The sequence below is a fragment of the Schistocerca nitens genome, chromosome 5 (assembly GCF_023898315.1).
Source record: "Schistocerca nitens isolate TAMUIC-IGC-003100 chromosome 5, iqSchNite1.1, whole genome shotgun sequence".
Classification (NCBI taxonomy): domain Eukaryota; kingdom Metazoa; phylum Arthropoda; class Insecta; order Orthoptera; family Acrididae; genus Schistocerca; species Schistocerca nitens.
Genome location: NC_064618.1, coordinates 222480189 through 222624367, shown reverse-complemented (window position 1 = coordinate 222624367; position 144179 = coordinate 222480189).

Here is a 144179-nt window from a genome sequence, read left to right as displayed (position 1 = left end):
ACTGCCATCTGGTTTCTGTACAAATTGTAAATAGCCTTTCGCTCCCTCTATTTTACCCCTGCCACCTTCAGAATTTGAAAGAGAGTATTCCAGTCAACATTGTCAAAAGCTTTTGAGCCGTGTCACGGTTCGGCTCATATGATTTACCAGCGAGATTATTCACTTGTTTTCGCCGCAGCGGTAGGGGGCGTGATCGCTGAGCGCTGTTGGCGCTGCTGCGCGAAGCAACAGTTTTGGAGGACAGGTCGGTCGGGAGATGGCGAGGGGACAAGTCAGTCAGTCTCGGCGAGTCTGGTCAATCGGTTAGTCGCTCAGTCTGGGAGTCGGTGCAGTGAGGCGATAGAGTCAGTCAGAAGGCAGACACTCGCATGCTAGTCGGTCGGCTCTTTAAGTCTCAGTCGCTGTTGGGTTGTGCACTGAGTCGGGTTCGTCGTTACTCCGCGGTTGGACGAGTTGGCAGTCAGCAGCAGGCAGGTCCGCACGTGCAAGTACGCGCCGGGGCCGTGCTCGACGCAGACGGAAGGCCGTTGGGCGATCGGTCGGCTGGTCGTCGGAGGGCGACAGGACGGAAGCGGCGAGGAGTCAACTGGTGCCTGCCGATTAAGGACCGCAAGGAGTGTGGCCGTTGGCGAGTATGTGGGGAGGACTGAATGCTCGCTTGCTTAGCGTGGTTCTCCATGACCAGCTGTTGTTTGTTGCGCCTAGCACTCGAGTGTATCAGGAAACTGCATTGGTGTGGTTCTCGTCACCTGGCTAAGGCTGAAATTTTCATATACTTTTATTATATTTCATGATCATTACTTGTTATGGGGTTGGTACTTGTAGCCAACATTTTGTGATTTGGAATAATTCAGTGAATATCATCACGTGCCAGGTGCCTACTGTGAATAATTCTTAATTTGTTTCATAGTGTATGGCGCGGTATCCACCATCATCGATGATTTTATGAAAGTTCTGTCCAAATTATTATTACATTAGATCTTGTTAAACTTGGTGCGTTTAAATTGCAAATTCCCTAATTCTACTAATATTGCTTGGGATATAGATTTTGAGCTGTGTTGTGTATGCACTTAAAAGGACTGTTGTGAGTGAGAAGCACACTTGAGTGTGTAATGTTTTTCAGTTCCATTGTTACGAAGTGACCATTATTTATATTGCGTGATTAATTGGATTTTGTAGTGAGTGGAACTTTAATTTGTGTGATTCTGTTTTGTAGAATGTTTTTGTTGGCAGCATTTGAGACTCAGTTGTTACAAGAAGTTGCTAGCTCTGAATTGTCACCTCGTTAATCAATCATTTATTGACAGATGTGTTTGTCTGTCTGTAGCAAGTAAGAGGCAGCAACTGTAGCTTGTTAGTACAAAAACTGTTATGCAGAAATTGGAATGGGAAAAAAGGCAGTCATCTTTTATTATAAAGTTATTTTATAGTATGTTGGAAGATCATTCTTTTGAGCTTTGTTAATTCTGTATCAATCAAATTTAGGTATCACACAGCTGGCAGAAATGAGTGTTGTGCTCGTAATAGACTGTATGTGTGAAATAATTCGTGTAGTTTTGTGATTAATGTGTTAAATTGTTTATTTGTAAATTGTTACGAAGATCTGCATTTTTGGTGTTTTCACCTTATGGTGAACCAAAACAGTATTCTTCAGGTCTTGATGACTGCACATGATTTATAACAGTGCCTTTATGTAATGTTTCAGAGTAGGGCTGCATATTCTTCTGGAGAAATTTTTTTTTAAAATTTCTATTGCTAAAATTTCCTTTTAACCGTTAATTGTATTAACTTGGATGCATTGTAGCAGAGCCAGCATGGGGAAGGTGTAGGCACATTTATTTGGTCCAAACCTTGTTGACACAAATTTATTATTTAACAATAATTGGTTATTCATCCAAGTTCATGAAAGAGGGTTATATACATAGAAGCACCCTGGAGATACTGTAAGGTTTCAGATAGATTATGTAATTGTAAGACAGAGATTTAGGAACCAGATTTTAAATTGTAAGACATTTCCAGGGGCAGATGTGGACTCTGACCATAATCTATTGGTTATGACCTGTAGATTAAAACTGAAGAAACTGCAAAAAGGTGGGAATTTAAGGAGATGTGACCTGGATAAACTGAAAGAACCAGAGGTTGTACAGAGTTGCAGGGAGAGCATAAGGGAACAATTGACACGAATGAGGGAAATAAATACAGTAGAAGAAGAATGGGTAGCTGTGAGGAATGAAATAGTGAAGGCAGCAGAGGATCAAGTAGGTAAAAAGACGAGGGCTAGTAGAAATTCTTGGGTAACAGAAGGGATACTGAATTTAATTGATGAAAGGAGAAAATACAAAAATGCAGCAAGTGAAGCAGGCAAAAAGGAATACAAACGCCTCAAAAATGAAATCGACAGGAAGTGCAAAATGGCTAAGCAGGGATGGCTAGAGGACAAATATAAGGATGTAAAGGTTTATCTTACGAGGGGTAGGATAGATACTGCCTACAGGAAAATTAAAGAGACCTTTGGAGATAAGAGAACCACTTGAAAGAATATCAAGAGCTCAGATTGATACCCAGTTCTAATCAAAAAAGGAAAAGCAGAAAGGTGGAAGGAGTATATAGAGGGTCTATACAAGGGCGATGTACTTGAGGGCAATATTATGGAAATTGAAGAGGATGTAGATGAAGATGAAATGGGAGATATGATACTGCGTGAAGAGTTTGACAGAGCACTGAAAGACTTAAATCGAAACAAGGCCCCGGGAGTAGACAACATTCCATTAGAACTACTGACAGCCTTGGGAGAGCCAGTCCTGACAAAACTCTACCATCTGGTGAGCAAGATGTATGAGACAGGCGAAATTCCCTCAGACTTCAAGAAGAATATAATAATTCCAATCCCAAAGAAAGCAGGTGTTGACAGATGTGAAAATTACCAAACTATCCGTTTAATAAGTCACAGCTGCAAAATACTAACGCGAATTCTTTACAGACGAATGGAAAAACTGGTAGAAGCCGACCTCGGGGAAGATCAGTTTGGATTCCGTAGAAATGTTGGAACTCGTGAGGCAATACTGACCCTACGACTTATCTTAGAATAAAGATTAAGGAAAGACAAACCTACGTTTCTAGCATTTGTAGAATTAGAGAAAGCTTTTGACAATGTTGACTGGAATACTCTCTTCCAAATTCTAAAGGTGGCAGGGGTAAAATACAGGGATCGAAAGGCTATTTACAATTTGTACAGAAACCAGATGGCAGTTATAAGAGTCGAGGGGCATGAAAGGGAAGCAGTGGTTGGGAAGGGAGTAAGACAGGGTTGTAGCCTATCCCCGATGTTATTCAATCTGTATATTGAGCAAGCAGTAAAGGAAACAAAAGAAAAGTTTGGAGTAGGTATTAAAATCCATGGAGAAGAAATAAAAACTTTGAGGTTCGTCGATGACATTGTAATTCTGTCAGAGACAGCAAAGGACTTGGAAGAGCAGTTGAAAGGAATGGACAGTGTCTTGAAAGGAGGGTATAAGATGGACATCAACAAAAGCGAAACGAGTATAATGGAATGTAGTCGAATTAAGTCGGGTGATGCTGAGAGAATTAGATTAGGAAATGAGACACTTAAAGTAGTAAAGGAGTTTTGCTATTTGGGGAGCAAAATAACTGATGATGGTCGAAGTAGAGAGGATATAACATGTAGACTGGCAATGGCAAGGAAAGCGTTTCTGAAGAAGAGAAATTTGTTAACATCGAGTGTAGATTTAAGTGTCAGGAAGTCGTTTCTGAAAGTATTTGTATGGAGAGTAGCCATGTACGGAAGCGAAACATGGACGATAAATAGTTTAGACAAGAACAGAATAGAAGTTTCCGAAGTGTGGTGCTACAGAAGAATGTTGAAGATTAGGTGGGTAGATCACATAAATAATGAGGAGATACTGAATAGAAATGGGGAGAAGAGGAATTTGTGGCACAACTTGACTAGAAGAAGGGATCGGTTGGTAGGACATGTTCTGAGGCATCAAGGGATCACCAATGTAGTACTGGAGGGCAGCGTGGAGGGTAAAAATCATTGAGGGAGACCAAGAGATGAATACAATAAGCAGATTCAGAAGGATGTAGGTTGCAGAAGGGTAATGGGAGATGAAGAAGCTTGCACAGGATAGAGTAACATGGAGAGCTGCATCAGACCTGTCTCTGAACTGAAGACCACAACCGCAACAACAACATCCAAGTTAATACAATTAACAGTTTAAAGGAAATTTTAGCAATAGAAAAATGTTTTTAAAAACATTCTCCAGAAGAACATGCAGCCCCACTATGAAACATTACGTAAGTCTACAAATGCTAGAATCGTAGGATTGACTTTCCTTAATCTACTTTCTAAGATAAGTCTTAGGGATAGTATTGCTTCACGTGTTGCAACATTTCTACGGAATCCAAACTGATCTTCCCAGAGGTCGGCTTCTACCAGTTTTTCCATTCGTCTGTAAAGAATTCGTGTTAGTATTTTGTAGCCGTGGTTTATTAAACTGATAGTTCGGTAATTTTCACATCTGTCAACCCCTGCTTTCTTTGGGATTGGAATTTTTATATTCTTTTTGAAGTTTGAGGGCATTTCGCCTGTCTCATACATCTTGCTCACCAGATGGTAGAGTTTTGTCAGGGCTGGCTCTCCCAAGGCTATCAGTAGTTCTAATGGAATGCTGTCTACTCCCGGGCCTTGTTGCGACTCAGGTCTTTCAGTGCTCTGTCAAACTCTTCACGCAGTATCATATCTCCCATTTCATCTTCATCTACATTCTCTTCCATTTCTATGTGAGTGAATGAGGGTGTGTACGTGGGACATTCGTCAAATTTTAATGTTACATTGTATACCATCTTAAGTAACCTTGAAGAGTTACGCAAGCCTGTTGTGGGAAAATGTTCATTGGGACTTTACCCACTTTGCTGATGACGTATGTCTAGGTGTGATTGCTATTGTAACAGAGCAGTCAGAAAGTCAGCTGGAGTATTATCTGTATCCAAAGGATATTTCCAGATTTATTGCCTTTTTGTTTTCGTTTATTAAACATTATTTTAATATTTGTATATCAGAATGACGTCGATGCGTCTGTATGTAAGGATTGGTGCAGGCCAGTTTTGGCGCGAGTATGATCATGAACGAGCATCCTGATTGGCGGCGAGTATGGTTAGCCAATCAGAACTGAGACGGTTCCCGCTCGTTACGTGATAGTTGTACTGGGAGTGAGGCCACAAGAAGGGAGTCGCTCACTAACTTTGAACGCGGACGGTCATGTTACTAGTGCCAGTAAAAATAATGTGTAAAATGAAGGAATATGGAGTTCCTCGCGTTTGATACGTGTCGTGACTAACGCTGATGTAGTTACAGACGGTTTTGTGAGGCTTGGAAGTTTAGGAGATATTTTATTGGAATGATATTCGCGGGTGAAAATTTGACCTTAGAAGTATCCGCGTGGCATGTTTCAGTATTCAGCCACTGAACATTTTTGGCGAAATCCACCAGAAGAACCGAATGTAATAACTCATGTTAGTGGTGGAGTTGATGACTGTGGAAACGTTGCTTAACACGGGTCAGATTTGGACGGATTTCTGGCTGCTGTGTGCGAAATGAGTGTATGAATTGTGAACTTGACGAAAATAACCAATAGTTTAATTGTGGACTGTGTAGTACCGTTTCTTTGGTTATAAGAACAAATAAAAATTGTTGTGTGGAAATTTCGGACATTATTTTTTATTGACTGTTTTTCTGCAGAACTTTATTTTATCACTAGAGTTGCGCGGCCTCAGTAACTGTAGATATTAGATGGTGTTTCTTATCAACGCTGCTTGTAAGTATCTACGCTACCGAGTGAAGAGACGTCGAGCAGACTCCTTTCTGAGGTAGGTGAATTTCTAATTTGCAGCTTGCACAGCACATGGAATTTTAAACCCCGCCACGCCGAAAGATGTTATGAAAAAATCGTAGTGTTTGTTGACCGGAGGGTGGTAATCGAACTTGAAATACGAGACCCCATTCTAACCACGATCCATCCCGATTGAACGGTGAGCTACAAGATGGTGCTCTAAGATAATTTTTTATCACTTATTTTCATTTCTTCTCAAGAGACTGGCATGTCGATACTGTGACATCATTTGATGAAGTGTTGCAGGCTAGTTACTTGTTTGGATTATCCATTTATCCGAGACTGTTGGAAAGAATCAAGGAACTTACAGCGTGAAAACATGAAACTATAGCATGGGTAAGTAAATGAGTGCGATTTCCCGTACCTAGTGTCTAAATTGCGGGATCTTTCAAAATGGTTCAAATGCCTCTAAGCACTATGGGACTTAACATCTGATGTCAACAGTCCCCTAGACTTAGAACTACTTAAACATAACTAACCTAAGGACATCACACACATCCATTCCCGAGGCAGGATTCGAACCTGCGACCGTAGCAGCAGCGCCGTTCCGGACTGAAGCGCCTAGAACAGCTCGGCCACAGCGGCCGGCGCGGGATCTTTACCCATGCATCTCTACACTAATAAATGATGAGCAAAATGGCCTGCCATTTGATTACCTAAAAGACGATTTCCCACGAGCATGTTAGCAGCAGCTTTGCTAACCGAGTTATTGAGCTAATAGACAAAATGTATAAATGGTGGAATTTTAACACATTCTGTAACAATACTGGACACATCTAAGTCCTTGTTTTCCTCTGTTTCCCAGTTGCTCGCCAAAGACATCACGTAGGCTGGTAGTAAGTGAAGTGTCTATAGATCATGCAGTGCTCTTTCAAATGAGATAATATTAATTTAGGTGGTGATGAATTAATATTAGTCTTCTTCTAATAAATACGTACACGGGCAAAAGAGCAACTCACTTAAAATTAAAGACATAAATAAAGTTTCGCACAAATATTGTTAGTCTTGCAGCTTGTTCCTATGTTTATTCGATGTCCTCCGTCAGGCCTGCCTGGTAGTTGATACAAAAACAATTTTTTTTAGTCATCTTTCTTCTAACTGGTTTGTGCGGTCCGCCAGTAATTGCTGTCCTGTGTAAGCCTCATCATCTCAGTGCAGCATTTGTAACCTACGCCTTCAGTGACTTGTTATATGTATTTCAATCTCTGTCTTCCCCTACAGTATTTCCCTAACTCTTCTTCATTTTCACTGAGGATGACGATGTGTCCAGCGAATCTTATCGTTGACCTCATTTCACCTTCAGTTTTAACTACACTCTTGAATCTTTCTTTTATTCTCGTCATTGCTTCTTTATAGAGAGACTCAACAGTGGCGGCGAAAGATTGCAGCCCTACTTTATGTACTTTTTAATCCGAACACTTCGTTCTTGGTCTTCCAATGTTATTGTTCCCTCTTGGTTCTTGTACATATTTTATATTACCCGTCTTTCCCTATAGCTTACCCTTATTTTGTTCAGAATATCTAACATCCTGCACCATTTTACATTGTCGAACGCTTCTTCCAGGTCGACATATCGTATGAACGTGTCCTGATTTTTCTTCAGGCTTAATTCCATTATGAACCTCAACGTTAGAAGTGCGTCTACGGCGCCTTTACCGTTCCAAAAGCCGAACTGAATGTCATCTAAAAGACCCTGAATTTTCTTTTCGATTCTTCTGTTCATTATTCTCGTCAGCAACTTGGATGCATGAGTTGTTAAGCTGATTGTGCTATAATTCTCGCACTTGTCGGCTCTTGCAATCTTCGGAATTGTGTGGATGATGTCTTTCCGAAAGTCTGAGGGTATGTCACCAGTCTTACACATTCTACACACCAACGTGAATAGTCGTTTTCTGCCAAGTCCCCCAATGATTTTGGAAATTACATGGAATGTTATCTATTCCTTCTGCGTTATTTGCTGTTAAGTCGCCCAAAGCTACTATAAATTCTAATTCTAATACTGGATCCCCTATCTCTTCTCTCTCGACACCCGTTCCTTCTTTTATCGCGTCATCAGACATGTCCTTCCACTCACAGAGGCCTTCTATGTTCTCTTTCCACATATTCGCTCCATCCTCTGCATTTAACAGAGAAATAACCATTGCACTCTTTAAAGATAACGCTCTTGCTCGTAATTTCACCAAAGGTTGCTTTGACTTTAGTATATGCAGTCAGTCCTTCCGACAATCATTTCTTTTTCGATTTCTTCACTTTTTCATGCGCCCATTTCACCTTTACTAACCCGCATTTTCTATTAATTTCAGTCTTAAGTGACTTGTATTTATGTGTTTCAGAATTTCCATGAACGTTTCTGTACTTCCTTCTTTCGTCCATCAGTTGAAGTATTTCCTGTTACCCATCGTTTCTTCGCAGTTAGCTTATATGTACCTATGTTTTTATTTCCATCTTCTGTGATGCCCTTTTTAAAAACGTTCATTCCTCTTCAACTGAACTGGGTACTGAACTATTGATTATCACATTGTCTATAGTCTCTGAGGACTTCGAGCGTATCTCTTCATTCCCTAGTAATTTCTTATCCCACTTCTTTGTGCATTGATTCTTCTTGACTAGTCTCTTAAACTTCAGCCTACTTTTCATCATTACAGAATGGTGATCTGATTTATATCTGCTCATGGGCACGCCTTTCAATCCAGTGCCTGACTTCGGAATATCTGTCCGACCATGATGTAATCTAACTGGAATGTTCCAGTGTCTCCCAGCCTTTTTCAAGTGTACCCGTCCTCTTGTGATTCTTGAAGAGAATATTCGTTATTACTAGCTGAAATTTATTGCGGAACTCAGTTAGTCTTCCTCCTCTCTCTTTCGTACTACCAAGCACACATTATCCTGTAACCCTTTCTTCTGCTCCTTCCCCTGTAACATTCCAGTCTGCCATGATTACTACATTTTCATCTCCAATTACGCACTTAAATAGCCGTTCAGTATCCTTACACACTTTCTCAATTTCTTCATTTTGTGCTTGCGACGTCGGCTTGTGTACTTGAAATATTGTTGTCGGTGCTGGTTTGCTGTCGATTCCGAAGAAATAACCCTATCACTTAACTGTTTACATTTACTTACTCTCTGCTCCACCTACCTATTTGTAACGAATCCTACTCCCGCACCATTTTCCGCTGCTGTTAATATTACTCCATACCCATCTCACTACAAGTCCAAATCTTCTTTCCATTTCACTTCAGTTACACCCACTATATCAAGATTTAGCTTAGCACTCCCTTCTCAGATTTTCCAGCTTCCCTACAACGTTCAAACTTCGCATGTTCCACGCCCCGACACGTAAACCGTTGCCCTTTCGTTGGTTGCTTAATCTATTTCTCATCGGCACCTACCCCTTGGCAGATCCGAGTGGCTGACTTGTCCCGAATCATTTTGCTACTGGAGTGATAGTTGTGACACCTTTTCAATTACAGGCCACATGTTCTGTGGATACACACTGTTTGTCTTCGGTGAAGTGGTTTCCATTGCCTTCTGGATCTTCATGCTGTTCATCATTCCTGTAAACCAGTACCTTAGAGGGACTGAATCTTTGTTTGCATCAATCGTCTGCCAGAGGGCACTGAGGGAACTGGTTACAGGTTCAAATGGCTCTAAGCACTATGGGACTTAACATCTGAGGTCATCAGTCCCCTCGAACTTAGAACTACTTAAACCTAACTAACCTAACGACATCACACACATCCATGACCGAGGCAGGATGCAAACCTGCAGCCGGCGGTACAGCCTTCTACAAATATTCTCTCCAAATGAAGTTATAAATGGAAGGCAAAGCGCTGTAGTCTGACCTGTCGGAACAGCCTGTTTAAAAAGCCTCCTCTGTCTTCATTCAGTCGGTCAGCGTGCTGCTTGGATGTGGTGAAATATTTCACAGCTCGAGTGTATTTGTGGAAAGTCAAGCATGCCGAAAGTAGCCAGCTCCAAATCATTTCTGATTCGTCAGTGGTTACAAGAATTTCCCGATTTCTCTACAGACGGAAGAGTTATTCACTGAAATGTGTGCAACAAAGCGTAAGCAAAATGTTAACCTTTTATCTGCTTCGCCCACACAGGGAACAGTGACGCCACTGTTTTTCCCGAGTTAACTTCGACCAGACACATGTGAATGCAAAAATATTCTTTCTAAGCCATTCATGTAGGTTAATTTTGCTAAGTAGATTTCGTACGTAAATTCTTTCACAAAGTATTTCTCATTTCTTTTTATTTTTAGGTACGTTCTGAACAGAGGTCGCATTTAAGTCAGCATGTTGCAGGGATTAAACACCAGGTAAATGTAAAAAATAAATCAAACTTGAAACAAACATTTGTAACTAAACCAAATGCAACAAACAAAAACGAATTTAATCTTGACCTGTGTCGAGCCATTGCTGCAACAAACATACCATTTAGTGTAGCTGAAAATAGCCAGTTCAAAAGTTTCCTAGAGGCATACTGTCCCTGCAGCATTCCATCACAATCCACACTGAGAAAGAACTATAGATACTTTACATGAAAATACATTGTGCAGGATAAGGGAAGATATAGGTGATTCATACATGTGGAACTCTGTCGAAGAGACGACTGACAGACAAGGTCGATATGTGGCTAATTTGATTGTTGGAAAGTTAGATCCTGACACTCGCTCTGTACCTTATCTGATCTGCAGCAAGCACCTAAGAAAGACTAACCAGGTAACAATTGGTCACTTTGTCTAGATGAAAATAAAGTACTTGTAATCTACTCTGATGCAGCCGCATACATGATTGCTCCTGTTAAATTGTTGAAAGTATTTTATCCACCCTTGCTCCATATCACATGTCTTGCCCATGCCACGAATCGTGCAGCTGAGACGAAAGGTCTCGAATTTCCACATGTAAATAAGCTAGTTCCAACCATCAAACAGGTTCTTATTAAATCACCTGCAAGAATTCAGTTATTTCGAGAGGAACTTCCCAACGTAGCACTTCCACCAGAACCTATACTTACTCGCTGGGGAACGTGGCTAGAGGCCGTGGAATATTACAGCGAGCAATTGGAAGACATTAAGAACATTGTTCTTAAATTGCGGGAGGAGACAGTGAGCATTACTTCAGTTACATATCTTCTAAAGGACCCAACAATTTCCAACGACACTGCATACATAAAATCTCATTATGCATTTTTAGTCCCTATTATTATACACTCCTGGAAATGGAAAAAAGAACACATTGACACCGGTGTGTCAGACCCACCATACTTGCTCCGGACACTGCGAGAGGGCTGTACAAGCAATGATCACACGCACGGCACAGCGGACACACCAGGAACCGCGGTGTTGGCCGTCGAATGGCGCTAGCTACGCAGCATTTGTGCACCGCCGCCGTCAGTGTCAGCCAGTTTGCCGTGGCATACGGAGCTCCATCGCAGTCTTTAACACTGGTAGCATGCCGCGACAGCGTGGACGTGAACCGTATGTGCAGTTGACGGACTTTGAGCGAGGGCGTATAGTGGGCATGCGGGAGGCCGGGTGGACGTACCGCCGAATTGCTCAACACGTGGGGCGTGAGGTCTCCACAGTACATCGATGTTGTCGCCAGTGGTCGGCGGAAGGTGCACGTGCCCGTCGACATGGGACCGGACCTCAGCGACGTACGGATGCACGCCAAGACCGTAGGATCCTACGCAGTGCCGTAGGGGACCGCACCGCCACTTCCCAGCAAATTAGGGACACTGTTGCTCCTGGGGTATCGGCGAGGACCATTCGCAACCGTCTCCATGAAGCTGGGCTACGGTCCCGCACACCGTTAGGCCGTCTTCCGCTCACGCCCCAACATCGTGCAGCCCGCCTCCGGTGGTGTCGCGACAGGCGTGAATGGAGGGACGAATGGAGACGTGTCGTCTTCAGCGATGCGAGTCGCTTCTGCCTTGGTGCCATTGATGGTCGTATGCGTGTTTGGCGCCGTGCAGGTGAGCGCCACAATCAGGACTGCATACGACCGAGGCACACAGGGCCAACACCCGGCATCATGGTGTGGGGAGCGATCTCCTACACTGGCCGTACACCACTGGTGATCGTCGAGGGGACACTGAATAGTGCACGGTACATCCAAACCGTCATCGAACCCATCGTTCTACCATTCCTAGACCGGCAAGGGAACTTGCTGTTCCAACAGGACAATGCACGTCCGCATGTATCCCGTGCCACCCAACGTGCTCTAGAAGGTGTAAGTCAACTACCCTGGCCAGCAAGATCTCCGGATCTGTCCCCCATTGAGCATGTTTGGGACTGGATGAAGCGTCGTCTCACGCGGTCTGCACGTCCAGCACGAACGCTGGTCCAACTGAGGCGCCAGGTGGAAATGGCATGGCAAGCCGTTCCACAGGACTACATCCAGCATCTCTACGATCGTCTCCATGGGAGAATAGCAGCCTGCATTGCTGCGAAAGGTGGATATACACTGTACTAGTGCCAACATTGTGCATGCTGTGTTGCCTGTGTCTATGTGCCTGTGGTTCTGTCAGTGTGATCATGTGATGTATCTGACCCCAGGAATGTGTCAATAAAGTTTCCCCTTCCTGGGACAATGAATTCACGGTGTTCTTATTTCAATTTCCAGGAGTGTAGCTCTAGTGTGTTCAGGGAAACCAGTCTAGACGCAACTGCGATTGATAGAAGAGGTGACAGAAAAATCAACTTGGTCCCAGATTCTATTGGTATAAAAGCTAGTGAGGAACTACAGACAGTGCTACAAAAAAACCTAAGACTGGCCACCCTCTGCACAGTGGCTGACATCTTATCAGATAAGTCAACAGAACATGAGTGAGCGGTTCCCCCTCTGCATAGTGGCTGACATCTTATCAGATAAGTCAACAGAACATGAGTGTGCGGTCCCATTGCAGCTAATGCCGTCATTTAAATATGCTGTGGTGACATCTGTTAACGTGGATACCTCATTCTCGGCATGTAAGATGCTATTAACAGAGAAGAGCTGAAACTTTTCAACGGAAAATCTGGAGAAAGTGTTAGTTATTTACTGTGACTGTAACTATGGACGTGGACAATAATATAATGTGGATTTTTGTCAATCTATTTATTTTTCTAGACAGTAAAATGTCAGATTTTGCTCATCTATTTTCAGATTTTTATAACCTATTTTTGTAAGTGATAGAACCTATTTTAAGTACCTAATTTAAGATTTTTAGAACCTAAAATTCCGAGGTGTACTCATGACACATGCTAATTATACAGAATTGTAATTTCTATTTTTCCGCAGCAAAAAACGAGTGACTTCACAAGATTTCTAAATTTCTCTCCAGTAGCTATTCAAGCGGTTACTCTCCTCTTCTGTTGGTGCCGCCGCGTCCCCACACCAGGTTGTGGGCGTTGGTATCACAGCCAACCAGCAGATGTCGTTCAGATGCAAGCACTGTCTACCAATCTTCTCACTTCCTTGGAAGGAGGAACACTGTCCTCGTAAGGAAGGTAAGCCGAAGCCAGTATAAATTGCCTTTTGCACCCTAACTCACGCTGTTTCATTTTTATGGTCACTAAGTTCCTGGAACTGTAGGTCGCCATCGGCATGAAGAACGAAATTCCATTTTTAAAATAAATGCATGTTCTCCTGATTTTTATATTACTGGCGAAAATCAGCTTTCTCCAATTCGCGGACGTCTGATAAATGGGGTTCTTGGATCACCCCCTGTCTTCCCAGAAGGTGACTCAAAGCGACATTTCCCACTTACCGTGTTGCAGCTACCTCCTGTCTTTGCTGAAGGTGGCTCAAGGCGGCATTTCACCCTTGCTCTACTGCACTTTTATCTGCAACACTTCGAGCCGCCAGACTGTCGCCATCGTAGCTTCTGATATCCTTAATCACTCCGACAGTAACCTGTGTGAATCCTAAGTAAAGCTTTAGATTTTGTTCTGGCAGTATGCTGAGCCTGCGTTACATGCTTTCTCATACTCTGCTGAAATTTTGTAGAGTGCGTCGTGTTTGGCCAAATCTATTTTCGGTACGCTCCCTAAAAAAATGGACTTTACCTACAGGAGTTGAATAGTCAAAGATTTAAATGGCTTCAGACGTGAAACTCCATTGAATTCAAATCTGATGATCGGGCAGGCGATGCAATGGATCCCTCTGGACCAATCCACAGAAACTCGTTATCGAAATATTGGCGAAACTTTAAAGTGAGACGGAGTAGTATCGTGTATAATCTACGTTCACTGGATGACATCTAGAGGAACAGTGTCAAGTAAATGCAGCACTTTTTCCTAGGAAACCTGTTCCTTCATGCCGGACTAGTGAAGTAATCCGTTATCTAAGTTTTTGGACAGCCATATCAATGATTTCAAAGTACTCCTTCCTGTACAGTTTTTCAGGCGATATAATTTCATGTGGATTCATGCTCCGGTCGACCATTTAGGAACTGCGGTGTTCCTTGGAAGTTACGTCTGTTCTGAGCCACGCTCTGATACCATAACATTACGTTCTTCGTATCAGGAAGAAAACGTTTAATTCGTCCTGAGCCTGTTATGGGCTTCAATTATAAATTCAGTTGATGAGTAAAGTCCTGGGACTGTTATTTTATCTCCTTGGAAACTATTGCTGAAGATTTCTAAAAGCTCAGTTTCTTGTTTCCCCATTATGAAATCAAGGTATGTTTTACCAGCCCCAAGAAACACTCACCAGGCCACCGGATGCTTCGTATCCCTGTTCTGTTAGTTCACTCAGTGTCTGGAGAAGATGAGGGTATATTTTCAAAATTTCATTCATCTTTGACCGCCTGTATTGTAATATAGTACGACATAAAGGCTTGATCTTGGCAAAATTACTGACATTTCTTCAACTGCATCTTCAGTTACACCCATAAGTTTGATTTTTGCTTTTGTTTTTGGAAACAGTATTCCTAATTGATGAACTGATTCCAGGGAGTTTTTGCAAGTTCTAGAAATTTCGTTGCTTGTTTACATAAGCAAATTACAGCAATGAGTGTCACAATGTATAAAAGCTGCCAAAGGTTGTTTGTTAATTATAAATGACTGAGTACCCCTATGAATCCCGTTCATGGTTCCTGACAAACCGAGGGTACGTTTGTCCACCGAGTCACTGTGGGTAGCAATAGGGATGAATAAAATGATCATGAATGACTCCACCGCACAAGTTAATGCTGAATTAAACAGAACAGGACAAACTAAAAACAAATGCTAAGGCTACGTGTAAAGAAGATTGTAAGTAAAAATGCACCTCTCACGTCCGTTGCATAATCAAGGATCACTACAGGGAATTCCTTTTGCAACTCGCTATATTTCAGTCCCATCACTTCATGAGTAGGAGGAGCTCTGTTCTCATAAGAAAGGTAATCTAAGGCCAATACAAGTTCGTCTTGCACTTTCCACACACTGTTTCACTCTGATGATCACTAAGTCCATGCTGTGGAAGATCGCCATCGCCTTGAATGAATTTCCACTTTTAAAATAAATACATGTTCTGCGGCTTTTTAAATTAATTGTGTAAATCAGATTACCTCCAGTTTCTGGAGGCCTGATAAATGGAGTCTCGGATAAGGGTGACGTGCCTCTCCTGTCTTCCCAGAAGGTGACTCAAGGCTGTTGTCGCCCCTTGCTCGGTTACAGGTTTATCTCCTATACTTCCAGCCTCCAGGCTGATTGTATTGTCGTCTGTGATATCCTTAGTCGCTCTGACAGTAACCTGTATGAATCCTAAGTAAAGTTTTATATCCTGCTCTGGCATTATCCTGAGCCTGAGTTACATGCTTTCCCATACAGTGTTAAAATTTTCTGGAGTGAGTCGTATTTGGCCAAGTCTGTTTTGGATACGTTCCCTCAGAATTTGGACATTATGTACAGGAGTTGAATAGATCAAGGATTTAAATGTCTTCAGAGGTGAAACTACATTGGATTCAAACCTAGTGATCGGGTAGGCAATGCAGTGGATCCGCCTAGACCAATCCATAGATTTGGAAACTGGTTTTCGAGATACCGACGAGAGTAAAGTGAAATGGAGCACTATCTTGCGCAATCCACACCCACTGAATGACATCTAGAGCTAGTGTCAAGAAAATGAACTACCTCATTTTTCACAAACCGAGGTTATGCTTGTCCAGCAAGTCTCTGAGGGTAACAGTAGGGATCGATAAGATGATCATGAATGATTTCATCGTACACGTTAATGCTGAAATAAAGTGAATCAGACCAGTTGCAAACAAATGCGAAAATCATCTGTAAAGAAGAATGCAGGTAAGAATCCACCTGTCACGCGCGCTGCATAATAAGGGATCGCTACAGGGTATTCTTTTCGTAATATGCTAAACAAGGATATTGAATTTTTTTAATGTTTTGGTGTTAGACACGTATCTCACCGTTCATGACACCAAATATAACGATCTTTTCTTCTTCTGCAAAAAGTTTGGAGATAATTCTGGTCTATCATTTAGACTGTCCTGAACACATAACTGCAATCTGTAAGAAGGTGTCAGCGTCACTTGACTCACTACAGAGATATAGAGAAGTATTTCCCTTCCAGCTCAAAAAAGAAGCTCATAGAGAAACTAACATTCTCCATATTTGACTATGGTGATGCCTTTCTCCAAGGACCTCCGTACGAAAGCTCACGCAGAGTGGAGCTGACGATGAATGTTGTTATGATACTTTTGCGGCGTACGCTTTTTCGACCATATCACACCAGCCTACGAATACATATGTTGGCTGCGTACCGATAAGCGTAGAGACCATGATACCCTGTGTCTGCTCTGTTGTCTCCTCAGTCATTGCACTCCCTCTTATTTGTCTTCAACAATTACACACTGTACAGCACAGCAGAAAAACTCGTTCTCAATAAAGTAAAATTCTCTCTGTGCCATCACATAGCGCTGCCATGTTTTCCAAATTATGTTCTGTATCAGAAACTCGACTTTGGATCAATATAACTGAAAACATGGGAGAAATTAAGGTCCTTCCAGACTTCAAAAGACAGCCAATGGTCCACGTTCTGTTTCAGTAGCCATCTCTCCTGTATTCTACGCAGCTCATTCTCGTCAGTCCCCCACCCACAGAATTTGTCCCTAAATGTCGTCGGCATAATTTTCTGTTTATACTCTGTTTTTTCCTAAAAACCACTGTCACTGTCAATTCAATGTTCTCTTCTTATGTTATCCCTTCCGCTTCTGATGGCTTCAGTGCTAAGCTAATCTACACTTATGCTCATAAATTAAGGAAAATGCTAATACATGGTGAAACAACGCTCTGGTGGGTGGTTTGCGGGTTTAAATCACCTCAGGGTATGACCATGCGGTGCATTTAACCTGCGGTCGTCGCACGGTGGCGCTGGCAGCAGTCCACATACGCAGAGGTGTGTTGGTGCATGTCAGAGTACGGTGCAGCGAGTAAGTCTGCAGACGTTTCCAGACTTGCTAATGGTGACTGTGTGTTGAAAATGGCTCAAAGAACACATGTTGATGACGTTATGACGGGTAGAATACTAGGGCTGGTCAAACACAGCATGTCGAAACACGGGCCCTCCGAGTGCCACAAAGTATGATCTCAAGATTGTGACAACGATTCCAGCAGACAGGAAATGTGACCAGGCGCTACAGTACTGGACGTCCACAGTGTACAACACCACAAGAAGACCGATATCTCCCCATCAGTGCCCGCAGATGGCCACGGAGTACTGCAGGTAGCCTTGCTCGGGACCTTACCGCAGCCACTGGAACAGTTGTCTCCAGACTCACAATCCACAGGCGACTGAACAGACATGGTTTATATGCCCGGAGACGTGCAAGGAGCATTCCACTGACCCCTGGTCACAGGAGACCCCGTAAAGCCTGGTGTCAAGAACACAGTACATCGTCATTGGAACAGTGGTCCTAGGTTACGTTCACGGATGAGTCCCGGTATAGTCTGAACAGTGATTCTCGCCGGGTTTTCTCTGCATGTCTTTGACAGAGGAACTGTAAAACGTCAGGTGTACCGGGACATCATTTTGCACCAGTATGTCCATTTTTTCGGGGGTGCAGTGGGTCCCACCTTCCTCCTGATGGATGATAACGCACGGCAGCACCGAGCTGCCATCGCGGGGGAGTACCTTGAAACAGAAGATATCACGTGAATGGAATGGCCTGCCTGTTCTCCAAATCTAAACCCCATAGAGCACGTCTGGGATGCTCTCGGTCAAAGTATCGCTGCCCGTCTTCAAACCCCTTTGACACTTCAGGAGCTCCGACAGGCACTGGTGCAAGAATGGGAGGCTATACCCCAGCAGCTGCTCGACCACCTGATCCAGAGTACGCCAACCAGTTGTGCGGCCTGTGTACGTGTGCATGGTGATCATATCCATATTGATGTCGGGGTACATGCGCAGGTAACAGTGGCGTTTTGTAGCACATGTGTTTCGGGACGGTTTTCTCAGCTTATCACCAATACCGTGGACTTACAGATCTGTGTCGTGTGTGTTCCCTATGTGCCTATGCTATTAGCGCTAGTTTTGGGTAGTGCCATGTTGTGTGACACCACATTCTGCAATTATCCTTAATTTATGAGCATGTGTGTATATCATTCTAAATGCTTTTACTATTACTGTACCTATTACTATTATTATTATCATCATTGGCAGGGTTCTGTAATATTTTTGGTATGTGTGTTTACTGATCAGATGAAAGCCCTGTGTACATTTAAACTTTCTTTCGCTGTTGGAGTCGCGGGAACGCAGTAGTTTGATAGGTATAAATATTTATCGATTATATTACACTAAAAGCATTCATTTAATTGCAGTCTGAGGCAAATTTATTCTTAATATCAACTTACCGAAGTCTACGTTCCTGTGGTTCCGTCAACGACGGAAAGTTTTACTACATGAAATATATTGTGAACCAGGACAGAAAGGAGGTCGGAATCGGTCACAATGTCATCCGTCTTTTTTATTGCATTAAAGATCTAGATTTCAACTGACGATGCAGCTATCAACAGTGTGTTATAAGCAATCATGATGAACATAATTATAACGCACATATTCCAATCTAACTCATGCATATATACGCACCAGTCCAACTGCTCGTGGGGCACAATCATTACTATGGAATCGAACATGATACTCGTATTGTGGATAGTAATATGGTGCTATGACACTCTCTGGGTACGCCTGCTGTTAGTGCTAGGTCGGTAGATATCTCTTGGCTAAAAATGATGTTTATTAAATATTTAATTTCGAGACCAGCATCTTCAGAATACTCTGCACAGACAGGTGCGGTTTCCTATTTATTTTATTATTCCATACAGTCGTCATTAAGCAAACGCCAGCAAGATCACCAAGCATTGTGGCATGGGCTGCGGTTATCGGCGATGTTGTCTGCTGTTGATCTCAGGGAACGGTCACGACAATGCATTGTCGTCCGAATTTGCGTGTGCCGTTGCTTAGCATCACTGTCGAGTTCTTTTCGATACGTTCGTGTGCTGATTAATTTTGTGCTGTGAATTAGTGAGGAAAAAGTCTGTCAGTTGTATTTGTACTGGTTACCTGTACAGTTTTGATACACCAGAAGAGCAGGTGTTAAAGACACTTACTTAGCTTGGCAGCTTTGTAAAAAGCTAAGCCTCATCTTTGTGCGAGGGGGGACTGCCGCATAGCCGCACGAGGTAAGAGCTGCTTGCTGTCAATTCCTTGTTTGTCTCGTAGCGTGAGATAATTATGTAATTACAATCAAAATTACATTACATTAATACTTGTGTCATAGATAATGAATACGACATTTCGTAATGATGGGAACGAGCCAGTTTAATAAAGGTTTTCTTTACGCAATATATCTGATTATTATTATTATCATTTCAGTTACTACTTCATATCTAAAAATTCATCTAGTGAGTAGAAGGAGTTGTCATTCAGAAATTCCTTTAATTTGTTTTTAAATGGTAGTTGGCTATCTCTCAGGCTTTTAATGCTTTTTGGCGAATGACCAAAGATTTTTATGGCAATATAATTCACCCCTTTCTGTGCCAAAGTCAGATTTAACCCAAAGTAGTGAATAGCATCCTTTCTTCTAGTGTTGTAGCTATGCACTTCGCTATTATTTTTGAATTGGGATAGGTTATTGATAACACATTTCATAAGTGAACATAAGTGTTGCAAAGGTACTGTGAATATCCTGAGTTCCTTAAATGTTTGCAAGGTGATCTTGGCAGGGCTCCAGCTATTATTCTGATTACAACGATTTTTGTGTGTGCTATGAATGCTTTTTCTCTTAATGATGAATAACCCCACAATATGATGCCATATGAAAGCAGTGAATGAAAATAGGAATAGTAGGCTAATTTACTGATATGTTTATCAGCAAAATTTGCAATAAACCTGACAGCATTAGTTGAACCTAACCATTTCCGCAGTTCATTAATGTGTTTCTTCCAGTTCAGTTTCTCGTCACTGCACACTCCCAGAAATTGTGAATGTTTTGACTCAGCAACAGACTGCTGTTCAAAGTCTATATTTATCAATGATGTTACGCCAGTTGTATATACCGTGTCTTCTCAAAATTTAGCGAGAGTCCATTTGCAGAGAACCACTTAATAATTTTCTGAAAGATATTATTTAAAATTTCTTCAGCTGTTTTTTGTTTTTTCGGTGTGATTACTACACTTGTATCATCAGTAAAAAGAACCAGCTTTGCTTCTTCATAAATATAGAGCGGCAATCTATTAATATGTATTAAGAACAATAAGCGATCCAAGACTGAACCATGTGGAACACCATTCTTGACACCTCCCCAGTTACAGAACTCTACTGTTAATTTCAACCTTCTGCATTCTTCCAGTTAAACATGAATTAAACCATTTGTGCACTGTGCCACTCATACCACAACACTTAAGCTTATCTAGATGAATTTCATGATTCATACAGTCAAAAGCATTTGAGAGATCACAGAATATCCCAATGGGTGATGTTCGGTCATTGAAAGCATTTAATATTTTATCAGTGTAAAGTCTTTCCCAAAACCAAACTGGCATTTTGTTAGTACTCCATTTTTACTAATACGTGACGCTATTTTTGAATGCATTACTTTTTCAGGAATTTTCGATAAAGCTGTCAGAAGTGAGATTGGGCGGTAGTTGTTAGCATCAGATCTATCTCCTTTTTTATGCAAGAATTTAACAATAGTGTACTCCAGTCTGTCTGGGAAAATGCCCTGTTTCAGTGAGCTATACATATTTGGCTGCTGGAAATGCCATCAATTCCATGTGAGCTTTTACTTTTGAGTGAATTTATTATTTTCCTAATTTCAATAGGAGAGGTGGGTTGAATTTCAATTTTACCAAATTGCATAGGTATTGACTCTTCCATATACTGCCTTGCATTTTCTAATGAATAGGTGGATCCTTTTTTCTCTACAGCACCTAAAAAATGATTATTAAAAATTTTTTCTACTTCTGAACTTTGTTAACAAACTTTCCATTGAGTTTGATAGAGGTACAATCTTCCTGTGCTCTCAGTTGCCCTGTTTCCATTTTAATAATATTCCAAATTGTTTTAATTTTATTATAAACGTGCTAATCTCAGTCACAGTGCACATACTTCTGGAATTTTTAATAATTTTTCTTAATAAAGTGCATTAGTTTTTATAATTTTTTACTGTTTTTGTATCATTACTCTTTCTAGCTATAAAATAAGTTTCCCTTTTCTGTTTACAAGATATTGTTATCCCTTTAGTAAGCCATGGATTTTTAGATGGAGTCTTATGATTACATTTCACTGTTATCTTAGGGAAACCATTCTGATTATACTCTCAAAGGTATCATGAAATAGGTTAAATTTTAAATTAGCTTCAGTTATCCTGCACACCACATCTCACGCGAATTGTTGCAAGCTTTGCCTAAAATTTTCAGTTAGTAAATCATTAATGGAACACATTATTTTGGAGGACAGTTTTGCATTACTGTATGGAGCTATGTTGTACACTATAACTAGCTGTGCGTCATGATCAGACAGACCATTTTCAACAGCAAAGGTTTTTATTTGATTAAATTTATTTTGGTCTATAAAACAGTATCTATCAGTGTGCTGCTTTCCTGTACCACCCGAGTAGGAAAATCAATAACTGACTTCAAATTGAAAGAACTAAGTCATACTTCAAGGTCAAGCTTTCTGTCAGACTCTTTCACAAAATCTACATTGAAATCCCTACAAACTATAATTTGCATCCCTCTGTCTGATAGATAATACAACAAAGAATCCAAGTTTTTCAAAAATAGCTGAAAATTTCCCAATAGGGACCTGTACACGTCTATGATTATAAAAGTACCAATATTTAGTTTAAGTTCACATGCACATGCTTCTAAATGTTGCGCTAAACTAAATCTTTTAGTTTCTTAATTTTTCACACTAAGACAGATTTTAACATATGTAGATCCTCTCTCCATAGTGTCTCTACTTACATGTGCTGAAAGCTTATATCCACCTTTATTTACCTTTCCCATATCTGTGACTATATGATGTTCAGACAGCCCTAGTACATCTACTCCACCAGTTTCTAAATCTTCTAAAAAAAAAAAAAGAAATTTATCTACTTTGTTTTTTAATCCCCTGATATTCTGATGCAATATACTAACATTATTTGTCACTGCACTTTTATGAGAATCTTGGGATATTTTAACATCTCTAGTACCTGCCTATCTGAGCTTCTCATTAAGCTTAATTTCAGTCAATGTTGAATCGCTGGGTACTGATCTTAGCCTAAAAAAGAGGAACTTCTATGAGTTTCAGTGCCCTACTCAAAGATTTTTCTGTCATCCCAGTCAATTTACCCTTCTGTTTCCTATTGATTTACAGGCCATGTCGTGTGAAGCCCCACCTAGTGATACCATCAGCAGGAACCAAACCCAGGCTTGACAAAGTAGCTGATCTAGCTCTGATGCAATATACTAACGTTATTTTTCACTGTGCTTTTATGAGAATCTCTTGACATTTTATCTTGTGATATTTTAACATAGCACCAATGTTGTTGACTATTGGAAACCATTTACTCATATGATATATCAGTCGTGCAGTTGAGAACTTCATTGCAATGCATACTAATGAAATGTTTAGTCTTATGTACATAAATTTAAAGAGCACGAAAATGCCGCGGTGTGTGGTAAAAGTAAACTTTCTCAACAAGGCCAAAGCCTTATTTGTTCATCAAAATAAACGCTCATCGCAGAAAAAAAACCTGGGACTATTTTGGTGTGGGGGCGAATGCGTGGACTTTAAAAGACAACGAAAGGAAGCACTAAAACGATAGGCAACAAACATGGCTCTCTGTAATACACATAACTGCTAGCGAATGCTAGACCATAAAAGAAGAAAACTGGAAGAGAAGTAGAAGGACGGAAATATGTGAAGCAAATAGAGTAATTAGAATTAGAAAACTAATGGAGTCACTGGATTCGCCACCTTAACGACAAATATAGAGATGCTTGATAAAATGATGCTACCTTGTGCCATCCAGTGAGGGAAGAAACAGAAGAAGAAGATGCGTTTTTGAAGACATTTGTAAGCAGCTGCTTTAAAAGAACGCCGGTCGGAGTGGCCGTGCCGTTCTAGGCGCTACAGTCTGGAACCGAGCGACCGCTACCGTCGCAGGTTCGAACCCTGCCTCGGGCATGGATGTGTGTGATGTCCTTAGTTAGGTTTAATTAGTTCCAAGTTCTAGGCGACTGATGACCTCAGAAGTTAAGTCGCATAGTGCTCAGAGCCATTTTTCTTTAAAAGAACGATGTCTTTAGATGTGAGCCCCGCCTATGGCACACATAATACTTATTACTGAATGTTAAGCCACTATTCAGAGTGGAAAAAAACACATCACGATGGAATTATACATATTTGTCACAAACTGATATTTATACAGGTGCCGACGGACAATGCAAAATTGGTCGGCCTGCGGATGAATAGGTGGCGCTGCAACGCAATTTAACAACGCACACGGAAAGGATAGTAAACAGGGGACAAGTAGATACAAGGGCATAATGTCTTCGCGAATTTGATATCGTGTGATCAGTTTGACAGTAACTACGTCTCGCAGGCAGGCGAGTGAAAGACATGTGCAGATGTGGGCATTGGAGAGAGGACGTGTGGTTGGGCTCAGAGAGGCTGGTTGGAGTAATCGGCGGATCGGTAGAAATTTGACTAGGTGCGATGTCACTAGTCGACGGTGTTGTCAGGAATGGATGAACCAAGGCGAAACACATCGTCAAGAGGAAAGCTGTCGACCTAGAGAGGCAATAAAAAGAGAGGATCGCGCAGTCGTCAGAGAAGCACTCGGAGGCTGGGATTCATCATTACCATCGATCCGACGTGCAAGTGGTGCCTCGGTGACCAGAAATGGGGTTGAATTCGGGGCGCACCGTACACCGGCTACCATTGACCTCTCTACATCAACAAGCCCATTTGCAGTGGTGTCGGGCACAGTCGGTCTGGAATCTCATTGACTGAAGTACAATTGCCTTCAGGAATGAGTCCCACTTCGAATTAATCCCCGATGACAAGTACAGACATGTCTGGAGACGCTCCAGACAACTGGGAAGTACCAATTTTACTGTCGCCCGCCATACGGACCGACAACCAGGAGTGACGAATAACAGTACTGTACCAACAGCAGTTATTTGATAATGTTTTATTAGGAACCAGTTTCAACGTTCCAATCAGGTCAAGTCTGAGTTGGCGTCACATGTGCGAAGAGCGCACATGCCCGTGAAGTTCGGATATCTACAGGAACCAGATGCGATTATTGGTGCCTCGTCTTATAAATAGACGAGTGATACTTGTCATTTACGTGACAGACATGAAGATGACGTGACTGAGATGTTGAAAATAGTTGCGTAACAAACATTTATCAAAGTATTATTATATTTCAACGACCAAGTGCTGACCCACACTCCTGAACGTAAGATGGAGTTACATTTACCAAGAGTGACTGGGTCTGGAATCCTACTTCATTTCATAGTAGGGCCCCTTTGGTTGTCATCTGCAGCACTCTTACAGCATAGCTGCAGGTCGGTGATATTCTACATCCCGTTTTGCTGTTCTTCACGGCAAGCCATCCTGGACTGAATATTTCAGCGAAATAATGCACGCCTGCACACAGCGATAATTTCTGCGCCTTATCTTCGTGTTTGCCAAACGCCACCTTGGCCAGGAAGGTAGCCGGATGTCTCACCATCTAAAAAAGTTTGGAGCAGTATCGGCAGGGCCCTCCAACCAGTTGTGGATTCTGACGATCTAACTCGCCAATTCGTCAGAATTTAGCGCGAAAACCCACTAGAGGTCATCCAACAACTCTGTCAATCAGTACCAAGACATAGGGGCCAGAGGTGACTTGTTCTTTTTCTGAAGCACTTTCTTTTGAATAACTCACCCAATTTTTCTGAAATTGTAATAATTTGTTTGGCTGTGCATGTAAATCACGTTAAACAGATTTCCGTCCTGTTCGGATAATTCCCTCGTGGTGCATCGTTTTCTTTTGTCTTAGAGTAAACGGCGGTGAAACCAGATTCTCGCTCTTGTCGCTATAGGCCTGTGCCAATGGAAAGAACGGTAAAACAGAAAACTGGCTCGAAAATAATTCTAAGCTTCCAAGGATTTCGTTCGAGTTATGTAGAAGTACAGTCACAGTGAATACACAGCTTAACTGCAAATGTATTTCAATGATTTATTAACGATTTATTCAGCCTCTGTGTGAATGTGGTTACTGTCCTGCATATGACAGTATTAACTTCAGAAATTATGTCGCAACACGGGTTATAAATTAATCGCCGGCCGATGTGGCGAGCGGTTCTAGGCGCGTCAGTCTGGACCCGCGCAACCGCTATGGTCGCAGGTTCGAATCCTGCCTCGAGCTTGGATGTGTGTGATGTCCTTAGATTAGTTAGGTTTAAGTAGTTCTACGTTCTAGGGGACTGATGACATCAGATGTTAAGTCCCATAGTGCTCAGAGCTATTTGAACCAATCTTTATAAATTAATCAGTGCAAAATAGTGGTAGGACGACTGGCTAGAAAACATCATTGTTAACAATATCATGAATTAAACCAAATATACAAACATAAAAAAAGGTTTGCGTCACCTCGGTTCAGAGATTTCCGGAACCTGTACAGAAAATTGGAATAAAGATCGACATAAACATCGTTTCCGCCCTTTTTATTGCTCATGAAAACCACCTATTGCATGTTGTACCACCATACAACGAGATCTTCAGAGGTGGCGGTCCAGATTGCTGTACACACCAGTACCTCTAATACCCAGTACCACGTCCTCTTGCATTGATGCATGCCTGTATTCGTCGTTTCATACTATCCACAAGTTCATTAAGGCACTGTTGGTCCAGATTGTTCCCTCTCCTCAACGGCGATTCGGCGTAGATCTCTCAGAGGGGTTGGTGGGTCAAGTCCTCCATAAACAGCCCTTTTCGATCTATCCCAGGCATGTTCTATAAGGCTCATGTCTGAACATTCTGGCCACTCTAGTCGAGCGATGTCATTATCCTAAAGGAAGTCATTCACATAATGTACACAATGGGGGCGCGAATTGTCGTCCATAAAGACGAATTCCTCGCCAATATGCTGCCGACATGGTTGCACTATCGGTTGGAGGATGGCATTCACGTGTCATACAGCCGTTACAGCGCCTTCCGTGACCACCAGCGGCGTACGTCGGTCCCACATGATGCCACCCCAAAACAGAAGAGAACCTCCACCTTACTGCAGTCGCTGGACAGTGTGTCTAAGGTGTTCAGCCTGACCGGGTTGCCTTCAAACATGTCTCCGACGATTGTCTAGTTGAAGGCATATGCGATACTCATCGGTTAATCTAACGTGATGCCAATCCTCAGCGGTCCATTTGGCATGTTGCTGGACCCATCTGTATCGAGCTTCATGATGTCATGGTCGCAAAGATGGACCTCGTCATAGACGTCGTGAGTGAAGTTGCGCATCACGCAGCCTATTGAGCACAGTTTGAGTCGTGACACGACGTCCTGTGGCTGCACGAAAAGCATTATTCAACATGGTGGCGTTGCTGTCAGAGGTCCTCCGAGCCATAATCAATAGGTAGCGGTCTTCCACTGCAGTAGCAGCCCTTGGGGGGCCTGAGCGAGGCATGTCATCGACGGTTCCTGTCTCTCTGTATCTCCTCCATGTCCGAACTACATCTCTTTGGTTCATTTCCCTTGTTGAAAGCCCTTCCTGGCACAAAGTAACAATGCGGACACGATCGAACCACGGTATTGAGCGTCTAGGCACGGTTGAACTACAGACAACACGAGCCGTGTACCTCCTTCCTGGTGGAATGACTGGAACTGGTCGGCTGTCGGATCCCCTCCGTCTAATAGGCGCTGCTCATGCATGGTTGTTTACATCTTTGGGCGGGTTTAGTGACATCACTGAACAATCAACAGGACCGTGTCTGTCATAGAATATCCACAGTCAACGTCTATCTTCAGTCGTTCTGGGAACCGGAGTAATGCGAAACTTTTTTTGATGTGTGTAGTTTCTTTTGCTCTCGAGTAGTTTCGTCTGTCCCATTTTTTATGTCCTATAGATGATCCTTCTTGCTTGATTAGGCTGATAGTTCTGCGGTTAGTTTGAAACTCTTTTGTTCTGTGTTCCTATTACATACTTCTTCTTTATGTACCAGCACTTCACTATGCACTAAATGAGATTCATCTACATCTGCATGTTCGTGATTACTCTGCTATTCAAAATAAAGTTCTTGGCAGAGGGTTCAATGAACCACCTTCAAGCTGTCTCTATATCCAAAATATCCACGGGTGTACTGCCGGTCTACAGTGTCCAACGTCCACAATATTTCGGCGATCATACATGTCGCCATCATCAGGTGAACTGACGGACTGAGCTCCTGTGAACGTGCCGGCACGGAGATTCGTACGCTATGGCTGTTCAGAGGGAACTGGGTTCGGTCGCGGCGGCGGCCGATTTAAATACCCTCCGCCCGCGGCGCGCACCCTCCACTGTCCGCGCTCCGCGCCACGGTCGAGCGGTGGAACAGATTGCGACGGCGTCTGAGATGACGTCGGTGTGATGGCTCTGTCCGCCGTGGTCGTCACAACCATACGTTTGCTCGATTTACTCTTGATTAACCCAATCGCTGGTTCCCAAGCCTTGCTAAGATTATAGCCACAGTCACGGTTTATGAGATCGTCATTGGTACGAATTTCGATGGCCTCTCTAACAACGCTGTCCCTGTATCTCGACGTATGTACCAGAATCCTCGTGCGTTCATATTCCATAGCGTGATTTTCCGACAAACAATGTTCAGCGACCGCCGACTTGCTCGGATACATCAGTCGAGTGTGCCTCTGGTGTTCACGGCATCGATCCTCGACGGTACGCATCGTCTGACCAATATACGACATGCCACATTGACACGGAATCTGGTACACGCCGGCCTTCCTCAAACCGAGGTCATCTTTGGCGCTCCCCGCCAGTGCACCAGTTTTATTCGGAGGACAAAACACAGTTCCGACCCGGTGTTTCTTCAAAATGCGGGCGATTTTCCCCGAGAGTGCGGCTGTATATGGAATAAACGCAGTGCCTACCTCCTCCCTCGAGATTTCATCCATCTCCACAGGTTGTGCTGTAGTGGTTGGGCGGAGAGCACGTTTAATCTGCCACTGTGAGTACCCATTTTTTCGAAATACAGTTCTCAGATGTTCCAATTCCTGGGGTGGACTCTCTGCGTCAGAGATAGTGCGCGCCCTATGTACTAGAGTTTTAAGTACCCCATTCCTCTGTGAAGGGTGGTGGCAGCTGTCTGCGTGCAAATACAGATCAATGTGCTTTGTCTTCCGATACACCCCATGACCTAGGGTGCCGTCAGCGCGTGGCGCGGACAGCGGCAGGAGCGCGCCGCGGGCGGAGGGTATTTAAATCAGCCGCCGCCGCGACCGAACCCAGTTCCCTCTGAACAGCCACAGCGTACGGATCTCCGTGCTGGCACGTTCACAGGAGCTCAGTCCGTCAGTTCACCTGATGATGGCGACATGTATGATCGCCGAAATATTGTGCCCGTTGGACACTGTAGACCGGCAGTACACCCGTGGATATTTTGATTATCAAATACGCCGGGAGAAACTCAAGAATGTCTCTATACCGTTCCACTTCGAACGATGCGTGGGAAAAACGAGCACTTAAATTTTTCTGTGCGAGCTCTGATTTCTCTTATTTTTGTCGTGATGATCGTTTCTCCATATGTAGGTGGGTGCCAACTTAATGTTTCCACAATCGGAGGAGAACACTGGTGATTGAAATTTCATGAGAAGATCCCGTCTCAAAGAAAAACGCCTTTGTTTTAATGATTGCCACTCCAATTCACGTATCATGTCTGTGGCACAATCTCCCCTATTTCGTGATAATACAAAACGCGCCGCCCTTCTTTGCACTTTTGCACATCAATACTCCAGAATAGGGCGGACAAGTGTGATGTAAGCAGTCTCATTAGTAGATCTGTTGCACCTTCTAAGTGTTCTGCCAATGAATCGCGATCTTTGGTCTGCTCTACCCACAATATTATCTATGTGATAGTTCCAATTTAGGTTATTTGTAACTGTAATCCCTAAGTATTTAGCTGATTTTAGAGCCTTCAGATTTGTGTGACTTAACGCGTAATCGAAATTTAGAGGATTTCTTTTAGTGTTCATGTGAATAACTTCACACTTTTCTTTATTCATGGTCAATTGCCACTATTCGCACCACACAGATATCTTATCTAAATCATTTTGCAATACGTTTTGGTCATCTGATGATTTTACAAGACGGTAAATGACGGCATCATCTGCAAACAATGTAATAGGGCTACTCAGATTGTCTCCTATGTCGTTAATGTAGATCAGGAACAATAGAGGGCCTATAACACTTCTTTGGTGAACGCCGGGCATTACTTCTGTTTTACTCGATGACTTTCCGTCTATTACTATGAACTGTGACCTTTCTGACAGGAAACCGCGAATGCAGTCGCACAGCTGAGGCGATATTTCATAGGCACGCAAGTTGGCTAGAAGACTCTTGTGAGCTACGGTGTCGAAAGCCTTCTGGAAATCTAAAAATATGGAATCAATTTCACAAGAACGATATTTTCTGAATCTATGCTGACGATGTGTCAATAAATCGTTTTCTTCGAGGTAATTTATAATGTTCGAACATAGTATATTTTCCAAAACCCTACTGCAAATCGACGTTAGTGACATGGGCCTGTAATTCAACGGATTACTCCTATTTCCCTGTTTGGGTATTGGTGTGACTTGAGCAATCTTCCAGTTTCAAGGTACAGAACCTTTTGTGAGCGAGCGGTTGTATATAATTGCTAAATATGGAGCTACTGTATCAGCATACTCTGAAAGGAACCTGAGTTGTATACAATCTGGACCGGAGGCATTGCTTTTATTAAGTGATTTAAGCTGCTTTGCTACACTGAGAATATCTACTGCTATGTTCCTCATCCTGACAGTTGTTCTTGATTGGAATTCAGGAATATTTACTTCGTCTTCTTTGGTGAAGGAGTTTCGGGAAACCATGTTTAATAACTCTGCTTTAGTGGCACTGTCATCAGTGACTTCACCGTTGTTATCGCGCAGTGAAGGTATTGATTGCGTCTTGCCACGGGTGTGGTTTATGTACGACCAGAATCTCTTTGGGTTTTCTGCCAGATTGCCACGGGTGTGGTTTATGTACGACCAGAATCTCTTTGGGTTTTCTGCCAGATTCCGAGACAGAGTTTCGTTGTGGAAATTATTAAAAGCATCACACATTGATGTACGCGCTATATTTCGAACTTCTGCAAAACTTGGCCAATCTTGAGGATGAAACTTCCTGGCATATTAAAACTGTGTGCAGGACCGAGACTCGAACTCGGGACCTTTGCCTTTCGGGGGCAAGTGCTCTACTGGCCGAAGTAAAGCTGTGAGGACGGGGCGTGAGTCGTCCTTGGATAGCTCAGTTGGTAGAGCACTTGCCCGCGAAAGGCAAAGGTCCCGAGTTCGAGTCTCGGTCCCGCACACAGTTTTAATCTGCCAGGAAGTTTCATATTAGCGTACATTCCGCTGCAGAGTGAAAATCTCATTCTGGAATCGTGGGGATGTTGCGTTCTTTTCAATTTGGCATGCTTTTTTCGTTGCTGCTGCAACAGCGATCTGACTCGTTTTGTGTGCCATGGGGGATCAATATCATTACTTATTAATTTATGTGGTATATATCTCTCAACTGCCGTCAATACTATCTCTTTGAAATCATTCCACAACTTTTCTGCGCTTATATGATCAGATCGGAAGGAGTGGAGACTAATAGTAGGGTAGTGGGATCACCCCCGGCTCTACCCACCCCCGCCGATTCCCGCTCTCGACCACGCCCATCCCCGCTCCTGGATGACATCACGTGTTTTCTCAGCCTGCACGTGTGCCCCAGCCCCCTCCGCCTCCTCCTCCACCCACTCCCCCTACCCTATCGGCGGTAATTTCGAATTTAGGCGGTAATTTCGAATTTTCGTGGGAATTTCTTTGTCCCAGGGCTGTGCTGACATCCCATCTCACCTCCCACCCGGGAATTGACGGGAAATTAAAATTGGCCTTACCCTTTCTGCGACTCGATCCCTGGTCCTCCTTGGATGAAAGCCCAAGGGCACTCCTCTAACACATTTAAACCAACAGAGGTGCTTGGAATTGACAAGAAATTAAAAATTATGGTGCCCTTTCTGGGGCTCGAACTATCATTCTCCTGTTCAGAAAGCCCAAATGCACTCCCCTAACACAATTAAACCAAATTATAAATTATGGTGCCCTATCTGGGGCTCGAACTATCATTCTCCTGTGCAGAAAGCCCAAATGCACTCCCCTAATACAATTAAACCACCAGAGGCACACGGAATAGAGGGAAATTAAAAATGGCTGTTCCCTTTCCGGGATTCGTACCCTAGTGCTCCTGGATGGAAAGCCAAAGTGCACCCCCTAACACATGGAAACTCTCCAGATGTGGGAATGGAAGGTTACGTTTGTGTCCTTTATTTATTTTAGTTGGCAACTGAGGCAAAGATCGATCCTAATTACATTATTAACCACAAAGATCAGTCCTAATTACAAAACTATATACATAGCGCTACACAAGCACGGTATGAAAGCGCAATACAATGTAAAAACTTACAGTACCATAGAACTGGAGTTATCCCGCGACGAAAAAATTTCGCAATACCACTCGAAACTAGCGACAGACACACTCAAACTCTATCCTACACCTACAAGCTGGCAGGAAAATGGCTGGGCTGGGGTATAAGGTACTGCTTTTATTGTTTTTGAAGGGAAATACGTTCGACCGACCAGATGCTGACGTTCAACAGAGAGGAGTTCAAAAAGTGTATTACCTGTAAGCATACAGTATCTATCGTTGTTTGCTGTCAGAGTTCGCTACAAATGCCTGCTCAAAAGCCATCCGCAGTCCAGGTAATCGAAGCCAATACACCCTACTACAACTGATGGAAAAAAAATGCGTCACAGTTCTAAATATAGTTCAAAATTTTCGTGAAAAAAACGAACGGGTCATAATGCACAACATGTACTGGGGAAAATCGTCATCCTAAAAGACTGCAGAGGAGGCAGTAGTTGAACGTGCGTTCTCCTCCATAGGCGTTCACAAACTGCCGAAAATCGAGGCCCCATTCCTCCCTCCCCCTTCCACCCCTCCCTCCCCCATCCACATACGGGGAGGACACGTGATCCTTCAAACGACCAGCTGCTTTGCCGACCGCCTCGTGGCGCGGGCAAGTTGCTGTCCGCCCTTTGCTGCCACGCCCTGCAGTCACTGGCCGCACTTGGCTTTCCACCATCTGACCCCAGCTTAAGGTGATGGTCCTAGACCACACAATAAGGAACTTAAGTAGCATAACCCGCCCATCTGGAGAACGGTCCAGATCAACACTCTGCTTTCCGCCATATGGCCGCCACCTTAAGGCAACGCTCCAATGCCAACACATTAGCATGTATAGTCAAGTAAACAATAGAGATAAAAGGACAGCCGCCTCAAGTGCAACTTGTTCATCTGAAATATAGCGGCAGAGCCCCCACACACTGTCCGCCTGGGACACGGACACAGTGTGGCTTTGTCCGTTGACCACCACAGTAGGTATGCCTCCCCCCACCCCGCCTCATCGCCCGCAGCAGCCTGCCATTCAGTGATGGAGAACAATTGTATTTGATGTCAATGCATCTATAATCAAGTATCTATTAAAAGAAGCAAAACACATTTGCGATCATAATAAATGTCCTCTTTCCACGAAAATAGGTAAAGTCCATTTTCTTTTAGTTTTAAAAGAAAATTGGCATCGTTTTTACATTTAACTGCAATCGTATCTCATTATTTTCTGACGTTCAGTGAGGTGTACCACAACTAATCACAAATGATCAGCAGTGACATGCGCACCCTGTGTAAATCAGGAAAAAAATCTTCGACTATTTTGATGCGAGAACTACAGATCACCGCAGAATGTCCTTGTCATTTCGAAACCGTCATCGGAATAAAGAAAAAGCGAAAATCTAAACTCCAAAGAAAAAAATATCTACATTAAGCAAATTCTTCTAGCTTTTTGAACTAATTACATGACCTGAGAGCGTCTCTCGCGTTCAGTGTCTGTAAATAAACTTTCGTGCACGTGTGTATTAAAAACATTTCAGAGAATCTTTTACGCCATTGGCACACACGTTGGGAAAAAACACATTTATTTTTACGTTTGCCAACAAGAAGCTATAATTTAAGAGAATGTATCTGTCTTGTACGCTATGACAGGGCCCCTTTTACCAGTGCTATGCTATATCACACTAGCGTTTACGAAATAAATCGTGAGAGCCTATCTCGCCCTGTGTGGGTGGGAGATTGAAATTTCGTTAAAAGATAACGCCAAAACGAAAGAAAAGAAACACTTGTCAAGAATCATGCTGTGGTGCCCTGGCCATCTCTTCCACCTGCCAGGCGGCACATCATTGATATCAATTTGATAGGCTAATTAATTAAATTGATCATGAGAGTCACTTTGTATGGCGAGTATTTTTTTTCAGCAGTCAGGTTACAGTCGCCAAGTAGGACAACTGGGAATCCTTGGAGGGAAAATGGTTACAGCCACTGGTGAATCATACTGGTGCCACTGCCGTATCTCGAAATCAGTCACCCCTTTTTTTTCGAACCTATCTGCTAAGGAACCCATACACGAAGAACTCAAGCGCTGTTCTTAGACAGTCCCCCTGCGTCTTGCAACAGCTCATAAGTTTTTGCCCCACCCTTCCTGCAGTTTAGTCCATGTGATACTCCCAATTTAAGTCTGACCTGTACGGAAGTCGGAGATCGCTATATCTGAGACTTTCTGCATCCTGTGGGGAAACAGGACGAGCTGAGTTAAGGCGACAGGAGTTCGTTTTGACCACTCGGTGGAAATGGGAACAGGTTATCATAGCTTCGCTAACCGTCTACTGTGTGTAAGGTAAGCGCCAAACGAAGTTTTGCCTTGCAACACGACGTAGTAGGAGAGATAGTACGAGCAGTTACGGTGGTGTTTCTTGTTGGGAAAATTAGGAAGACTACACATCATAGATGGCATGGAGGAAGGACGAAGATTTTGTGACACACCTACAAGCTTCCAAGCTTCAGACAGGTAGTCCGAAGGAGATCTGCGTCTCTCAGGGTGCATTCATGTCTATCACCCAAACATTGTAGCGATCCTATTAAATATACAGGTATTGGTTCATTGGGGCAGGTGGTTTATGATCAAAGTCGCTTCCACTGACTGGTGTCATGTTTCATTACCTGTACCATAGGATGCCATATCCAACAGACTATCAGTCACATGACAGGGTTCCTGTATTGCTCCTTCATAAATAGTTTAATACATTGTATTTTGGTTGTAACTCATCCAATCAGTGTACACCGCCATACACTTTGTTTTTTTTTCTACAATTACTTAGCGACCCATGTCAGCTGCTGCCAAACCGACATTAACACTCTTTCAATTCTCTGGCTCTGAACATCACATGGCATAAAGTATACAGCTACCACACCACAGGCTGGTAGATATAAAACACAGATGCAATGTTTCTCATTGACAAAAATGTGGAAGACATTGCAACATATGGAAACTGGATGAGTTTGCAGTATTGTAGAACGCTTACAACAACGATTCAAAGGTGATTACCTTTACAGTTAATCTCATCTTCCCATCGAAAGGATAGCGGATGTCTCGGTGCTCTGTTTCGAAAAGCATTGTTCCTTCATTTTGCTGTCATGTACATGATTACTGTTCCAGGGTCGACCATTTCCGGAAGGTGCTATTCACGACATGGGTGTGGTAGCACAAATAAAAAGAGCTACTGTTGTCTTATTGGAGAGAGAGAAAAAAAAAAGAAGACATGTGTAGGGTATCGCAGCATATGGAAATAGGACGAGTCTGTAGCAATGAGGAACACTTCCAAACGACTGTATTAAGGTGATGACCTCTACGTTTAATCCCACGTTCCACGGCAACAAGCAGCAGATATCCAGGGTTCCGTCAAGGTTCCCTCCATCTCAATGGAGCGGTGTCAGTCAATCATTATGCGGTAATCAACAGCATACTGAGTGGACGGTCAGGATTGGAAAGACACCATTGATATAGAGCGATGTACTGTAATACACACAGCAGTTGATAGCAAGATCAATTTTAGCAATTTTACTCAGAAGTCGGAGAGCAATATCCACCATATTCTGCAACCTCTGCAGAAACAGAGTGAGCTGACTTATTGTTATAGGAGCGTGTTTTGACCACTCGGTGGAAGTGGGAATATGTTTCGTAGATCCTCCACCCATGTACGATGTCTAAGGTAAGGGTCAAAGGAAGCCTGCTCCTGCAACACGATGACGGTATGAACAGTTACGGTGGTGCTTCTTGCTGGGAAAATTAGATAGACTCAACACTGAAGCAGATCCGCACCTCACAGGATCCATTCACGTCTATGAACCAGACATTCTATCATTTTTATGTTGTACCATCCAGAGAGAAAAATTACGAACTATAAAAGCTCCATTAATTTCATCTGATAGATTTTTACCGCATCTCTCTCTTCCAATATATCGAAAAAGAATACCGTCTACGTGCCGGCATCGATCATACGTGGCGATCCTATTAAATATAAAGGTATTCATCCATTGGAACAGGTGGTCAGTGATCGACGTCGCTTGCACAGACCGGTGTTAAGTTTCATCGCCTGTACTGTACGAGAACCATCGCCTGCACTGTATGAGAACCTTCTCCTACATGTTATCAGTCGCAGGAGAGGGAACCTGTTTCGTTGTTTGATACACTTTTTCTACTGTAACACGCTTTCTACGCTGCCATACTTTTTTTTCCGCCACGACTTTGACGTCTGTGTCAGATTCTAAACTGACGTTAACACGTTTGGTCCATTGAGTCCCTCAGGAAACTAGACATCTCACGATGTAAATCACATTATATGATAATCAGCAGTGTATCTGGACTGTTGGGATGGAAAAGGCACCGTCTATGTACTGTAATAATAAGTATCGTAGTTGATAGTGCGATCAATTTTAGCAATTTTATCGTAATTTGAACACCGAGCAACGACGCAGCAGCATGCTTACCAGCTTCTGTGTCATCGCTAAACAGCCCCTCCACTACTTTGCGAGTACCATCACGAATGTAACTAGGACCGTGCAGTATGTTAAAAAAAAAAAAAAGTTTCAAATGGCTCTGACCATTATGGGACCCAACATCTGAGGTCATCAGTCCCCTAGAACTTAGAACTACTTAAACCAAACTAACCTAAGGACATCACACACATCCATTCCCGAGGCAGGATTCGAACCTGCGACCGTAGCGGCCGCGCGGTTCCAGACTGAAGCGCCTAGAACCGCTCGGTCACACCGGCCTGCTGTGCAGTATGTTGATTCATTGTTAATTCTCGAACATATACACCAAAGCGACCTACATATCTCTAGCATTTCGATCATAGTTCGTAACTTACGATCTTTCTCTATGTGGATGGGAGTCACAGGGCATTCTCGCATTCTTAGGATAAAATTAAGAGACCGAAAGATCTCCTCGCATTGTCTTTGACCAACGCTCCCTGCAGCTGACCAGAAGTAGACTTCTACATTCCACGTTTCATGTAGGAACAATGCGAAGCGAGGCTGTACTTGCTGTCCCGCACCCATCCAAGAGCACAAGATTTTTCCAAATGCGCGAATGTCGAGGAGGTTAGCACCCATTATCGGTGTACAGTATATATGAAACTGTTGTGATGATATAACAGACCGTTAAGAACAGAAATGGGTGGATTTTATGCATGATGAAGCTCCAGATGGACGCAGTTTGCTGCGTTTTACGTAAATCAACTGCTCTAGCAATTCTAAAGTATTGTTCTAGTGTCTGGGGTCATTACCATGAAGGTATTGGTAAGACAGAACATAAACACATGCAAACCTAAGGCTACAATGTTCTGCAATTAAAACACGCTATAATGTTAGATCACTGCTGTTTCTGACCTATTAGTCATATGGAATGCAGCGCTGTTACTATCCCAATGTAAGAAATATATTTCCAGCGCATTACACATTCTCCTTGCAGGTTTCTCTACGACAAACTATGGTGATAAACTGCAAAATGAAAAACTACTTCCTTGAAACATCGATTCCTTGTGATACACGTACAATATACAGGGTGTTTCAAAAATGACCGGTATATTTGAAACGGCAATAAAAACTAAACGAGCAGCGATAGAAATACACCGTTTGTTGCAATATGCTTGGGACAACAGTACATTTTCAGGCAGACAAACTTTCGAAATTACAGTAGTTACAATTTTCAACAACAGATGGCGCTGCGGTCTGGGAAACTCTATAGTACGATATTTTCCACATATCCACCATGCGTAGCAATAATATGGCGTAGTCTCTGAATGAAATTACCCGAAACCTTTGACAACGTGTCTGGCGGAATGGCTTCACATGCAGATGAGATGTACTGCTTCAGCTGTTCAATTGTTTCTGGATTCTGGCGGTACACCTGGTCTTTCAAGTGTCCCCACAGAAAGAAGTCGCAGGGGTTCATGTCTGGCGAATAGGGAGGCCAATCCACGCCGCCTCCTGTATGTTTCGGATAGCCCAAAGCAATCACACGATCATCGAAATATTCATTCAGGAAATTAAAGACGTCGGCCGTGCGATGTGGCCGGGCACCATCTTGCATAAACCACGAGGTGTTCACAGTGTCGTCTAAGGCAGTTTGTATCGCCACAAATTCACGAAGAATGTCCAGATAGCGTGATGCAGTAATCGTTTCGGATCTGAAAAATGGGCCAATGATTCCTTTGGAAGAAATGGCGGCCCAGACCAGTACTTTTTGAGGATGCAGGGACGATGGGACTGCAACATGGGGCTTTTCGGTTCCCCATATGCGCCAGTTCTGTTTATTGACGAAGCCGTCCAGGTAAAAATAAGCTTCGTCAGTAAACCAAATGCTGCCCACATGCATATCGCCGTCATCAATCCTGTGCACTATATCGTTAGCGAATGTCTCTCGTGCAGCAATGGTAGCGGCGCTGAGGGGTTGCCGCGTTTGAATTTTGTATGGATAGAGGTGTAAACTCTGGCGCATGAGACGATACGTGGACGTTGGCGTCATTTGGACCGCAGCTGCAACACGGCGAACGGAAACCCGAGGCCGCTGTTGGATCACCTGCTGCACTAGCTGCGCGTTGCCCTCTGTGGTTGCCGTACGCGGTCGCCCTACCTTTCCAGCACGTTCATCCGTCACGTTCCCAGTCCGTTGAAATTTTTCAAACAGATCCTTTATTGTATCGCTTTTCGGTCCTTTGGTTACATTAAACCTCCGTTGAAAACTTCGTCTTGTTGCAACAACACTGTGTTCTAGGCGGTGGAATTCCAACACCAGAAAAATCCTCTGTTCTAAGGAATAAACCATGTTGTCTACAGCACACTTGCACGTTGTGAACAGCACACGCTTACAGCAGAAAGACGACATACAGAATGGCGCACCCACAGACTGCGTTGTCTTCTATATCTTTCACATCACTTGCAGCGCCATCTGTTGTTGAAAATTGGTACTACTGTAATTTCGAAAGTTTGTCCGCCTGAAAATGTACTGTTGTTCCAAGCATATTGCAACAAACGGTGTATTTCTATCGCTGCTCGTTTAGTTTTTATTGCCGTTTCAAATATACCGGTCATTTTTGAAACACCCTGTAGCTTTCTAGAGATGTATAGCCCCGATTATTCACATACGATCATGGTTCAGAAATTATACTACGCTTGCATCAGTTGGCTCAGAAACGGGCGGTTCGGGCGATAAGTGGTGTGAGTTCACGAACCTCTTGTCGACCTCTGTTCACGAGTCTGGGTATTTTGACATTGGCCTCTCAATATGTACATTTCTTATTGTCGTTTCTTGTTACCAATATTAGTTTATTCCCAAGAATGAACATCTTTCACTCGGTTAATACTCGGCAGAAATCAAACCTGCATTTAGATAGGACTTCCTTAACTCTAGTGCAAAAAGGTGTGAAGCATACTGCTGCATCCATTTTCAATAAGCTGCCACTGGAATTCAGAAATCTTTGCAGTAAGCCACGTGCTTTCAAATCGAAACTGAAGAGTTTCGTCATGGGCCACTCCTTCTATTCTGTCGAGGAGTTCCTTGAGAAATTAAGCTGATTCTTATTTGTATTACTGATAGCATTTACTTAAACTTTTGGACTGACTTTTTTCAGGTTCATGACTTTTTATATTTATCTTTTATTACTTTTATGTTGTAATTTCATGTACTGACACGTTCCATGACCTTGGAGAGTTGCTCTTCAATTTGATCCTACGGAACCTGACGTGTAAATAAATAAATAAACTGGGAATGCCTCTTACAAAGAAAGGGACAGACGCATAGCAACAGTGTTTGACATGTGAAATTACACGTCATTCCGCCACTAACTCCATGAACAAGACGTCTGTCAAGCAGATGTATACACAGAGATTGTGGTCCCTCACAAACACCTGTCGCTAACATAGAATCACCGTAGTTACGAAACAGAAGACTTGACTTTACGCCCATGATGCTGCAGGGGAATGGAGTACGTCGCATAAATCTTCATTCGTCTAGAGGAATGTGTCGAAACAGGATGGAAGTCCTCTGATGACCGAGAGATTTGCTGTTAACGATCGCAACTAGACAGTGCTCCATATCACGCACAGAACACGCAGTTGTAAGCGAGTCGAACGCAGGATATGTAACACAACTGATGCATCCCGACAGAGAAAACGAAAAAAATAGTCAAATGACCTGCAGCAACATAATCCTTTCTCTCTAGAATGCATCGTCAGTCTACCACTAAATCCCACCTCGTTACAGCCCCATCTCACCCCGTCGCTCCATCCACTCTCTGTCATCCTTTAACGCATATGAAAGTAAGCTTAGAGGCAGATGATTCTCTTTCTTCCAGGAAGACATCGAAGACAGCTGTCAACTTGCGCATGTCACTATTACGAAGAGCGTTCAAAAAGTTTTGCACAGTCGTCTCTCATTTTTTATTTTTTCCAGGAGGAGAATGAAATTTTTTGTGAACATACTTGGAACATTTAGCTATACATTGAGCCTACTCAATGTAACCTCCGTCAGCTCTGAAGCAACTGACCCAACGTACTTTCCATGATGTAAATGCACTTTGGTAATATTCTGGAGATTGACTTTTACACCATCCCTTGACACAAATGTTTTACCGCGTATGTGGGTCTTCAGACGACAAAAGAGGTAAAAATCAGATGGAGCCAAGTCCGGACTGTAGGGAAGATGAGGAACAATTTTCCAACCTATTTTCCTGATATTCTCCTGCATCATAAGGGCTGTATGGGGTTTGGCACTGTCATGGTGTAGTCTGATGAGCTGGCCCTGAAGCTGTGATCTGTGGGTTTTAATGGCACATCGCAGCTTGTCAAATGACAAACAGTAATGGTGCCGCTTAATTGTGGAACCAGGATCCAAAAAGTCAATGAAAATGACACCATACTGATCCCAGAAGAAGGAGGCCATCACCTTTCAGCCTGCTGTTCGTGAAAGTCTTGATTTTTTCTTCCGACGGGAACCCGGATGGCGCCACTCCATGTATTGGGTTTTGCTCTTAGGTTGGGACAAAAACAACCATGTTCCATCCAGGGTAATGACACCATGAAAACACTGTCTCCACTCTTCAGTAATGGTCTTCATGAGACCCTCGCACACTTTCTTCCTCATCGTTTTCATTTCTCTTGTCAATAATCTAGCCACCCAACGTTCACAGATTTTTCTGTATCCTAGTGACTGTACCAGTGATACCACACTACCCAATGACAAACGAGTCATTTCAGCAAGCTGTCACGTCGTCACATATTTGTCATTTTGGATGATTTGATCAATGGTCTCCTTATTCACATCACTCACTGTCGTCGATGGTCTACCGCATCGTGGATTGTCCAGTAGAGAGAAATCACCTTCTTTAAACCTCTGCAACTACCACTGGATACTGCGCGATCCACTGTGTCCTTCCCATAAACAGGGAGAAACTTCCTGTGAATCGATGTAGCATAGTCATCGCCGGTCTTGAAGAGGAACTCCATCAAAATGGCTCTGAGCACTATGGGACTCAACTGCTGAGGTCATTAGTCCCCTAGAACTTAGAACTAGTTAAACCTAACTAACCTAAGGACATCACAAACATCCACGCCCGAGGCAGGATTCGAACCTGCGACCGTAGCGGTCTTGCGGTTCCAGACTGCAGCGCCTTTAACCGCACGGCCACTTCGGCCGGCAGGAACTCCATCAGCGACCGTTGTCGCAACCTGACATCTACTTCACGGTCCATTATCGCTCACTTGTAAATAAAATAAAATACTTTTATATACCAACTTATAGCTAAATGTTCCAAGTATGTTTGTAACACCATAGCTCTAAGCTCTATTGATTTATTTTGCTTTTGTTTCATTTAATGTTACATCGCTGAGCTTCTGTAAATGTGTTTGTTTGAATAGATAACACAAAACTGTATACTCCTTTCTTTGTAAAAACTTTGATGTCATGATTTGATTCTGTGCTGTATAGTGTTTCTGTCATTTAAATTCTTTGTCCCATTTGGAGGGAACAAAACTTACTGTATATAATTGTAATTTTGTGTGAATAATTTTTTGTAGAGATGTCAATATGTGTAAATGTTTTGTTGTATTTAATGCATTTGGTTGCTGTTATGTAAACTGCTTATCCTCACTTAGGGTTCTTAGTTAGTTTGTATGTAAAAGGTGTAGTGGTTCCCCTCGGGAACGGAACTGTGTAGCGCGCGCAAATTGTGGTTGGCCTAGGTGGAAAAGGTGGAACTGATAGTCAGTCGGGGACGAGCTACGAGTCGGGGACGAGCTACCAAACCGTGCACTGCCATGTAAAAGATGCATATTGTGCTGGTTCCGAGAGAGGATTTTTCTGCTTCTTTCCAATACCTCGGATGGATGGATAAATAGCTGGAACTATTCTGGAATTTGTATCTATCATCGCCACCAATAAATGACAGAGTCCAGCAATTCTGCCTGCAATTCCACCTACCAACATGCAGTTGCCACCACATTGCGCAATCATTGCATCGGAATGCTATAATGATGTACAGTGAAGGATCAGCTTAATGGATGTGTTAGTGTGTTCAAATATAAGGTAATTTATATATGAATTTATATACCAACCTTGATTTTTCTCCTCATCATAACACCTCTCAAGTTCCTCTCCGTTTGAACTAAAGTGATTTCCGAGTGTCCTTACTGAAAGAAATTAAAGCCTAGAGTTTTGCTAATTGATGCCTCTTGAACATAATAAAAAGAAAGTTAAAGTTAATGTGGCAAGAGAGTCGGTTAAAGTTAATGATGCTTGCTGAAAATAATTTTCCTAGTAAAACTGCTTATTAATGTGTTGTTGCCTACTTCAAAATTAAAAGTTCTTAAGATTGAGGCTTATAAAGTTTTGCTTAGTGAATGATCACATTACTGCCTGTTGTAAATCGCAGAAGGTGAGTCAGTATCTTACGTATATGTTAATTTTGTGTTTCACTGTAGTAAAAATGGAAAACTGCAGTTGTGAAACGTTATATACTTATGTTTGCTAAGTGTATGTTTGTCTTGTGTATAGGAAGTGCATATTAATAACATAACAGGATCCACAGTTTGTCTATTGTATTAATGCTGGGTAATTAGTAACGGAAAGACCACTAATTATAAAAATCCATAATTTCTTTAAAGCCTGAAAGTAATAGGGTGCTTCGGTATCTCTTATAATTTTGCAAATAGTTTCTGCTGCTCTAACTGTTAGTTTCAATCTTACCGTAAACATATGTATGTGTCAGAGTTCACTGCACTCGCGTGTGACAAAGTATAGGGTGTGTTTATCCATTAAAGTTACTAATAACTATTTTTTTGAACGAGAATGTTAATCATTCTCTTGCCTAGTTAGGCTGGCGACCGTTTTCGTTATCCGTTAAACAGTGCAGATAGGCAAAATTTTGTTTGTCACTGTTCAAATATTTACGTAATTCTGACTTTCATTTCCGATAAGCCATTCCCGTTAGGTACAGCACGGTCAACCTAGCAAAATTCCTCTCAGAGGGTAACACTGCTCTGTTGCTTTATACCATAATTGTTTTTACTAGATAATTATATTTCACGACCTGCCTCCTACTTTAAGGTTATGGTATAGCAGTAGCAGACGGTAGTGTTATATGTTCACCAAAAATTTCATTCTCCTCCTGCAAGAAATAAAAAAATTAGCGATGACTGTGCAAACTTTTTGAACGACCTTTGTACCTTAATGGGCACACGGTAGAATGTTGCCTCGACGAAAAATAAAAGATTGTATCCCCGGTTCCCGTTGCTTATATTTCACCGTTATCCCGCATTCATCTTGCTGTCGTGTACTCGTTCACATGTACAAGAATTTTTCTGCATCAATCAGAAGACAAGCAAGTACTCCCTCAATTTCCCCGCATTTCGGCGTATTTCTCGCAATTTTTTCGTATTTTCCGTCATTTTATCCATTTTTTTATGCCATTCTGTCCATGATATCACGATATCACTTATCGTTTCGTGCACCAAAATTGCTTGTACATGTAGAACAGCAGCCAACACCTAGCACAAACGCACTATTTTTCTGGTCGGGTGGCATAGTATAGCACTGTACTCGAATGCAACCAGTCACCTCCAACCGCATATTCTACAGTTGCAGCAAGTTTGATCTGTTTTTTGTATGTCTGGGAACCATCCGCGACACAAGCACATACACAGACGAACAGAAAACAGAGCAAACACACTGCAAGTGTGGAAATGTGGGTGGAGGCGAGTGGATACAATCGAGTGCAGTGCCATACTACGCATCCTATCAGACAAATAGTGCATTTGCGCTTGGTGTCGGAAGCTGTACTACATTTACAAGCAATTTTAGAACACAGATGGTTCAAATGGTTCAAATGGCTCTGAGCACTATGGGACTTAACATCTGTGGTCATCAGTCCCCTAGAACTTAGAACTACTTAAACCTAACTAACCTAAGGACATCACACACATCCATGCCCGAGACAGGATTCGAACCTGCGACCGTAGCAGCCGCGCGGTTCCGGACTGCGCGCCTAGAACCGCTAGACCACCGCGGCCGGATTAGAACACAGAACGAGAGGTTATGTTATGATCGCATGCATAGAAGTTACATAAAAAAATCAATAGAATTGCGAAAAATACGTATAAATTGGTAGAAAATATGCCAAAATGCGGGGAAATTGAGGGAGTACTTGCATGTCTCCTGATTGGTGCAGAACAATTCTTGCACATGGGAACGAATATATGACAGCAAGTCTGTTGTCGGGTTGTGGGAACAGGCTTCACTTGATGCTGACCTTACACATCATACATGAGTGGCGGAGCTACGACAACATGTTCCCATTTCCACCGAGTGGTCAAAACGCGCTCCTGTCGCATTAACTCAGCTCTTCCTGCTTCCCCACAGGATGCAGAAGGTCTTAGGTATACCGCTCTCTGACTTCCGTACAGGTCAGACTTAAATTGGGAGGATCACATGGACTAAGCTGCAGGGAAGGCAGGGCAGAGACTTAGGAACAGTTACAAGATGCAGAGGGACTGCCTAAGAACAGAGCTGGGATTCTTGGTGTATGGGGTCCTTAGCAGATGGTTCGAAAAAAAATCTCCTATTGTTTAGTTGACTATAGACGCTACTGTGTTGGCATAGGAGATACAGGAGTGGCACCAATATGATTCACCAGTGGCTTTAACCATTGAAAAACGTCTCTACAAGATACAACTGGCGTATCTGGTAGATTGGATAGACCTGATTCCAGATCGCAGACAGCATTTCTACCTGAAAGCGTAACACTATCAGCGACTCGTGTGTGTACCTGTAGACTTAAGATTGCTTTTTATGTAGGGTGACGGTAACATAGGCGTTATGACCGTGTTTTAATAGCGCAGTACTTATGTGAAATGTATGTTGTGGGATGTAGAATTACTTGGTGGTCAGCTTCAAATGTCATTTCTCAATAGCGTAATTCGAAAGGAAAATCGTGTTCTCTCCACGGATTCCCAGTTGTCCTACTTGGCGTCTGTAATCCGACTGCCGAAAAAAAAAATACTCGCCATACAAAGTGCCTCTCATGATCAATTTAATTAATTAGTCTATCAAAATGATATCAATGACGTGCCGCCTGGCGGGTGGAAGAGATGGCTAGGGCAACACAGAATGATTCTTGACAAGTGTTTCTTTTTCTTCCTTTTGGCGATATCTTCTAACAAAATTTCATCTCCTACCCATACAGGGCGAGACAGGCTCTCACGATTTGTTTCTTAAACGCTAGTATGATATAGCATCGCAATGGCAAAAGCGACCCTGTCATAGTGTACAAAACAGTTACATTAACTTAAATTATAGATTCATGTTGCCAAACGTAAAAATGAATGTGTCTTTTTCCCGATATGTGCCAATGGTACATGCATGAAAGTTTATTTACAGACACTGAACGCGAGAGATGCTCTCAGGTCGTGTAATTTGTTCAACAAGCTTGAAGAATTTGCTTAATATAAATATTTTTTTCTTTGAAGTTTAAATTCCCGCTTTTTCTGTACTCCGATGACGGTTTAGAAATAACAAAGACATTCTGTGCTGATCGGTAGTACTTGCAGCAAAACAGTGGAAGTTTTTTTTCCGTATTTGACTCATGGTGGGCATGTCTCTGCTGATCATTTGTGATCGGTGGCGGCACACTTTACTGGACGTCAGAAAATAATGAATGTAAAATCTATACCAATTTTTCTCATAAAACTAGAAGAAGATGGACTTTACCTATTTTCGTGGAAAGAGAACATTTATTATGGTCGCAAATGTGTTTTGCTTTTTTTAAAATAGATGCTTGATTAGAGATGTATTGACATAAAATACAATTGTTTCTCCATCACTGAACGGCAGGCTGCTGCGCAGGAGTGGACAGAGGGGAAGGGGGGGGGGGTCGGGCATGCCTGCTGTGGTGGTCACCGGACACAGCCGCTCTCTGTCCAGAGTGGGCGGCTTGTGGGGGTTCTGCCGGTATATTTTAGAGGAACAAATTGCACTTGAGGCGGCTGTCCTTTTATCTCCTATTGTTTACTTGACTATACTGTGTTGGCATTGGAGCGTTGCCTTAAGATGGTGGCCATATGGTGGAAAGCTGACTGCTGATCTGGACTGTTCTCCAGATGGGCAGGGTTGTGCTACTTAATTTCCGTTTTGTGTGGTGTAGGACCACCTCCTTAAGACAGTGGCGAGATGTTGGAAAGCTGAGTGCGGCCAGCGACCGCAAAGGGTGGTAGCAAAGGGCGGAAAGTTGCCTGCCCACGCCATAAGGCAGAGCGTCTGGTCGTTTGAAGGAGCATGTGTTCTCCCTGTAGGTGGATGGAGGGAGGGAGAAAGCGGGCCTCGATTTTCGGCTGTTTGTGGACGCCTATGGAGGAATACGTACATTCAACTACTGCCTCCTCTGCAGTCGTTTAGGACGACGATTTTCCCCAATACATGTTCTGAATTATGACTCATTCATTACGGGAGCTGGTTTTTCATGACAATTTCGAAGTGTCAATAGAACTGTGACACTTTTTTTTCCGTCAGTTGTGGTATGGTGTATTGCCTTCGATTAACTCGGCTGCAGGATGGTTTTTGAGCAGGTATCTGTAGCGAACTCTGAATGTAGCGAACTCTGACTTCAAACACCGATAGATACTGTGTGCTTACAGGTAATACACTTTTTAAACTCCTCTCTGTCCAACACCAGCATCTCGTCAGTTGAACGTATTTCCTAAAAAAGAATAAAGGTAGTACCTTATACCCCAACCTTTTTCCCGCCAGCTTGTAGGTGTAGGATAGAGTTTGAGTGTGTCTGTTGCTAGTTTCGAGTGGTATTGCGAAAGTATTTCGTAGCAGGATAACACCAGTTGATGGTATCGTCAGTTTTTGCGGTGTATTGCGCTTTTATGCCGTCCTTGTGTAGCGCTATGCATATAGTTATGTAATTAGGACTGATCTTTGTGATTAATTACGTAATTACGATCGATCTTTGCGTCAGTTTCCCGACCAAAATAAATGAAGTACGCTAACCTAACTTTCCTCTCCCACATCTGGACAATTTCCGTGTGATAGGGGGTGCACTTGGGCTTTCCATCCAGGAGCACCAGGGTTCGAATCCCAGAAAGGGAACAGCCATTTTTCATTTCCTGTCAATTCCAAGTGCCTCTGGTGGTTTGATTGTGTTAGGGGAGTGCACTTGGGTTTTCCGCCCAGGAGGACGAAGGTTCGAGCCCTGGAAAGGGAACTGACAATTTTAATTTTCAATTCACGGGTGGGGGGTGGCGTGGGATGTCAGCACAGCCCTGGGACAAAGAAATTCCCATAAAAATTCGAAATTCCAGCCAAAATTCGAAATTCCCGCTGTAATTCGAAATTTCCATCACTAGGGTAGGTTGGTGGAGGGGGGATGGGGTAGGGGGGAGGGTTCGAGGAGGCTGGGGCACACGTGCTGGCTGAGAAAACATGTGACGTGTAATCATGGGGGGTGGGTGTGGCTGGGGGTGGGCAGGGGCTGGGATGATTAATTAACCGATTTAATTAATTTGCACATCAATTTGATATCAAAATTGCGCGACGAACCCCACTACCCTACTACTGAGACTGTCTCTTAAAAAGGCGTTAAGGGAATTTTTATCAGCTTTTTTGGATTTACTTTGCGTTTTTCTTTGATGGTTGTGGGTGTTAAGGCATTCAGCCTAGCAGGAACACTCTTGTGGTCACTAATCCCTGTATTCGACATGGTAATCCCTATTTGTCCTGGATTATTTGTTGTTAAGAGGTCATGTATGCTTTCGCAACCTTTTACGCTTTGAGTGGACTCAAAATAATGTTGTGGGAAAGGATATAATACAATTTCGAATGACGTTTTATGCCTGCCGCCGGCTTTAAATGCATAATTTTTATAGCATATCGAGGGTAGATTGAAGTCACCACCGACTATAGTTGTATGAGTGTGGTACCTATTTGAAATGAGTCTCAATTTTCTTTGAACTGTTCAGGAACTATATCTTCTGTGTCTAGGGGGTAGGTAAAGTCAGGGGGTAGGTAAAACGATCCAATTAATAGTTTAGTCTGATTGTCAAGTATAGCCTCTACCAATATTATTTCACAGGAACTATTTGCTTCAACTTCACTACTATGTAAACTACTTCTGACAGCAATAAATACTCCACCACCAACTGTATGTAATCTATCAGTTCTGAACACTGTTAGGTCGTTTGAATAAATTTCGGCTGAACTTATTTCCGGCTTTAGCCAGTTTCCCGTACCTATAAGTATTTGAGCTTCAGTGCTTTCTATTAGGGTTTGGAGCTCTGGTTCTTTCCCAACAAAGCTACAACAATTTACAACTACAATACCGATAGTTTGTACAACTACCTTACTGCGTTTTATCTACCCCTAGACGGACGCCCTTTCTGTGGTTCCCTGGTACCCTCTAACCTAAAAAACCACCTAGTCCCTTCCACAGAGCTCCCGCTACCCGTGTAGCCGCTTCCTGTGTAGTGGACTCCTGACCTATTTAGCGTAACCCGGAAACCCACCACCCGATGGCGCAAGTCAAGGAATCTGCAGCATACACGGTCACAGAACCGCCTGAACCTCTGATTCAGACCCTGCACTCAGCTCTGCACCAAAGGATCCCAGTCGGTTCTGTCGACGATGCTGCAGATGGTGAGCTCTGCCTTAATCTTGCAAGCAAGACTGGCAGTCTTTACCATTTCCGCTAGTCCCCCGAAACTAGAGAGTGTTTCCTCCAATCTAAAGCGACACGCGTCACTGGTCCGACATGGGCCACCACCTGCAGTTGACTGCATCCAGTACCCTTCATGCATCCGGAAGCATTTCCACATCCGGAATGGCTCCCCACAGTATGCACACAGGGTGCACACTGGCTTCCTTCCCCTCTTTGGCAGCCATGTTCCTAAGGGGCTCCATTACGCGCCTACAGTTGGAGCTCCCAACTACCAGAAAATCCTCCCTCTGTGAATGCCCAGAGTTTGTGGGCCGAGAAGCTTCCTCTGGAACAGGGTGGACGACTGCATCCGGCTCAGAGACTTCGTCAGCCACAGAAAACGCACGAAACCTGTTCGTCAAGCGAACCGAGGAGGCCTTATGATCGGCCCCTCAGAAAGTTTTTTCCTGCCTGCCAGACTTTGGAATGATCTCCCATTTGACCATGGGTGAGGGGTCAACCTCAGTGCAGGCAGTACCCAGGGGAAACGTGGGATGTGCTGGACGTCTCTCGCAACCCCGCGTCCGACCCCCCCCCCTCCCCGCCACAGCGATGTCCCTTGGCAGCAGCCTCAAGCTGTGTGACAGAAGCCAACACTGCCTGGCGCTGTGAGGGAAGGGTCACAATTCAGCTCGCACCTGCAATCACAGTTCCTATCCATCACTGAAGTTTCTCCTGTTTGAAACTCGTAAAAATATGTAATAAACGAACGGTGTACTCGCCTTATTAGCAGCAGGAACTCGAGGGGCTCTGTCACTGACTGTCATGTTCACGTCTTTTCCTGTAACGCAATGTGTAGTCAGCTACTACTTTCAGGAATCTCTTATCTGCACTATCTGTTAATTTGATTTCTTGTTAAGTAACTGCCCAACAATCACCTCCACAAAACTATGTTGGTAACGGCATTTTTATGTATCTTATACTACTTGTAAGAGTCATTTAATTGTGGCACATAGGCCAGCCAGAGTGGCCGTTCGGTTCTAGGCGCTACAGTCAGGAACCGCGCGACCGCTATGGTCGCAGGTTTGAATCCTGCCTCGGGCATGGATGTACGTGATGTCCTTAGGTTAGTTAGGTTTAAGTAGTTCTAAGTTCTAGGGACTGATGACCTCAGCAGTTAAGTCCCAGCCGGCCGCGGTGGTCTCGCGGTTCTAGGCGCTCAGTCCGGAACCGCGCGACTGCTACAGTCGCAGGTTCGAATCCTGCCTCGGGCATGGATGTGTGTGATGTCCTTAGGTTAGTTAGGTTTAAGTAGTTCTAAGTTCTAGGGGACTGATGACCAAAGATGTTAAGTCCCATAGTGCTCAGAGCCATTTGAGTTAAGTCCCATAGTGCTCAGAGCCATTTAAACCATTTGTGGCACATAGATATCGGAATTTTAGTATCTTTTTCCTCACGTAATTAGTTGAAACGTAACTAATCTCACACTGAGATAAACGAATTTGTTAGCTTACTGTATATTTCTTTACTAATGATTATTTTGACCTGAACTGAACTACATCCTTTAAATGCTATTACTTTGGTTTCTGATGTGGAGATATTTAAATTAAATTCATTTTATAATTTTACAAGAACGTATAATCATATTGTAAACTGTCTGTCATTCAACAAAAATCACTTGGATGACTGCGAAGGACCTTGCTGACTTGAGATTAATATTGACTTTGGTTATTATAACGTACCTAAACATTAATTCGACATGCTGTGTAGCAGTAATCTTGGACCAATGACCAAGTCTCACTATTGACCTAAGTAAGCACGAAATGCGCTTGGCAACACCACTTCAGGTCCTTACACGCGGAACGCTGCCCACTGCCGTGACCCAAAACGCGAGGAGAGCAGCTGCTGATGTTTCCAAATTAATTTTTTACCCTGCATCGGACTCTGCGTCAATATGTAACTTTCTGGCAGTTTAAAACTGTGTACCGGCACGAGAATCGGACGCGGGACCTTTGCCTTTAGCAGAGAAGTGCTCTGTCGTCTAAGCTACCCGAGCATGCCTCCCAATTAATCCTCACAACTTTACTTCCATCAAAAACCTCTTCTCCTACCTTACAAAACTTAACACAAGTTTTCCTGCGGAAATTGCAGGGCTAGCTTTCCTGGAAGACAGGATGTTTCGAAGATATGGCTTAGTCACGTGTCTACAGAAAGAATTTTCCACTTTGCAGTGGGGTGTGTGATGACATGAAACTTACTGGCAGACTGAAAGTTACCAGCGAAAAGCAAAGGCCCCTTCTGCAAACATCCCGCAGGCTGTGGCTAAGCCATGTCTCCTCGCCGGCCGCAGTGGCCGAGCGGCTCTGGGCGCTACAGTATGGAACCGCGCGACCGCTACGATCGCAGGTTCAAATCCTGCCTCGGGCATGGATGTGTGTGATGTCCTTAGGTTAGTTAGGTTTAAGTAGTTCTAAGTTCTAGGGGACTGATGACCTCAGCAGTTAAGTCCCATAGTGCTCAGAGCCATTTGAACCATGCCTCGTCAATATTCTTTCTTCCAGGTGTGCTAGTCCTGCTAGTTCCGAAGCAGAATTTCTGTGAAGTTTGTAAGGCGGGAGATGAGTTACTGCCGAAAGTAAAATTGTCAGGAGCGGTCATCAACCGTACTTGGATAGCTCACTAGGTAGAGCACTTGCCCGCGAAAGGCAGAGGTCCCGAGATTGAGTCTAGGTCCGATGCATTGTTTTAATCTGCCAGGAAGTTTCAGCTACTGGTGCATTCAACTGGTATTTTTACAAAACAAAGCGTTTTCACAATTTCCATTATCACCAATACCATTGAGAATAAATCGTTAGACAGTAGACAGATCACAGCCGCCCGATGTTACTATTTCGCTTCATCAACTCGTATGTAACTGTCACAGCAGTTTACGCATGATAAAGTGTTCACTCGTGAAACTGTCGCCCTCCTGTGAACACTACCTTACGCAACATTTTATGCAAAGTATGCAATTATCGTCATTTAAGCCTAAAGACAATTTTGGTAAGTGACGTTCAGGCATCATTGGCTGCTGTCGAACTACAAATACTTATTCTTCAGTGCAAAAAGACAGACGTTTCCTTTCTTGCTATGAAATTCCTTTAAACTTTTTCACATTATTTAGAGGTCGTCTCCTACAATTTTTATGGGAAAAATTATTATTATCATCACCTGCTGCCACTGCTTACTTCGCCGATAAATTCCTTAATCTACGCTTTGTTGCACAAGCTTCATCTTTTCATAGCTACGGCAAAAAAAAAAAAAAAAGGTTCCAAGCATTATGGGACTTAACATCTGAGGTCATCAGTCTGCTAGACTTAGAACTACTTAAACCTAACTAACCTAAGGACATCACACACAGCCATGCCTGAAGCAGGATTCGAGCCTCCTACCGTAGCAGCAGCGTGGTTCCGGACGGAAGCGCCTAGAGCCGCTCTGCCACGGCGGCCGGCTTAGCAAGATGCATCCACTTGGACCTTCTTACTTTAGTCAAGCCTTGTCTCACTCTAACCCCCTCCCCCCCCCCCCCCTCATCGCTACCAACCATAATAAATAGGCAGTTCCTTCATATCTTAGGATGCTTCTTGTAAACCGATCGCTTTCAGTCTTACAGACCGGAAAAAATTATTTAGAGTTTCAGCAGTGTGGCCCCAGCCTACTCCAACATTCAGTCACCTCATACATTGTCGCTAGGTTGTGACTTAATGAGTGCCACTGAACCTGTCTCGATCCGGGAAATTTTGATGGTAAAAATTGATCGAAGTCCAAGGCGACAATGTAGTCTATGACCAGGTAAGTTAGTAAAACGCAGATTTCCGACATCAGCTTGATCCGATTTCAGTTTTTTTTTTCTAATCTGAGATCGACTGCTTTATAAAATCGGACCATAATACTTATATGTGACATAATACCTGAAGTTCCAGAAATTTCGTGACCAGAGAAGGAAAATAGACGAACTAGTCGCAGGATGAAGCCTGGACAGCATTAGTAAATTTTAAAGCACCATACTTACGACGTGTGGGATACATCTATTTACACAGATGGTCGTGCCGACACATAACATAATGTTTTCTCTGCAGATGTCCCGGCGTCTATTTAAGTTTTTCTGTTGCGGTGTGGCAGGAGAAGAAAGGGAAGACGAGAGACAGGTGGAGAAGACCATTGAACCTGTCACAGTCCAGCTGGAGGTGAGTCACGTCCAGTCACAGTGCTCATGGGAGGAGAAATAAAATAGTAAGGAATGATGATTACTCATTCGATGTTTCTTTCGAGGCTACTGAATCACACTTGAGACATGAACAACCTGAAGTAATCTAACGAACTGACATGTCGAAAAGTTGTAGAGGGTGTGCCGGAAATGTTGCGATAAATTTCTAGGGGCTGTGGACCACATCGTAAGGACTGAGAATTGCATACAACCCATGCCCCCAAACGTCGTCGCACGTCGCTGGGAGCTGCTGTACATGAGAGTACTGGAGATGAACGCTGCTTGCCTGAAGAAGTTTCAGGAAATGTGAGACGCAGCATGTGAGGCGGCTGCTCATTTTGGACTGGATGTTCGTAGGCATCTGATCAGTTCATTCCAGAATCGATGAATTGGGCATGGTGGTATGGTACCCCGGCCTCCACGCGAGCCTAGATTTTGTTTTGTTTGCGAAGCCATGAAATATCTCATGCGGAGTCTAAAATAGATTTCGTTGCAAGAATCTCCTGCGCAGCTGCTACAATCAACGAACCTCCCAATGTGTTCCAGCCTTTCTGGCTGTCATTACACCTTCGGCGCCAGACATGCGTGGTGTGTGATGGAGCAAACTTCGAACACCGATTGTAGCACTGGAGCTGTATTCATATCGTACACCACACGTACTCATTTATGTATAATAAATTTTCAAATGGATCACTATGTTCTTTCCTTTCCGGTCTTCGACCTCTGCTGCTACTTACCCCAGACATTTGTGGCCATGGATCGCTATGCAGTTCTCAATCCTTATAATGTGCCCCACATCATCTAGAAGTTCGTCGCAACATTTCTGGAACACCCTGTATGAGGCTTTACCTACGTATATCCAGACTGTTATGGCAGTATGCTGAACCTGCAGACTGGAAGTGACCGAGGCAGGCTGCAGTTGGTGGTGTCCTAGAGTGTAGTAAGGACCTGCCAATAGAAGAGGACAACGGCGATTATCAGGTTGTTTTACGGCTTGTCAGTTGCTCCAAGGTTGTATTAGACGTCAAGGGGAGGTGTGGGCTATGAGATGGAGATGCCCTGCATGTTGCCGGGTCCTGAATGCTTACCGCTATTCTTGACTGACATAAACAGTTTACCATACCACTTACCCGTGTTTCTCACATACGATACTAGAATTATTATTAAAGGATACAATGAACCACTCCCCCCCCCGAGGCTTGCGTGCCTCAGCGATACAGATAGCCGTACCGTAGCTGCAACCACAACGGAGGGGTATCTGTTGAGAGGCCCGAAAAACGTGTGGTTCCTGAAGAGGGGCAGCAGAGTCTTCACTGGTTGCAGGGGCAACAGTTTGAATGATTTATTGATCTGACCATCTAATATCAACCAAAATGGCCTTGCTGTGCTGGTACTGCGGATGGGTGACAGCAAAGGGAAACTAAAACGGTAATCCCGAGGGCATGCAGCTCTACTGTATGGTTAAATGATGGAATCGTCTTAGGTAAAATATTCGGGTGGTAAAATAGTCCCCCATACGGATCTCCGGGCGGGGACTACTCAGGAGGACGTCGTTATCAGGAGACACAAAACTGGCGTTCTAAGGATTGGAGCGTGGAATGTAATCCTTTAATCGGGCAGGTTGGTTAGGGAATTTAAAAAGGGAAATGGATAGGATAATTTATATATAGTGGGAACTAGAGCAGTTCGGTGGCAGGAGGAACAAGACTTCTGGTCAGGTGAATACAGGGTTATGAAATAGGAGTAATGCAGAAGTAGGTTTAATAATGAGTACAAAATTAGGAATGCCTATGAGCTACTATGAACAGCATAGTGAACGCATTATTCTAGCCAAGATAGACACGAAGCCCACACCCAACAAAGTAGTACAAGTTTATATGCCAACTAGCTCTGCAGATGAGGAGAAGAAGGAGGAAATGTATGATGAGATTAAAGAAGTTATTCAGATAGTTAAGGGAGACGAAAATTTAGTAGTCATGGGGGACTGGAATCCGATAGTAGAAAAAGGAAGAAAAGGAAAAGTAGTAAGTGAATATGCACTGGGGGGGGGGGGGGGGGAAATGAATTAAAGAAGAAGCCGACTGGTAGAATTTTGCACAGAGCATAATTTAGTCATAGCTAACACTTGGTTTAAGAATCTTGAGAGACGGTTTTGTACGTGGTAGAGACCTGGAGACACCGGAAAGTTTCAGATAGACTATATAATGGTAAGACAGAGATTTACCAACCAGGTTTTAAATTGTAAAACATTTCCAGTGGCAGATGTGAACTCTGACCGCATTTTATTGGTTATGAACTGCAGATTAAAACTGAAGAAACTGCAATAAGGCAGGAATTTAAGGAGATTGTACCTGGATAGACTGAAAGGACCAGAGGTTGAAGACGGTTTTACAGGGAGCATTAGGGAACGATTGACAAGAACAGAGGAAACGAATACAGTAGAAGAAGAATGGGTAGCTTTGAGAGAAGAAATCGTGAAGGCATCAGAGGATCAAGTAGGTAAAAAGACGAGAGCTGGTAGAAATCCTTGGGTAAGACAACATATACTGAATTCAATCGAAGAAAGAAGAAAATGTAAAAACGCAAGAACAAAAGCAAGCAAAATGAGATACAAACGTCTAAAAAACGAAATCGACAGGAAGCGCAAAATGACTGAGCAGGAACGGCTAAAGGATGTAGAAGCATATAACACTAGGGATAAGATAGATACTACCTGCATTAAAACTGAACAGACCTTTGAAGAAAAGAGAATCACCTGTATGAATATCAACAGTTCAAATGGAAAACCATCCTAAGCAAAAAAAGGGAAAGCAGAAAGGTGGAAGGACTATACAGAGTGTTACAAAAAGGTACGGCCAAACATTCAGGAAACATTCCTCACACACAACGAAAGAAAATAAGTTATGTGGACATGTGTCCGGAAACGCTTACTTTCCATGTTAGAGCTCATTTTATTACTTCTCTTCAAATCACATTAATCATGGAATGGAAACACACAGCAACAGAACGTACCAGCGTGAGTTCAAACACTTTATTACAGGAAATGTTCAAAATGTCTTCCGTTAGCGAGGATACATGCATCCACCCTCCGTCGCATGGAATCCCTGATGCGCTGATGCAGCCCTGGAGAATTGCGTATTGTATCTCAGCCGTCTACAATACGAGCACGAAGAGTCTCTACATTTGGTACTGGGGTTGCGTAGACAAGAGCTTTCAAATGCCCCCATAAATGAAAGTCAAGAGGGTTGAGGTCAGGAGAGCGTGGAGGCCATGAAATTGGTCCGCCTCTACCAATCCATCGGTCACCGAATCTGTTGTTGAGAAGCGTATGAACACTTCGACTGAAATGTGCAGGAGCTCCATCGTGCATGAACCACATGTTGTGTCGTACTTGTAAAGGCACAAGTTCTAGCAGCACATGTAGAGTATCCCGTATGAAATCATGATAACGTGCTCCATTGAGCGTAGGTGGAAGAAGAGCATGGGGCCCAATCAAGACATCACCAACAATGCCTGCCCAAACGTTCCCAGAAAATCTGTGTTGATGACGTGATTGCACAATTGCGTGCGGATTCTCGCCAGCCCACTCATGTAGATTGTGAAAATTTACAATTCGATCACTTTGGAATGAAGCCTCATCCGTAAAGAGAACATTTGCACTGAAATGAGGATTTACAGATTGTAGGATGAACCATTGGCAGAAGTGTACCCGTGTAGGCCAATCAGCTGCTTATATTGCCTGCACACGCTGTACATGGTACGGAAACAAGTGGTTCTCCCGTAGCACTCTCCATACAGTGACGTGGTCAACGTTACCTTGTACAGCAGCAACTTCTCTGACGCTGACATTAGGGTTATCGTCAACTGCACGAAGAATTGCCTCGTCCATTGCAGTTGTCCTCGTCGTTCTAGGTCTTCCCCAGTCGCGAGTCATAGGCTGGAATGTTCCGTGCTCCCTAAGACGCCAATCAATTGCTTCGAACGTCTTCCTGTCGGGACACCTTCGTTCTGGAAATCTGTCTCGATACAAACGTACCGCGCCACGGCTGTTGCCCCGTGCTAATCCATACATCAAATGGGCATCTGCCAACTCCGCATTTGTAAACATTGCACTGACTGCTAAACCACGTTCGTGATGAACACTAACCTGTTGATGCTACGTACTGATGTGCTTTATACTAGTACTGTAGAGCAATGAGTCGCATGCCAACACAAGCATTGAAGTCAACATTACCTTCCTTCAATTGGGCCAACTGGCGGTGAATCGAGGAAGTACAGTACATACTGACGAAACTAAAATGAGCTCTAACATGGAAATTAAGCGTTTCCGGATTTAATATTTTTTTTTTGTGGTATTCAAAAAATTTAAAAACCTCTCTCACACCGGCCTGATTTAGCTTCACTGATCAGGATAGTAAAAAAATGCGTATGTTAAGGGAATTTTCATTCACAAAGCAGGCTTATGACATTCACACAGTTCAATACTGTTCTATCCTGATTAAATTGAGCTTAACTTAAATTCCATAAGGCAGTGAAGCAATTTCGAAGTCTCGGTGCGACGAAAATTGTCAGTCGATCTCCTGAAAACATTTGTAATAATTATTAACTTTCGGTGATCGCATGGGGAAGTCCGGAAATCTGCTGGTAAGGCCGTGTTAGCCTACTTATTTGAAGTAACTGGATATCTTGAGCATACAAAACGGCAGGTTCGTCCAGTGTAAATCAGACGTTCCCCACTGATCCCGTGCAACACAGCGTAGTAAGCAGACACTGTCAATAATAATCAGTTAAATAATACGCGAACACACTTACTTGAGTTTAGTTCGTGTATTAAATTCCTTCTCATACAGAATCTCATTAAGATGGCGACTAGCTCAACAATACATACATATACATCCTCCTTCTTTCACGGCTAATCGGCAAGCCTTGCCTCATTCTTTTCATAAGATAAAACAGATAGCAGAGAAGCTATTCCATGTAGTAAATGGACGCTCCAAGGCATAATAGGGCTTGAAACAACTTTGCATTGATAATCATCGTATATTAAAGTTTAGGAATCGGTAAGATAAGAAGAGATATTTCGAGATATGTACTGAGTTATATAATTTATAAAATTTATGAAAATATCACGGAGAGACGGCTGCAAGAGACATTACACGGACACATGTCCACATAACATCTTTTCTTTATTTGTGTGTGAGGAACGTTTCCTGAAAGCTTGGCCGTACCTTTTTGTAACACACTGTATAGAGGATCTATACAAGCGAGATGTACTTGAGGGGAATAGTCTGGAAATGAAAAGAGGACGTAGAGGAAGATGAGAAGGGAGATATGACACTTCGCAAAGAATTTGACAGAGCACTGAAAGACTTAAGTCGAAATCAGACCGTAGTAGACAACATTCCATTAGAACTACTGATAGCCTTAGGAGTGCCATCCGTGACAAAACGCTTCCATCTGGTGAGCAAGATGCATGATACACGCAAAATACCCCCAGACTTCAAGAAGAATATAATAATCCCAATTCCAAAGAAAGCAGGTGCTAACAGGTGTGAAAATTACCGAAATAAGTCACAGCCGAAAGATACTAATACGAATCCTTTACAGAAGAAAGAAAAAAATTGGTAGAATCGGACCTCGGCGAAGACCAGTTTGAATTCCGGAGAAATGTAGGTACACGCGAGGCAATACTGAACCTTCGACTTCTCACAGATGACAAATTAAGGAAATGCAAACTTACGTTTATAGCATTTGTAGACATAGAGAAACCTTTTGACAATGTTGACTGCAATATTCTCTTTCAAATTCCAAAGGTGGCAGGGCTAAAATACAGGGAGCGAAAGGCTGTTTACAATTTGTGCAAAAACCAGATGGCAGTTAAGAGTCGTGGGGCACGAAAGGGAAGCAGAGGTTGACAAGGGAGTGAAACAGGTTTGTAGCCTATCCCCGAAGTTGTTCAGTCTGCATATTGAGCAAGCAGTAAAGGATAGTAAAGAAACATTTGGAGTAGGAATTTAAGTCCAGGGAGAAGAAATAAAAACTTTGAGGTTTGCCGAGACAGAGACGGCAAAGGACTTGGAAGAGTAGTTTAATGGAATGGACGGGATCTTGAAAGGAGGATATAAGATGAACATCAACAAAAGCAAAACGAGTTTAATGGAATGTAGTCGAATTAAATCAGGTGATACTGAGGGAATTAAGTTAGGAAATGAGACTCTTAAGGTAGTAAATGAGATTTTCTATTTGGGAAGCAAAATAACTGATGATGGAAGAAGTAGGGAGGATATAAAATGTAGACTGGCTATGGCAAGGAAAGCGTTTCTGAAGAAGAGAAATTTGTTAATATCGAGTGTAGATTTAAGTGTCAGGAAGTCATTTTTGAAAGTATTTGTATGGAATGCAGCTATGTATGGAAGTGAAACATGAACGACAAACAGTTTGGACAAGAAGAGAATAGGAGCTTTTAAAATGTGGTGCTACAGAAAAATGTGGAAAATGGGTAACTAATGAGGAGCTACTCAACAGAATTGGGGAGAAGGGAAATTTGTGGTACAACCTGACTAATGTGGTATAACCTGACTAAAAGGTGGGATCGGTTGGTAGGACACATTCTGAGACATCAAGGGGTCACCAATTCAGTACTGGAAGCAAGCATGGGAGGTAAAAATAGTAGAGGGAGACCAAGAGATGAATACAGTAAGCATATTCAGAGGGATATAGGTTGCAGTAGTTACTCGGATATGAAGAGGCTTTCACGGGATAGAGTAGCATGGAAAGCTGCATCAAACCATTCTTTGGACTGAAGACCACAACAACAACAACAGCATAATGACACTACTGGCCATTGAAATTGCTACACCAAGAAGAAATGCAGTTGATAAATGGGTATTCATTGGACAAATATATTATGCTAGAACTGACTTGTGATTATATTTTCATGCATTTTGGGTGCATAGATCCTGAGAAATCAGTACCCAGAACAACCACCTCTGGCCCTAATAACGGCCTTGAATTGCCTGGGCATTGAGTCAAACAGAGCTTGGATGGCGTGTGATGGTACAGCTGCCCATGCAGCTTCAACACGATACCACTGTTCATCAAAGAGTGGTGACTGGCGTATTGTGACGAGCCAGTTGCTCGGCCTCCATTGACCAGACGCCTTCAATTGGTGAGAGATCCGGAGAATGTGCTGGCCAGAGCAGCAGTCGAACATTTTCTGTATCCAGAAAGGCCCGTACAGGACCTGCAACATGCGGTTGTGCATTATCCTGCTGAAATGTAGGGTTTCGCATGGATCGAATGAAGGGTAGAGCCACGGGTCGTAACACATCTGAAATGTAACGTCCACAGTTCAAAGTGCCGTCAATGCGAACAAGAGGTGAGCGAGACGTGTAATCAATGGCACCCCATACCGTCAAGCCGGGTGATACGCCAGTATGGCGATGACGAATACACGCTTCCAATGTGCGTTCACCGCGATGTCGCCAAACACGGATGTGACCATCATGATGCTGTAATCAGAACTTGGATTCATCCGAAAAAATGACGTTTTGCCATTAGTTCACCTAGGTTCGTCGTTGAGTACACCGTCGCAGGCGCTCCTGTCTATGATACAGCGTCAAGGGTAACCGCAGGCATGGTCTCCGAGCTCATAGTCCATGCTGCTGCAAACGTCGTCGAACTGTACGTGCAGATGGTTGTTGTCTTGCAAACGTCCCCATTTGTTGACTCAGGGATCGAGACGTGGCTGCATGATCCGTTACAGCCATGCAGATAAGATGTCTGTCATCTCGACTGCTAGTGATACAAGGCCGTTGCGATCCAGCACGGCGTTCCGTATTACCCTCCTGAACCCACCGATTCCATATTCTGCTAACAGTCATTGGATCTCGACCAACGCGAGCAGCATTGTCGCGATACGATAAACCACAATCGCGATAGGCTACAATCCGACCTTTATCAAAGTCGGAAACGTGATGGTACGCATTTCTCCTCCTTACACGAGGCGTCACAACAACGTTTCACCAGGCAACGCCGGTCAGCTGCTGTTTGTGTATGAGAAATCGTTTGGAAACTTTCCTCACCTCAGCACGTTGTAGGAGTCGCCACCGGCGCCAACCTTGTGTGAATGCTCTGAAAAGGTAATCTTCTTCCTGACGGTTAAATTTCGCGTCTGTAGCACGTCATCTTCGTGGTGTAGCAATGTTAATGTCCTGTAGTGTAATTCTGTAAGTATTGATTAATTTCCACCCAAGATAATATGTTACATCTTCACTATCAAGAAATTCTCAATCCAGTCGCAAATTTAGCTCGACATGCCGTACAACGCTTGATGTGCTTTCCTTGCTTGGGGAGTGTATTAGACTGCCTCTGACTTTTTCTACCAGATGATTGAACTCATTTCGTTTGGACTCCACTGGATTACTGATAAAGGGAAGAAACAGAGGAAAGTATATTAAAAAAATTAATAATACAAACTAAATGTCCTCATAATTATTCAACGCCACTCATGAGTTGATACAAATACTGCTCATTTCATATTACAGTCACATGCCGAAAGTAATTGTTCTACTTACTTATTAGTGGAACAGTATACTAGAAAGTAAATGTAATTCAGTTACCGAGAATATTAGATACTTCTTTAGTAGTACAAATAACTTTAGAAACTGTTTTGTGATGTGCAGTTACTTTGTATGTGTACTGATGGTTCCTTTCTGTTCATTCAGTTGGATGGATTAGCTGATCCACGCAGGTTGCGTTTGCGCGTACGCGAATTCTTATACGGATTGTGGAACACGTGCAGTCTTTCCGCAAGAGAAGAGGGTGCTTCTGGAGCTAAGGCAAGCTACGTCTGTACTTTCTTCACCTTTTTTCTGCTTCCTTCTTGGCTCTTTCCACTTTTTCTCGCTCCTTTTTTTACAACATTATCATTTCCTTCTGTCCTCCTTCTTGTTCTTAATTGATCTCTTAATTTTGTTACCTATCGGTTCAGTACGTAATACTTAAGTGCGTGAGATGACTGCAGTTCAACAACATATATATAATTAGTTATTTCCCTGGCTGATACTGGTATTTTCTAATGAAGTTATTATGAAGAAAAAATTGCTTTACTTATACTTTTATGAAATACATCGTCTGTTCAAAAAGTTCCGAGACTGATATATGTAAGTGACGTCAACCCAGTTGCTACGGTGGCATCTTTAACCAAGAAACGTAAACAACAGACTTACGTCCGACCATTCAGTTGCGGGCACGCGGTGTTAATTAGTGAGTGTGCGGCCATTGCGTGTCAAAGTTATTGTGCTAGATATCGCACTGGAGGAATATCTGTAAAGCAAGTCCTCAGGACATTCTCGGAAAAACAACGACCCGTGGACGTCTTTCGCGACTTGACTGAAATGCAAAGCCAGGACCGGTCTCTTCCTGAAAAAAATCATCATGGGTGACGAGACCTGGTATTATCAATACGAACCTGCTACAAAATGACAAACTGCAGAGATTAACATCAAATGCTAATACTTTGTCAACATAATCTACATTGAAATAAGTGGGTCATGCGAGCTGAACCCTTTCAGACAGTTTGACATGGTTGTACGAATGTTTTGTGCCTTGTAGTAAAGTGGGCGGAGACTATCTAAAGTACCTGAAGCATTGATCAGAAATGTAAAATCAGCGATAACGGAGCAGCATAGAGAATCTGACCATGTCATGGATCTTTAGCACATATGTGTGCTGCCAAGAGAAAGTCATGTATGTAGAAGGAAGCAGACCACTTTAAAGTGTATGGTTGGGGGTACATAGCATTGCACCACATGCTGGGCTCTCTTACTGTTCCATTCGCATATGGAGAGCGAGAAAATGTCTTGATTCAGTGCCTGAGTGGAAACAGTTTTTGGTCTCATGTCGTGTTCGTGGTCTCTGGTAAATAGATACATAGGACGCTGTGGTATATTACCAGACACGTCAGTAAACACTGTTTCTTTAAAATTTGTGAGCAGTTTTCCACCTATTAATCGGTGTCTTTCTTTAAGAGTCTGCCAGTCCATGTTTTTCAGCTCTGCCTTGAGTCAAACAAATTTGTGATTATCCGTGCAGCACGTCTTTGTGTACGTCTAACATCTGCAATTAGTCGTAAACGGTCCAGCCACATTAATGTGACCACCGCCTATGTTCGACGTGAACTTGCAATAACCAATCAAATGGTTCAAATGGCTCTGAGCACTATGGGACTTAACTTCTGAGGTCATCAGTCCCCTAGAACTTAAAACTACCTAAACCTAACTAACCTAAGGACATCACACACATCCATGCCCGAGGCAGGATTTGAACCTGCGATCGTAGCGGTCGCGCGGTTCCATACTGTAGCGCCCAGAGCCGCTCGGCCACTGCGGCCGGCAATAACCACTCACAGACGGCGGGTGACAATACCACCAGTCGACGGTAAATAAAGCGTATTGTGGGGAAGCGGAAAACAGTGAAGATGCGGAAACGGAGCTAGTTATCTGACGTCCAAAAGAGCTTGATCATTGGATTTCGTGCTAAGGGTGGAAGCATTTCTGAAATGGCTGAGTTTGTAAACTGTTCGACTTGCCGCCGAAGTTAAAGTATGCCGTCCATGGCAAAATGGCGCTATCCAAAACCGGCAACGAGGCGCCTCAGGTACACCACAGGAGTGTACGACGGCTGCGGAGATGTGTACAGGCGAATAGTCGAGCAACTGTTGAGCAACTGGCCACCCTTGTGAACCAAGGAGCTACCAACAGTCTCAGCGAATATTAGTGTGTGTGTGGACCTCCACAGCAAGCGCATGGTTCATGCACCCGTGCTGGTTGCTTTTTATTGGCGACGACTGGAATTATCACGGCAGTGGAGCACCTGGACGTCCACTGAGTGGCAACAGGTGGCCGTATCAGATGAATCACGTTTCATGCTCCAGTGGACAGATGGCCGTTGGCGTCTACGGCGTGAATTGTCTGAAAGCAGGCACAGTGCGACCAGGAGGAAGCGTTATGGTCTGGGGAGTGTTCTGTTGGCACTACATGGGTGATTTAGTCATTCTGGAAGGCACGATGGATCAACACAAGTGTGCTCGTATCCTTGGGAAGCATCTGCACTCCTACATGTAGTTTGTTTCTCCTCTGCACAGTGACGTCTTCCAGTAGGACAATGCAACGTGTCACGGAGTGGTTCGAAGAGAACCAGGATGAGTTTATCGTACGCCACTGGCCACCAAACTCCAGGCGAGAATCTGTGGGACCACCTCGATCGGGCTGCTCGCGCCATCGATCCTCAAACGACAGGGCTTCACATCCCTGTCGATACCTTCCAGAACGTCATTGACTCACTTGTTGCAAGTCTTGCTCTGAAAAGGAGGTTGTTGAATTTTTTGACAGGTGGTGGCATTAATGTGACTGAACAGTGTACCTGCCACAGGTTCCACACGCTTGAGCGTTATTGTAGGAAGGGCCTCACGAGTTTTTCCTTAGCCTTTAGCTTGTAGATTGTTTGTGTTCTCCAGCATCCTAACAATGATTTATAATCTATCATCTGCTTTACCTTCGACTGAGCCTATATGATCATGGCATTTCATATGCATTCAAGTGATTTCCGAACCTGCTTTGCCGCGCGGGATTAGCCGAGGGGTCAAAGGCACTGCAGTCATGGACTGTGCGGCTGGTCCCGGCGGAGGTTCGAGTCCTCCTTCCTCGGGCATGGGTGTGTGTGTGTGTGTTTGTCCTTAGAATAATTTAGTTTAAGTAGTGTGTAAGCTTAGGGACTGATGACCTTAGCAGTTAAGTCCCATAAGATTTCACACACATTTGAACATTTTTTTGAACCTGTTTTATAATGTAATAACTTTATGTGTACAGTGATGGTTTATTTCTTTTCGTATAGTTACGATCTTAAGGAGAAAGTACTCTTGTGAACAGGTTGTTCTATGTTGACAGGTGGAACTGCATGAGCTCAAGAAGAATATAAAGCTCCACAGAGTTACAGAGGAAGAAGCATGTAAACATATGCTACGGTACTTGAAACGGCGTGAAATACTGCAGCGAAAGTGGGAGTCATACTATCTGCCTGTAATAAAAGAGGAATATAGTGATGTTGAATATGGTGTTGAAGTCCCAGAATTTGAATACTGGCGTGCATCATTGTCTGCTGCTTATTTGTGTTAGGTGAGTTACTTTTTATTTTATGCGTCTTTTTTCTGCTTCCTCCATTAATTCCCACGTCCCTGGCTGTTCTCTGTTTCTTCGTCGCTCCGTTTTTCCCACCATTGCCTCTTCATTTTGTCCTTATTCTTCCTTTTGTTCTCTTAATTTACATTTCGGTTGGCTCAACGCATAAATACTTCACTTCATTACAAAAATGGCTCTGAGCACTATGGGACTCAACTGCTGAGGTCATTAGTCCCCTAGAACTTAGAACTAGTTAAACCTAACTAACCTAAGGACATCACAAACACCCATGCCCGAGGCAGGATTCGAACCTGCGACCGTAGCGGTATTGCGGTTCCAGACTGCAGCGCCTTTAACCGCACGGCCACTTCGGCCGGCCCTCACTTCATTACAGTTCAAGCTTTCAGTATATATACAGACCTTCAATACAGTGCCCCTTCGTGTGCTGTCAACCGAGATGCAATCATAGGGAGTGTCTTCTAAGATATGTTGTCGGGTTGATGAGCTTGATGAGCCGACCACATATCTGAGAAGACACTCCCTACGACTGAGTCTCGGTTGATAGCAGACGAAGCGGGAAAGTACCAAACATCCCTGAGTGTTACTGAAACTGCCGCTTAAATGTCTCTCAACACCGAAGCCAAGCTACTTTAGGATATATGAGTTTCTTAACGGAGTCGTAGCAACATTTACGGTCACTAACGAGCATAGAAAGTATCGTAATTTTTCTGCCATTTCTTGTGAACGAATTCACACTACAGCTTTCAGGTGGTGAAATTCAGACCTTTGTGCTTTGTCTCCAGGACGCCGCTGCCGCCTTCCTTTCGGACTTAAAGGCCTTCAACCCCGAACTGCGCAGCACCGGCTTTTGCCAGCCAACCCGTCGCCGTGTGTCTGGGAGCCGACGTCTACTTCGTCATCGTCGGCGCCGTGACAAGCGTAGACGGTCTGGCCGTCGGGGCCTGCGATCCAGAACGCAAGGTCACCGTAATCTGTACCGTAATAGCGTTCAAGTGTAATAAAAATGGGGTTGGAGTAACTTGTTCTTATTTTTTAGTAGAGTATGATGAACATTTCAGAAAAGTAAATACTACGTCCGAGAACAGAACTCTCTACATCTACATCTACATTTATACTCCGCAAGCCACCCAACGGTGTGTGGCGGATGGCACTTTACGTGCCACTGTCATTACCTCCCTTTCCTGTTCCAGTCGCGTATGGTTCGTGGGAAGAATGACTGCCGGAAAGCCTCCGTGCGCGCTCGAATCTCTCTAATTTTACATTCGTGATCTCCTCGGGAGGTATAAGTAGAGGGAAGCAATACATTCGATACCTCATACAGAAACACACCCTCTCGAAACCTGGACAGCAAGCTACACCGCGATGCAGAGCGTCTCTCTTGCAGAGTCTGCCACTTGAATTTGCTAAACATCTCCGTAACGCTATCATGCTTACCAAATAACCCTGTCACGAAACGCGCCGCTCTTCTTTGGATCTTCTCTATCTCCTCTATCAACTCGACCTGGTACGGATCCCACACTGATGAGAAATACTCAAGTATAGGTCGAACGAGTGTTTTGTAAGCCACCTCCTTTGTTGATGGACTACATTTTCTAAGGACTTTCCAAATGAATCTCAACTTGGCACCCGACTTACCAACAACTAATTTTGTATGATCATTCCACTTCAAATCGTTCCGTACGCATACTCCCAGATATTTTACAGAAGTAACTGCTACCAGTGTTTGTTCTGCTATCATATAATCATACAATAAAGGATCCTTCTTTCTATGTATTCGCAATACATTACATTTGTCTATGTTAAGGGTCAGTTGCCACTCCCTGCACCAAGTGCCTATCCGCTGCAGATCTTCCTGCATTTCGCTGCAATTTTCTAATGCTGCAACTTCTCTGTATCTACAGGATCATCCGCGAAAAGCCGCATAGAACTTCCGACACTATCTACCAGGCCATTTACATATATTGTGAAAAGCAATGGTCCCATAACACTCCCCTGTGGCACGCCAGAGGTTACTTTAACGTCTGTAGACATCTCTCCATTGAGAACAACATGCTGTGTTCTGTTTGCTAAAAAATCTTCAATCCAGCTACACAGCTGGTCTGATATTCCGTAGGCTCTTACTTTGCTTATCAGGCGACAGTGCGGAACTGTATCGAATGCCTTCCGGAAATCAAGGAAAACGGCATCTACCTGGGAGCCTGTATCTAATATTTTCTGGGTCTCACGAACAAATAAAGCGAGTTGGTTCTCACACGACCGCTGTTTGCGGAATCCATGTTGATTCTTACAGAGTAGATTCTGCGTTTCCAGAAATGGCATGATCGCGAGCAAAAAACATGTTCTAAAATTCTACAACAGATCGATGTCAGAGAAATAGGCCTATAGTTTTGCGCATCTGCTCGACTCCGGTGTGGGAAAGCACGTAAGAGAGTCACTTTTGTCTTTTTCTAGTAGATAGTGCTATTGAGATGTGACACTACTCATGTATTACTGGAAAACGTCTTACCAAAGCAACTGAATGATGTAGTTCAGGCATTAAATCTGCATGTGTTATTGTAAAAGCTAAAGGCATCCCAACCCTGTCCTGTGCAAGTGTTCAGAAGCTGAAAATTACTCGTGCAATAGAATGGGGTATTTAGTTCTGATATCTTCGGGTAGTTGCATGCGGTTCATCTACTTTATCTCTTTATGACTGATAATTTTTGAACATACGAAGGGGATGGTGGCAACAGCTGTGCTTAATGCAGTGTCGCAAAAAGTGTGCATCAGAGTTACGTACTGTAACAAATAAAAAATATATAATAAAATAATAATAATAATAATATATAATAATAATAATAATAATAATATATAATAATAATAATAATTTGTTAGTTTGTTTTGGATAAGTAATTGAGGGATTAAAATTTTACGCCGTGAATTTATCGAGCTTCGCACGTCCGAAGATATACGGAACGTAGCCAGGGCTCATTATGTATTTTTTTTTGTAGACAGAGTCTGATATCTGACCTCAGTTTCAATCATGAAAATGGAGTGACTAAAAGTAAAATTCTAGATAAATAATGGCAGATCATTCACAAATGAGAGCGACTTATTAATTCTGCGCCTCTTTTCTTAAAAATCGATACATATAATCTAAGTTAACTAAATTAAATATTGTCTGTGCTCGAGTGCAAATGGTTCCTTAAACTGCCCCCCAAATTGCGAGAGCAAAGGTGTACCACCTGCAGCTGAGCAATTTGTTGACGTATTTTCTTTATTTGTCATGTCATGAATCATAAGTTATTACGTATCTTGTTTCACAGGTTCAACATACTTAAAATATGATAAAATGTCATACATCCACAAAAATACATAAATAATATTTACATACAAGACCAATGAAAGTGAAAAGAAAAAGTAAAAATATTTGCTACCGAGCAGTATTGAACCCGGGATCTCCGGTACCAGACGCCAATGTAGTGGCTCAGTGCTATCACTGCTGACCCACAAGCAGTTCTCATTATTGTCAAACAGTTCTGTACAGACTATAACAAATTTCACAGTTCGTATTCACTTGTGCTGTTACTTTGTAAAAATTTTGTTGGGCATATAGTCCGTTGTTCTCTTTCACTTCAAAATGTTATTACACATGTTCATTCAATACATAAAATTAATTAATGTTTTTGTGCATATTCAGAGATATGTGAACGTATTCTGTGTAGAATGTCACTTGTTAGAAATGGTTTATACTGTGCTAGTGTGCTAAAGTCTTTGCACTTTAAAATAAATATCACGTGTCACACGTTTTGTTTACGTTGAGACGAAAGTTCTTGAAGAAAAGAGTTGGAGATCAACAATCCCGCAATGAAGCGTGCTTTGGAAGACGTAGTTAAAATGTTGTTTCGCCTTGGTAGGAATACATGGTGTCAGTGGTTCCATACTGACCAGTCCGTGTTGCATCTACTCAATAACCTCCAATTTCGTCTTCCGAAAGGCGTATGTCGTCTCCTGGATATTGTGTCGTCGTTTCGTCGAGAAGTGTACCGTGGTTTTGCAACTCACGTCACCTATAGTGTCCCATCATGAGTGCAGTGAACCGTTTTTTTTTTTTTTAAATTTGCACACAACTTTTTCATACATTGTTCGTTGCAAAACAAAATGTTCGTTGCAAAACAAAATGTTCGTTCACAACAGAGAGCACAAAACTAACAAATATCACTTCACTTTGAGTACAGTTTTCTGTTACATATTTACGTAGATATAAAAAAATTTTCTGTGAAACATGTACTTATACATTTACATTACATTGTTTGGTAATACATATACATATTTTACATTTTTCAATTGCATCAAACTAGATATTTACAAATACATATGGGTCAGACATAAAAAATTATCTTATAGGTTCAACGCATAGTGATACATTCAGAAAATCCATTTTCTTTTATAGGTCTTTTCCCCTTTTTAATAAAGTTTTCCTTTTAAGTATATTTTCCTTTACATCAGTACTACACAATAAGTGTTCTTCCTCATTAAATGTTTCCTGCAACATAAACTTTAATAATAGGTTAGAAAACATCCTTGAGATGATCTGTCCTGAAAAGTCATGATTACAATAAGACACGACACGTCACATCCACAATCAATTCCAAATTAGCACATGCACAAAGTATCATTTACAAATAAAATAAAGTATATGGCATTGCTCAATTAATCTCATTTGTCATTTCCTGTAGAGTGTTGTTTTTTTTTTGTGCATGTTGTGTTCATGTGGATTGTGGTGTGAGTGTGAATAGAAAATCAAGTGTCTATCATGCCAATTTATATATCAGGTTCAGGGCAGCAATTATCTCCGGTCATTTAGTCTGTCAGCTTGTCTGCAAGGTATTAATAATCAGTAACTGTGCTTTGCATGAAAATTGTTAGTTCTTCCTGTGTCTTATCTTCTTGCTGCTGCTGCTGCTGCTGCTGCTGTTACTGCTGGTGCTGTAAAATGTAGATACTTAAGATTATAGCTTATATCTTCTTCTTCTTCCAGCTTGAAGTACCAGATGTGACTTACCTTGTTTTTGTATCAGCATACTCTGCTAAGGGCTAAAAGTTTTCAAATCTTTGTGAGGGTACAAACCTAAAATTCTCTTATTCTTGGGGTTTTGTAGGAGATATGCTCCAGGGTGTGGTATATCAATGATTGTGTAAGGTCCTTCATATAATGGACGCCACTTAACATTACGTTTTAGAGGTAATGACGATTTGTAGTGGGTCTTAAGTAAAACTTGCATGCCTATTGTAAAGTTTTGCCTTCTTTTCAGATTAGCACCATAGTTCTTATTTCTAATGTCAGCTTGTTCAGTAATTGCAATGAGTACTTCCCTTACCTTTTCCTCGTGTGAAGGTTTGGTGTCAGAAAATTTTGGTAGTGGGTTGCTCCATTCATTAGTTTCCTTTGTGTCAAACATGATTTCTCTGGGAGTATAGGGTGTGTTGTATATATTTAAATTGTTGTGTATTTCCTCAAAAAGTGCTAGGTAATGTATCCAGTTTGTGTGCTGTGTTGAGGTATAAGTTCTCATGAATCTATTTAATTCTCTAAAAATTCTCTCACAAGGGTTGGCTGATGCATGAAACTTTGAAATAAAGATGCTCTTAATGTTATTGTCCTTTAGAAATTTTCTCCAGGTGAATCCTGCATAATACTTGGCGTTATCTGATAGAATGGCTTTAGGTTTTCCACAGTATGGCATGTAATCATTTGTGAATCTTCTCAAACCGCAGGTCGCAGAGCTAGAGGTACATTGTATGTGGTAATAGATTTGGTGAGGCTTGACTTCAATCGTATACATATATGTGTTGATCCTACCTGGCTTACTAGTGAAAACATCCTTATTCTTAAGTAAAATATGTTTAAGCTGGGATCTCTCCTCTACATTAATTGCATCACATTCTGATAACTTAGAATTAATTTGTGTAAGTACATCATTCACTACCTCACCGTGTGATACAGGTTGTTGTGTGGAATCTATGTCAGTCTCACGTATAACCTGTATCTTGTAGCCAGAACAGTGCTTGTTATGGTCTACTAGTCGAGTGTCCAAGTTCAAAACTATGTCTCTGCCTTCATACTTAAAATAAAAAATGCCTTTGGAGAAGTCTATAGTACAGTCCTTCTCGCAAAGAAAATCAATGCCCAATATACAATTGGCAGCAAGGCTTTGGGCAACTAGGAAAGGCCATTGTACGATTCCATTTCCCATATTAACAGTCACAAATACCTGCTTATTAACTCTACTTGACTTATTACCTAATGCAGTTAATATTAAACAGTTTTGAACTGGGAACTCTGGTATCTTAGAAGTTTTCTTCATCATAGTATAAAAATTGTGAGAAATCACACTGACAGCAGCTCCTGTATCAATAATTATGTTAGTAGGTATACCTCCTACAATGCCTGAGGTGGAAGACAGTACAAATCTTTTCTTTACATTGTGTGTTGTCATTTATCAGATCATCAGCTAAGTTTCCACTTTCATTATATCTTAAGAATAGTGTAGGCAACTCTCGTTGTGTAAATGTTAATTTTTCTTGTTTCACAGTTTCACTAGCAAGTGTGTATTCAAACATAGTTTCTAAATTGAAGTTGCCCCCCAAATGTCCCTCAGTCACGACCTGGGGCTCAGTAATGACTGGTTCTAGTTTACCTGGTTTGTCTGGTCATTGGCAAGTGTAGTTGTAGTTTCATTAGCTACCTCAATAATATTTACATTAGGATATTGTCTTTGCCAATCGCCTGTCTGTTTTCGGTTGGCTGAAGTCACTTGTTGGTTTGTGTTACTTGTTTGCGCAAAATTCCCTTGTGGCATCTGAATATGATTTTGTGGTGGCGGTTGCTGTGTTTGCCACTGTCTCACATAATACTGGTTGTTGTTCCGATTAAAGTGTGGTGTAGGTGTTCCATTTCTTGTGTAATCTGTGTTGTTGTTTCTTTGCCAGTGTTTCTGTTTGGCGTTGTGTCCGTTGTTGTTTCCATTATTCCTTCTTGAATTAAAATTGTCGTTTCTTCGTTTTTTGTACGGGTTATCTCCCTGTGTATAGTTGCAGTTATTGTTTGTGTGCAGCTGTGAGTTGTGGTGATTGTTTTGCATGTTTACTGTGTGTTGTGAATTTTGCTGCGTGTTTGGTAATGTAGCAATGTAGACATGTTGATTCCTACTGCGTGAGTTGTGTGTTGGTTCTTCTTCTTCATATAGTAAATCAACAGCATCTAACTTTTCCAAAAAATATTCAGGATCGTCATCCGGTAAGTACAGTAATTTCTCTTTAATATTAAAAGGAAGTCTTGCTTTCAGTGATCGGATCACATCTTTTGGTTTCACTGGTTCATTAAGGAAGTGTGTCATGTTTAGGTACTTCTCGAAATATCTGCGCAGGTTGCCGTTTTTAGGATTGAAGTGTTCGGGTTCAGTGACTTGTTTTCGGATACGTTCCTGCACAGTGGGTGACCAAAACTTATTCAAGAAGGCGCGTTCAAACTGCTCGTATGTTACACATCTGTCGCTTTCATGGTAAGCCCAGACAGCAGCGTCCCCTTGAATGTAATCAACAACGTACGCAATGCGTTTGTGGTCGCTCCACGAACGTGGGAATGCGTTCCTAAAAGCTTTTAAGAAGATGACAGGGTGTACAGTGTTTTTGCCTGGTATAAAAGGTTGGAATTTACGGTGCTTGAATAGACTTTCTTCTTCTTTGTTACGTGTTCGTCTGTTTCTTTCCGTGTAATCATTGAATTCTTCCCTGTGTGTACATGGTTCTTCATCAGAATAATTGTATTGTATTTCAGGTGATGGGTATCTGTTTCTATGCGTGTCAGTGTATTGTGTATTTGAGTGTTGAAATTCGTGTGTGTACATGTGTTCATTTCCGAACCGAGATTTTCTTCTGTTTGTGTAAAAATGTGTAGTGGGTGTACTATTCTGTTGTGCTTGGCATTGAGTTGTCTTTGTTTGCATATCGTCATCGATTACTTGTCTATTGTTGTTCATGTATTCCACTACAGAATCGTGCACAATATGTGGCAATTTGTTTTGTATACATTCTTCAAAAATTTCGTCTTTGTGTGCCGTCCATTCTTTAAATTGTGAATTAATGCGAGACAAATGGGGTTCAGCCTCTATCTGTATTGTTGTGTGAATCTGTTTGTGAATGTCAGCTACGTTTGTTTCTATTGTATTCACCTTCAAATTAATTTCGTCACATGCGTGCGTGTTTGATTCTAATTTGCAATTAATAGTTTCACAGGTTTTTGTCAAGTCATGGATGTGATTGGCATTGTCGCTTTGTCGTAACTCTAAATTTTCGAATTTTTCCGTAAGATCGTCGACCTGTTTGGAAAGACGTGCATTAATTTCATCTACCTTTTGAGTCAGTGTGGCGAAGTCTGATTTTATGTCATTTCTGAAGGCTGCATTGTCTGTCATTAATTGTGAGAATTTTTCGTCATTATCTTGCTTAATATTGGATATGCCTTCCAAAATTGAATTCAGTATAGCGGCAAAATTTTGATTGCAAAATGAGCTTGCCCCCGCCGCGTCATTAGACGTGACGTGGTCTCTCAGGTTTGGTTCTGAATTCCTCCTCTCGGCGTCTATGTGTGTCTGTAGCGGATTATTTTGATGCGTTTGCGTGTCTGCATTAATTTCTGTGTCTGAATGTGTATGTGTATCCATGTTTGCATTACTTGATTGTTGTTCCATTGTGTACTGGTGTCGAGTTTTTACCATATCGTGAATAAATTGTGTGCAAGAAAAAAATTGTTTAAGCGCGTAGTGTGAAAATGTACTGCCTATGTGTGTGTTTAAATGACTGAGAATGATTGAGAGATGACTTTAAAGATCGAAAGTAGCATACGTGTTAATGGTGACTAGCCATGTTGCTTGAATCTTGTACAATGTCGGCCATATTGTGCAATGTTACTTGCGTATTGTTGGATCGGAAAGTAATCGTCTGAATGAGATTTCGCGGAATTTGGAAAAAATTACTGAATGAAAAGTGAATATTGAATTTAATGCTGAGAAAAATAATTTTGAATGAAAAATGTGCTTGGAATCAATTGTGGATGCGCGAGTGCTGCGTCTTACCGTACATGTCGTCTTGATGCGAAGATTGCATTTCCAGTCCAAATGGTCTCCAGATTTTATTCGTTTTCTTCAATATTCTCATCACATAGGTTGTTGCCGGTCAGGATGTACATGAAAAAGAACAATTAGTTGTAGTACAGATACAATAATGAGTCTTGGCACATAGTCGCCAGTGTAACAAATAAAAAATATAATAATAATAATAATAATAATATATAATAATAATAATAATTTGTTAGTTTGTTTTGGATAAGTAATTGAGGGATTAAAATTTTACGCCGTGAATTTATCGAGCTTCGCACGTCCGAAGATATACGGAACGTAGCCAGGGCTCATTATGTATTTTTTTTTTGTAGACAGAGTCTGATATCTGACCTCAGCTTCAATCATGAAAATGGAGTGACTAAAAGAAAAATTCTAGATAAATAATGGCAGATCATTCACAAATGAGAGCGACTTATTAATTCTGCGCCTCTTTTCTGCAAATAAATATCGATATGGCTAAGTCCTTCTAGGACAACGAATGACATGAGAGTGTTAATGCCTACTGGCTGTGACAAGAGAGCGGTGTTAATTGCTTTATTTTGCATTCTCTTGTCTTAAAAATCGATACATATAATCTAAGTTAACTAAATTAAATATTGTCTGTGCTCGAGTGCAAATGGTTCCTTAAAGTACGAAAAGTAAATAAATGACTTATGAGAACGCACATGAATGACAATAACTCTGAACTGATAGTTTATATTAACTTCAAAGTAACAAATCGAGAACTATCTGGGGACCACATTTCACATGAACGTGAATCAAATATCTAGAAATCACTGAAGTACAAGCTTTCTATACATGCCCTCCATTAAGGCATCTGAACTGTCTAAAATGCTATAAGGGGGTTGTTTGTGTTATGCACTGGATAATAAGTAGACGAAATGTTTGACAGAATTTGTAAGCGGTGGGTCCTTGAAGTACGGCAATACGCGAACACGAGGGGTAAGTTAAACAGTTTCTAATGAATTCTCTGATTACTACTTTGTTTTGTGGTTTTGTTTCTGATGAAAGTCTTTGTGTGTGAATGCAGCTTGCCGCTAACTTGGTGTAATGTTTGTCTGTACAGAAGTGTATCTGTCGTCTTTATCGTTCCTTCACTCTCACACCTGAATCAGTACAGTAAAGTCAGGGCTTCGTGTATTATGATTGGCTGATCCGTAAAAGGACAGACAAACAATTATACTACTGGAGGATTCTAAGTAATTTCTAGAATTACATTCACTCTCTCTCTCTCTCTCTAATTTATCTGTGTACAATTCAAATATAAATTACTTGAGATCAGCCTGGTCGAATCTCCGGTAGAGCCCTTCGTCTTAATACTCAGCGGCGGTCTTGCTAGAAAAAATCTTTACATTTGTTATTATTATTAAGCGCTGCATTCAGTTGGGAAAATCGATCGTTTGAACAATTCGTTCAGTTTACGACAGATCTAATATTTCAGATGTGGACGAAGCCTTTTTGGACGATTTATAAAACTCATAGATTGCAGGTTCTCTTCGTCACAGCTGAAACTTCCCAATTAATTACAGGCCTAGACAATCATCAATGATTCATACAGAGAACTCATTCTTCATTCACTCTGTAATAAAATGGTCACAAACCTTATTTCTGATGAAAGATGTATATTGAATCCTTGTTAATTACAGGTTCCGTTTCCGTGTATTTTAAGTCTCAGGAAATTTACCTTTTTACAGGTTTATCATTTCTTTATCTATCCCGCTATCGGCACAAATTTCCCTTGTTCGCTTTAGTGCGAAGAAGAGTACCTAAAACTTCTTTAGCAATCCAAAATTCCTCCCACCGATATTTCCGAAAACTGTTCCTCTCTCTCTCTCTCTCTATACTATAATAACCATGGAGTATACATATCTGTACCTCTGTTGTTCCAGAGAATAAACGTACTAGAAAAATACCTTGGCGTCGACGAGCTGTCGGCGCATATCTTACTAGAAAAATCTAATCCGATACTTTTCAAACGTAAATAAATGTGGATAATTTGATTGATCACTATTAATTAGTGCGTGGTAGAGGGTAATTTTCCGTGGGGATATTACAATGCCCCTCGCAGCGAGCGAAGTTTGTGAGCTCAATTTTGATTCACCGAACACACTTCGCGAGCTATCTATTAGCGTGGATAACCCGGAAGTGATGATTGTCAGTCCTCCGACTGAAAAGGAATATTCTGTTTGAGACAGACGAAGAAAAGAAATGTGGAAAACAGAAGAAATGAAGAGACAGGTACCGCGACTGTATTGCTTTTACGTGCATCTCGGTGTTATGTTTGCTGTGCACAACCAAGGAAGATGATCTTTCATGAACTGTTGTCAGGGTCTACCCATTCGGGAACTTTCTTAAGCAGGGAAACCTTGGAAAACCTCTTAAGCTTAGACCCCCAGCCTACGGTACATAGAAGATAGGAAAGCCTATAGAAGAACAAAATTAATTTTGAAATTTATCTCTAAAGAAAAGATAGGGATCAATTTGTATCACGATTTGGAAAAGGGTAGTTTGTGCCTCTAGCAAAAAAAAAACTTTTTACAATAAATAACGTGAATTTGCGTTCTACAATCTTGCTCCTAGTACAATGTCTTGCGGTGCTAAACTCCCCCGGGTCTTGCATGTTCCCGACGTCCACATTTGTAGTCGGTCTTCTAGGCGGCCCCCTTTGTAGTTGATCTTCTACGCGGCCCACAATGGGAAGAGTAGAAGGAACAGGGATACTCGAATTCACATGCAACATTCATTCCAAAAGAATTAGCAGTGACCAAAAGGAAGACTCTTCCTGTAAGAGAACTGATTAGGTTGCACCATCCAAGATTCTCCTTTTTGAAAGCAAAATCCTTATGGCTTCATGGATCCTTTTTGTTACGACGTATTTCAATGAATTCAACTCTTAATTAATGATGTTGCCAAAAGCATCATCCGATTTACTCTCGTTTGAATACTCCTTTTTACTTTGCCTCCCCACTGGTACTTATAAGTCCAAACGCTTTAACAGATTTTCTATGACTGATTTGTTCTTCGTAATTTAAAGGATTCATGTAACTTACTATAGATTTTGGATTCAAATCATCGAATAATGGAAAGTGTAGTTCATTTTATACCAAGACATCATCCATATTTCCTTAATAAGTCATATAATTTAGCTATCCTCAAAAACTTTTTATTCTAAACACGTATATTTCTTCGCTTTAGTGCTGAAATGTAAAAGTTATTAGCATTGAGGAATGCGGATTCGCTTCTTTCATTTACTCTCTGATTCATACTGCGTTCATCCATGCTCATCTATGGAAATGGATTTTTCAAACATAATTCCCAAACGAACACAAACCATTAAACAACTATTAATTCTATGAATATTACTTTTTTTTAATTATTCATTAATAAATTAAAAACTCTTAACTTCTAATTATAACACCTATTCCTTTTAAAGTTCAACATGAATCAGTTTATCCTCGCGTTTGGTGCGAGTCTCTTATAAAGCATATCTGTGTCGTCTCTATCGATTTTAATTCTCGCGCCGACGTCAACTGTTTTGCGCGGGAAATTGTTTTTGCGGCGTTAACCGTCACTCACGATTCACTACCACAACACATCCCTTCACACGTTTACCCATCTAAGCGTTCACATGAGATTATATATGAATATTCACTTTAAACCTTTTTTTTTGATTATTCAGCGTCATTTGCAGGAAACATTTCATTCTTCTCGCAGGTCAGTCAGAGACTTTATACATCTTGATCACATTAGCAAAGCTAAAGTTCTATGTACACTCAAACCACAGGTGAAGCCTATCTCCACTATCCTTTTTACAACACTCAATAGTAATAATTAGTCACTATTTCTATATACTATGTCAGTGATTAACTACTTCACTTTAAAGGTTTTTAACACTACACACACACAGTTTATTGTTATATTTTTTACGAGCGTTCATCTCTGTCACTCAGAACACCATTCCTCCCTATCTCCTAATCTTCATTAAATCTTTTTAAGTCGTTATGAGGGAATAACCCTTTTATTTTGTTCGATCCCGGGTATGCTAATAGATAAGCTCCAGGATTCGGAATTTGTAGGATAAGGTATGGTCCAGTATATAGTAACTCCCATTTCTTTATGCTTTTCTTTATTACGGATGATTTGGTATGTCGTTTAACTAGTACCTTCTCTCCGACATGGTATGTCTGTACCCTCTTGATCAACTTGTCATACCGTTGTTTTCTTTGATTAGCCTTTCTCGTCATATTTATGATAGCTTGTCTTATTTTTTCTTCCCAAGGTATCTCAGTTTCCTGAGTTTTGGGGATATGGTCAGTCCAGAAGTTTTCCTCTTTTGCTTCGAACATCAATTCACGAGGTGTATATCCAGTTGAGGAGTGGGGCATGTTATTGTATATTTGCTCAAACTCTTCCACATAATTTGCCCACGCAGTTTGCTTATTATGGCAATACGTACTCATAAATCGATTGAATTCTCTAAAAATCCTCTCCACCAAATTGCCTTGTGGGTGGTAAAATGATGTTAATATGTGTTTCACACCGATTTGAGACAAAGTCTGCTTCCACCTGAGTCCCGTGAATATTTTAGCATTGTCAGTTATGATCGCCTTTGGTGTACCAACATGTGGAATATAATCTCTTATCAATCTTAATACAATTACTTTGGCTGTAGCCGTCTTTATTGGGTATAGCTTTACGTATTTCGTGCACACATCGAGAAATGCTAACACATATTTAACACCACCTCTTGAAGTCGGTAACGGTCCACACAGATCGCACGAAATTAATCCTTTTGGTTCTTGTACTAATATGGAGCATAATGGGTGCTTAGTCCCTTTTGAATCTGGCTTTGTTTTTTGACATATTATGCACCTCTTTAAGATCTCATGCACTCTGCGCTTTATGTTGGGAAAATAACAGTATCCACTTATCTTGTCTGCACATTTTGTCGTACCAAAATGTCCCCAGGTTAAATGAGTGAACCATACAAGTTTCTCTATTTGTGCCTCCGGTATACCAACACACCAACGGACTTTGTTTGGCCTTCCACAGCGGAAAAGTAATACGCCGTTTACCAGCTTGTAATAATTTACGATCTGATCCGAAGGTTGCTGTTGTAACCTTTGAATGACACTTCCCCATTGAGCATCCTTTTTCTGTAACTGGGCCATATAAACACACAGATTGACATAGTACGTCTTAAAGGGATTTTCCTGCAGCAGCAATACAGGGAATTCTGAGTAATTATTTACTTCAATCTCTTTGGTTAAACCCTGTGGTGACCTTGATAGAGCGTCCGCAATAATGTTTTGCTGCCCTGAGACATGTACGATCTTAAATTGGTATTGTTGCAGAGCGAGAGTCCATCTAGCGAGTCTGGGGTGTAACAGTTTACACGTTTGTAAAAATGTTAATGATTGGTGATCGCAATATACGATAGTCTTCGATCCATATAAATAATAATGAAATTTTTTAAATCCCCAGACGACCGCAAGAGCCTCTAATTCTGTCGTCGTGTACGTTCGTTCACAGTTGGACAAAACACGACTAGCAAACGCAATAGGACAAAAGGTAAGCTGTCCATTTATCTTGCGTACTTGGAAAAGGCACGCTCCAAGACCCACATTTGACGAATCCGTTGACAAGTAGAATTCCTCTTGCATGTCCGGATGGTACAAAAGCGGTGCGTTTACTAATTGCTTCTTTATCTCTTCAAAGGCTTCTTGACACTCTAATGTCCAGAGCCAGGGCACATCCTTCTTCAGCAAACTATTTAGAGCTGCTGCATTCATGGCCTGATTCGTTATAAATCTTCTAAAAAATGAGGCAAGACCCATAAACCCTTTTAATTGCCTCCTATTTCTTGGTGTTGGAAACTTACTAATCGCAATTAGCTTCTCCTTGGTCGGTAAAATTCCCTTTGCGTCAATCATATGCCCCAGGAACTTGATTCTATTTAGTGCAAAATGGGATTTCTGTAGGTTAGCAGTTATTCCCATGGTTTTGAACACGTCCAATACCCGACTCAGTAAGGAAATATGCTCCTCCCAGGTCTTCGATGCAATAAGCATGTCATCCACAAATACTGTTATCCTGCTTCTTAGTTCTGGGCCTAATGCATAATCTAGCGCTGCTATAAAGATTCCAGCACTAATGTTGAGTCCGAAAGGAACTACAGTAAATTGGTAACTTCTTCCTGCATAAATGAAAGCTGTATATTTCCTTGAGACCTCATCCAGCTTGACTTGCCAATAAGAACTCCGCAAATCGATGCTCGTCAAATATTGGACATCCTGGAACCATTGTATCAGTTCGTCTATGTTTTCCGGATGTGTCCTCACTGGAATTATAATTTTGTTTATTTCCCTGGCGTCGAGTACCAGTCTCACAGTTCCATTTGCTTTTGGCACTACCAACAATGGGGAGCAGTATGGGCTTGTAGAGGGTTCGATCAAACCCCATTTCAACATGCGATCTATTTCTTTTTGAACTTGAGCCTTTAACCTCCAGGGAACAGGATAGAAAGTTCGACAATATGTTTCGTGCGGCTTAACGTAGAGATGGCATATGTATCCTTTAATCACTCCTGGCCTTTCATCAAACACGTTTTCATACACTAATAATAATTCTTGGAGCTGCTTCTTCTGATCTTCAGTGATGCAGTCGGATTCATTTAACTTCTCATACACTAATTGACCGAAATCTCCTTTGACTTGGAACTCATTATTTTCGTGCTGTTTAGAATTCTGTGCAGTCCTGATTACTTGCACACTGATCCCACTATTATATTTTCTGGTAAGGCTTTCTTTTTTCAACAAGTCCAACTCAATTTCTTGTTTATTTATATTTAACCAAATTTTTCCTGTTTTAAAATCTATTCTGCATCCGTATTGACGTAGGCTGTCGACTCCGATAATGCAGTCTACCACCAAATTTTTCACAACAAGGAATGTGCTTAATATTGCTACATTTCCTACTTCTACACTAAGTAGTGACTGCACTTTTACATTCGCCGATCGAGCCCCAACGGCGCCTATTATTCTACAATTTTGAACTGGAAAAATTGGTACTCGTCTTATATTTCTGATCTTGTTGAATAGAGCCTCCGAAATAACATTCGTGGTTGCAGCTGTGTCTAAAACCGCCGTTATAGGTACAGTCTCCAAAATGACTTGCACTTCGGCTACTGCCACCTGTTCCTTATGTTCATCTTTGGGTTCTAAGTCTTCGGTCAACTCATCTGCCAGTAATCGTCCATCATTATACGTTAGCATTGGTACACATATCCTGTTGCCCCTCAACCTATTGTTGACCGCTCCTCCGGGGCACGAGTGGGTCCTTACAAGTTTGTTGGATTTTGATTCGCCTGGTGGTTGACATCGTCCGTCACTTCAGTAATTACCGGTTGATTCGTAGATGTCCGTCTCCACTGATGTTGGTTATTGGAGTTTATTCCCCCCGGTTGATTCCACTTTCTATTACCGTTATTATTCCAAGCTTGCGGTCTAAAATTCCTTTCGTTTCCCCATACGGGATTGTATCTTTTCCCATTCCTGTTATTCCTTGGATAGCCCCTCGCAAGACTATTGCCGGTATTATTGTTGAGATTTTGAGGGGTTTCTCCACTATTTATCGATCTCTGTGCGTTCCCTTGCCTACCATTTGCCGGAAGTTCTATCTCCCTATACTGGAATCTGTTATTACGTGCTTTCTGGCTGTTCTCTTCTATAATGTCTATATGATCTAACGTCGTTAGGAACGACTCCAGGTCTTTATCGTTGCCGTAAATTAATTGATTGCGGATGCTAGTTGGTAATCTTGCCTTAAGTATGTTTATTATGTCTGGCAAAGGCATAGGTCTGTCCCAATATCTTGTTTTATTTATATATTTTTCAAAATACTTCCTAAGGCTTCCTTTCGAAAAAGAGAAAGGCTCTGGGTAGAGAGCACCTCCTGCCTTAGGCGTTCCTGTACCCCTTCTGACCAGAATTTTGCTAAAAACGCTTTTTCAAAATCTTCATAGGTCGAGCAAACAGAAGTCATGTCCGAGGCCCAGATCGCCCCCGAACCCTGTATATACCCAGTAACGAAACTGATCTTCTGCCACTCCGACCAATTTCTGGGTAGCACTCCTCTAAAACTTCGAATAAAAACAATCGGGTGGACCCCCCTTTTGTCAGTGTTAAAAATCTGAAATTGCCGATGCTTTATCATTTTTTCTTCTGCATGACAAAGGCTTTCGTAATCTCCATCCGCTAAAACGTCACGCGAACAACTAGCTCGTGGCAATTTGATATTCGAGTTACTTACACATGTCGGTATTGTGTGCGAATGTGCAGTAACTGGGTCTATAGTCGCTGACAACTTCTGCTGTCGAGCTGTATTCATTTGTTCTGAGCCTTGTTGTGAAACGCGTATCGACTCTTCGATCGTTTGTTTCCAATGCTCGAAATCAGCACCTAACTGCTGTCGCACTTCCTCAAGTCCTTTCGCAAACAAATTCTCTTCCTGTTTACCGCATAGACTCTGGAATGCTGCTTTAACATTTTGCTCAACGTTTTCACACATTAGCCTTTTGTTTTCTAATGTGATTTCGGATAATTTACCCGTTAATACATTAATCTGGTGGTCAATAACGTCTTGACGTTCTGTCAGATGTTCCACACTTTCCTTTAGGTTCGTCTGCGTACGTGCCAATTCAGGGAGTTGCGCAATTGCACATGACATGGCATCTTGCTTTTGTACTAACTGCGGAACCATTTCCACCTGTTCGCGTACTGTATCTATCTTAATAGCCACATACTCCTTCATTTCTACACGAACACGTTGAGTAGATTCCTCACATTGAGCTTTAACCAATTCGATTTGTGCAGTTAATTTTCGTTCCGTCTCTTCGGCCTGATCTTTTAGTTCCTTTGTCTTTTCCTCTATCCGCTGCTCTAATTCGGAAAAACTATCATGTAACTGCTGCTTAATCTCAGCTTTCAATTTTTCCTGCCCTTCAGTAACTGAGGCTAATTTTGTATTCAAATGGTCTTGCCCTTCAGTAACTGCGGCTAATTTCCTGTTAATGTCAGTTTTCAAATTTTCCTGCCCTTCCGTAACTGAGGCTAATTTTGTGTTCATATTATTCATGGTCTCAGTTAACATTTGCATCTGCCTCATTATAATTACTAATGGGTCTAATCCATGTTGCATCCCTGCTGTTACATCTCCAGCCGTGTCTACCGGGCGTTCTATTGCGCTATCTGTAGCTATCGGCTCTACAACACTTCTTACTACCTCATTATCATCGGTGCTCACAGCTGAAGGCTGTTGCGTGTTGCTCTGCTCTGCTTGACTCATCTTAAACATTGCCCTAGTTAAAACCATATAAATGTTCTACAGTCAAGATTTATATATATCTCCCTTCACACAAGAATACTTTCGTATAGTACTTATACGGTTAAATGCAACTAGGGCAGTTCAATCAAACTACGTCTTGTATGAACACAATTAGTAAATGTTCAAATCTACGTCTACTTCCAGAATACTAGCAAGCTTTAATTAAAATAATATAGATCTGGCCTTTTGTCTGCCCCCTGCGTGCTGTATATCTGTAGATCCAAGTAATTCGACTGCGAGTATTTCGTCTCTTTTTTTTTTTTTTTTTTTTTTTTTTTTTTCAAGTTAGGTTGTCTCGTCGTCGTTCACATGAAACAAAGAACAAAATTATTTTAACAACGTCCAAAAACGTGTCCTGTCACGGTCGCCATTCTAATGAATTCTCTGATTACTACTTTGTTTTGTGGTTTTGTTTCTGATGAAAGTCTTTGTGTGTGAATGCAGCTTGCCGCTAACTTGGTGTAATGTTTGTCTGTACAGAAGTGTATCTGTCGTCTTTATCGTTCCTTCACTCTCACACCTGAATCAGTACAGTAAAGTCAGGGCTTCGTGTATTATGATTGGCTGATCCGTAAAAGGACAGACAAACAATTATACTACTGGAGGATTCTAAGTAATTTCTAGAATTACATTCACTCTCTCTCTCTCTCTCTAATTTATCTGTGTACAATTCAAATATAAATTACTTGAGATCAGCCTGGTCGAATCTCCGGTAGAGCCCTTCGTCTTAATACTCAGCGGCGGTCTTGCTAGAAAAAATCTTTACATTTGTTATTATTATTAAGCGCTGCATTCAGTTGGGAAAATCGATCGTTTGAACAATTCGTTCAGTTTACGACAGATCTAATATTTCAGATGTGGATGAAGCCTTTTTGGACGATTTATAAAACTCATAGATTGCAGGTTCTCTTCGTCACAGCTGAAACTTCCCAATTAATTACAGGCCTAGACAATCATCAATGATTCATACAGAGAACTCATTCTTCATTCACTCTGTAATAAAATGGTCACAAACCTTATTTCTGATGAAAGATGTATATTGAATCCTTGTTAATTACAGGTTCCGTTTCCGTGTATTTTAAGTCTCAGGAAATTTACCTTTTTACAGGTTTATCATTTCTTTATCTATCCCGCTATCGGCACAAATTTCCCTTGTTCGCTTTAGTGCGAAGAAGAGTACCTAAAACTTCTTTAGCAATCCAAAATTCCTCCCACCGATATTTCCGAAAACTGTTCCTCTCTCTCTCTATACTATAATAACCATGGAGTATACATATCTGTACCTCTGTTGTTCCAGAGAATAAACGTACTAGAAAAATACCTTGGCGTCGACGAGCTGTCGGCGCATATCTTACTAGAAAAATCTAATCCGATACTTTTCAAACGTAAATAAATGTGGATAATTTGATTGATCACTATTAATTAGTGCGTGGTAGAGGGTAATTTTCCGTGGGGATATTACAAGTTTTACTAACAAAGGCTGATTATAAAACACGCACGCTACGCGCACCCATCATCACTGTGTCTGACATCCTAATTACGGTCATATCGAAAGGCTCCATGGTGAGCTAAGAAAAGAGACATATTCGCGCCCGAGGCCACGCTAGGTAATATGGCGCGCTGCAGACGGCACCAGTGGCTTACTCCTGTGTCGCACTGCGGCCGGACACACGTGTACTGAGCAAGCAAATTGTCAACATTCCAGACAGGTCGGCTGGCGAGCCTGTGTGACGTACCGTACGCCTGCGGGCAACCCGTAGACCCTTACAATGCAGTAAAATGCAGCAGAGAATGGCAAAACAGTGCATAATGCATCAGATTGAGTAATTACGACACAATCTTGTAACCAGCTTCCAAATCACGAAAAACAAACTACCTCTGTGTCTCTGCAGTGCCTCCAGTCAGATCACGTCCATAAGTCACAACAGTCCAGCGTGTGAAATGCTACCAAAATAAATGTCCGAATAAGAATATCACACGACTTAAATGTATTAAACGTTCCCCACTAACAGCCAACGCAAATACTGTATCGGAAACATCCTCACCCAATTTCTTCTAGAGTAATGCCACCATCTCCTAACTGCTCCAACTTCATCGCTTTGACGTCCAGATTAAATGTCTCTCACTGGCTGGAAGTAAGGGAAACTCACCAGACGTGGCCGGCCGGTGTGGCCGAGCGGTTCTAGGCGCTACAGTCTGGAACCGCGCGACAGCTACGGTCGCAGGTTCGAATCCTGCCTCGGGCATGGATGTGTGTGATGTCCTTAGGTTAGTTAGGTTTAAGTAGTTCTAAGTTCTAGGGGACTGATAACCTCAGCAGTTAAGTCCCATAATGCTCAGAGCCATTTTTTTTTCACCAGACGTGAAACAGATAACTGCAGAAATGCTTCACTGAGAGATAACTCAATGCGCTTGCATTACCTTTTGATTATCGATTACAGAATATCTTTGCAAAAACTCTATGAAGACTGTTTCACGATCTTAGGAAAACAAACCTGCGACGAGATTGAAAGTGTCATGTGGCACAACTTTCATCACCCACTTCTTTTCAGGATAAACGCATTTGTAGTGTGTCCTGCAGGGAACAAGTAGAGGACGTTAAAATGGGTGTAAAAAGATCGCACAACAAATTCTGAAGCTAAACAGACGCCACAGTAACACCACGGTAAACCCCACAGGTTGGACATTTTGTAAAGCTAACCAATGAGTACCAAATTTTCTGCTCAGTAAAAATAAAGTGACTTTTACAACACTGAAATAGCAGAAACAGTTTCACAGAGCTTTCCATTAAAAAAAAAGAATAAATAGCCTGAGGCGCATCCTATTTTAACTTTTGTAATTGTTGTTAATTGTCAGCATAAAGGTCGCTTCATTGAAGATTGGGGCTAAAATATTACTGGAACTCTTTAGAATGCAGTACGAAAGAGGCAGATAACAATACTTATTACGTCGGAGGCTCACTCTTCTTATAATCGTTGTTAATTAATATAAAAGATAGCCTCGTTGAAGAAGGTGACCAGTATATTTCTTAACACCTTATAAGCTAGTACGAAAGAGGCAGATAATGTTTAATACTTTTCACCTCAAATGCTCCTTCTTCTTTAGCTTTCATATCATAACAGAGAGAAAGTTAGTTAACGCGCTTGTCAGACGGCGCGTGCCAAACAAGCTTACTACAATTCTTACGAAAAATATTAAGCGAACTATTGTAGACTGATTGATACAAAATACCTCAGAGACGCTTTAGTTTCATTTAAAGAAAGAAGTAAGGAGAGAACTAGATTAGCGTTCGGTCGTTCACTGTCCAGCAATTCATGACCAACCTCTCGTACTTAAAGCCTGAAATAAAGTTCTAAAAGCACTTGAATATTATTTGCATGAAAAAGAATTCGGATAGGTGATAAAACTGAAATATCTGACATGGCAGACAGTAACAGTAGTTACTCATCTAGTTTAGCATTCTGAGCGAAACTTAACATGTTCTGTACCAAACATCAGAAAAGAGAGTAAGCTAGCAAGCTCCAGGCAACAGAAGATCGGTTCTTCTTCTTCTATCTCATTACGTTATAACACGTTCCTTTAGAAGGTTCACTCAGATTAAATACTAACGTGCCTTCGTAAAGTGTTGCAGGTATACACTGAAGCGCCAAAGAAACTGGTATAGGCTCGTTTATTCAAATACAGAGATATGTAAATAGGCAGAATACGGCGCTGCGGTCGCTAACTCCTATACAGGGTGTTACGAAAAGGTACGGTCAAACTTTCAGGAAACATTCCTCACACACAAATAAAGAAAAGATGCTATGTGGACATGTGTCCGGAAACGCTTAATTTCCATGTCAGAGCTCATTTTAGTGTCGTCAGTATGTTCTTCCACCTACGCTCATTGGAGCACGTTATCATGATTTCATACGGGATACTCTACATGTGCTGCTAGAACATGTGCCTTTACAAGTACGACACAACATGTGGTTCATGCACGATGGAGCTCCTGCACATTTCAGTCGAAGTGTTAGTACGCTTCTCAACAACAGATTCGGTGACCGATGGATTGGTAGAGGCGGACCAATTCCATAGCCTCCACGCTCTCCTGACCTCAACCCTCTTGACTTTCATTTAGGGGGGCATTTGAAAGCTCTTGTCTACGCAACCCCGGTACCAAATGTAGAGACTCTTCCTGCTCGTATTATGGACGCCTGTGATACAATACGCCATTCTCCAGGGCTGCATCAGCGCATCAGGGATTCCATGCGACGAAGGGTGGATGCATGTATCCTCGCTAACGGAGGACATTTTGAACATTTCCTGTAACAAAGTGTTTGAAGTCACGCTGGTACGTTCTGTTGCTGTGTGTTTCATTTCCATGAATAATGTGATTTGAAGAGAAGTAATAAAATGAGCTCTAACATGGAAAGTAAGCGTTTCCGGACACATGTCCACATAACATATTTTCTTTCTTTGTGTGTGAGGAATGTTTCCTGAAAGTTTGGCCGTACCTTTTTGTAACACCCTGTATAAGACAACAAGTGTCTGGCGCAGTTGTTCGATCAGTTACTGTTGCTGCAATGGTAGTTTATCAAGATTTGAGTGAGTCTGAACGTGGTGATATAGTTGGCGCAGGAGCGACGGGACACAGCATCTCCGAGGTAGCGATGACGTGGAGATTTTTCCGTACTACCATTTCACGAGTGTACTATGAATATCAGGAATCCGGTAAAACATCAAATCTCCAACATCGCTGCGGCCGGAACAAGATCCGGCAAGAACGAGGCCAAAGACGACTGAAGAGAATCGTTCAACGTGACAGAAGTGCAACCATTCCGCAAACTGCTGCAGATTTCAATGCTGGGCCATCAAGAGGTGTCTGAGTGCGAACTGTTCAACGAAACATCATCGATATGGGCTTTTGGAGCGGAAAGCCCATTCGTGTACCCTTGATGAACGTTTACGGGTATGGAGACAACCTCATGAATCCATGGACCTTCCATGTCAGCATTGGACTGTTGAAGCTGGTGGAGGCTCTGTAATGGTGTAGGGCGTGTACAGTATGAGTGATATGGAACCGACCACTGATACATTTAGATACGACTCTGACAGGTGAGACGTACGTAAGTATCCTGTCTGATAACCTGCATACATTCATGTCCATTGTGCAGTCCAACGGACTTGGGCAATTCCAGTAGGACAATGCGATACCCCACACGTCAAGAGTGGCTCTAGCAACACCTTTCTGAGTTTAAACACTTTCGCTGGCCACCAGACTCACCAGACATGAACATTACTGAGAATAGCTGGAATGCCCTGCAACGCGCTGTTCAGAAGAGATCTCCAGCCCTTCGTACTCTTACGGATTTATGGACAGCCCTGCAGGATTCATGGCGTCACTTCTCTCCAGCACTACTACAGACATTAGACGAGTCCATGCACGTCTTGCTGCGGCACTTCTGAGTGTTCGCGGAGGCCCTACACGATATTAGGCAGGTTTACCAGTTTTTTTCGCTTTTCAGTGTATGTCATCTCCATCAGAGTGGAAATTTTAAGAGCCTGCTATTAATATATGGGTTCCTTCTAAAACGACACAAATTTCAGTTGACTTTAAAAGTAACGTTTCAAGCTCCACAGTAGGTTGTCAGAATTCGAGATTAGCTAATGAACATTAATGTTCTATAGTAAGAAAATGATTAATATTAACACTTAATAAGAAGACAATAAAGCGTATAATCCTATTAATGGATGAAATGTGATGTGGAATGTACATGTTACAAATCATAGTAAAACTTTAAAGAAAACTAAACAAGAATTAAAACGATAATAGTTATAATTTTTATACCCTTCTCTACACTAAACATTAGTAGACACATACGGAAACAACAAACACAGCAATCAAAGGTAAATATAGCAAATATAGTAAATGACATATTCAGACTGAGCTCTTTCACCATGGAAGAGACAATGTTAACAATGACCAGTGAGGGTGATTTCTCTTATACAATGAATAAACATGTCAAATATCCTCATAGTATAAGTTTCCCCAGCAATAAAGTGGCAGAAACAACAAATTATATAATACATGAAATAAGCTGTACACATAAAGCATGATTCTCCTGAAATAATAGGAATTTAAAATCTCAAATGGTTCAAATTGCTCTGAGCACTATGGGACTTAAACATCTGAGGTCATCAGTCCCATAGAGCTTAGAACTACTTAATCCTAACTAACCTAAGGACATCACACACATCCATGCCCGAGGCGGGATTCGAACCTGCGACCGAAGCAGTCGCGCGGGTCCGGACTGAAGCGTCTAGAACCGCTCGGCCACCGCGGCCGGCTTAAAATTCATACATTCAATTAATTTATTCCTGTATCATAAGTTATGAAAATTGTCAGCACACGGGATCAGATGCAGACTTTATTCTGGGGTTGGGCTCTGGGGGCAGGGGGGGGGGGGGGGGCACGAGGATAAGTATGATGATCACATCGTTATAACATGCCTGAGACTTATTTTAAAATAAACACACACACACATTGGAGTGTCTTTTAATGACTGATGACTACTGTATTTAGCTTGCGTGGTTATGTTTTGACTGATTGAGCAACGTCTGTTCTAGACCTATTACTACATGCAGCTGCACTTAACACCACCATCTTAATAATCCCTTATTAGATTGGTGCAGTGATTCAACTTTGCAACGCTTGTGATTTATCTTAGGGTGCAGCTATGCTGTGCCCTAGTCATCCTTGGCGTTGAATTTCTTTCTTCCACGCAGATTTCTATAAGCGAAGTCGTTACGCAACAAAACAGTCCTTCTCTACACAAATAAAGTGTAGTTTGGTTTCAGTTAACTTCCTATATTTTCAGAAACTTTCATAAACGGTTACATGTTACCTGGGAAGTCACTACTTCCAGAACCTACTAATATTGCTGTTTCAAGGAGATCTCATTAACATGTCTGTGAACAGTATAAAACAACAATCGCTTACATTGATAATATTCTTCTTCCTTGGTACCAGAGATCTTCCTTTGTGCCAGAGCTCCTTCATTCCTCCTTCCCCCTAGGAGATTACAAATGCTCTACAACATTAAGACTCTGCACCTTTCTGGTAATACGTTCCTACAGCTCTATATTTAACGTAAGTGTTACATGCTTTTCCATGAATAGGATGGATCACTACATATCCCACCACTAAGAGGAAAGATGCCCCGTCGGAGGTTCGAGTCCTCCCTCGGGCATGGGCGTGTGTGTTGTCCTTAGGGTAAGTTAGTTTAAATTAGATTAAGTAGTGTGGAAGCCTAAGGACCGATGACCTCAGACGTTTGGTCCCACTGGAACTTACCACCACCACCACCACCTCCACTTGGTCTTAGTAAGTACATGTTAATATCTGTGCTCAAAAATCCAGTAGTACTTTGAGTCTTATCAGCCTGTCAATACTTTACACTAGGCAATACTAATTACATCTGTGTAAACGTAAAATTGTTTAATGTTATCGGTAACGCACATCGTGCTTAATTTGTCTTGCTTTGCTTCCAGTTATTCCTCCTATGTATATCTCAGTAACCGGCATTGTCGGATAAACTCTCTTATGTTTTAATACTTAGAACAAAGATCCGGACACAATAGAAATTTCATTTCCCGAATCTATGCACAAACTCACTTCCTGATCGTCAATCGTTCTCGAAACTATTGGCTTAGTAAACTCGATACCTATTTCTTTGTCTTCTTCGGCGAGTAACCAATTTCGTAGTGGTGTTATCTCACTAAAGGCAATCAACTGTTTTCATATGGGTCTACACGTAGTTGGACACGCCCTGAATCATGACCCTTTGACCAGGACGTCGATCGTTTCCGTTGCTGTTGGTATTTGGTTTGTCGAAAACTGCTGCAATGTTCTAACACCTTCCTTTAGGTCACTATCTGTAAGAGTTATGTATCAACGTTTCGTACTCCCAGTCTTTGTTGTTTAGATATACTATTCTGATTTTTATTTACCTCTTGTTTTTTTCTGGTATTTAAGGTTAAATTTACCTCATTCCTGGCACGTATCCGTGATTGGGATTATTGCGCTTATTATTCATCGTATCTAGATTTTCAACAACAGATATTGTGGTAGACGCCTTATCAGTACATTTGCCAGATGTACTTCGTCTGTTGGGTTATCTAAGTACTTAGATCTTGTTAGACGACATTCTATAAATTTTTTGAAACTACCCTATGAACTGTTAAAATGTTGCTTGTCTAATAATTCTAGCTTCAAATTCACTTACCTTGTTTTAGACCAATATATACGCTTGCATTTTTCCTGAAAATCGTTCCATGAAGTAATCTTTTCCGAGTGAGCCTTTACCCACTCAGCAGCGTCCTCTAGCAAATAACTCAAAACGAAATTTGTCTTTCTAGAGCCCTACCACTTCTATGGTCAACACCTGGAAAACACTCGCAGGATTTACTTCTCCATCTGGTTCAAATTTTGTGAAATGCTTATAAAAGTTTATACCGCTCCCCAACTATAATTTCTCTAATAGTGTTGTCGCATCGACAGATTTACCTTTAACTTGACTTTCTGTTAATTTCCATCTAGATTTTTCGAATTCGTCCCATAGCGTTTTAAACTCTTTGGTGTTATTAGTGACATCTTCCCCGGAGAGCTGACCCTTTCCTAAAGTGCATGAAATCTCCTTAAATTTCTGATCTAACAATGCCTGTATTTTTTCTTCCAAACCTGAAGGTATCTCGTGTAAATATATGGAATGTCAGTTTTTGCATCTCTGTTCTAAAATTTCTATGCGCTTTGGCGCTCCTGACATCTGATCTTTTAATAACTTACATACTGTTTCTGCAAAGTTACGTAAGCTATCTACGTCCGTAAGCAAATCTTTAATATGCTCATATATCTCTTGACGAACTAAGTCACATTGTTTCAAGGCTTCGGTCTGTATTTCTTCGCTTAACACGTTGAGGCTTTCATCTACCTTACGTCCTAAACGTGCCTCAAACATTTCATGAGTGTGTTTAATCTGATTGGTTTTTCTGCTATATTATACGTAACTAACTGAGGTACAGTATCGCTGAGATGTATTTTGCAAATGAACTAAAAGGTTGTTTGATTGGTTGATTTGGGTGGAAGGGACCAAATAGCGAGGTCATCGCTCCCGTTGGATTAGGGAAGGATGGGGAAGGAAATCGGCCATGCCCTTTCAAAAGAACCATCCCGTTTTTGCCTGAAGAGATTTAGGGAAATCACTGAAAACCTAAATCAGGATCTCCCGGATGTGAGTCGAGTGTGCTAGCCACTGTCCCACCTCGCTCACTCTTTGAAATGAGTTTCTAATTCTTGTCGCAATCTATTTTGGTTTTCCATTACTTGCTCATGAGTGTCTTTAATCTTACTTCCTATGTTTGAAGAAGTTGCGCAAAGTTATCAACAGTACTCCCTCGAAATTTATCATGACTATTACGAATCTTTGGGTCAATTCTAGTGTCCGTTTCCACTCGTCGGCTTTGAGCAGTGACGTCATACCTAAGACAGAGACGCTACATAGATGCAATCTTTGAAAGCAACTGAAACGAATGTAGCATACGATAAAATTAAAAATACAGTTCACGTGATTAATTACTTGGCCAGAAATTATACTGACAAGAATTAAAGGCAATGAAAAGAAATAAGAACGGAAAATATTACTATCGTAATTTATGCGAGTAAGAAAAGCACAGAGAACTTTTAAATCCAGTACAGTATAGCACAGCGTGAGGTCATTAATATTACGAATTAGCGTTAATTTTTAATAATAATTGTTAAATCTAACGGGACGAGTACACAAGTAACGAAAATTGACAAAAAGTAAGTCTAACAATTACTGGAATCGGTAATTGTAACTGACCTATATAGGTTAATTCTACTTACCGAGTCCAACTATTCCACGGTTCATTATTTAGAACAAGTGTGTGCACTAAAGTTTACAGGATTTCTACGCATGTTGTTACTATCTTCATTACTACACGAAAAGAGAAAAATTTGGAAACTGTACCTACAATATTTATTAGTTTTTCGTAGTAGTTCTGAGATCAATAAGAAACCTCGAAATCCTACAAAAACCTAGTCCACAGATTTACTGCAAAAATGTCCAAAATTATGAATCATCCAGAAGTTAGAATCGGCAACTAGAACTGACCTTCTATATAGGTCAATTCTAGCTACCGATTCCAACCATTCGATGCTTCATTGATTACATCGTTTCTTCAGCACGGGTGCGCACTAAAATGTAGGTTAATATGATTTCTGCATTTTTAATTGCTGTCTGAACTACTGCAAAAAAATAATAATAGGCTACTGGAAACGGTAACTAGAATTGACCAATGTATTAGGTCAGTTCTAGTTAACGATTCCAATTTTTGTTATACATCGCAGTAGTTTTAGAGAGCAGTTACAAATGTAGAAATGGTATTACGTTTCAGTGCATACAACTGCAAGAATAATTTACATATGAATTATGGAGCGGTTGGAATCTGTAACTGGAATTGACCTACATATGTCAATTCTAATTATCGATTCCAATGTTCTTTATTTTTTGTACATATTCTTTTATCATGTACTCTCATTTCTTTTAGAATTTAGTGTGTCGCTTCGTCACATTTTGTGCTACTGTTTCGTATATGTTATAATTCATTTAATCTTCCCGTTTTTCTGACATATTTTGGATTCTCCGCGCCCAAAACTCCCACTTTCCTGCGCTTCTCCCGTTAGATTCAATAAAATTAACACTATTTTGTAACTATGACTTCACTATGCGCTTTAATGGAATGCAATTTAAAGGTTCTCTGTGATTTTCTAGTCGCATCAATTACGAGAATACTTCTGACCAGACATGAAAATTTGTTTTTAATTCTTGTTATTAATTATTTTCGTTATCTTCAGTTCGTATTGATATAATTCGTGACAAAACAAATAACTGCGTGAATGTGATTGTAATTTTATCGCATGCTACATTCATTTGTTTGCGAACATTATACGTTGCTTTCATAGATTGCCTGTACGTAGCGTCTTTGCCTTACTTATGACGTCATTGCTCAAAGCCGACGAGTGGAACAGGCCACTAGAATTCATCCGAATCTTTTATCGATCTTCGAAATTTTTTCATAGATTGTTCTGTTACTTGTGAAAACTTTTCATTTTACTATCTCTGTATGTGTTCCAGTTTTTGCAGTAACATTTCCATATTAACCTCTGTCGACGTTTCCTTGTTGTCAGCAGCATAGACAATCTCACATATATTACCGAACCACCACACTACACCCACAAAAACAATTATGATGTGAAATACTGGTGTAGCTCACCGTAGTCGTATTGCGTGCTGGCGATGGTCTGGTCGCCGACGCAGGAGTTTAGATCGCGCGCTTGTGTCGCGGTGGTGTAGATTGCGTGCGGGCGTCGAGGTGGTGTAGATGGATTGGACGTCGATGGCTGCCCGCTGCCCGGATGCTGCTGGCTGCGTGCTGGCTCTTGGCGGCTCGTCTACGGCTGCGTGTTTCACCGGCTTGAACGGATACTCTTAGCCCAGGCGCATCGATGTTGTTGTTTATGATCCCTGTTGCCCTTGGCAACAAGTACTCTCTTTGCCTATGTATTACCGAAGTTATTCCTTCCAATCTGTTTTTCATTTGCCACTTTCCACTTACAACCATACGGTTGCCACGTGGAATGTTTTTTTAATGGCTGATGACTGCTGTATTTAGCTTGTGTGCCGATTATATATATGAAGTTGGGGGTCTAATTTAGCAGGGGATACAACCCGTCAGCTTTGACCAATGGCGTCAGAATTGGCCAGAGAGCATGTATTACAAAGATGAAAGAGCTGAGAAGAATGTTCAGAAACAAAGGAATGCAAGAGAGAAAAACTGTACTTCACATATACAGGGTGAGTCACCTAACGTTACCGCTGGATATATTTCGTAAACCACATCAAATACTGACGAACCGATTCGGGTCTAGTGCAGCAGGGGATACAACCCGTCGGCTTTGAACAATGACGTCATTCCTTAGTCATAGATCGTAATGTCTTCACTTCGAGGCATAGATAATAAAGCAGTTCTGTGTTCTAATAAGCACTATCATTAAAATAATTGAATGTTAGTGTAAAAGCGATCGCTTGATATTCGGTACATCATTAAACGTGTGATTTAATTAACTTAATTGTTTTTTATTCGGCCGGTACTTAATATTTTTCGTAATGACATTGAGGTAATGTGGATTATTAATTTTTTATTATAGAACAATTTGTAGTGTCTTATTTTCGTTTATAGGAATGGATTTGTCTACCGCTATGACTCTGGACGATTTAAGGGAAGTTATGGGCCAAGATATGTTGACCACAATTTGCTTCCTGCAAATGTGTGGTCTCATAGCGGAATACGTTCAATGTCGTGAGTGCGGCGAACATATGCGCCTTACGAGTGTATCGAGTCGCCGTACTCACGACTTATTCGTATGGCGCTGCAGCAAAGATCGGTTGTGGCGGTCCATTAGACGAGGGACGTGGTTCGAGAAATCTAAGCTCGCCCTCAGAGACATAATGAAAATAACATATTGTTGGTGTTTAAGATATCCTGTATGGCTGTGTGTGCATGAGTGTCGTGTCAGTAAACATACCGTAGTAGACTGGTACTCGTTTTGTAGGGAGGTTTGTGGGGAATATATGAAATATAAGGGGGCAAGATAAAAATGTTGCGTATAGCTATATAGCTCAAGTAACGAATGGGATACTATTAGCGTCCAAGGCACAGTAGCTGATAAGTGTTTTTTGGCTTTTAAAAAAAAATCTCACGAGATAGAATAAACTGATCCTACTTTATTAAGCAATCAATAAAAGAAACTAAACTGAAACATAACAGCAAAAGCGAAAATGGTAAACTGCAAATAGAATAGATTATCCATGCATAACACCCACCCACCTCCCCAGGAGTCGGAACTCCCGCACCCATTAGAATATACACATGATTCAGTAGGTGATAAGTGTTTTTTGGCTTTTTTTAAAAAAAATCTCACTAGATAGAATAAACTGATCCTAAGATACAGATGCTTCAAGAGCTGATAAGTGTTTTTTGGCTTTAAAAAAAATCTCACGAGATAGAATAAACTGATCCTACTTTATTAAGCAATCAATAAAAAAACTAAACTGAAACATAACAGCTTTTGCTGTTATGTTTCAGTTTAGTTTTTTTATTGATTGCTTAATAAAGTAGGATCAGTTTATTCTATCTCGTGAGATTTTTTTTTTAAAGCCAAAAAGCACTTGATCCTACTTTATTAAGCAATCAATAAAAAAACTAAACTGAAACATAACAGCTTTTGCTGTTATGTTTCAGTTTAGTTTTTTTATTGATTGCTTAATAAAGTAGGACCAGTTTATTCTATCTCGTGAGATTTTTTTTTTAAAGCCAAAAAGCACTTATCAGCTACTGAAGGGAGCTACAACACTAAGAAGAATCGCTTCTCGGCTTTTGACAAGATATTGCTTAATAAAGTAGGATCACTTTATTCTATCTCGTGAGATTTCTTTATAAAAGCCAAAAAACACTTATTAGCTACTGAAGGGAGCTACAACACTAAGAAGACTCGCTTCTCGGCTTTTGACAAGATCAATGTTTATCTCTCTCGCATTCCTTTGTTTCTCAACATTCTCCTCAGCTCTTTCATCTTTGTAATACATGGTCTCTGGCGACTTGTGACGTCATTGTTCAAAGCCGACGGGTTGTATCCCCTGCTGCACTAGACCCACCGATTCCACAGACCGAACGTGAGGAGAGGGGCTAGTCGCCGCGCGGGATTAGCCGAGCGGTCTTAGGCGCTGCAGTCATGGACTGTGCGGCTTGTCCCTGCGGAGGTTCGAGTCCTCCATCGGGCATGGGTGTGTGTGTTTGTCCTTAGGATAATTTAGGTTAAGTAGTGTGTAAGCTTAGGGACTAATGACCTTAGCAGTTAAGTCCCATAAGATTTCACACACATTTGAACATTTTGAGAGGGGCTAGTCTAATTGTTTAGTACAAACCATACAAAAATGCACGGAAGTATGTTTTTTAACACAAACCTACGTTTTTTTAAATGGAACCACGTTAGTTTTGTTAGCACATCTGAACATATAAACAAATACGTAATCAGTGCCGTTTGTTGCATTGTAAAATGTTAATTACATCCGGAGATATTGTAACCTAAAGTTGACGCTTGAAACCTCCGACGTTCAGTTGCGTGTTGTAACAAACACGGGCCACGGTCGGCGAGCAGCATCTGCAGGGACATGTTTACGATGACGACCGTGTTTACGAGTGTGGCTGTAGTGCACTATTGTGGTTTGGTCTAGCTGTCGCAGTGTCCGCATGTAGCGCTTGCTGCTATTGTTAGTCTGCATTCGTCTCCGCACGAAGACCAACTGTAGTACACCGTGTTACCAGACGTCTGCGATAGTGTAGTGTTGTAGGAACTGTGACCATGGTGTATTCGAACTCTGAAAAGGCGGAGATGATACTCATCTATTGCGAGTGTCGACGAAATGCAGCTGAAGCCTGCAGGGTGTATGCAGAACGGTACCCGGACAGAGAGCATCCAACATGCCGCACATTGCAAAACATCTACCGCCAACTGTATGCAACAGGTATGGTCGTAGCACGCAAACGGGTCCGTAACAGGCCCGCCACAGGAGAAGCGGGTGCAGTTGGTGTGTTAGCTGCTGTTGCCATGAACCCACACATGAGTACACGGGACATTGCGAGAGACGGTGGACTGAGTCAAAGTAGTGTCATGCGCATACTGCATCGTCACCCCTTTCACCCGTTTCATGTGTCGCTACATCAGCAATTACATGGTGATGACTTTAATCATCGAGTGCAATTCTGTCAATGGGCATTAACAGAGAATGCGTTGCAGTTCTACCTGTTTACCGATGAAGCGGGTTTCACAAACCACGGGGCAGTGAATCTACGGAACATGCATTACTGGTCCGTGGACAATCCTCGCTGGCTCAGACAGGTAGAGCGACAGCGACCGTGGACCGTAAATGTATGGTGCGGAATCATTGGCGACCACCTCATTGGTCCTCACTTCACCGCAGGGGACCAAACAGCTGCAACATACATCGCGTTTCTACAGAATGATCTGCCAACGTTGCTCGAAAATGTCCCACTGGAAACGCGTCGACGTATGTGGTATCAGCATGATGGTGCACCTGCACATTCCGCAATTAACACTAGGCTGACCCTTGACAGGATGTTCGACGGGCGTTTCATAGGACGTGGAGGACGCATGAATTGGCCAGCCCGTTCTCCTGATCTTACACCTCTGGACTTCTTCCTGTGGGGTACGTTAAAGGAGAATGTGTACCGTGATGTGCCTACAACCCCAGAGGATATGAAACAACGTATTGTGGCAGCCTGCGGCGACATTACACCAGATGTACTGCGGCGTGTACGACATTCATTACGCCAGAGATTGCAATTGTGTGCAGCAAATGATGGCCACCACATTGAACATCTATTGGCCTGACATGTCGGGATACACGCTATTCCACTCCGTAATTGAAAACGGAAACCACGTGTGTACGTGTACCTCACCCCTCGTGGTAATGTGCAAGTGCGTCAGTGAAAAAGACCAATAAAAAGGTGTTAGCATGTGGACGTAATGTGCTGTTCCAGTCTCTTCTGTACCTAAGGTCCATCACCGTTCCCTTTGGATCCCTACGTAATTCGGTGCTCTCCGATACACACGATCAAACAGCGGAGGAGTGGTACTCAAGCGTCAACTTTAGGTTACAATATCTCCGGATGTAATTAACATTTTACAATGCAACAAACGGCACTGATTACGTATTTGTTTATATGTTCAGATGTGCTAACAAAACTAACGGGGCTTCATTTAAAAAAACGTAGGTTTGTGTTAAAAAACATACTTCCGTGCATTTTTTTATGGTTTGTATTAACCAATTACACTAGCCCCTCTGCTCACGTTCGGTCTGTGGAATCGATTCGTCAGTATTTGATGTGGTTTACGAAATATATCCAGCGGTAATGTTAGGTGACGGTAATGTTAGGTGACTCACCCTGTATAAGGACCAGTAGTATTTTCACGTTAACGATATCGCGTGTTTGTATCTTAGTATTTCTCCGCAAAATACAATGGAAAGAAATGAATGAAATATACTACTAGCAAAGAATACATCACGTTACATGAATGTCAGTTGTATCTCGAAACTCTTTCGAACTGTATTGCTTAAGTGCAGTACGGGACACAAGTTCAGTGTACGTCGATTTCTTAGTTTCAACTAGCATTGCTGTCCTGTTGTTCACTTGAACTATGTATCCCCTGCTTCACTAAACTGTAAATGAAACACCGGATAGAAATTAAAAGCTCAATCGAAGTGTGTTGCTTAAGTAGAGTACGGAATACGACTTTGTCGTAAGTCGATTTCTTCGTTTTCACTAGCATTACTGTCCTGTTCTTCACTTGAACGATGTATCCTCCGCTTCAGTAAACCGTAAGCGGAACACGGGATACAAATTGTAGATGTGTTGTTTATTTCGTCTCAGCTATTACTAACAGTCCTTTCTTACGTACATATCAGTACTATTGATGACAGAAGGACCTAAGTATGTAATATATGTATACCTGACTTTCGTTGACCTTTATATATGTACACTGGTAACGAAAAGGTAGAAATAGACGTAAGTTACATTTGCAACCCGTGCCACAATTGAACTACACGGAGACAAGAAGACGACATATGTAGAATTTATATCCCGTACTTCACTATGGGGTAGTTTTCTTGTTGCCTTAGACGCTAATAGTATCCCATTCGTTACTTGAGCTATATAGCTATACGCAACATTTGTATCTTGCTCGCCAATTGACATATATAGTGTCGGTGTAAAGGCGAAGTGAAGGACGGGATACAAATTTCAGTTGTGTCGGGGGTTTCGCCTGTGATATAGCAAGTACACATTCGAAAATGTCGTACTGATACTAGTGCTGGGAAACGAAAGAAGATCGACAGTCCGCAGCTCGTGGTCGTGCGGTAGCGTTCTCGCTTCCCGCGCCCGGGTTCCCGGGTTGGATTCCCGACGGGGTCAGGGATTTTCTCTGCCTCGTGATGACTGGGTGTTGTGTGATGTCCTTAGGTTAGTTAGGTTTAAGTAGTTCTACGTTCTAGGGGACTGATGACCATAGATGTTAAGTCCCATAGTGCTCAGAGCCATTTGAACCATTTTTTGAAGATCGACAGCTGAGAAATTTCTGTTACGTGCGTCACAACACGAAAATACACATATTGGTGGAATAAAACAGTAAAATATGTCAAAATAGTGAAATACAGTGAAAGAAGCAAACGGTCATTTGACCATCTCCTTCTGTGCAGATGCACAGTGCCCGAACTCTTAAGGGAATCGGCAACAAGCCGCGAGTAATGTGTATAATGGGCAGGGGCACTATAAATATAGTGCGGGACAATTGGTTAGGAATGTGGGTCTCACAGGAGGCGTGCAAGAGATAAGTCCCTGCAGTGGCACTATCCTCTGTGTCCTCGGTGGCTCAGATGGATGGAGCGTCTGCCATGTAAGCAGGAGATCCCGGGTTCGAGTCATACATTTTCAACTGTGCCCGTTGACTTATATCAACGCCTGTATGTAGCTAGGGGTATTCATTTCATTGTGATGTTTTCACTGTTTGAGCAACGTCTATTCTGGATCTATGGTCCACGCAGCTACACCTAACACTACCGCCTTAACACTCCCTTCTTAGTTTGGTGTAGAGATTCAACCTTGCAACACTAGTGATTTATCTCAGGGTCCAGGTACGCTTTGGCCAGTTCTTCTTCGGCATTGAATCTCTTTCTTCTGTGCAGCCTTCTATAACTGAAATGGCTATAGAACAAATCACTACTTCTCTACTTAAATAAAGTGTAGATTGGTTCCACTTAACTCGGTATATTGTCACAAACTTTCATTAATCGTTACACGCTACCTGGGACATCACCTTTCCCAGAAGAAACTAATATTGCTGTCTAAAAGACACCTTATTAACATGTCTGTGATTAGTATAAAACAGCAATCGCTTGTGTGCATCATATTCGTCTTCGTTGGTGCTAGAGGTCTCCCATGGTACCAGAGCTCCTTCATTCCTCCTTGCTCCATAGAGATTACAAATGTCCTCCAGCAGGCAGACACTTCACCTGTCGGGTAATACTTTCCCACAGTATGTGTTTACAAACTAATTGTCATCACGCACATCTTTACCCTTAGCTCTGTATTTGACGCACGTGGTACACGCCCTTCCATGAATGGCAAGTGGGATTCGAATGAGAGTTTCCCTGCTGACGGGACCGGAGAAACGCCAGAGAATCAGAACATTGGGCAGAATTTTTCTGTATTCGTGGAGAAACAATATTCGGGAAAAAAGACTGGTTTGTTGGTTAAGTTCTTTTGTTACTTTTGACGGTTCAGAACTAAAGTAATAACTACGAGATTAATAAATAGCTCTTCATGAAAATCGGAAACGTTTTCCGTATAAATTTTGGAGGCTCTGTCCGAAATCAACTGAACGAGTGACGACGCAGTTATGCCACCTAATCTACGACGAATATTCCTGAGTGCCGTTTTGCCTGCGACGACGTAGTTGTTGTGTCTAGACAAGACAGCCTAGACACAATGAGAGGAAGCCGAAAGGCACGCGCTTAAACTCAGGCAGGCTGGCGTGAGGTCTGAAACAGGATACGTAATGAATGCTATAAAGAAAAGTACGTAGCTTCTGGAATACTTAACTTTAATCCACATTTGTAGAACATCGCTCTTGATGATACATTAATAGAATCTCAATATCAATTGAATACGGCGCCTTGCTAGGTCGTAGCAAATGTAGCTGAAGGCTATGCTAACTATCGTCTCGGAAAATGAGAGCGTATTTGTCAGTGAACCATTGCTATGAACGTCGGCTGTACAACTGGGGCGAGTGCCATGACGTCTCTCTAGACCTGCCGTGTGGTGGCGCTCGGTCTGCTATCACTGACAGTGGCGACACGCGGGTCCGGCGTATACTAATGGACCGCGGCCGATTTAAAGGCTACCACCTAGCAAGTGTGGTGTCTGGCGGTGACACCACAGTAGTGATGTGTAATTCTGGTGATTTTGGATCTACGACGAAGATTCACATTTTAACGACGATTAATGCTGGCAGAGTGACGCAAGGAAAAATTCATACGGGACGAAAGGAGAAATACCCGCCGAAAAAAGAGAAAAAATCTAAAAAAGTCAACTCCAGGTGAATCCGGAAAAATAAATAAAAATATAGCCTCTGCGGCAGTTAAAACCAGTAAATCCTTACATAAGTTAATTTTCTGGACAGTTACAGATGACAGAAGAAATCAGAAAGGCTAGAGAGAATTTTCAGACTTTACTTATCAATCACCATCTGGTGAACTTGAAGCTAAGAAGTCACTCGTTGAAACCATTTTCAGAAACGCAGTTTGGAGCAATCTGAAATATGTTGTGTATAGATAATGGGTTGAAAAATTAAATGACTACCGAGATTTGTTACCATTTATCCAACATTGAAAACTTGCGGTGGAAATTAACGACGACATAAAATACGAAGACGGCGGCGATGATGCCGATGAAGAACAAGGTACAATCCAAATCGGTAGCGGTAGAAGACCCAGTTTACGCTAAAAGAAGACGGATAAAGATTCCGATTTAGAAACAAGCGATGAAAGTGAAACACGATTCTCACCACACTCACAAGATTAATGTAAATTTTCTCTGTCATTTCGTTACGTCGAAGGTGCTCTTAAGTCATTTAGCGGCGGTGACGGATGTACAGTTAAAGAGGTGATCGTGGACTTCGAGGAATCAGTGTTTTTAATGGTTCGAATGGACTGCACATGCTTGTATTCGCAAAAAAATGACCTGAAAGTTTGGCTAAGATTTTCGTTCAGGGTGAGTAGGGTCTTACATAGAGGGCTACACTGAAGAAAGCTTTGAAGGAATAATTCGGTGCGAAAAGAACGGAAATCCATCAATTACTGTCTCGAAGAGAGAAGAAACGGGAAGAGTCTCTTCGAGAATGTTTACTCGAAATGAAGTAAATTACCAGCTGTACTGATACTTATAATTAATCGCTATTTCAGTATATGATTGATGGCATAGAAGACAACTCACGCACGAAATTTCTACTTTATGGCGCTGGAAGTGTGAGAGAGGTTAAGGAAAAATAGAGCTATGAAGTATCATCTGAATACCGGATAAGAATAATCAAAAAGCGACTATGAAGGCTAATAATGTTAAGAATAGTATTAAAAACCGTAAATTTGAAAATGTACGAATAAGTATCTTAGAGGTGCAGGCGCTAATTGACTATGACACTCAGCTTTTTTTTTTTTACGACAGGATTCTCCAAGTTTGCAATAACAGATGTAATCTTGAGAGGATCTGGGGAAAACTTCGTCCCTTCAGAAGGGTATTTTACAGTTGACATTGATGGTATGAAATAACAGATATTTATGTGGTTTCTAGAGACACAGTGAATTTAGAAATGGAAGTTGGAAACGATTTTGCAGATCAAACTGAAGTGTTAACAAATAAGGGCAGAGCTACTATTAGTAAATCAGAACAGAAACCTCATCTTATGTGTATCCATGTAGCAGAAAACCAGAATAAGATACTGGAAGCTCTGTTAGCGATGAAACAAAGAAACACATTGAAGATACAGTGAGTAATATCACCCCAAAGAAGACGAAGTCCTCTGATGTCAGAAACATTCAGTCTGGAGAAAAGGAGAATGGAAACTGGATCATGTCTGTGTGTGGGAAATCTACTACATGAATGTTATCAGATCTTTAAACACTGATAAAGAAAAAATTCCACCGTAAAAAGAACGCAAGACCGTCATAAATTGATAAATAATGAGAAATAGCATATGATCTAGAGAAAATAGTTCCCCATCTGAAGCAAATAGCTGAACAAGTAGCCCCAGTAAAACCAAGGAAATATTCCTTTGTGGAACAATGAGTGTGATACAACAATTGTAAACAAACACCAAGCATGGTTAAGATATCAGAGTCATAAAACAAAAGAATCAAATTTGGAACAAAACGAAGAAAGGTAATCTAAAAAAAATTATAAGAAGAGTTAAACACCGATACCAAACGAAGTGGTGTACAGTGACCTGGAGCCCGTTACAGATGCTTTACGGAAGAAAAGGATCTCTTTCTTTGGCCGTATTATGAGGAGACCACAAACCAAATTACCAAGAAAAATTAAAGAGGATACTGGAACATGAAGCAACAATTAGGATGGATAAAGGAAATCAGGGAGGTATGAAAGAGCTAGAATGAAGCCTGGACGATTTGCAAAACAAAACGGAGAATTTAAAATACTTGAAAGACATACAGATGTTTAAACCTAAAACAGACAAACGACATACAATAAAAATGGTATTTACGGATGAGAAACGACAGAATGGAGCAGGACGAAAAAGGTAATGGGAAATTCTAAAAGAAAAAAAAAACTGATTACAAATGACCAGTAAATGACTGCCTGAAGTGGTCCAGTAAGGGTGTAAAATCGGAAAAAGAAGAAGAAGAAGAAGAAGAAATGTGGAAATCGGACAAAGATTAAAAAAATTTTCCTCCTTCAACCCCAAGATACGTAGAAAAAAAATATTAAGTTAAATAGACAAATAAAAAAAACTTTGTCGTGCACCGTTCACTGCTTATTTCGAAAAGTATTTAATGGTTGAATACTACAAAAAATCAACAGTTTTCTCCTATTAATTCTATTTTTTTGAAACACTGCTCAAACCACAGGGGTTGTAACCGAGGATCATATGACCAATTGGGTATTACGGATAATCAGTGCTTAAGAGCGAAAACTGAGATAGAAGAACTGTGTTTTTCGTATTAATTTGTCCATTTTCAAGGACTACAGTCAACTAAAGGAATATTATGTAGACACAGGCAGCAGATACCCTACTTTCTATTTTGATTTTAAACTACGAATTAATTTCTCCTCATACAATGACGCAAGCTTGCTGTGGCTCCTCACATTCTTAATCCTGAAAAGTAAATGGAGCATTGTACCTCATTGTTACTGTATTTCTTAAAGTAATTCCAGGCTAGGGATAGTGCCAGTCTGTAACGCAACTGATGTCCAGTGATGACAGCGAGAAACTACCAAATAAGTCAGATGGGACAAGTGTTTCACACTACATGTACACCGTGTGAAAGGCCGCGTCATATGGCAGCAAGTACGTTATTGTCTCACCAATGGTGTACCAGTTCTTAGACCATATGTTTGTTGCCAGTTTGTGTCTCCATTGCTATTAAAATAACCCTTATCACTTTTCCCATTCGCTATAATAATGCGATATTTCAAAGCAATGCAATGCATTTTTCACTGCTGCAACGGCTAATTGATATTTCGTTATTTTCACCCGGTTTTTAGTAAAAATAAAAAAAAAAAAACACCGAACATTACCGAGACCAAACAAATACCGAAAATACCGGTTAACAATAACGGTATCGGTCTTTCAGATCCCCACCCCCTAGAGCCAACAGACAGGTTGAGAGGATCAATTCTACTTTGGCTAAAATCATTGCTAAGTTTAGTATTGATAGCCCTAATAAATGGTATCAGCTGGTACCTTTAGTTCAACCTGCCATGAATTCAACATACCACAGAATTATTTGGAAACAGCATTTGAACTTTTGGCAGAAGTTAAGATACGCACACAGACTAATCTTCACATCACAAAGTTATTAGAAGAAGAAATTATTAATTCATTTGAAGAGAGACGCAGTAAAGTGTAAGAAGAATATCGTTCTGTCATCAACCGACATCGGAAGACGGCCTCAACGTTCAAATTTGGTGACCTGGTAGCAATAAAACGAACACAAACTGGAACAACACTAACGTTGAAAGCCAAAAATTTAGGTCCTTATTCAGTTACCAAAGTTAAAACTAATGATACCTATGAATTATGCCGAGAAGGTGATAATCAAGGGGGTACCTGGCCTGGAAACAATATGCGCTGAATTATTGCAATCCTGGCCAAGTGACTATTCGTCATACGAATTAGATAACTGTCAGGCTGACCGAATATGGGATTCGGATGGGGGGTTTAAGGGTGTCCCTGCTGACGACACTGGTGACACACACCAGAGAAGCCGAATATTGGACAGCAGATTTGTGTGTTCGTGGAGAAACAATATTCACGGAAAAGATATTTCTTACGCTATATGCAGTGTATCCTTCTCACCCCTCAGGCTGTCCAAAAATTATGCACACATTGCATAATCCGCCACCGGCAATTTTACTGTTACAAGCCACTCGTATACATTTAATGAGCATAATTTGAAAGAGCTGTTGTTATTGCCTTCAGCAACCAGTGGGAATTTAAAGTCGGTAGTAAGCTGCCATGCATTTTTCAACCACCGGTACTTTCCTTCGTCTATAAGAGCACGTGTCCGATCAAGGTTCAGTACTTAATCTGTAATTTTAATAACAAAAGGAAAGTTATTATTTACGTCGGCGTACTTAAAAAAATACACTCCTGGAAATGGAAATAAGAACACCGTGAATTCATTGTCCCAGGAAGGGGAAACTTTATTGACACATTCCTGGGGTCAGATACATCACATGATCACACTGACAGAACCACAGGCACATAGACACAGGCAACAGAGCATGCACAATGTCGGCACTAGTACAGTGTGTATCCACCTTTCGCAGCAATGCAGGCTGCTATTCTCCCATGGAGACTATCGTAGAGATGCTGGATGTAGTCCTGTGGAACGGCTTGCCATGTCATTTCCACCTGGCGCCTCAGTTGGACCAGTGTTCGTGCTGGACGTGCAGACCGCATGAGACGACGCTTCATCCAGTCCCAAACATGCTCAATGGGGGACAGATCCGGAGATCTTGCTGGCCAGGATAGTTGACTTACACCTTCTAGAGCACGTTGGGTGGCACGGGATACATGCGGACGTGCATTGTCCTGTTGGAACAGCAAGTTCCCTTGCCGGTCTAGGAATGGTAGAACGATGGGTTCGATGACGGTTTGGATGTACCGTGCACTATTCAGTGTCCCCTCGACGATCACCAGTGGTGTACGGCCAGTGTAGGAGATCGCTCCCCACACCATGATGCCGGGTGTTGGCCCTGTGTGCCTCGCTCGTATGCAGTCCTGATTGTGGCGCTCACCTGCACGGCGCCAAACACGCATACGACCATCATTGGCACCAAGGCAGAAGCGACTCTCATCGCTGAAGACGACACGTCTCCATTCGTCCCTCCATTCACGCCTGTCGCGACACCACTGGAGGCGGGCTGCACGATGTTGGGGCGTGAGCGGAAGACGGCCTAACGGTGTGCGGGACCGTAGCCCAGCTTCATGGAGACGGTTGCGAATGGTCCTCGCCAATACCCCAGGAGCAACAGTGTCCCTAATTTGCTGGGAAGTGGCGGTGCGGTCCCCTACGGCAGTGCGTAGGATCCTACGGTCTTGGCGTGCATCCGTGTGTCGCTGCGGTCCGGTCCCAGGTCGACGGGCACGTACACCTTCCGCCGACCACTGGCGACAACATCGATGTACTGTGTAGACCTCACGCCCCACGTGTTGAGCAATTCGGCGGTACGTCCACCCGGCCTCCCGCATGCCCACTATACGCCCTCGCTCAAAGTCCGTCAACTGCACATACGGTTCACGTCCACGCTGTCGCGGCATGCTACCAGTGTTAAAGACTGCGATGGAGCTCCGTATGCCACGGCAAACTGGCTGACACTGACGGCGGCGGTGCACAAATGCTGCGCAGCTAGCGCCATTCGACGGCCAACACCGCGGTTCCTGGTGTGTCCGCTGTGCCGTGCGTGTTATCATTTCTTGTACAGCCCTCTCGCAGTGTCCGGAGCAAGTATGGTGGGTCTGACACACCGGTGTCAATGTGTTCTTTTTTCTATTTCCAGGAGTGTATTATGCACCTTTTTTTAATCGTTGTAGAACGAATTCTTCAGACACGGTACAAAGATAACTAGTGGACACAGACACACAGTTAAAAAAAATACAATCCAGAATTAATATTAATTTCGTTTATTTGTAAGAAGTGGCTTCAATTCTCTACGTCACTGTCTAAGACAATCGTGTTGCTTTCCTAGCACAATTAAATGATATAAAAGGGTGCACATAGGTAGATACAGTGCTCGAAATGTTATGGTAGATGTTGGCGTAGTAGACTGGCTCACTACTGTTTCAGCAAATTTTACGTCGACAGCCGGCCGCGGTGGTCTCGTGGTTCTAGGCGCGCAGTCCGGAACCGTGCGACTGCTACGGTCGCAGGTTCAAATCCTGCCTCGGGCCTGGATGTGTGTGATGTCCTTAGGTTAGTTAGGTTTAAGTAGTTCTAAGTTCTAGGGGACTGATGACCACAGCTGTTAAGTCCCATAGTGCTCAGAGCCATTTGAACCATTTGATTTTTTTACGTCGACATTTATTCTGGTATGCTATTTCTAGAACTGGCTTTTAGGTTTCGTGACAGACTGTAAGTGAGTTTTTTCCTATTTTAAGGTAGTCAGCTTAACTGACTAATTATATTATTTTATAACCTTTCGTAGTCTCAGCATGGTCTTAGTCCAAATAAATACAGTAGTCTTGATGCAATGCTCTTCTGAGGCTCCCACCGCAGATTCGAAGGTCGTATTGCTAAAAGCCCGCCCAGTTTGCAGAGAGTTGTTTCCTGAAAGTGTAAAGCTTCGTCTACCTTCCCAACAAGTTGGTGTAGTGTTGCTTCACATGATTTGTCTGGTTGATATGCATATTGGATTTCTTATAGCAAACGTTAAGACCAATGCATCTTTATCCCCTTTAAGATGACCGTCCCTTTTTCCGACCAACGACCACTCTTTGATTAACGACATCCTCTCTTTAAGACGACTACAAACAATCATAGAAGAGAGAATTACAATGCTATATTACTCTGAGGTTTCTTGTCGACATTGTGACACAACACTCTCTAAAATTTCATTGTCATTTGTACTCCTAATAGCAAACAATTATGTTTTTTCCTCTGCAGTGAACAGTTATGGCTAGTTCTTGCACTAGAACAGCGAATTTTCGTTATTAGAGAGAGCGAGAAAGGAAAATCTCAGCGTCAGTTAGCGACTGACTTTAGCTGTGGAAAAAGTCAAATACAGAACAAAATTACAAATATTAGGAGCTGTGTAATGAAACAGGAAGAAAACACCAACAAAAATTCAAAGAAAAGACGGTGGCAACCATTTGAAGACGCCAATAGTACTGCTTGAGAGTGGTTTAATAGAGCAAATGCCTAAGGATTTCCTATTAGTGGATCGATGCTACAGGAAAATACTTTTAAATTTGCTTCGATCTTGGAATTCCTAATTTCAATGCAAGTAACAGCTGGTTGAACCTATTTCGTGTTTGACACAGTATTGTTTTCCAAGCAGTGTGTGGAAAAAGCGTAAAAGTTAATCACGATGTTGTATCTGAGTGGAAGTCGGAACTTAGAGTAATTACAAGTGGCTACTGTGATAGTGGCTTTTACAACATGAATGAAACTGGTCTATTTTTTAAAACTATTCCAGACAAAACACTAAGAGTGAAGGGTGATCAAGAACACTGACGTTTCCTTGCTTGGTGTTTCCTGAAATGCGAATAAAAATGCATGGATGACGTGTGACGTTATCCGTTCTTGGCTGAATACTTAAATCTAAAAATGAGCATTTAGAAACGTAGACTCCTGCTCTTCGTAAATAATACACCACGTCATTACCGCCAAAAGTTACCAAACCTGGAAGTAAAGTTTTATCCTGCCAACACAACACTGTGCGTTCAGCCTCTTGGCCAAGGAGTGATCCGCTCATTTAAATTAAATTACCGAAAGAAGCTTCTGCGTTCTCTAATTGCGAAAATGAACATCACCACATCCGCGTACGACCTGTCTAAGTCTGTGACCTTAGGTGATACTGTCAGCTAGCTTAAAAGTGCGTGGAATGAAGTGAAAAACGAAACAATTGGAAAACGCCTTATTAATTCTGGTTTTCATCCTTCACAAAATGTGGACGCTGGAGAAGACGGAGGTGGCGATGAATCAATAAACATCCTCAGTCACCTGTGTGATGCTGCCAAAATTTAACTGGACAATTCTACAGTGAACAAAGCAATCGAATGCTTCAATTGTGGTGATAATTGCGAAGATGTCATTGCGGGAAAGAAGCCAGGTCTTCAGTTTCTAGATAACCAAAATAGTGATAGTGAAAAGGCCGAATTCCTGTAGAGGCAATCCCATTAGGTGATGCCTTACTTAGTACTGCCAGACACAAGTCCCTTGCTCCTGAGCTTTCGAATAAAAAACTGACGTTCCTACTATCTAAGGTGGAAAAGGAATATGAATATGGGACTGGAAATAAACGTATGAAGAAGTGTGTGCAGATGCCATTTTCCGCGTACTTTACTACGTAAACGGTTAGTTACGTACTGTATTATTATTACTGTTATTAATACATTATAAGAGCTTGTTTTTCATCGTAGCAGTTGTCATTAAATTATGTTTAAACAATAATCTTCAGCATCACATTTTACCTTGATTACCCGTTAAGAAGAACCCGCTCCAGACGAATACTTCCTTACAAAAATTCCAGTGGTCGGCTTAAAGTGCTTTCACTGTAATTATAACAGCAGTTTACGCACGGTACACGAGTATGCGTTCAGCTGTGAAACTGACGCCCTTCTCTGAACAAGGAATTACGCAAAATTTGATACGAAATGTACAAATACTGTCATTCAAGCCTAGGGAGCATTTAGGTGAGAGGCGTTTAGTCATTATTGGCTGCTGTGGTACTCCCAATACTAACTGTTCACTGTAAATGTAAATGTCGTGTGACTACGGCCAAGTGTGTGTGAAATAACTTTCATCTTTTTCACATTAATTGCAAGTCGTTTCCTAAGATTTTTAAGGGAACGATTATTATCTGCGCTCGTTGCTTGTATTGCCGATAATTCCTTAACATAGGCTTTTTTTTTCATCTTCAAAGCGAAAATTGGTTTGATGCATTTCTCCAAGCTACTCTATCCTGTGCAATCCTCTTCATGTCTGCATAATTTCTTAAACATATAAGGGCGGTAAAATGTTCTGTTTTAAAACGTTGTGGCAGCGTATAAAACACGTACCGTAACTGCGATGCGGGTGCATAAGCACCGACATGTGAATAAGGGACTAGCCTGGCGCCGTCCGCTGTGGCCGAGCGGTTCTAGGAGCTTCAGACCGGAACCGCGCTGCTGCTACGGTCGCAGGTTCGAATCCTGCCTCGGGCATGGATGTGTGTGATGTCCTTAGGTTAGTCAGCTGTAAGTAGTTCTAAGTCTAGGGGACTGATGACCTCAGATGTTAAGTCACATTGAAAAAAAGAACAGCCCTCGGTCACTATATTTAAACGAATTAATAGGGTTTCAACACTGCTAGGAGTGTCTTTCTCAGAATTTAAATCAAATAATGGTCTATATTATATAACATGGTCACAGAATTATGACAAAAAACTTATGACAGAGTATAAGTACGGAATTATCGTACTTATATGTCATTCATAAAATAATAAATGTGCCAAAAGGGCTAATATTTCAATTGTAACTATTCACGGTCTCTGAACGTGCAGCCATGTACGAAATTTTGTTAAATCTCATAGTGCTTAGAGCCATTTGAACCATTCTGAGCCATTAGCGTGGCCTTCATGGCTTTCCAACGCGTGTGTGGTAAACGCGGGAACGTGAACTATGGCGACGTTGTTAGCAAATACGTCCCAAACGACCAGTGTGCTGTTATTTTGTTCTTGTCTGCAGAAGGACAAGAACCAGTAGAAATTAATCGGAAAGTGAAGAATGTGTATGGGACATCACGTTCGTCGAAAACCAACGTTGTGGAATGGGGCGCCAAGTTCCGAGCTGGTCGCGATTCGTCACAAGACGCCGGTCGACCTAGGAGGTCAGCCTCATCCGTTATGGACAAAAATAAGTCGAAGACACTCGAGCCCCACCCTGATCTTTCCCCATGCGATTATCACGCTTTCGGTCCTTTCAGAAAGTCCTTAGGAGGTCGACGATTCCTATCGAACAAGGATGTGTTGCAGGGAGTTATAAACTTCTTCACGCAGCAGGATATGGTATTTTACCAAACCGGTATCATTAATCTGGTGCTCGGTTGGTTGACTGCCTCAATGCTTTTGACGATTTTGCCTGATTGGCATACCCATTCTCGACTGTACGACCTTCCCACCCTTTTACATTAGTTTCAACTGCAGTCAAACGTTGTCTCCTCCTACAATTTTAATCATTCTCCCCCCCCCCCCCCCCCCCACACACACACTCATCCCTCCTGACTTCCCACTACGTCAATTTCACAGTTTCTTCATATCGCAGGGTGTTTTCTGTCAAATGATCACATCCAATACTACAAATCGAAAAACATTATCCCTAGTTTCAGCAATGCAGGATCAGCCCATCCCATATTTAATCGCTATTTTTCGTGTCAGCAAGAACAGCTGAACACAACACTGATGCGCGAAATTTTGCTAGTAAAAATGATTCGAGTCGAAGGCGGCACAGTCTATGATCAACGTTAGTGAAACACAGATGTCCTACTTCAGCTTGATCACAGTTCATTTTTATGGTAATCTAAGTTCTATAAATTTATGAAATCCGACCATAAGACCGGTATATGACGTAATAACTAAAGTTATATAGATTTAGTGACGATCTGTGTGTGTGTTTCGGCACAGAAGGAAAATAGACGAACTTCTTGCAGGACACGTCCTGGACAATGTTAGTAAATTTCGGAGATCCGCATTTTACGTGTGGGAGATTGCTGCGACATTTATTAACATAGATGGTCTGGACGACACCTAACGTGATATTTTTCACTACAGATGTTCCAGCGTCTAATTAAGTTTGTCTGTTGCGATGTGGGAGGAGAAATAACTGAAGACGAGAGACGGGTGCCGAAGACCATTAAACCAGGTGGAGCTGATACACGCCCCTGTTACATTGCTCATGGGAGGAGAAATAAAATATTAAAGGACGGTGATTACCTATTCCATGCCTCTTCCAGGTCTACTGAATCACACCTAGAATCACACCGCCGGTCGGAGTGGCCGAGCGGTTCTAGGCGCTTCAGTCTGGAACCGCGCGACAGCTACGGTCGCAGGTTCGAATCCTGCCTCGGGCATGGATGTGTGTGATGTCCTTAGGTTAGTTAGGTTTAAGTAGTTCTAAGTTCTAGGGGACTGATGACCACAGCAGTTAAGTCTCATAGTGCTCAGAGCCATTTGAAGAATCACACCTAAATACGAAAAGTTTTAAGCAACCTAACGAACGGAAGTTCCGAAAAGTTATACATGGCTTTACTCATGAATAACACTGTTCTACAGAAAAACCTTTTTTTTCTATTTCTGATAAAAAATGTTGTGATCCTAGTTGTATTCTGAGTGCTGAATTGAAAACTGTTTTTGGTTTTTTACTGTCGGGGATAGTTTATGAGTAATCGCAATTTTATTTCTCTTTTTAGTTTCTGATATAGTGCAGCAAACGTAAGGTGAAATTCGACAAACAAATGCACATCTTTATGATGTTATAAGTTCATCACATTAATGGAGGGTGTGATCTAAAATATAACACAGTAACCTTTGTGTATACACTTTGAAGCATTTATTTGACATGAGAAATTACAGAAAATTGACAAACAATGAGCCACTGCGTTGTAATGCACATCACTTTTTTCTCTGGTATTGTGAATCTTTCTTCTCTCGAATGATATTCCAGCAATAATCTGCTAACATAGAAGGTACCCACTTCCCTTCATAGCGCCTTTCTATGGTAGAAATGTCTTTATGGAATCTTTCCCCATGTTCATCCGATACGTCACTACAACTCTCTGTGAAGTAGTCCAGATGAGAGTCCATCATATGTATCTTCAAAGACATATTGCACCCCAAATCCTGATACGCTTTGATCACATCCTTCACCATTGCTTTGTAGTTAGTAGCTCTTCATCTTCCGAGGAAGTTTTCCGACACCATCTTGAAACAGTCCCATGCGGTTTTTTCTTTATCAGTTAAACATGCTTCAAAATTTGCATCTTTCTGCAGCTCCCTGATTTGTGGGCCCTTGCAGCTGAAAGACGGGGGAATTTGGTAGCTAGATATGCAAACCCACAACCTGTTGGATCCATGGCCTTCACGAATTGTTTCATCAGGCCAAGTATGATGTGAAGCGGTGGAAGTAGTATATATTCAGGAGCTACCAGACTTTCACGTTGTACATTCTTTTCGCCAACTTTACATCTTCGCCTAGGCCATTTCTTTTTCACGTAGAGAGAATTTCGGTCTCGACTATCCCACTCGCAAAGAAAACAGGCATACTTTGTGTAGCCTTGTTGCATTTCCAGTATCATAGCAATTACCTGGAAATCTGCACATATTTTCCATCTGTGTTCATTGTATTTTAATGCATTTGGCATCCTTTGTACGAATTCGTAATTGTCTTTAGTCAAACTAGCGTAAGCTACTGGAACAGAGGGTATTTTATTTCCGTTATGGAGCAAAACACCCTTCAGACTTGTTTTCGATGCATCTATGAAAAGTCCCCACTCCTGTGAAATATAAGTGCAGTTCAGCACGTTCATCAGGGCAGCAACGTCATTGCAAAATGTCAGTGCTTCGTCAGTTGAAAAATAAGAAATAAAGGCATGTTCTCTGTGCCTGAACACACTGATTTTAGTACTTTGGTGCAGTAGGTTATACTCTTGTAATCTTGAACCAAGCAGCTGCGCCTTTTGTTTACGTAGTCCAAGATCAGGTACTAAATCATTTAAATCTACCTGTGTTAACAAATGTGGCGATGACTCACTTGCGCAGTGATATAAAGAATCATCATCTGTGATTTCTTCAGTACTACTTATTTCACTGTCACTCGGAATTTGACCTCGAGCTCTTGAAGGTACTGGAAGGTTGTCGGAATGCTGCACTGGCATTCTCGCTGAAGGCAGATCTGGGTAAACAATGTGCCTCTTCGACTTTTTGTTTGTAAAACCCTGAATTTTTGTTAGACAGGAATAACAATCAGTAACATGATCCTTAGGCTCCCTCCACACCATGGGAACAGCAAACAAGGCACATTCTCTTTACCTATCCACCACTGAATTAGTTTGCAGTAACATGTAGCACAACAGAAATGTGGTGCCCACTCTTTATCTTGGTCTCCTACCTCTTGGTCTCCTACCTCTACTCCAAAGTAATGTTTGTATGCTTTCTTTATGACTGAAGAAATTTTCTTCCTATTTCTGGCAAAAGTGAACTTCCCACAGATGTAGCAGAAGTTGTCCGGCTTATATCGACATCCACGACGAAGTGGCATTTCTGCAAATTTAAAACTACCACTTTGGTAATACACCTGTATTAAATTAATAGTAGGGAACTAGAGGAACGCTGATGTGTAAAAACAAGCAGTCGTTTTACCTTCAGCTCCAGGCTCAATCAGTTTACACACAGGAACTAAAAAATTCAACCGTGCTCGGAAATATGACAGACAGTTACTTGTCAGCCAAAACACCCACTCGTTAAGACTGACACAAATTGCGGCTAACACCACTGTTGTAAACTCGATGCACCTGCCCCTAGGAGCTGTGAAGCTTTACTGCCGAGGCAGCGACCGGCTGTCGCCGTTCGAGTTAATGAGATGTTTTAGGTGGTCTTAATGACATAAGTGTGGCGGGGGATAACCTAATGATGTCTGATTCTTCCCACCTGCTGTTGCACAAGAAATTATCACGTTCTATCACTACTGGATGCGGCAACATACCCGTATTTCTCTATAACGTCTCTGTGTTTGCCATGAATTGTGAATATACATATGTATATACATATTACATAAAAAGTATCCCTGACAACGATATTTTGTTTACATATTTGAATTTCCCACGGTAAAATGGTCCAGAAGCACATACTTTAATATCAGAAATAGAACCCATGTCGAACAGTGTAACCAGACAGTTGTGATGAAATGCTGGAGTTGGGGACTGAAAAAGAACGAGTTAAGCAGCACATGGTGGTGGTGTTGAATCTAGTAAGATGGTGAATCTCAGTTGCGAAACTCTGTTCAGGCCATGCCGCTGGAAGAGGGCAATGGCGATTGTCCTGTTGTTTTTCGACTTGCCAGATGCTCCAAGGCTGTACTGGACGATCAGGGGAGACGTATATCATAAGATGAGGGTGCACTTTCGAAGTCCTCCTAATATTTTTGATGATTTAACATGATTTAATATACCACTTGCCACTGTTTTTCGCAGATAACACTAGAATTTTCATTAAAGGATACAATGAAACAGATATATGACAGAAGGTCTCTGGGACAACAAAAGATGTGAAAAGATGGTTTAGTGAAAACTATACGGTGGCAAATAAGAATAAAATGGTATGGGTGAGTTGTTAGATAAATAGGAACAAAAGACAGAATCAGTATAATCATAGAACTAAGAGGCCATAACTCTGAAGAAAGGTCTTGCACAAAGTGTCTAGTTATTTGTATTGATGGTAATTTAATACGAAGAAATCATGTTGAACAACTGAACTGCTTATTATGATGTTGGGTTATTATGGTTACAGCTTCAAAATGTTTATAAACTACCGTAGCACTGACATAGTTTCTTGTAATTACTGTCTAAATGTGCCTATTACGATGTGTTTTTTCTGGAGAAATGAAAGTTGTGCAAAACAATCACTTAAGTTTGAAAAACACGAAATAAGAATAACTGAAGGATTAACACACAGGGCCAGTTTTAGAGATGGTATATATATATATATATATATATATATATATATATACTGAAACGACAAAAATCATGGAATAGCGATATGTACATATACAGATGGCGGTAGTATCGCATACATGTGGTATAAGAGGGCTGTGCAATGGTGGAGCTGTATTTGTACTAGGTGACTCATGTGAAAACATTTCCGACGTGATTATGGCCGCACGACAGGAATTAACAGAATTTAAAAGCGGAATAGTAGTTGGAGGTAGACACATGGGCCATGCCATTCCATTTCGGGAATTGTTAGGGAATTCAGTATTCCAAGAGACACAATGTCAAGAGTGTGCCGAAAATACCAAATTTCAGGGATTACCTCTCACCACGTGCAACGCAGTGGTCAACTACCTCTACTTAACGACCGAGAGCAGCGGCGTATGCGTTGAGTTGTCAGTGCTAACAAACAAGCAGCTCCGATTGAAATAATAGCTGAAAACGTTGTGGGACGTACGACGCACTTACCCGTTAAGACAACCGGCGAAATTTGGCGTTAATAGGCTATGGCAGCAGACGACCGATGCTAGTGCCTTTGCGAACAGCACGTCATCGTCTGCAGCGCCTCTCCTGATCTCCCGAGCATATCGGATGGAACCTAGACGACTGGAAATCTGTGGCCTGGTCAGAAGAGGTAAGAGCAGACGGTAGGGCTCGAGTTCGGCGCAGACCCCACGTAGCGTGGACGCAAGTTCTCAACAAGGCACTATGCAAGATGGTGGTGGGTGTGGGCTGTGTTTACGTGGACGTGGATTGGACTAGGTCCTCTGGTCCAGCTGAACCGATCAGTGACTGGAAATTCGTCTACTTTGAGACCATTTGGAGCCATTCATGGAGTTCATGTTCCTAAACAACGATGAAATTTTTATGGATGACAATGCGCCAAGCCAGTGGGCCACAATTGTTATTAGGGTGTATCTCTCTCAGTATATATATATATATATATATATATATATATATATATATATATATATATATATATATATATAGGGTGTTACAAAAAGGTACGGCCAAACTTTCAGGAAACATTCCTCACACACAAATAAAGAAAAGATGTTATGTGGACATGTGTCCGGAAACGCTTAATTTCCATGTTAGAGCTCATTTTAGCTTCCTCCACCTACGCTCAATGGAGCACGTTATCATGATTTCATACAGGATACTCTACCTGTGCTGCTAGAACATGTGCTTTTACAAGTACGACACAACATGTGGTTCATGCGCGATGGAGCTCCTGCACATTTCAGTCGAAGTGTTCGTACGCTTCTCAACAACAGATTCGGTAACCAATGGATTGGTAGAGGTGGCCCAATTCCATGGCCTCCACGCTCTCCTGACCTCAACCCTCTTGACTTTCATTTATGGGGGCATTTGAAAGCTCTTGTCTACGCAACTCCGGTACCAAATGTAGAGACTCTTCGTGCTCGTATTGTGGACGGCTGTGATACAATACGCCATTCTCCAGGGCTGCATCAGCGCATCAGGGATTCCATGCGAAGGAGGGTGGATGCATGTATCCTCGCTTACAGAGGACATTTTGAACATTTCCTCTAACAAAGTGTTTGAAGTCACGCTGATACGTTCTGTTGCTGTGTGTTTCCATTCCATGATTAATGTGATTTGAAGAGAAGTAATAAAATGAGCTCTAACATGGAAAGTAAGCGTTTCCGGACACATGTCCACATAACATATTTTCTTTCTTTGTGTGTGAGGAATGTTTCCTGAAAGTTTGGCCGTACCTTTTTGTAACACCCTGTATATGGGTGTATGTTTGGGTCCTCCTGTCTGTGTCTTCGTATGTGTGTTTCATTTAAACACAGGGGGATGTTTTAATTGATAAGTACATAAAATGTCCTATATCAGAAAATTACGTTTTTTAAACCTAAAATGATTTTTAGTGCATTGCCTACAGACGTAATTATTTTGGACACCAGCTGATGAAATTTACTCTTGTCATGTATTTTGATGAATCTGATAAACACTGGTATGGTATGTAAATGATTCAGTGCAGTTTATGTAGAAACTTATAGCTCAATAACGTTATGCACTCGGCTGACTAGCGACTTATATCGCGACGCTAGGCTTAACAGTCACTTGGCGACAGTTATCAGAAATAGATCATACGAGACACCGCACGGAGTGGACACATGGTTAGAGGCACCGCCGGAGGTTAGAGTCCTCCCTCGGACATGGGTGTGTGTGTTGTTCTTAGCATAAGTTAAAGTAGTGTGTAAGTCTAGTGACCTGTGACCTCAGCAGTTTGGTCCCTTAGGAATTCACACACTTTGAGCACAGGAGACATTTAATCGATGCGTAAGACGGAAATCACATTTCTGTGTGTGTATTACATCGCAGTGGAACTAGTGTGCTGATGCGAAACGGAATGGCGAAATGTGATTCTTTGCAAGTGACAGGATGCAATATTATCACACAGACGACCAACACCAGCTAAGGACATCTTACGATGATGTATGTGGTGGTTTCTTGTCGCACAAGTGTTTTTTTAGTAACCTCCTTTGTAGATTAACTACATCTTCCCAGTATTGTACCAATAAATCCTATTGTGTTACCTGTTACTTCATACGACTGAACCAAGATGATCATTCCATACCACACGCCCACAAACTGTTGTACCACTATAGTTGAATGAGATGACTGCTTCAAGTTGTGGGACTTATTGGGAATGTTGTTGTTGTAACCGCGACCGCAACGGTCGCGGGGTTGCTGAGAACGAAGCGAGGCAGGACCAAACGGGAGTGACCCGCAAACAAACAAACGAACGGGAAAGGATGGGCACGAACAACGATGGACGACCGATCAAGGCCATACGAACAACAACACGCAAGAAGCAACGGGGTCACAAGCGACAACCTAATGAATCCACAACATCCACAACATCCACTCGTACACAGAAAAAAAGTAAAGTAAACACACTGTCTGTAGGCGAGATGTCGATAGACTCACGCGAATATCAGTCTGCCTCGCTGAGCCTTTTTTTTTATTTATTGTGATTTCATTCCCCTGCCCCATATGGGCAGGGGAGGGCTCTCAGCGGCACAATCCGCCGCTCTTCAGCTGATTGGCATGACATGACAGCTAATACAAGAAGAAAATGTTACATATAAAGGCGATAAAAATGGGGACATAAAACAGAGTAAGCGGAGATAATGGAGGTAAAAATACACTGACATGGAGACATTCATGGGGTGACAATTAAAAAAGCCGACATAAAGTTAAAAAACACAGTTGGCAATTCGTAGAACACAAAAAAGACACTGATATCACGTGCACATGTTAAAAGTTGGCAACAGTATTAAAAACACTCCAGAACAACACACTTTATTCCCACTTGGAGCACACACAACGAAGATTCTGTTGCCGGTGCTCTTTCCTATTCCCGTTACCAAATGGTATTGAATTACTACCGTTGCTGTTGCATCCATTGTAATCTGCTTTTTGTTGATTACAGCCTGCATAGTTCCACTTGTTTTCGGTTTTCATGTCTTCGATCAATAAGTCAACAGAATCCACTATTTCCAGGAATTGTTGTATATCATATTCCGGCACATTGATGAAATATTATTTTTTTAATTTCACTGGGCAACTTCATTTTATTAACCTGACTATATCGCGATCGGACATGGGCTCGTCCCCAGTAGCTGGTTTTCTTTATACACTTTTAAAAATATTTGCGTAACGTTCCCACCTTAGGATTGTATATTTCTGGACTGTACAACTCCTTGCGTAGTCTTTCTTGGACGCTATCGGACCAGAATTTTTGCAAGAACGCACCTTCAGACTGTTGCATCGTTAGACATTTTTCGGACACGTCGGTGGCCCACAGTGCCGCGTCACCTTGAATAAGGGAGACCTCGAACTGTACTCTTTGTCTTTCCGTCCATGCGCTGCAGTCATGGACTGTGCGGCTGGTCCCGGCGGAGGTTCGAGTCCTCTCTCGGGCATGTGTGTGTGTGTTTGTCCTTAGGATAATTTAGGTTAAGTAGTGTGTAAGCTTAGGGACTGATGACCTTAGCAGTTAAGTCCCATAAGATTTCACACACATTTGAACATTTTTTTTTTCCGTCCATGTCATAGGAAACACATTCCTGAAGCTACACTCCTGGAAATGGAAAAAAGAACACATTGACACCGGTGTGTCAGACCCACCATACTTGCTCCGGACACTGCGAGAGAGCTGTACAAGCAATGATCACACGCACGGCACAGCGAACACACCAGGAACCGCGGTGTTGGCCGTCGAATGGCGCTAGCTGCGCAGCATTTGTGCACCGCCGCCGTCAGTGTCAGCCAGTTTGCCGTGGCATACGGAGCTCCATCGCAGTCTTTAACACTGGTAGCATGCCGCGACAGCGTGGACGTGAACCGTATGTGCAGTTGACGGACTTTGAGCGAGGGCGTATAGTGGGCATGCGGGAGGCCGGGTGGACGTACCGCCGAATTGCTCAACACGTGGGGCGTGAGGTCTCCACAGTACATCGATGTTGTCGCCAGTGGTCGGCGGAAGGTGCACGTGCCCGTCGACCTGGGACCGGACCGCAGCGACGCACGGATGCACGCCAAGACCGTAGGATCCTACGCAGTGCCGTAGGGGACCGCACCGCCACTTCCCAGCAAATTAGGGACACTGTTGCTCCTGGGGTATCGGCGAGGACCATTCGCAACCGTCTCCATGAAGCTGGGCTACGGTCCCGCACACCGTTAGGCCGTCTTCCGCTCACGCCCCAACATCGTGCAGCCCGCCTCCAGTGGTGTCGCGACAGGCGTGAATGGAGGGACGAATGGAGACGTGTCGTCTTCAGCGATGAGAGTCGCTTCTGCCTTGGTGCCAATGATGGTCGTATGCGTGTTTGGCGCCGTGCAGGTGAGCGCCACAATCAGGACTGCATACGACCGAGGCACACAGGGCCAACACCCGGCATCATGGTGTGGGGAGCGATCTCCTACACTGGCCGTACACCACTGGTGATCGTCGAGGGGACACTGAATAGTGCACGGTACATCCAAACCGTCATCGAACCCATCGTTCTACCATTCCTAGACCGGCAAGGGAACTTGCTGTTCCAACAGGACAATGCACGTCCGCATGTATCCCGTGCCACCCAACGTGCTCTAGAAGGTGTAAGTCAACTACCCTGGCCAGCAAGATCTCCGGATCTGTCCCCCATTGAGCATGTTTGGGACTGGATGAAGCGTCGTCTCACGCGGTCTGCACGTCCAGCACGAACGCTGGTCCAACTGAGGCGCCAGGTGGAAATGGCATGGCAAGCCGTTCCACAGGACTACATCCAGCATCTCTACGATCGTCTCCATGGGAGAATAGTAGCCTGCATTGCTGCGAAAGGTGGATATACACTGTACTAGTGCCGACATTGTGCATGCTCTGTTGCCTGTGTCTATGTGCCTGTGGTTCTGTCAGTGTGATCATGTGATGTATCTGACCCCAGGAATGTGTCAATAAAGTTTCCCCTTCCTGGGACAATGAATTCACGGTGTTCTTATTTCAATTTCCAGGAGTGTATTAATGAATACCACAGGGTGGACATTTCGTTTTGCGCTACTGAATGGTTGGAATGTCCTGTGTTTTATGAAATTGTCCTCGTTTTTGCACATATGATTGCTACTTTCTATGGCATTCATTACTTCGTAATGTGCGTTGCACTGTATGGCATATTGTTCGTGCCCGTACTTCACGTTAGGTTGCGATTGCGCACTAGCGCCCTGCATACCTTCTGAGTTATTATAGTAATCAGTACGCGGAGTCGGATTCATTGTGTGGTGTCACCGCCAGACACCACACTTGCTAGGTGGTAGCCTTTAAATCGGCCGCGGTCCGTTATATACGTCGGACCCGCGTGTCGCCACTATCAGTGATTGCAGACCAAGCGCCGCCACACGGCAGGTCTAGTCTAGAGAGACTCCCTAGCTCTCGCCCCAGTTGTACAGCCGACTTTGCTACCGATGGTTCACTGTCTACATACGCTCTCATTTGTAGAGACGACAGTTTAGCATAGCCTTCAGCTACATCATTTGCTACGACCTAGCAAGGCGCCATATTCAGTTACTATAATTAGTATCTTCAAGAATGTAATCTGAACAGATAATATTGTGAATCATGTACTGTCAAGAGCGACGTTCATCATTAATGGATTAAAGTTAAGTATCAAACTAATTCCGTCCGGTTTCTGAATTCTCATTCCTTGTCATGTTCCATACCTCACGACAGTATAGTTCTTCCCTCCTCACGCCAGCCTGCGTGAGCTAAAACGCGTGCATTTCGGCCTCCACTCGTAATAAGGTGTTGGCTCCTCTGCTAACACAAAACATTGTCTATCCGCCACTGTTTACATTGCTTTCCAACACAGACAGTCTCCGCGCGACCTCCTGTTGCCAATTCGGCAACTCCTCTTTCACACGGGATTTGATCTGTGTTAATTCAGCGTGTAGTGCGGCAGCGCTAGCGTCAATGTTTACACTTGCGGCCGCAGTCTCTTGTTCTACAGCGGTTTTTACATCGCTTTCAATCTTTGCAGATATCTCGCGATCCTTTACTTCTAGCCATTCATTAAATTCTTTTTCGACTTTTTGAGCTTGCTTTTCCGTGCATCTACCTCCACATTATCCACGCGGTTGGTTAAAGTCTGGACATTGCTAGCCTGGCCTGCGATGTCTACATCTACATCTACATCTACATTTATACTCCGCAAGCCACCCAACGGTGTGTGGCGGAGGCACTTCACGTGTCACTGTCATTACCTCCCTTTCCTGTTCCAGTCGCGTATGGTTCGCGGGAAGAACGACTGCCGGAAAGCCTCCGTGCGCGCTCGAATCTCTCTAATTTTACATTCGTGATCTCCTCGGGAGGTATAAGTAGGGGGAACCAATGTATTCAATACCTCATCCAGTAACGCACCCTCACAAAACCTCGACAGCAAGCTACAACGCGATGCAGAGCGCCTCTCTTGCAGAGTCTGCCACTTGAGTTTACTAAATATCTCCGTAACGCTATCACGCTTACCAAATAACCCTGTGATGAAACGCGCCGTTCTTCTTTGGATATTCTCTATCTCCTCTGTCAACCCGACCTGGTACGGATCCCACACTGATGAGCAATACTCAAGTATAGGTCGAACGAGTGTCTTGTAAGCCACCTCCTTTGTTGATGGACTACATTTTCTAAGGACTCTCCCAATGAATCTCACCCGACTTACCAACAACTAATTTTATATGATCATTCCACTTCAAATCGTTCCGTACGCATACTCCAAGATATTTTACAGAAGTAACTGCTACCAGTGTTTGTTCCGCTATCATATAATCATACAATAAAGGATCCTTCTTTCTATGTATTCGCAATACATTACATTTGTCTATGTTAAGCGTCAGTTGCCACTCCCTGCACCAAGTGCCTATCCGCTGCAGATGTTCCTGTATTTCGCTGCAATTTTCTAATGCTGCAGCTTCTCAGTATACTACAGCATCATCCGCGAAAAGCCCCATGGAACTTCCGACACTATCTACTAGGTCATTTATATATATTGTGAAAAGCAATGGTCCCATAACACTCCCCTATGGCACGCCAGGGGTTACTTTAACGTCTGTAGACGTCTCTCCATTGAGAGCAACCTGCTGTATTCTGTTTGCTAAAAACTCTTCAATCCAGCCACACAGCTGGTCTGATATTCCGTAGGCTCTTACTTTATCAGGAGACAGTGCGGAACTGTATCGAACACCTTCCGGAAGTCAAGGAAAATGGCATCTACCCACCTATATCTAATATTTTCTGGGTCTCATGAACAAATAAAGCCAGTTGGGTCTCACACGATCGCTGTTTCCGGAATCCATGTTGTTTCCTACACAGTAGATTCTGGGTTTCCAGAAATGACATGATACGCTAGCAATAAACATGTTCTAAAATTCTACAACAGATCTGTGTCAGAGATATAGGCCTATAGTTTTGCTCATCTGCTCGACGACCCTTCTTGAAACCTGGAGCTACCTGTGCTCTTTTCCTATCATTTGGAACCTTCCGTTCCTCTAAGAGACTTGCGGTACACGGCTGTTAGAAGGGGAGCAAGTTCTTTCGCGTACTCTGTGTAGAATCGAATTGGTATCCCATCAGGTCCAGTGGACTTTCCTCTGTTGAGTGATTTCAGTTGCTTTTCTATTCCTTGGACGCTTATTTCGATGTCAGCCATTTTTTCGTTCGTGCGAGGATTTAGAGAAGGAACCGCAGTGTGGTCTTTCTCTGTGAAACAGCTTTGGAAAAAGGTGTTTAGCATTTCAGCTTTACGCTTGTCATCCTCTGTTTCAATGCCATTATCATCGCAGAGTGTCTGGCTATGCTGTTACGATCCACTTACTGATTTAATGTAAGACCACAACTTCCAGTTCTGTAGTTTTTGCATGTCGCTGGCTAGGCTTTGCACAAGATCGGGTATTTCTTTGCAAGCGTCTCGCGTCTCGGCAAGTTCGCTTTGGATACTGTTTAGTTTCGCTTCTAGTCTTCACATACTGTGTGCGCGCGTTGCAGTATGGTGGCGCTAGCGGCGTCCGCAGTGGCCGCGAGGTGCGATACACGCCTGGGCCGGCTCTCAGTTCCTGACAGGCAGTGGTTACGAGCACAGCGTTGGATAGAGGCAATACTGCAACTGGAGGTAGCCAGGATGGTGGGCTACGATAGCTCCCTTGTAGCCTGGTGAAAAGTTCTGCGGTCTGGTGTTACTAGGCACGTCGTTGTATGTAGAGTCCTAACGTTGTTGCTCGCTGTTTCTGATTATTGCATTGGCCACAGTCGATGTACAGGCTTGCTTAAAGAGTTCCGCTGGCTCTTTGCTTGTTATTTCGCGCGTAAAAACTAATATATGATATGAAATATGTTGCTACGAAAATAGCCCTGAAATACTTTTTAGGGATGCTGTGCTGTGACTTTCTTTGGATCATTAATTTTCAACAAAACAAAATATATTATGTTCATATTATTCTGGATCTGGCTTTCTATTAAAGGAACATTGTTTCCTTACTGTAACTCGCTACAAAGTTCAACATATCTTCCTTACTTTACAATTATTGAAAATTATTTCGTTATCAACACTGATGTACGCAATGTTTGTTCAACATCAAATTTTTGCAGTGGATTTTTGTTAACAGTTAAACACCAATAAGTACCACGACTAACACTAGTACATGAGACTTATCAGAGAAAAAGATGTTTTTACTATAATGTTTGCCAGACCAGAACTATGCACAGCAAGATTTCTTTTATGTTATGAAGGTAAATTATCTTTTTGCACTTTTAATAATATATCATCCGCAGCCTGCGTCCACCTGTAAAACACATCATAAAATCTGCTGCTGTGCTCTGCAATTCCGAAAGCTGAAAGAAATAATTTTAGTTCAGTATTACCTGTCCGCTTCTTTGCGGTATGATTGGTTTCATTTAATGCAGTTTGAATGCGCCGCGGCAGCGGCTCGTTCGTTCGAAGCGCACCTCTGCACCACGAATAATATTTAAATAACCGAAAATGTCTTAAAGGGATGGGATAAAATACCAGGCAAGCTTATTACAAATCATAATGCAAGTTTTCACTAAGTAACTCTATACAAAACATTTTGACAGATTAAATTATTACACACCTTTACAAATCAGTACCTAATGGCGTCCTTCTCTCAATCTTGACAAAAGACTGCTACACCAGCATACAATATAGCGTCACAGGCTCTTCCTACTCACGTAACTCCAAGAAGACGACAGAGAAATTTATGCTCGGTCACTACTATTTATACTCGTTGTGACATATTCTCATCTTTGTTTGATATTTAATAAGTATCGTCTGTGGCGGTTTCAGTAGACGCCGACACATACGAGGTGTGGCTAGAAAAAAACCGGACTAGTACTGGTGAAACAATAAAACGAATGCAATAAGGCTGAAAGTCGCGTGGGCTGTCACGTGACTCTCGCTCCGCCTACTGCTCGAGTTTCATCTGCCCCCTGCACTCAGTCTGCCCGTGGCGTCTGTTTTAAGTAGTTGACGTTTTGTCTGTGCGTCGGAAAATGTTGAGTGTACAGAAAGAACAGCGTGTTAACATCAAATTTTGTTTCAAATTAGGAAAATCTGCAAGTGAAACGTTTGTAATGTTACAACAAGTGTACGGCGATGATTGTTTATCGCGAACACAAGTGTTTGAGTGGTTTAAACGATTTAAAGATGGCCGCGAAGACACCAGTGATGACACTCGCACTGGCAGACCATTGTCAGCAAAAACTGATGCAAACATTGAAAAAATCGGTAAACTTGTTCGACACTTTCCTTGTCAACTCCTGTTAACTCAGACACTGCTCTGATTGTTAAACGGCGATCTTGTCGAACAAGTTTACCGATTTTTTCAATGTTTGCATCAGTTTTTCTGACAATGGTCTGCCAGTGCGAGTGTCATCACTGGTGTCTTCGTGGCCATCTTTAAATCGTTTAAACCACTCAAACACTTGTGTTCGCGATAAACAATCATCGCCGTACACTTGTTGTAACATTACAAACGTTTCACTTGCAGATTTTCCTAGTTTGAAACAAAATTTGATGTTAACACGCTGTTCTTTCTGTACACTCAACATTTTCCGACGCACAGACAAAACTTCAACTACTTAAAACAGACGCCACGGGCAGACTGAGTGCAGGAGGCAGATGAAACTCGAGCAGTAGGCGGAGCGAGAGTCACGTGACAGGCCACGCGACTTTCAGCCTTATTGCATTCGTTTTATTGTTTCACCAGTACTAGTCCGGTTTTATTCTAGCCACACCTCGTATATTATCTTTTAAAAAAAATCGGTACGTAATTCTATAAAAGTATAAAACGTGGCACATAATGGTTTCTCTTTATTACATAAAGTTCAAACAATCGTCCACGCAATTACAATCATCCAGTTCAATTATTCTTTTCTCTTTTTTTACCACATACGAGTATAATATGTGTTTTGTTAGGAGACGTTACAAGTACGAACGTTGTTGCTCGCTGTTCCTGATTATTGCATTGGCCACAGTCGATGTGCAGACTTGCTTAAAGCGGTGAAAGGCGACTCGAAGTGGTTTACTTAAGTTATAAGAAGGAAACGCCAATACAGCAGGCCGCCGTCAAGAACTTGTGTGGTGCTGCCGTTGTGGGTTTCTGTAAGGACTGGCGGTGACGGCAACATAGGATTGTTTATTTGCAAAGGAGTGTTATAAAGTGTACCGGCCATCGTAAAGTGCCGGAAACGACCGTTACGGAGTTATTGGATCCCTCTGAAGCGTATGGTAGTCGTCGATTTTCTCTGGCTTGTTGTTATCGGGTTAATCCAAAAGGGGACAAACGTTGGGCTTTCGCCATGGTATGGTTCCCAAAACGGCGAAATTTGGAGTGTGGAACATTGATGGGTCCCTGTGGTATACTGAAGCATGGTCAGACTGTTCCCTACAGTGCAGGGCGTTGTGAGATCGGTTGTCTTTTTCAGTAATTGGAAATGGTTTTGTTGAGTTGATTTTAAAGTTTTTTATTGTGTTGATTTTCGGTGGTTATTATTGTAAAGGACGTTTGTGAGAAGTAGGACGCTTCGATGATGTAGAATAGTGAAGTGGTGTATAACGGTTGTTAGTTATTTTAACTAAGGGTGCTTGACTGCACGTACTGATTTGGGTACGGTCACACTGTCTTACATTACACGTTCTGCACAGCGCCCTTGGGTTTGTTGTGCTGAAGCCTGTCCTGTGTTTGCCATTGCTTGCGCGACCACGTCAAGTTATAGTTAAGTTTATCGACATCTGTAGCTGGTTTTGTGATTCTGTGGGCGTACTGGACAGCCACACTAGGCTTCCTGTGTGGCAGTACCTTATTTGTATTTGAGGAGAGCAGTTGCGAGCTTGGCCAGCCCTAAGCCTTTTTTAAAAGTATAATAAGTTTTAAAAGTTTTGTTGCTAAAACTTTAGTATTGTTTCTCCAGTCATTTAAGTTGTTTGAGTGATAAAATTAAGCCCTGATATTTATGTTGCCTGCAGCCCCTAATGTCTGTGATACATAAACATATAATAATGTTAAATTGTTGGCATCGCACACCAGAGGCCTTAAGGGGTATACTCGTGCTATTTAAAAGGGAACAGGCTGAGTAATATTTATCTGTTTATGAACATTAATCCACTACGTCTGTGTTAAAGGATTTTTCATTTTTGTTGTTGTTGTCGTCGTTTTTGGTGCCAGATATTTAGTCTGTTCTAAGTCGCTTACAGGACGAAAGTAGTAATTGAGGGGGTAGTTTTTTGGGATGCTGCCGCTGTGTGTTGCAGTCTTGGTCATGGTCAAGTCTCACCTCCCGGTCCTGTGGGGTGCCTCCCTGAGATTCTAACGACATTCAGAATTCCGACAACAGGACCGAGAGGGCGCCTTTCATCTTCCCATCATCCAGCGGGTGTCGGGCGCCGGTCATTGTGGAGACCTTCATCTTTTTGTTATTTCGAACCATTTACAGAAATAAAGAGGTATCAGACAACTCAGCCTCGACAATGAATACCCAATCCTCCACTTCCATGAAAATAATATTCACAAGTTTGTTGGCTGGGGTCTAGCAACGTATGATCAAGCGAGTGGCTAAGTGTTTGCAAATGCAAGGTTATCACTTTGAACATCTTTTCTAAAGTGAAGAACTCTCTTACATGTACGTTGCGACTGTGTGAAGATAAGCCTAGATGTTGACGTACGGAATGGAATTAGTGTGCTCAGTATAATGTGCAATCTACTCTAGACTACCTGGTGTGCATACTGTACCGCACTGGATACAGATGAAGTTACTGAGTCCACTGTTATTTTCTATTGGCTTTATTTGTGTCATCCACGAAACAGAGTGGTCATTTACGTCTGTAAGAAGTTTATCTTACGTCTTAATGTTTAAATAAATGTAACAGTATCTTAGCTGACCTACCCGCTGACATCTATATTAATGATGTAGAATCCAAATTTTTCAAGGCAAATAATACTAAAAACCACAAGATCATTTATTATAAACGTTATCTTGATGACAGCTTGATACTATACATTGGGACAACCACTGAAATAAAAAGCTTAGCTGAAAAATTTAATAATACACATCCCAGTATACAATGTACAGTTGAGCAACAAACACTACAGGGAATAACGTTTTTTGACCTAAACATAACCTGTCATAACAACAATCATAAATTACAAATTTCTAGAAAACCTACACATCAGATGTCATTATAAATAACACTTCATGCCACGAAAATCAACCAACTTAGCCCTTTTCCGATCAGCACTCAACCGTGTAAACGAAGTTCGTGCTGAAAATCATATAAAAATCAAAGAATGACACATCTTAAAAACAATAGCCCACAACAATGCTTATAACCCATTCAGAGTTGACAAAAGAAACCTAACAGCATCAATAACACAGCCTTCAGCAGCAGAAGAAACTACAATATCTCCTCGCTAACATCTCATACCAACTTGAAAAACTGTTTAAACAACATTTCAAAATAAGTTACCACACAACCAACAAATCACAAGAGAAAATACTTCATGACACTAAAACAGGCAGGCCATCTTTTCACAAATCTGGTATGTATAAATTAACCTGCGGCAGCTGCTCCTGCTACTACATAGGGCAAACAGGACTAAACTTTGAAATTCGATACAAAGAACACTCAGGTGCACTACATTTAAATATTTAAGTACATCTGGTTTTGAAGCCCACAAAGCACAAAAGTAATTCAGTTACAAACGTGAAGACAAACGCCCATATCCCACACATTGCAGACAAAGGAATAAAAATGGACCTCCTGGAAGAATTACATTTTCGCCCATGACAATATATCATAATACTAACTACTAAAGCAGGTGTTAGGTGTTAGTTTCTCACATGCGAAGGAAGGTGGACCCCCTCACCCTATCCCCCACCCTCCTGGGCCTGTTAGACCGAATCTCGTGGCCTAGTGGCTAGCGCTGCTGTCTCTGGATCACGGGGCCCAGGTTCGATTCCCGGCCAGGCTGGGGATTTTCTCCGCAGGAGACTGGGTGTTTGTGTTGTCCTCATCATTTCACCATCATTCATAAAAGTGGCGAGATTGGACTAAGTAAAGATTGGGAAGTTGTATGGGCGCTGATACCCGAGCAGTTGCGCGACCAACAAACTTTAATGAAATTGATGAAATTTCATTAAAGAATAATAAGTTTAATTTGTTTTTAGTTAATTTCTTTTCTTTACCTACTGTCTATACGTACGAACGAACTTTGTTGTTGAGCCACTAACTCTTGTTATTTACGTGTGGTAATACGAAAATGCATTTGTAAAGAAGAATTGAGTACTTTTAAAATTGCGTTAGCCACTCATATTAACTGACTATTAATATTTATCTGAGAATTAAGTCCTTTACATAATTCGGCCTTGGCACACATTTTCTAAATGCAGTGTTTTTTTTTTTAATAATATTTACTGAATTCTTTCCCGGCGTTAGCTATGGAACACAAGACTGTCTCTATTAGCAGAAAATGGTTAAATATTGCCAAGCCGACGTTTAATTATCACTGACAAAACACACATCGCTATACATTTAAGTTATTTGAAAGAACCAAAATTGTTAAATTTCAACATTAACTATCCGTCTAAGAATGCACAAATGTGTAACTATTTTTAAAATCCGTCAGTCTCAGGATCGCTGAAAAAGAAGAACATTCTCTTAATTCACTGTTAATTTTTTTATCAATCTGTTCCCGTTTTACGGGTTTGGTTAACTTTTCTTTAGCGGAACAATTTTTTTAAATGTGCCGCCACTGCAAAACGATCGGTCGCGGAACAGCCCAGTAACACCGCTAAAAATGCTGAAAATTCTTTAAAGAAATATTATAGATGACATGGGCAAGCTAATTTACATTAATAATACACACTTTTGATAAATTTCAATATATTTAGACCACAACAAACATTCAACTCACATTAGTTCGTAATTTCTCCTTCAATGGCGGCTAAATCTAGATACAGACAAATGACGTCTACCCATTCATCAAAAACTTCGTAACAGCTTCCTATCGCTTTCAGCTCTACAGGAGGAAGACCAAAGAATACATAGTGCATTGTGCTTTTATACTGCTGCTGACTATTAACATTTCTTTGTAATCTCACGACATTATTTCCCTCTGGCTGAATTTCACATCTCTGTTATCGGAGATATTGACACATTTCGCAATTACATAATGACTATAGAAATATTACCATCCTAAATACAGAGAGAATATTACTACAAAAAATATTAGAATAATAACAAATATCTTTTACACAAAATTCAATAATATTTTTTGTTAAATAATTACAATATATACAAATTGCTCAGAGCGGCGTATATGGTACAAATAAATTTTAGTTTATTAATAGTGTTAGTGTGAGTTTGCCAGGGAACGTTACATTGCCCCCTGGCAGCATTTGGCAAAGAGTTTCTATACTTTGACACAATGGTGCCAGTAACGTTCTTTACAATTCTGTATTTTTTTTTATGGAATGGCTCTTTTAATTGGTCCCAGGGTTATATATGTTCATGGCTCCCCCATTTGGGCGAAGGCAGACAGGAAACCTGGGCAAAACTGTGCCGGAGCCCAGCCATCCCAGTTGGTTCATGATTAATCTTGTCTCTTTAACAGTCATTCTTTTGTATTGATTTAACAGTTTGTCATCATCGGTTACATAATATCACAGTCACATACAGTTCAACGATATACTGCAAGGTCACTTGTCCTAGGATATATCACTTAGTTTTTTGAAATCATTTAGCACAGCATCACTTTTTATAATGTTCCCACTACCTACGTGTTACAAATCCATTTCCTACACTTGTTAGTGTTCATTTTCTCTTATCAGTTCACAGGTATACATAATAAATGTTCAATGTTTATCAAAAATTGGAGTCATTGACATATTATGCAGTTTGTGTAAATATTTTGGAAAATGTCAATAATGCTGTAGTTGGTGAGCGGTGCGGAGTGATTGTTGAGCGGCGCTCGGCGCGGCGCGTCGGCTCCGTGTAGGTCACCGCCCCCGGTGTTGACAGCTACGGCGCGGAGAGGCGTGTGGCTGTCTGGTCTGCTACGGGCTGCTGCGGTCGCTGCATGGCTGAGGTAGCCGGATGCGCGTTGTATATCAGCTCGCCCGTGTGACATCTTCTTGCAGTGCTCCAGCAAACATGCAACAAGTTCACAAACAGTGTACTATCCTTATGGGCATTTTTCCTGCTGTGGGAAAAAACGCACACAGTTATTGGCAGTTATTATTCAGTAGGCCTTCACTAGTCTGGTTTGCACAATGTTTCGTTGTCACATTAACACGTTTTATGGGCACACAATATTTTTTCACCATGTCATGACTTGTCATTAGTCACACGCAAGTTTTCACCTTAGGACAAAATGTATCTCTGTAGTCAATGCGCTTTACTGGCGTCCCTTGACACACAAATAGTTATAGTTTGACACTAACTTGGTCCACCGTCCGTTATCGGCTCACTGTTCGTGTCGTGCTAGTTCCTTGTCCACTTGCACACACGGCGATGATACAGTTTCTTATCGCTTGTTCAAAACAACCTCGTGACGTATTGCTGCAGGTTTAACAGTCACTGTCTGTCTCTGCCACACAATACTGCACTTTTGTTCAAGTTTTTTCATTTACAATGTTCGTTGTGCAATTTTTGTAACAGCACATTCGTAACTTTTTTTGTTCGCTCTTTACCAAGGTGTGATATTTGCGTACATGGTAACAAATATTAAAATTTCGTATTAGTTTGCCCAAAAATCATCTATATTTATGTTCGATTAGATTTTATTTGTGCATTCCAGCCGGAGTCAGGCATATTGTTCAATAACTCCTTTGAAATTATGTCACATTTTACTTGCAAGGTCCTACGTAACTACAGTGTAGTCTCTGTAGGTTAAAATTGACTTGGACTGTATCAGGCTAGCTCTTTTTTTACTGATTGAATCTGCACATGCTTCAATTGAAGCTTCTTTGTGCGTAACTTTGCGTTACTTAAATTTGCAATAATTTTGTCTCCCATGGTGCCCTCGGGTCACTACTGGGTGCATTATTCCCTTTGATAACACTGGTTTGATAATAAAGTTCTCAGGGTCTCTGATATTATTCTGGGTTCGAATCTGTCAATCTGACAGCTACACATATATACATACATACATATATAATCGAAAAGACTGTGCCAAGAAATATTTCAAGTTTGACACACATATAGAATATTATGCAGTACACAAACTAATCATTACTAAAATGTTCATCCTCACTGATCTCTGTCACAATTTAACACTATCAATAATTGCACTAATCAGGTTATCTGTGCTGACATTTAGAGCATGTTTAAGCTAACACTAATTAAAAGAAGACATAACACAAATATTCATAAACACATGAGAAAGTCAATCATATTCTTATAACTAAACACTTCTACACCAGTACATTATCTCTACAGATCACACATCATTAATGTTCATTCATTTTCAAAAGAATGGTGTATCTTTTTTACACATAACACATAGGACTATTAGTCATTTACTGTAGGAATATTTTTACATCCTTACGCGGATACAGTCCCCGTACTCTCCCTGAGTGGGGATCTGCTAAGAGACAGCTACTATTTCCTTCTTGGACTAAGGACTGGAGTATGAGGCTCGACAGTAGGTTTTGTGAGGCTACACCTCGATATTGTACTGATATCCCTTAACAATTCCTGGTCGTTCTGAAAATACATCTGCATAGTTAGATAATAACTGTACCAAATCCTGCTGTTGCACTGAGTTCAAATTTTCGGACTGTGATACTTTGTTCACTAGTGCGTCCACATTTGCTTTTAATTGATCATTTTGTACGTCTGGATAATAGAGATTTTGTCTTAGAGAATGATTGTCTAAATGTAGTATCCACTGATTCCTACATTTTATGTTAATAGCATTACAATTAGGCACAGTTACCTCTTCAGATCTGAGCATGGACAATTCTATCCTCCTACCCGCGTTCATCAAACTTAATTTTCCCCGAGAAAGGTCGATTACTGCGTCCCTTTCTCTCAAAAAATCTACCCCCAAAATGCAGGCTACCTTTAAACCCTTTACTACCAGGAATGAGCTCGCTATGGCTTCTTCCCCTATATACATCTCTACCCGCACGTGGAGTTTAATTATTTGTCGCTGTGCACTGATGGCTCCAGTGACTTTGCAGTTATTCACAGGAAAAGTCAGCATACGCTTTTCTTTCCCCAGTACTCTGAATAAGTCCATACTCATGACGCTGACAGTAGCACCTGTATCTACGATTGCTTGCACATCAATATTGTTAATTTTGATCTCTATTATCGCTTGTACTTTGTCTTTGTGCTCCTTTATGCACGTGAATGGTTCAGTTATTAATTCATGTCCCATCTGTACCCCGTCATTATACCTGAGGATACAGATTCCCGATGTTTTGTTCTGTGTCGGGCTGCTCTCACTCCAAACCTCAGCCGACGATGGAGAGCGTATCTCGGCTGAATCTAGTTTGTTGGATTATTACAGGTGGATGGGTGTGGCTGCTCTGTGTCACTGACCTCCACTATGTGTAAGTTGTGTTGCGTCGGCCGCCACGGTTGCGCAATTGGCGCATTTTGTGGTGGCAGTCGGTTATTGTCATATCTTTCACTGTTTTGCCGGTCCGGACTGGGCCTCTGGTTCTGTGGCCAAGTTCGGTTTGCATCACTATAGGTATTAGTGTTCCACAGCCCCCTGGCATTTTTCCATTTACTATTGCTTGGTGGGCCTGTTTCATATCCGTCATCGAACCTCCTTTTCCGGTCTTTGTTCACCGGCGGACTATTGGCGTTCCGGTCTCTACCTCTATTCCCGTTTTGTACATAATCTTGTCTCCTATTGTTACCTCCGCCGTTTCCATTATTTGGTGGAGGCGTGTTATTTCGGCCATTTCTGTAACCGTTTCCGTTACTTCTAGCCTGTTCAGAGGCTGCCTTAACATCCTCCTGAATCAGGTCAATTGAATCCAGAACAGACAAGAAATGTTCCAAATCGTTCTCCGGTACGTATATAAGTTTTTCCTTTACGTGTATCGGCAAGTGTGATTTCAAAAGTCTGATCAAATCCCGGGATGAAATCTGCTCGTCCCAGTAACGGGTCTTATTAATGTACTTCTCAAAATATTTTCGCAAATTGCCTAGTCGTGGAGAATACGGCTCTGGATTATATACCTCTTTCCGTAATCTCTCCTGAATACATGTTGACCAATATTTGGCCAAGAATGCCTTTTCAAATTGCTCATATGTGTCGCAACTGTCAGCTGCTTCGGTTGCCCATAATGCAGCATCTCCTTGTATGTAAGACATAACGAACTGTATTTTCTGTGTATGACTCCAAACGCTAGGCAAAATGTTTCTAAATCCCTTGATAAACACTACAGGGTGAACAGATTTCTTCTCCGTTGTAAAGATCTGAAACTGTCGGTTTCTAATCAGGCTTTCTTCAATCACTATTTTGGAATGACATTTATTTGTCTCGCTAACATTGGTTGCCTGTTCTGTCTCGCAGTCGCAATTTTTTACTGCTGTATTTATATGCCTATCATTGTTGGACCTGGCTGGCGTGACACACGCCCGTGCGTCGTCGTGCAGCAAGCTGTTTTCTAGCTCGGCAAGACAACGGTTGACATTCCGCTGCCACAGCGGAATGTCAGTGTGTACCGCTTTTTTTAGGTCCTGTATTTCCGCATTGGAGCCCGCGTCTTTGGCTTCAATCGCGGCGTGCACTTTCTCATCTATTTCCTTTATAAATTCGTTTTCAATTTTGTGCACTTGTTCGGACATTTTCTGATCAATTACTTGAGTTGTGTCAATTTCTAATTGTTCGATCCTGTTAGCCAGTACACTGATTTCACCCACGATACTGGCGCTAGCCACTTGGATGTTATCTACTCTTTCGCTCAGTTCTTTCACCGCTTTGGGTATGGTTTCATAGTTTTGCTTCATACTAACAATCTCACTTTGCATAGCTTCCAAAGATTGCATTAACTGCAAGTCTCTCTCATGCAGGCGTCGATCACGCTCTGCTTCTCTAGCATCACGTTCTCTATCGCGTTCTGCTTGCATACTTACAAATTCAGTTTGGAAATTGAGCATGCGCTCGAACATAACTTTTAATGATTGCACTTCTGACACCTCACCACTCTCTGGTCCGTGTCTAGTGCTTGTGGGTGGCACAGTATTTCTACTGTCAACTGCATCACTGGCTGGCAGCGGCAACATTTCTTGCCCTTCTGTCCCCAGATTCTCACATTGTACTTGCTGAATTACGCTACTAACATTACTTTGTGCCCCACTTTCTAACTCGGTATCACTGCTTGCTAACTGTTGTTCATTATCCATGTTGATATCTTTCTGACTACGCAATCTAACCATAGTCAACAAAAGAAACAAAATCTGAACTAAATATCCTAACACTCAGGTTTCACTGACATAATCACACAAGAAATGGTCATTTGTTGAAACACACTTATTACATACTACAATGACTAACTACTCAAATGTCCTGTTATTTTTTTTAAAAAAAAAGAACACTAACAACAAGCACACCACTAATGATCCGAGAACACTGCACTGAGGCTACTTTACTACCCACAGGACAACTACACTGTAGCTTAACCTTTTGGTGATCTATCTTGGGTGCAGCTGCCCCCTGGTATTGTGGTAGGTAATTAATTTTTCGATATAATGAGTTCTCTTCTTCAGCTTGCCTCTGGTTATATAGTGATCTCATGCAAAAAATCATATACAGGTATTACCACACAATATTGGTTAGGCAATACATACAATACATGGAAAAAATTATTAGTTGTTCTCCAACAAAGTTCGACTACAATAATTCCCTAGTTATCTCATGGGTATTTTGTGGCCACTGCATATTCGAGCCCCACGTTGGGCGCCAATTTAATGAAATTGATGAGATTTCAGTAAAGAATAGAAAGAAAAATTAAATAATCAGTTACCCTTTTTTTTAAATTTACCTTTTTTGAGTTAATTAATTTTCTTTTCTTTTACTTTTCTGTAGGTACGAACGAACTTCTTATTTCTTATTTACGTGTGGTAATACAAAAATGCATTTTCAAAAGAATTTACGTACATTTAAAATTACGTGAACTCATATTAACTGACTAAGAATATTTATCTGAGAATTAAATCCTTTACATAATTCGGCCTTGGCACACATTTTCTAAATGCAGTGGTTTTTTTTTATAATATTTACTGAATTCTTTCCCGGCGTTAGCTATGGAACACAAGACTGTCTCTATTAGCAGAAAATGGTTAAATATTGCCAAGCCGACGTTTAATTATCACTGACAAAACACACATCGCTATACATTTAAGTTATTTGAAAGAACCAAAATTGTTAAATTTCAACATTAACTATCCGTCTAAGAATGCACAAATGTGTAACTATTTTTAAAATCCGTCAGTCTCAGGATCGCTGAAAAAGAAGAACATTCTCTTAATTCACTGTTAATTTTTTTATCAATCTGTTCCCGTTTTACGGGTTTGGTTAATTTTTCTTTAGCGGAACAATTTTTTTAAATGTGCCGCCGCTGCAAATCGATCGGTCGCGGCACAGCCCAGCAACACCGCTAAAAATGCTGAAAATTCTTTAAAGAAATATTATAGATGACATGGGCAAGCTAATTTACATTAATAATACACACTTTTGATAAATTTCAATATATTTAGACCACAACAAACATTCAACTCACATTAGTTCGTAATTTCTCCTTCAATGGCGGCTAAATCTAGATACAGACAAATGACGTCTACCCATTCATCAAAAACTTCGTAACAGCTTCCTATCGCTTTCAGCTCTACAGGAGGAAGACCAAAGAATACATAGTGCATTGTGCTTTTATACTGCTGCTGACTATTAACATTTCTTTGTAATCTCACGACATTATTTCCCTCTGGCTGAATTTCACATCTCTGTTATCGGAGATATTGACACATTTCGCAATTACATAATGAATATAGAAATATTACCATCCTAAATACAGAGAGAATATTACTACAAAAAATATTACAATAATAACAAATATCTTTTACACAAAATTCAATAATATTTTTTGTTAAATAATTACAATATATACAAATTGCTCAGAGCGGCGTATATGGTACAAATAAATTTTAGTTTATTAATAGTGTTAGTGTGAGTTTGCCAGGGAACGTTACAAAACCAAACATCATCATCATCCTGGGCCTGTTGCAGGTTGATCCACATTCAGGTGCTACCCAGGATCATACATGGTGGATTCACTTTCAAACACTTTCTAGGGGATTTAGCACATATTCAGGCACCAGCTCAGACATAACGTGGGGTGGCTCCACATTCTGATACTAAGCACAGACGTAACGCGCCTAGATCCGCCAGCAGACTCTTTCCCAGAAATGACATGGTGGATCCTCGCCAAACAATATACCAGATCTAATGATACTGTATGAACCTACCAACAACACTGAGGGCTGAACATCGATAGATCCAACCCAAGCAACAGTCCAGAAGTGATGATGGTGGATCCAACTTTGAATGACTTTTCAACGCTGTCCTGACCTACTCCAAACAGTGGACCTCGCCCCTCCATACAAGAAAGGGACACTCAAAGTAATGTAAATGAGCTACAGGTAATTTTATAACAATTTCTACTACAATCTATGTATGTGTGTGTGTTTTATCACTGGCTTTGGCAGTTGGATTAGATACTATGGGGAATTGGGTCTCTGTATCACAGTTGGATGGTAAAAATAGCAATCTTCATGTGGTGATTAATCAGTAAGAGAGTGTACAAGGTGATTCAGGAGGAATGTCACATAACTAGTTAGGTGATTCTGAAAGTGAAAAAAACGAAAAAATCGTATAAACCTGTGTCCGATTTTCGATCATTAAGGAGCTGGAGAGGGTTGAAGAGCACTCACATCCATGAATAATTATGAAGAGAACTGTAGATATTACTTACAGAAATGCCGTCTACGCGCTATGGTGGACAGAATAGTGATGGGACAGATGACTGATCCTTCTTACAAGAGGTGTTCAAGAAGTCTCCCATCCATATCACTACACACGTGAATGCGCTGGAGATTGTGTTGTGTTGCATATCGAATATCATCTTGGTTGACTTTAGTGCGGGCAACAGCATCGATGATGTGAGCGACAAGCTCTTCACGTTTATCCAGGTTACAGGTCAGGTGATCTGGTAGGCTAGTTAATGGGTCCACTACTGACAATAAAGCATTGGGATGTGTTATTCAAATACTGGGACACATGTGTGGTACAGTGAATTGGTGATCTCTCGTGTTGAACATACATTTGCCATTGTTGCTCTAATGTCACTTCTTCCAAAAATGCAGGTAGGTCCTCTATTAAGAAATACGTATATGCTGCAGCTGTCAAGCAGTTTGGCAGAAACACTGGTCCTATCATCAGGTCATCAATCGACTACACCAGACGCTCACTGAGAACCTAGCTCGGAATCTTGTTTACGTAATGTCATGTGGGTTCTCCATCATCCATATAAGCTAACTGAGGGTGTTCATAATACCCCTCCACGTAAATGTAGCCATATGTATAAATAAAGTGTATTGCATGATCTCTTTGTGTGTAACAAACCATTCACAAAATTGATGTCCGCTTACTGTGTCCCTGGATACAGATGTTGCACTGGCTGCGGACAGAATGGGTACAAGTCCTCAGAATGTAACTTACAACACAGTTGCATTTTTGACCTATCGAGCTGACAGCTAATACACTGGGTAGTGGTGGTGGGACCCTGTTGTACCATTGCAGTAGTGTTTAACCCTCCTCAAGTCACTGAACAGACTCATGTTCCAATGTTATGTGTACATTGGGTAGTAGTCCAGATTCAAACCGTTCAAATGGCTCTGAGCACTATGGGACTTAACATCTATGGTCATCAGTCCCCTAGAACTGAGAACTACTTAAACCTAACTAACCTAAGGACATCACACAACACCCAGTCATCACGAGGTAGAGAAAATCCCTGACCCCGCCGGGAATCGAACCCGGGAACCCGGGCGTGGGAAGCGAGAACGCTACCGCACGACCACGAGCTGCGGACAGTCCAGATTCACAAAATGTTTGAAAATCCCTGGAAAATATACTGGCATGGGATGTTTGATGATCAGGGTAAAGTCTCTGGTATGCAGTCTCACATTGTAGTACCCATACACAAACAAACTGTCTGCGTATTATGCATGGGTATGGGTGTATGTGGAATTTTGGTATTCACAGTCACAATGGACTTGCTCAGTTAAACAACACTCAAGCATGACACGCACATGGCCTCATGACTGCTCCTTGATCCAACCCACGACTACACACTATATGCTTGCGGCTGCAGCCTCTGTGCAATGTCACAGTGCTGCCATCTGTTGGAGATCCACCACACTTCTTGTAAGGTGGATCAGTCATCTCTCCCATCATTAGTCTGTCCACTATCGCACCTATACAGTATATACAAAATGGTAACACAGGCTATGTGTCGTTATACAGACGGAGTGTCGAAATTTGTGACATAAGCACTAACTACGCGTTCCTGAAGATATCTTCGAAACTTTCCTAGGAAGCTAAAAGTCTTTGAATGAAGGAAAAGAAGAATCAGAATCATACCACAATGCGCTCCTAAAATGACTGAGAGACTGCGTCACAGGTTGATTGGGCTTGCAAGACCTGAAATTTATTCAAGTCCTTCTCATATTTCCATTATAATGCAATGCCTTAATTGCTTACATTAATAGGTGTGGGTTCCTATTTTTACCATTAACCTGTGGTAAGAGTCGACACACATCCAGTGTATCTACAAACTATAGAGACACATGTATATAGATTGCAGTGGAGCTGGACTACAAAATTACGAGGCATTTTATTTGTACAGATTAGCGGACTGCCGCAAAGCACGAGCCTGCAGAGAAGAAGAATCATCGCCTGATTTCATTCTAACAAGTAAAATTTCTGAATCATTTTGAGTGACTGAGCTATGACTGTGTTTCCTATCATAAATGATTGATTGCTCGAACGAATTGAGAGCTACAGAATTACGTAGATAGGAGGAAAAATTACAGTGGCGCCAGTGTGACAGGACTCTCTTGGATTGTTATATAATATATGTATTTTTTTGTTTCATGAAAACCAACGAGAACGAGAGGTAACTAATCTGAAGAGAGATTCGGTGCCCATAGTAAAAGTTTGCTGATACCAAGAAACGATTTCAACTATTGGACAACACCGAGACTACAGAACAAGGCCAGAGAAATCTATTTTTTTTTATCCTGTAGTTAAAATAGTTTGAAATCAATTTAGAAAGAACTTTTTTCCAGATAGTAGTTAGATTGTAGAACTGTATATTGTGTGATTTTCGTATCTGGACATTGAACTTTATACCATCTGTGAAGTAATTTGAAAGTTAAGTGCGTCTACGACAGCAAATTTGAAACTGTAATTTTTCCTCCTGTCTACGTAATTCTGTATCTCTCAATTCGTTCGAGCAATCAATCATTCATGATAGGAAACACAGTCATAGCTCAGTCACTCAAAATGATTCAGAAATTTTACTTGTTAGACTGAAATCAGGCGATGATTCTTCTTCTCTGCAGGCTCGTGCTTTGCGGCAGTCTGCTAATCTGTACAAATAAAATGCCTCGTAATTTTGGGAGCGTTGTATAATCAGTCGGGAAACCTCAGATCAAGCGGATATTTGGCTTTGATGAAGTTTAACCTTCCGAAGAAGTAATGGAACTCTTGGATTATTAAATGCAGGTTCGTATCCAGTCTTTCGGAAGTTCTCTTCTGATTAACAACTACGCAATATATCGATGAATATCATTAATTCTCAAATGTCAAATACACACCTTTTGTATGACGGAGTCATATATATACACTCCTGGA